General features: G+C 42.8%; 10 protein-coding genes and 1 pseudogene across 11 annotated transcripts; all 11 read right to left on the minus strand.

Annotated features, from left to right (window-relative positions):
* Positions 1 to 32,120: 32,120 nt before the first annotated feature.
* LOC306939335 (apelin receptor B-like) lies at positions 32,121 to 33,516 on the minus strand (the record flags this gene model as incomplete). The annotated part of the gene is made up of 2 exons (XM_079523922.1): positions 32,121 to 32,748; positions 33,089 to 33,516. The coding sequence occupies 2 exons, from the start codon at positions 33,514 to 33,516 to the stop codon at positions 32,121 to 32,123; spliced, it is 1,056 nt and encodes a 351-aa protein (XP_079380048.1).
* A 1,776-nt stretch (positions 33,517 to 35,292) lies between these two features.
* On the minus strand, positions 35,293 to 36,688 carry LOC306939336 (apelin receptor B-like; the record flags this gene model as incomplete). The annotated part of the gene is made up of 2 exons (XM_079523923.1): positions 35,293 to 35,920; positions 36,261 to 36,688. 2 exons carry the CDS (start codon positions 36,686 to 36,688, stop codon positions 35,293 to 35,295), a joined length of 1,056 nt encoding a protein of 351 aa, XP_079380049.1.
* Positions 36,689 to 38,452: 1,764 nt separating this feature from the next.
* Positions 38,453 to 39,659, minus strand: LOC306939545 (apelin receptor B-like; the record flags this gene model as incomplete). The annotated part of the gene is made up of 2 exons (XM_079524136.1): positions 38,453 to 39,080; positions 39,301 to 39,659. 2 exons carry the CDS (start codon positions 39,657 to 39,659, stop codon positions 38,453 to 38,455), a joined length of 987 nt encoding a protein of 328 aa, XP_079380262.1.
* A 1,833-nt stretch (positions 39,660 to 41,492) lies between these two features.
* LOC306939140 (apelin receptor B-like) lies at positions 41,493 to 47,455 on the minus strand (the record flags this gene model as incomplete). The annotated part of the gene is made up of 2 exons (XM_079523653.1): positions 41,493 to 42,120; positions 47,097 to 47,455. The coding sequence occupies 2 exons, from the start codon at positions 47,453 to 47,455 to the stop codon at positions 41,493 to 41,495; spliced, it is 987 nt and encodes a 328-aa protein (XP_079379779.1).
* Positions 47,456 to 49,289: 1,834 nt separating this feature from the next.
* LOC306939638 (apelin receptor B-like) lies at positions 49,290 to 50,496 on the minus strand (the record flags this gene model as incomplete). Its single annotated transcript, XM_079524275.1, has 2 exons — positions 49,290 to 49,917; positions 50,138 to 50,496. 2 exons carry the CDS (start codon positions 50,494 to 50,496, stop codon positions 49,290 to 49,292), a joined length of 987 nt encoding a protein of 328 aa, XP_079380401.1.
* Positions 50,497 to 58,276: 7,780 nt separating this feature from the next.
* LOC306939337 (apelin receptor B-like) lies at positions 58,277 to 59,672 on the minus strand (the record flags this gene model as incomplete). Its single annotated transcript, XM_079523924.1, has 2 exons — positions 58,277 to 58,904; positions 59,245 to 59,672. 2 exons carry the CDS (start codon positions 59,670 to 59,672, stop codon positions 58,277 to 58,279), a joined length of 1,056 nt encoding a protein of 351 aa, XP_079380050.1.
* Positions 59,673 to 61,436: 1,764 nt separating this feature from the next.
* Positions 61,437 to 62,643, minus strand: LOC306940170 (apelin receptor B-like; the record flags this gene model as incomplete). Its single annotated transcript, XM_079525185.1, has 2 exons — positions 61,437 to 62,064; positions 62,285 to 62,643. 2 exons carry the CDS (start codon positions 62,641 to 62,643, stop codon positions 61,437 to 61,439), a joined length of 987 nt encoding a protein of 328 aa, XP_079381311.1.
* Positions 62,644 to 64,476: 1,833 nt separating this feature from the next.
* On the minus strand, positions 64,477 to 65,683 carry LOC306939163 (apelin receptor B-like; the record flags this gene model as incomplete). Its single annotated transcript, XM_079523678.1, has 2 exons — positions 64,477 to 65,104; positions 65,325 to 65,683. The coding sequence occupies 2 exons, from the start codon at positions 65,681 to 65,683 to the stop codon at positions 64,477 to 64,479; spliced, it is 987 nt and encodes a 328-aa protein (XP_079379804.1).
* Positions 65,684 to 67,517: 1,834 nt separating this feature from the next.
* Positions 67,518 to 68,724, minus strand: LOC306939301 (apelin receptor B-like; the record flags this gene model as incomplete). The annotated part of the gene is made up of 2 exons (XM_079523890.1): positions 67,518 to 68,145; positions 68,366 to 68,724. The coding sequence occupies 2 exons, from the start codon at positions 68,722 to 68,724 to the stop codon at positions 67,518 to 67,520; spliced, it is 987 nt and encodes a 328-aa protein (XP_079380016.1).
* A 1,800-nt stretch (positions 68,725 to 70,524) lies between these two features.
* On the minus strand, positions 70,525 to 71,821 carry LOC306939339 (apelin receptor B-like; annotated as a pseudogene). Its single transcript has 2 exons — positions 71,406 to 71,821; positions 70,525 to 71,185 (listed from the first exon to the last, which is right to left on the minus strand). The product of its transcript is annotated as an apelin receptor B-like (transcript).
* A 7,725-nt stretch (positions 71,822 to 79,546) lies between these two features.
* On the minus strand, positions 79,547 to 80,816 carry LOC306939610 (apelin receptor B-like; the record flags this gene model as incomplete). The annotated part of the gene is made up of 2 exons (XM_079524235.1): positions 79,547 to 80,174; positions 80,515 to 80,816. The coding sequence occupies 2 exons, from the start codon at positions 80,814 to 80,816 to the stop codon at positions 79,547 to 79,549; spliced, it is 930 nt and encodes a 309-aa protein (XP_079380361.1).
* Between the last annotated feature and the right edge of the window lie 29,715 nt (positions 80,817 to 110,531).

The following is a 110,531-nucleotide window of genomic DNA, read 5'->3' on the forward strand; positions in this document are numbered from 1 at the left end:
TCTCAAATCCTCATTTACATCATTTTTGACCATGGGATGTAGCCCATCTCAGACGGCATACTATAGCATGCCGTTTTTCATCATTTTTGAGGATTTGAAAAAAAGACGGAAATCACTCGAGACAATGGACTATAGCCCATGGTCTCGGCGTGATTGTTGTCTTTTTCTCAAATCCTCATTTACATCATTTTTGACCATGGGATGTAGCCCATCTCAGACGGCATACTATAGCATGCCGTTTTTCATCATTTTTGAGGATTTAAAAAAAAGACGGAAATCACTCGAGACAATGGACTATAGCCCATGGTCTTGGAGTGATTTTAGTCTTTTTTTCAAATCCTCGTTTTTCATTTTTGACCATGGGATGTAGCCCATCTCAGACGGCATACTATAGCATGCCGTTTTTCATCATTTTTGAGGATTTGAAAAAAAGACGGAAATCACTTGAGACAATGGACTATAGCCCATTGTCTCGGAGTGATTTTCGTCTTTTTCTCAAATCCTCATTTACGTCATTTTTGACCATGGGCTGTAGCCCATCTCAGACGGCATACTATAGCATGCCGTTTTTCATCATTTTTGAGGATTTGAAAAAAAGACGAAAATCACTCGAGACAATGGACTATAGCCCATGGTCTCGGAGTGATTTTCGTCTTTTTCTCAAATCCTTGTTTTTCATAATTTTTGACCATGGGCTGTAGCCCATCTCAGAGGGCATACTATAGCATGCCGTTTTTCATCATTTTTGAGGATTTGAAAAAAAGACGAAAATCACTCGAGACAATGGACTATAGCCCATTGTCTCGGAGTGATTTTCGTCTTTTTCTCAAATCCTCATTTACGTCAAATCTTTTGAGAATCTCAAAATCTTTTGAGAAAAAGACGAAAATCACTCCGATACCAGGGGCTATAGTCCATTGTCTCAAGTGATTTCCGTCTTTTTTTCAAATCCTCAAAAATGATGAAAAACGATTTCTCAAATCCTTGTTTTTCATAATTTTTGACCATGGGCTGTAGCCCATCTCAGACGGCATACTATAGCATGCCGTTTTTCATCATTTTTGAGGATTTGAAAAAAAGACGAAAATCACTCGAGACAATGGACTATAGCCCATTGTCTCGGAGTGATTTTCGTCTTTTTCTCAAATCCTCATTTACGTCAAATCTTTTGAGAATCTCAAAATCTTTTGAGAAAAAGACGAAAATCACTCCGATACCAGGGGCTATAGTCCATTGTCTCAAGTGATTTCCGTCTTTTTTTCAAATCCTCAAAAATGATGAAAAACGATTTCTCAAATCCTTGTTTTTCATAATTTTTGACCATGGGCTGTAGCCCATCTCAGACGGCATACTATAGCATGCCGTTTTTCATCATTTTTGAGGATTTGAAAAAAAGATGAAAATCACTCGAGACAATGGGCTATAGTCCATTGTCTCGAGTGATTTTCATCTTTTTTTCAAATCCTCAAAAATGATGAAAAACGGCATGCTATAGTATGCCGTCTGAGATGGGCTTCAGCCCATGGTCAAAAATGATGTAAATGAGGATTTGAGAAAAAGACGAAAATCACTCCGAGACCATGGGCTATAGTCCATTGTCTCGAGTGATTTTCGTCTTTTTTTCAAATCCTCAAAAATGATGAAAAACGGAATGCTATAGTATGCTGTCTGAGATGGGCTACATCCCATGGTCAAAAATGATGTAAATGAGGATTTGAGAAAAAGACGAAAATCACTCCGAGACCATGGGCTATAGTCCATTGTCTCGAGTGATTTCCGTATTTTTTTCAAATCCTCAAAAATGATGAAAAACGATTTCTCAAATCCTTGTTTTTCATAATTTTTGACCATGGGCTGTAGCCCATCTCAGACGGCATACTATAGCATGCCGTTTTTCATCATTTTTGAGGATTTGAAAAAAAGATGAAAATCACTCGAGACAATGGGCTATAGTCCATTGTCTCGAGTGATTTTCATCTTTTTTTCAAATCCTCAAAAATGATGAAAAACGGCATGCTATAGTATGCCGTCTGAGATGGGCTTCAGCCCATGGTCAAAAATGATGTAAATGAGGATTTGAGAAAAAGACGAAAATCACTCCGAGACCATGGGCTATAGTCCATTGTCTCGAGTGATTTTCGTCTTTTTTTCAAATCCTCAAAAATGATGAAAAACGGAATGCTATAGTATGCTGTCTGAGATGGGCTACATCCCATGGTCAAAAATGATGTAAATGAGGATTTGAGAAAAAGACGAAAATCACTCCGAGACCATGGGCTATAGTCCATTGTCTCGAGTGATTTCCGTATTTTTTTCAAATCCTCAAAAATGATGAAAAACGGCATGCTATAGTATGCCGTCTGAGATGGGCTACAGCCCATGGTCAAAAATGATGAAAAACAAGGATTTGAGAAAAAGACGAAAATCACTCCGATACCAGGGGCTATAGTCCATTGTCTCAAGTGATTTCCGTCTTTTTTTCAAATCCTCAAAAATGATGAAAAACGATTTCTCAAATCCTTGTTTTTCATAATTTTTGACCATGGGCTGTAGCCCATCTCAGACGGCATACTATAGCATGCCGTTTTTCATCATTTTTGAGGATTTGAAAAAAAGACGGAAATCACTCGAGACAATGGACTATAGCCCATGGTCTCGGAGTGATTTTCGTATTTTTCTCAAATCCTCATTTACATCATTTTTGACCATGGGCTGAAGCCCATCTCAGACGGCATACTATAGCATGCCGTTTTTCATCATTTTTGAGGATTTGAAAAAAAGATGAAAATCACTCGAGACAATGGACTATAGCCCATTGTCTCGGAGTGATTTTCGTCTTTTTCTCAAATCCTCATTTACGTCATTTTTGACCATGGGCTGTAGCCCATCTCAGACGGCATACTATAGCATGCCGTTTTTCATCATTTTTGAGGATTTGAAAAAAAGACGAAAATCACTCGAGACAATGGACTATAGCCCATGGTCTCGGAGTGATTTTCGTCTTTTTCTCAAATCCTTGTTTTTCATAATTTTTGACCATGGGCTGTAGCCCATCTCAGACGGCATACTATAGCATGCCGTTTTTCATCATTTTTGAGGATTTGAAAAAAAGACGGAAATCACTCGAGACAATGGACTATAGCCCATGTAGTGCAGGAACAAAAGCCCCAAAAGTTGACTATACCCCTCCCCGAGGTATAACAAAACGGGACATAGTTTTTTCATATCTTTAGGATGTCCCGTTCATGAAATGGATTGTCCCGAGATTTACTTTTACTGCAAAAGTCTTAAAATTGATCCATGAAGTGACTCACCACATAGGCAATAAAAAACGCCTATCTGAAAGAGGGAGTTCCAAGTAAATCCTCTGTAATTTTTTTACCTGCTGTTTGTTTTTACATCATACTTGCACAGGTGGACTACAGGTAGTGTGCCTACATCCCAGAACAATCAGAATGCCAATATCTGGTTCTATTGTGAATCAGCAGCCTTTTATATAAGGCCTTAAATAGGCGGAAATAGCAAAAAGTTTACTTTTCTGACATTCACTTGTAATTTTGGTCCTACTATTTATCAACAAAATGTGACATTGTTTTTTCATATCTTTAAGATGTCCTCTTCATGAAATGGATGGTCAGAAGTTTTACTTTTACTGCAAAAGTCATTAAATCCATCCATGAAGTGATCCCCACTGAAATAAACGCCTACCCCCCACCACACACACACACACACACACACACACACACACACACACACACACACACACACACACACACACACACACACACACACACACACACACACACACACACACACACACACACACACACAAATATTATATATTTTTATGTTTACATGGAAATTCGAATGTATTCTTTTACTGTCCAATGACACAGGCCAAGTTATTGTGGAACATCCTAGTTGGATATTTCTGATATGGACAAAAAGTCCACCCCAAAATGGTGCCCTTTTCTGGGGGTTGGGCACCTTCCCCCTCAGTGCTCTCTGCCCCCAGGATGCCAATATTTGGTTCTATTGTGAATAAGCAACCGTTTATATAAGGCCTTATTGTGACCGCAGGTCGCGTTTACTATGAAATCATACATTTTTGTCCGTCAGTCAGTGTAACACTCTAAATCCCTCATTACATCACGTGGCATCGGAGATCCCTGATGTCATAGTAAATACAACCTGATGTCGCAATTAAGCCCATACAGTATATGGAGATCCCTGATGTATCAATATTGGCCAGCAATTCTACATCTGACCTCAAACCGCGCCCGGCAGTCGGCGAAAACTAGAGTTCTCAACAGGCCTGAAAATTAAGGCCCAGCTCATGGGCCCTCATCAAACCCTTTACACTCAAGACACTGCCCCCGCTGCCACCCGTAGATCTATATGGAGCTGACCTGTTCTGACATTCCATATGTTGATCTGACCTCATCAAACCCTGTACACTCAAGACATGCTCCATATATGGCCAGTACAGAATTCATTCCTTATGTTGATCTTACCACCCATGCCAAAGCGCCAGCGCTCGCCCAGCAGTCACCCAGGTGGATGCGTGCACGTCACCTCGCCCTTTATGACGCGGTCGCTTCTCACCCTCAGGCGTCTTACTGGTTATAAGTGGATCGATCGATCTATCTATCTATCTATCTATCTATCTATCTAACAGTTTTCTTTTCAAGAGTTACTTCTAAATGTTCTAATCCTGATCTAATACTGTAAAATGCCTATACAAACTTAATAACAGGAAATATATTTTGATGCCATGTTTTTAGTTTACTCACATTCATGTGGAATCTAAGGATGTTTCTGTCTTGAGCCTATGCCTCAAAACAGCTGGAATGACAAAATATTGTTATATAAGGCAACATTGTTGTATGCTAGATGTATAGGTGTGAGTGAGGCCTAACGTCTTCTATGGTACTACATATCAATCAGCAGCTTATTCTCAATGTCATCTTGAGCATTGTGGGGGGAACTGACTGACTGGGGCCAAATTGGTTTCCATAAGCTGCTGATTGTTGATTATTCATGAATAATGGCACACACAGGGGCACGGTGGCACAGTTGGTAGTGCTGTCGCCTCACAGCTAGAAGGTCCTGGGTTTGATTCCCGCTCGGGGCACTGTGGGTGCTGGCGGCGTGTTTCCTCCTCCGCGTCATCAGTGCCCATACCCGAGGCGGGGTTGGCGAAAGGGGCTTTCTGTGTGGAGTTTGCATGTTCTCCCCGTGTCCCCTAGGGTAGGTACCCTCACAAAAAACATGCAGTAATCCTGGTGTCTAAACTGCCTCCCCCTGGCCAGCCGGGGTGCCTGATGGAGGGGAAAGGAACTGTTTGGAATAACATGTTCCTTCCACGCGCTACGTCCAACCAGGGAAACTCCCACTGTCAGGTGTAAAGGAGCAACTTGGACACTCGGGCATGAAGGAAGCATGAGTTCAAGTCCGTTGCTCTCCCCATGTCCCCCATATATGGGGACTAGGTTGGCGGAGGGTGTGTAGAGCCCAGGATCACATTAGATAATTGACACAGGGGTGAAAAATGGGTTACAAAATCGTGGGATAAAAATTATTAAAAAACAAAAAGAATGGCACACACAAAGCTGTGAATTCTACAGCATTAAACCATACTGCATTTAGGCTATATGGACCTATAGAATACAACATTAATAATGTGTCATTCTTGATGCTTTCAGGTGTAGAGATATTAGGTCCATCTGAGAATAATAGATTCTATATGAATATGAAGTGGCTGGGTAAAAACATATTGTCTCCACCAGGCCGAAAGGCATGGCATCTCTATGTTTTTCACCCTGTCTGTCCGTCCGCGTGTGTCCGTCATCTGTTCAATAAAGAAACAGTTCTTTCAGATTTTTCATATTCCATCCTGACTGGCTAAGATTGACTTCCAGCCCACAATAACCTGTAATTGGTCTGGCGGAGACCTGTACTCTTGAGTGTAACACCTATGATTCTAACCCAGAGTGCCTATAAAACCCTAGCCTGGCTAATAAGCCAGACTCAAATTGCCAGAGGCAATTGTTTTTGACAATGGCTGATTCGTTGTGGCTTATTAGCCAGGCTAATAAAACCCTGCTCATGTAGGGTAGACACTACTGTCTACAGACACCTGTACACACTGGGGTCACTGTATGCACTTTTTTTGGTGCAAAAAGTTAATTGAAGAATTGCATGACTTTTGCATTCAAAGTAAATAGATTGATGGTTGATACTGCAGTTTCTATGCTTTTGGCTATTTCTGCCTCTAATAAGGCCTTATATTAAAGCCTGCTGATTCACTATAGAACCAAATATTGGCGTTTAGGTTGCTTTAGTCAGGTACATCCTAAAGTTTAGGATGTACCTGACTAGATCAGGTACATCCTAAAGTTTAGGATGTACCTGACTAGACCATCTGTGCAAGCATGACATAAAACCAACCATGCAGCAGGTAGAACATGACTTGGATCTCCCTCTGTCATGATTGAGGCGTTTTTTCATTATGTGGTGAGTCACTTCATGGATTAATTTCATGACTTTTGCAGTAAAAGTAAAACTTGGGACAATCCATTTCATGAAGGGGACATCCTAAAGATATGAAAAAACTATGTCCCATTTAGTTATACCCCTGATAAAGAGTAGGACAAGTGAATGTTGCTCAGAAAAGTTAACTTTTTGCTATTTCCGCCTATTTAATACCTTATATAAAAGGCTGCTGATTCACAATAGAACCAGATATTGGCATTCTGATTGTTCTGGGATGTAGGCACACTACCTGTAGGCCATCTGTGCAAGTATGATGTAAAAACAAACAGCAGGTAAAAAATGACAGAGGATTTACTTGGAACTCCCTCTTTCAGATAGGCGTTTTTTTGCCTATGTGGTGAGTCACTTCATGGATTAATTTCATGACTTTTGCAGTAAAAGTAAATCTCGGGACAATCCATTTCATGAAGGGGACATCCTAAAGATATGAAAAAACGTTGTCCTGTTTTGTTATACCTCGGGGAGGGGTACCTCAAAAACTAAGCCTCTTTTAGAGGGTTTTTTCCTGCACTAATGGTCTCGGAGTGATTTTCGTCTTTTTCTCAAATCCTCATTTACATCATTTTTGACCATGGGATGTAGCCCATCTCAGACGGCATACTATAGCATGCCGTTTTTCATCATTTTTGAGGATTTAAAAAAAAGACGGAAATCACTCGAGACAATGGACTATAGCCCATGGTCTCGGAGTGATTTTCGTCTTTTTCTCAAATCCTCATTTACATCATTTTTGACCATGGGATGTAGCCCATCTCAGACGGCATACTATAGCATGCCGTTTTTCATCATTTTTGAGGATTTGAAAAAAAGATGAAAATCACTCGAGACAATGGACTATAGCCCATGGTCTCGGAGTGATTTTCGTCTTTTTCTCAAATCCTCATTTACATCATTTTTGACCATGGGCTGAAGCCCATCTCAGACGGCATACTATAGCATGCCGTTTTTCATCATTTTTGAGGATTTGAAAAAAAGACGGAAATCACTCGAGACAATGGACTATAGCCCATGGTCTCGGCGTGATTTTTGTCTTTTTCTCAAATCCTCATTTACATCATTTTTGACCATGGGATGTAGCCCATCTCAGACGGCATACTATAGCATGCCGTTTTTCATCATTTTTGAGGATTTGAAAAAAAGACGGAAATCACTCGAGACAATGGACTATAGCCCATGGTCTCGGCGTGATTGTTGTCTTTTTCTCAAATCCTCATTTACATCATTTTTGACCATGGGATGTAGCCCATCTCAGACGGCATACTATAGCATGCCGTTTTTCATCATTTTTGAGGATTTAAAAAAAAGACGGAAATCACTCGAGACAATGGACTATAGCCCATGGTCTTGGAGTGATTTTAGTCTTTTTTTCAAATCCTCGTTTTTCATTTTTGACCATGGGATGTAGCCCATCTCAGACGGCATACTATAGCATGCCGTTTTTCATCATTTTTGAGGATTTGAAAAAAAGACGGAAATCACTTGAGACAATGGACTATAGCCCATTGTCTCGGAGTGATTTTCGTCTTTTTCTCAAATCCTCATTTACGTCATTTTTGACCATGGGCTGTAGCCCATCTCAGACGGCATACTATAGCATGCCGTTTTTCATCATTTTTGAGGATTTGAAAAAAAGACGAAAATCACTCGAGACAATGGACTATAGCCCATGGTCTCGGAGTGATTTTCGTCTTTTTCTCAAATCCTTGTTTTTCATAATTTTTGACCATGGGCTGTAGCCCATCTCAGACGGCATACTATAGCATGCCGTTTTTCATCATTTTTGAGGATTTGAAAAAAAGACGGAAATCACTCGAGACAATGGACTATAGCCCATGGTCTCGGAGTGATTTTCGTCTTTTTCTCAAATCCTCATTTACATCATTTTTGACCATGGGATGTAGCCCATCTCAGACGGCATACTATAGCATGCCGTTTTTCATCATTTTTGAGGATTTAAAAAAAAGACGGAAATCACTCGAGACAATGGACTATAGCCCATGGTCTCGGAGTGATTTTCGTCTTTTTCTCAAATCCTCATTTACATCATTTTTGACCATGGGATGTAGCCCATCTCAGACGGCATACTATAGCATGCCGTTTTTCATCATTTTTGAGGATTTAAAAAAAAGACGGAAATCACTCGAGACAATGGACTATAGCCCATGGTCTCGGAGTGATTTTCGTCTTTTTCTCAAATCCTCATTTACATCATTTTTGACCATGGGATGTAGCCCATCTCAGACGGGATACTATAGCATGCCGTTTTTCATCAGTTTTGAGGATTTGAAAAAAAGATGAAAATCACTCGAGACAATGGACTATAGCCCATGGTCTCGGAGTGATTTTCGTCTTTTTCTCAAATCCTCATTTACATCATTTTTGACCATGGGCTGAAGCCCATCTCAGACGGCATACTATAGCATGCCGTTTTTCATCATTTTTGAGGATTTGAAAAAAAGACGGAAATCACTCGAGACAATGGACTATAGCCCATGGTCTCGGTGTGATTTTTGTCTTTTTCTCAAATCCTCATTTACATCATTTTTGACCATGGGATGTAGCCCATCTCAGACGGCATACTATAGCATGCCGTTTTTCATCATTTTTGAGGATTTGAAAAAAAGACGGAAATCACTCGAGACAATGGACTATAGCCCATGGTCTCGGCGTGATTGTTGTCTTTTTCTCAAATCCTCATTTACATCATTTTTGACCATGGGATGTAGCCCATCTCAGACGGCATACTATAGCATGCCGTTTTTCATCATTTTTGAGGATTTAAAAAAAAGACGGAAATCACTCGAGACAATGGACTATAGCCCATGGTCTTGGAGTGATTTTAGTCTTTTTTTCAAATCCTCGTTTTTCATTTTTGACCATGGGATGTAGCCCATCTCAGACGGCATACTATAGCATGCCGTTTTTCATCATTTTTGAGGATTTGAAAAAAAGACGGAAATCACTTGAGACAATGGACTATAGCCCATTGTCTCGGAGTGATTTTCGTCTTTTTCTCAAATCCTCATTTACGTCATTTTTGACCATGGGCTGTAGCCCATCTCAGACGGCATACTATAGCATGCCGTTTTTCATCATTTTTGAGGATTTGAAAAAAAGACGAAAATCACTCGAGACAATGGACTATAGCCCATGGTCTCGGAGTGATTTTCGTCTTTTTCTCAAATCCTTGTTTTTCATAATTTTTGACCATGGGCTGTAGCCCATCTCAGACGGCATACTATAGCATGCCGTTTTTCATCATTTTTGAGGATTTGAAAAAAAGACGGAAATCACTCGAGACAATGGACTATAGCCCATGGTCTCGGAGTGATTTTCGTCTTTTTCTCAAATCCTCATTTACATCATTTTTGACCATGGGATGTAGCCCATCTCAGACGGCATACTATAGCATGCCGTTTTTCATCATTTTTGAGGATTTAAAAAAAAGACGGAAATCACTCGAGACAATGGACTATAGCCCATGGTCTCGGAGTGATTTTCGTCTTTTTCTCAAATCCTCATTTACATCATTTTTGACCATGGGATGTAGCCCATCTCAGACGGCATACTATAGCATGCCGTTTTTCATCATTTTTGAGGATTTAAAAAAAAGACGGAAATCACTCGAGACAATGGACTATAGCCCATGGTCTCGGAGTGATTTTCGTCTTTTTCTCAAATCCTCATTTACATCATTTTTGACCATGGGATGTAGCCCATCTCAGACGGCATACTATAGCATGCCGTTTTTCATCATTTTTGAGGATTTGAAAAAAAGATGAAAATCACTCGAGACAATGGACTATAGCCCATGGTCTCGGAGTGATTTTCGTCTTTTTCTCAAATCCTCATTTACATCATTTTTGACCATGGGCTGAAGCCCATCTCAGACGGCATACTAGAGCATGCCGTTTTTCATCATTTTTGAGGATTTGAAAAAAAGACGGAAATCACTCGAGACAATGGACTATAGCCCATGGTCTCGGTGTGATTTTTGTCTTTTTCTCAAATCCTCATTTACATCATTTTTGACCATGGGATGTAGCCCATCTCAGACGGCATACTATAGCATGCCGTTTTTCATCATTTTTGAGGATTTGAAAAAAAGACGGAAATCACTCGAGACAATGGACTATAGCCCATGGTCTCGGCGTGATTGTTGTCTTTTTCTCAAATCCTCATTTACATCATTTTTGACCATGGGATGTAGCCCATCTCAGACGGCATACTATAGCATGCCGTTTTTCATCATTTTTGAGGATTTAAAAAAAAGACGGAAATCACTCGAGACAATGGACTATAGCCCATGGTCTTGGAGTGATTTTAGTCTTTTTTTCAAATCCTCGTTTTTCATTTTTGACCATGGGATGTAGCCCATCTCAGACGGCATACTATAGCATGCCGTTTTTCATCATTTTTGAGGATTTGAAAAAAAGACGGAAATCACTTGAGACAATGGACTATAGCCCATTGTCTCGGAGTGATTTTCGTCTTTTTCTCAAATCCTCATTTACGTCATTTTTGACCATGGGCTGTAGCCCATCTCAGACGGCATACTATAGCATGCCGTTTTTCATCATTTTTGAGGATTTGAAAAAAAGACGAAAATCACTCGAGACAATGGACTATAGCCCATGGTCTCGGAGTGATTTTCGTCTTTTTCTCAAATCCTTGTTTTTCATAATTTTTGACCATGGGCTGTAGCCCATCTCAGACGGCATACTATAGCATGCCGTTTTTCATCATTTTTGAGGATTTGAAAAAAAGACGGAAATCACTCGAGACAATGGACTATAGCCCATGGTCTCGGAGTGATTTTCGTCTTTTTCTCAAATCCTCATTTACATCATTTTTGACCATGGGATGTAGCCCATCTCAGACGGCATACTATAGCATGCCGTTTTTCATCATTTTTGAGGATTTAAAAAAAAGACGGAAATCACTCGAGACAATGGACTATAGCCCATGGTCTCGGAGTGATTTTCGTCTTTTTCTCAAATCCTCATTTACATCATTTTTGACCATGGGATGTAGCCCATCTCAGACGGCATACTATAGCATGCCGTTTTTCATCATTTTTGAGGATTTGAAAAAAAGATGAAAATCACTCGAGACAATGGACTATAGCCCATGGTCTCGGAGTGATTTTCGTCTTTTTCTCAAATCCTCATTTACATCATTTTTGACCATGGGCTGAAGCCCATCTCAGACGGCATACTATAGCATGCCGTTTTTCATCATTTTTGAGGATTTGAAAAAAAGACGGAAATCACTCGAGACAATGGACTATAGCCCATGGTCTCGGCGTGATTTTTGTCTTTTTCTCAAATCCTCATTTACATCATTTTTGACCATGGGATGTAGCCCATCTCAGACGGCATACTATAGCATGCCGTTTTTCATCATTTTTGAGGATTTGAAAAAAAGACGGAAATCACTCGAGACAATGGACTATAGCCCATGGTCTCGGCGTGATTGTTGTCTTTTTCTCAAATCCTCATTTACATCATTTTTGACCATGGGATGTAGCCCATCTCAGACGGCATACTATAGCATGCCGTTTTTCATCATTTTTGAGGATTTGAAAAAAAGACGAAAATCACTCGAGACAATGGACTATAGCCCATGGTCTCGGAGTGATTTTCGTCTTTTTCTCAAATCCTTGTTTTTCATAATTTTTGACCATGGGCTGTAGCCCATCTCAGACGGCATACTATAGCATGCCGTTTTTCATCATTTTTGAGGATTTGAAAAAAAGACGGAAATCACTCGAGACAATGGACTATAGCCCATGGTCTCGGAGTGATTTTCGTCTTTTTCTCAAATCCTCATTTACATCATTTTTGACCATGGGATGTAGCCCATCTCAGACGGCATACTATAGCATGCCGTTTTTCATCATTTTTGAGGATTTAAAAAAAGACGGAAATCACTCGAGACAATGGACTATAGCCCATGGTCTCGGAGTGATTTTCGTCTTTTTCTCAAATCCTCATTTACATCATTTTTGACCATGGGATGTAGCCCATCTCAGACGGCATACTATAGCATGCCGTTTTTCATCATTTTTGAGGATTTGAAAAAAAGATGAAAATCACTCGAGACAATGGACTATAGCCCATGGTCTCGGAGTGATTTTCGTCTTTTTCTCAAATCCTCATTTACATCATTTTTGACCATGGGCTGAAGCCCATCTCAGACGGCATACTATAGCATTCCGTTTTTCATCATTTTTGAGGATTTGAAAAAAAGACGGAAATCACTCGAGACAATGGACTATAGCCCATGGTCTCGGCGTGATTTTTGTCTTTTTCTCAAATCCTCATTTACATCATTTTTGACCATGGGATGTAGCCCATCTCAGACGGCATACTATAGCATGCCGTTTTTCATCATTTTTGAGGATTTGAAAAAAAGACGGAAATCACGCGAGACAATGGACTATAGCCCATGGTCTCGGAGTGATTTTCGTCTTTTTCTCAAATCCTCATTTACATCATTTTTGACCATGGGATGTAGCCCATCTCAGACGGCATACTATAGCATGCCGTTTTCTTATCATTTTTGAGGATTTGAAAAAAAGACGAAAATCACTCGAGACAATGGACTATAGCCCATGGTCTCGGCAACTCAATTAAATGTACTTTTCAAAAATGTATTCTGATAATGTTAAGTTTTTGTTGAACTTAAGTACATTTAATTTTAAATATATTTTAAACTATGTAAGTTCTTATACAGTATACTCCTAGGAAAGTATCCTCAATATGCACTTATCTTAAGATATACTATAATATGCATATAAAAAGTATACTTTTCACAAATACAATCAAAATATGTTCAAGTATACATTTTTGTAAGTATGTTAATGCCCAATGTATTGAAGTTTCACTTAATTATACTTCATAAAAGTACATTTTTCATCAGTGCATTTATAGTATAATGCTGACAAAGTATACAGAAAAAGCATTACACTTAAAGTTTACTTTAGTCTACTTTATTTTAAGTATACTATTCATGAATGTTCCTGGATGCTATTAGAAATATATTTCTTACATTATATTTGTAATGTATTGTTATTAAGTAAATTCAAAATATATTGAATATATACATATTAAATGTCAACATAAATTAATTTGTAATTTGTTTAAGTTTACTAAACAAAAATATCAAATGTAATTTTTAAAAGTGTATTCAAATAATGTTTAAGCCTTTACAATATGACAATTTTTGGCATATTCTTTTTTTAAGAATATATGCAAATTTATACTTTTCAGAAGTATATTTAATATACTCATTTCTATATAGTAATAGTAGTATAGTAATTATGCTCAAAATATACTTGGAGTATAATATAAATTAATTTGAAGTATACTTTCAATAGTTTCAAGTGTACTAGCAATGTAATAATAATGTTACAACACAAACATACTTTAATTGTAATAATAGTATATTTTAAATTAATTGTCTGTGTACTTGTAGTGAGTTTAAATGTGTTATTATTACATTACTACTTAAAACTATTAAAAGTATACTTCAAATTAATGTATTACATACTCGTATATTTGTAATACATTGATAGTATACTTGAAACAAATACAAGTATATTTGCAATACATTGATAGTATATTTTAAGCATAATTGCAATATACTCTATATATTTATTTAGTACCTGATATGTATTGTTAATGCACTATAAATGTAATGATAGTATACTTTAATATACTTAATGACACCAGCAAAAGTGTACTGTGCTGTACTTTATTTGTAATTAAATTGTATTTTTTTCGGGGGGGAAAGTACATTAAAATATATTTAAAATATGTTTAAATACATCTTTAGTGCAACTTTAGTGCAACTAAGTACAACTTAATTTTTTTGAAAATAATACATTTATATAATAAATGTACTATACTTTAGTATATTTCTTTTTCACCTGGGATTGTAGTCCACATTTTGGACTACAAGCTGTTGTATGGCTTTCGGCTGTGTTTCGACTGCGCCCCTCCCCCTCATACAACACAAATGTTTCCCATTGGAAATGCATTGGGGCGGCCATGACACTACACAACATTCATCCAACAAGCATACAGCAATGCAGTAAAGGTCTGAGTGAGGCCTTTAAGAATACATTTAAAAAAATACCATGTAGAAACATATTTACTTAAAATATGCTAAAAATGCATTTTTAAAAATACAATCTACAAATATATTTGTAATTATTATAATGAAAGTACATCTTACAATAAATGCATGTTCAGGAGAACTAGCTATGAATATATTGATAAAGTATTTAAAATATAATCATTAAAAATATATTTGAAATTATATGTATTTAAGTTAGACAACTAAAAACATAAAATGAATGCACTTATGAAAAGCATATTTTCATACTATTAGAAATATATTTCTCATTTAGTACACTTATAAAAAATGTGCTAAATTACAAATAAATTTATGTTCACTCATGTTCACTATATTTAGCAAAAATGTAATTACAATGCATTCTCAATGTAATAATTACTATTGTACTAATATGAATTGGGAAAAAAATGTACTATGAATATGCTTCGAGGCAGTGCAAAAAGTGTACTTAAGTATGGAAAAAATATATTTATTTTTCGCCTGGGATGGTAATGTGTGAAATGATTTTTTGACAGCTGTCACAGTTTGGTACAGAGCACCCTGCTACCACCATGTTCAAATGCACATGTGTATGTGGCAAGCTCCGCCCACAGATGTTGTCATATTTTTAAAAAATGATAATGAGGAGGTGCGTCATTGCATGCAATATTTATACGTCACACTATCCGTGTTTATTTCATTGGCCTGTTTGACTGTCAAGGGTTCAGCCTCCAGGAAGAAACCCTAAATACAAAGTTATTACACCATTGCACATACAAATGGTGTCTAATGAAGTACTGTCACCTCATAGACACATGAAAAACTGGAAAAATACAAACATTGTGGCACTCCATCTTTAACAGCTGCTGTTTAATCTGCACACAAACATCACACCAACCGATGTTTCAATCTCTTCCTGATCATATGCTTCTTTGTACATACTAGCCCTTACCCGTTGTGAGATATTGCCCCCCCCCCCCCCCCCCCCCCCCCCATGGTGGCCGCCGGGGGTACTGCACCCTGGGTGCGTTTTTAAAATACCTGGCTCGAGCCACTCCTTGTTTCTGTCCTCTCCTTCCAAGTCGCCATGCTGACAGACAGGGAATGCAGCAATGTCATCATGCACATGTATGTTTTGTACATGATTGACAAGGCTCCTCCACTTTACTTCCATCATGTCTGCATTGCCACTGGGAGTAGAAGCAGCAGTCCAGTCCAGGTGGTTCACCAAGGAAGGCTTCCAAAGCCTCACATCCAACTGCTTATTTAGGGCTGTTGAGACACGCGCACGCACGCGCACGCACGCACGCACGCACGCACGCACGCACGCACGCACGCACGCACACACGCACACACGCACACACACACACACACACAAAAGCCGATCGTAGGGGCATTGACATACTTCCAACATAGCGCAATTGAGCGTCTGGCCTGTAACAGGCAAAGGTCAGTCATTATTTTTTCTTTACTATTTAGTGTACAATTTAATGGATAAATACTGAGTATACATAATTTAGGACAAAGAGGAACTGGACCTGATGTAATCTGAGAGACATATTGGACCACAGACCTCCAGAATGTTTTAATCTCCTCACATTCCCATAAGCAATGGAATATTGTACCTTTATGTTCCCTACATTTATAACATAAATCAGGAATGTTTGGATCGAATTTATTTACTTTCTCCGGGGTTATAAATTCTCATTATCCAATTATACTGAATTAGTCTTAATCTAGTATTGATAGTTTGTGTTTGTGCCTTGGAACATATTAAACCCCAATCAATTTCTGAGATTTCCACTTGAAGGTCCTGTATCCATTTTTGTCTTATTTTATCTGAGTCATCTTTATGAAACCCTTCTAGTATACCATACATTTGTGAGACCAGCCCCTTTCCTAAACAATTCTGTTTGGAAAACCTCTCAAGCACGGTAAAGGAGGTTGTTTTGTATTTCTGACACATGTAATAATACAATTTCTGATTTGCAAGTATTTAAAGAAGTGGTTTTGCGGTACCTCATATCTCCTCATCAGCCCCTCAAAAGACATTAGATTGCCATTCTCGTCTAGATCCACCACTTTCTTTAAGCCTTTATTGAACCATAATTTAAATCCCAGATCCCTTCTAGCTGGAATAAAATGTTAATTTCCCCAAATTGGTGCAATAAAGCAGGACAGCTCAGGGGTGTTTACCATGAATTTATGGATTTCAAACCAAATATTTATAGTATTGATGACAAAAGGGTTAGACACACTTTTCCTTAGGTTTTTAACTGGAGCTGAGTATAGCAAGGAATCCAGAGATAGATCTCTTGAGGATAGGAGTTCAATTTGGACCCAGGACGGCTTAACATTTCCAGTAAACCAAAACATTGAAGCGCGTAGTTGAGCCGCCCAATAGTACCACTGCAAATTTGGGAACTGTAAACCTCCTCTATCATATGGCAAATATAAAAGAGAGTCTAAGCCTGGGCTTCCTATTATTCCAAATCAAATTTGTAAAAAGCTTTTTTATTCTATTGAAAAAATGTAGTGGTGGAGCCAATGGAATTGACTGGAAAAGATATAGGAATTTTGGAAGTACATTCATCTTAATTGTATTTATTCGTCCTATTAGTGAGAGAGGTAAAGTTGACCATCTAGTGATATCTTCCGACACCTTAGTTAGCATAGGCTCATAATTAGTTGAGCGGAGTTGTTTTATCGTTGGCGTAATTTTAACACCAAGATAAACAAAGCCATCCACAGCATTTGCGGATGGGGTACTTTTGGATTTCTTCTCTCCTGTTCATTCAGAAACATAATATATGACTTATTTGTATTCACCTTGAACCCAGAGAAGCCACCGTACAGACCAATCAGTTCTAAGAGAGATGGAATCGATCTAGCACGGTCTGATAAGAATAAAATACAATCATCCGCATATAAAGACAAATGATGCTCTAGGTCTCCAACTTTTATACCACCGATCAAGGGATGTGACCTTATTGCTATAGCAAGTGGTTCCAGAGAAATTACGAATAGCAAAGGTGAAATTTACGAACCCTGACGGACCCCACGAAATAAGTTGAACGGTAAAGAGGTCAAATCATTTGAACAAACTGTCACGGTGTGTCAGGTGAGGACCCAGAAGCAGAACCAGGCCGGCAAACTGATGCAGTCCAATATATTTATTATCATAAAACTCACAGTAGTGTAGCAGGACATACACAGTAACATTGATTTATAATCTGACAAGGGAACACTGAACACAGGGAGGTTTAAATAGACTAGCCACAGGTGCAACAGAACTACAATCAACAGGATTGGCTGGGAGACTAACAGGACACAGGTGGAGAAAACTAGTGATCACAGGGAGGTGAGACAAGACAGGCAAACACCACTAGGCAGAACAGGAAACACAACTACACAATAAGAGTACACAGAATATATATATAGATCATGACAGATTGACAGTACAGTTCGTGACAGTACCTCCCCCCCAAGGGATGGGTTCCAAACATCCCCCCAAAAAAAGTTGTCAGAACACCAAGCAGGGTGGGTGGAGGGGGGTTGGAAAGGAGGGAAACAGGGGCACAAAACTAACAGGACTGACTGGCTGGTGGACAAAAACAGATAAACAGATCTACAAGCTCTAAACAAGTAGTAACAAAACACTGTACTGGCCTAAGGCAGGGCAAAACAAGGAGTCACGCAGAAAGGCAGGTGGGAAGACACACAGACAAGCACACAGACAAACAGACAGACACAAACTGAGACAAACCAAGAGACAGGCAAATAAACTGACAAACGGACAGACAGGCAGACAAACATGCGATCTGACACAACAGGTGGGTAAACAGATTAGGGGGACTAAAACACTGGGGAGCAGACAAACGCAAGATGGCCAAGCGAGTCCAATGAATGGATCCAAAGCGGAAGCTGTCTCAGCGTCGGCTGGCTCAGGGAACACAGGGTCAACAGGGGCAGGTTCTGGACAGACAGGCTGGAGGCCTACAATCCCCAGCCTGATTGTAGGCTGGTGAGCAGGTAGGGAAGCAGGCTGAGGAGCAGGTTGGGAAGCAGGCTGGTGAGCAGGCTGGTGAGCAGGTTGGGATGCAGGGCAAGCTGGAGTGACAGGCTTGTTGGATAGCAAAGATGCCAATAAAGTTCTTATTTGCCTGGCTGTTCCATCCACCAGATGAGCCAATTGTGGATACCTTTTCATAAAGCAAAAGGTCTCTTTCAAGGCCCACCTGAGAGCCATCTCTTGCTGCTGAACACAAGTCGTCTCTTTAACCGCATTGACATAGCTGTCGATAACTTGCAAGTCCTCATCGATCTGCTGGAGTTCTGCTGGGTCCATGTTGGTCAGATTATACTGTCACGGTGTGTCAGGTGAGGACCCAGAAGCAGAACCAGGCCGGCAAACTGATGCAGTCCAATATATTTATTATCATAAAACTCACAGTAGTGTAGCAAGACATGCACAGTAACGTTGATTTATAATCTGACAAGGGAACACTGAACACAGGGAGGTTTAAATAGACTAGACACAGGTGCAACAGAACTACAATCAACACTGGGATTGGCTGGGAGACTAACAGGACACAGGTGGAGAAAACTAGTGATCACAGGGAGGTGAGACAAGACAGGCAAACACCACTAGGCAGAACAGGAAACACAACTACACAATAAGAGTACACAGAATATATATAGATCATGACAGATTGACAGTACAGTTCGTGACACAAACTGAGGCAGAGGAGTCAACAGAAAGGATATCAATCCATCTACAAAAATACTCTCCAATTCCAAAACGCTTAAGCACCTCCAGCAGATAAGGCCACTGGACCTCATCAAAAGCACGCTGGGCATCCAGCGACAATATAGCCTTATCCGGAGACCCTTCATATGTATTGATTATATTGAGCACTCTTCTCACATTGTGGAATCCTTGTCGATTCATCACAAAGCCATTTTGGTCATTTTTAATTATAGATGGTAAAACTTTATCTAATCTCATAGCCAAAGCCTTAGCTATAATTTTGGCATCAGAATTTAAAAGTGAGATTGGTCTGTAAGAGCCACATTCAGTTTGTTCCTTCCCCGGTTTCAGAGTAATCAGGGCAAGATGGAAATATAAAATTTGTATGTGGTGACATAATTAAACTTTATGTTGATACAGCACACTGATTATCAAGAAAATGAAAACATGGCACTTCATGTCAAAAAGGTTGCCGACCCCTGCCATATAGTCTTCTTTTTGATACTGTGTAAGATGATAACAGTTGACACCTGTGTTCAATTACATTTGATTGTAAAATACCACACTTCCTGTTGTCTTGTCACAACGCTGAGGAAGGCCAACCAGGCCGAAATGCGTACGTTGTCCACTCTTGTCAGAGGTAAATAAATTCATGTGAAAAGGACATATAATGAGTGCTGGCATTTTCTTGATTTCATCCTGTATCTTCGAGCCTTGCACCGTGAAGGATTTTGTTCTAACCTGGAGTGCTGCGGGTTGTCTGCTTCGCCAGTACTTTTTTGCTCAGTGTCGTAGAGAATACTAGGAAGAGAGGTATCTATGGATGGCTTGGCAAATTAAATTGATTTGACATAACTTTAAAGGTCCATGGATGCAGTATCATACTGTCTGTTTCTATTTGCCAAATATACATAGACAATACAGGACAATAGATGTTTTCCACTCATGTCAACAATTAATGTTGCTCCACTTTCAGGTATATTTTGTACCAGAATCATTTGGAAAAACCTTTGCAACATTTTTTTCCCATTTGAGACATAGCCATTTTAAGCTCCCCGCAGCCATCTTGGTTTCTGGGAAGTATATTCTGGTAAACATTAGTATGTTATTTAGCATGCCAAATACTACCAGAATCCATTGAAAACCCTTTTGTATCCATTTGGGGGTTAAACCATATAGCCTATTGACTCGCCTATAGTGGCATAATCAATTACATTATCGTTGAAAGGCCAGCGGCGGGAAGGATTATTAGTTAAATCCCATCATGGTGTTCAGGGAGGAAGAGAAGTTCACACAGGAAGATAGGTTGTTGAATATGGGCTGCGTAATAGCATTTACTTCAGGTTGCACTGTGACTGTTTATGTCACATCATCTTGGGTACTGTTTGGTTATTTATGGGTGTGCGAGATTTGTACTCATAATGAGAAATATATTGGGTCAGATTGAGTGATCAATGTGTACCACTCTCCTGTAGCTGTAGGTCCTGGGACCACATTCCAATGCACTCCAGTTGCATTGACAGACCGGTGGTTTCGGGGGTTTTACTGCCTCTTCCTGTTGTAAGGCAGGCCATTATTGACTCCTTCTCACAGGGGAAGTCAACTCAGCTAGAACATACAAATATTGAAGTAACCAATCTTTAATTCCTCTTCAATTGTTTAAATGTGTTCTAATAACCTATTATATATTGGGTTGGTAAAAAGGCTAAATGATAAATACCTGTAATAGTCTAAACAGTTTAATCTAGGCAGAAGTAGTTGGGCATTACAGGGACTGTAATAGGAGCCGGCTGCTGTGGCCAGAGAGAGGCAGGATGGTCAGTGGCATCTGATTGGCCGGAAGTGTTTAGCATGTAGGTGTGATCAGTCAGAAGGCTGCATTGACTATTCTGTATGGCACAAAGTGTAATTAGATTCACCAATACCACCGAACGTGATACATGTAGCAGACAGAGACCAGCGGTATGTATTATATGCGATATATTATGTGCTATATAGATATAATTGTGCGTTATTCATAATTGATGTAATATGATGTTTAGATTGTAACCAAGTGTTATTTGTGTTTCTTTTCTCCATTGATTAGATTTAAAACCACATGATCACACATAGTGTCACTCAGTGACACATCACTGAACTAAGTCTGAGAGTCATCAATGACAAGCTAAGCTTACCATGATCTGGGACAGTCTTAGAGTGTAAAATGATAGTAAACCCTACCGGCAGAGTTAGGATAGAACCAGACCAATAGGACCTGTGATCCAGAGTCCGGGATACTGAGTTCATCTTGTGTTGGGGGGAAGTGTGAACAGAACGTGTGAATGTATGATTGTAAGTGTTTATGATTAACATGAATTAATAAAAACCCTATAAAATGCACGTTTGAGTTCATCAAATATAAGCTATTATTGGAGCATTTAGTTCACCTGTGCGTGTTAGTCACTTTACTCTGCCTACTGCATGGGCTGGTCGGAGCCCCGGCACAACATCGCCAAATAACCGAACAGTTTTAAATCGTTGCTGGGCGGTTTGGAGCGTAATATAGCCTATAATCTAGACATATTACAGTTTTAAATCGTTGCGCTACTACAGCGCACAGTTTTAAATCGGTGTGCTACTAAAGCACACAGTTTTAAATCGTGGCCGGGCGGTTTGACTCGTAATATAGCCTATAATCTAGACATATTACTAGTTTAAATCGCTGCGTGCAGCGACAAGATCTGTACCGTGCGCATCAGCGCACAGTTTTAAATCGTGGTACGTCACTGACGTGACTTGACTTAAAACAAGTTTGTACCGTGCGCATCAGCGCACAGTTTTAAATCGTGGCCGGGCGGTTTGACTCGTAATATAGCCTATAATCTAGACATATTACTAGTTTCAAATCGCTGCGAGCAGCGACTTAAAGTAATTCGCCGCCGTGCGAAAGTTAATTCGCCGCCGCGCGAACTGTTAAAACCATAGAGCCACTAAAGTGCCTAGTTTGAACAGAAAGAAAGTGCCGTACGCTGGGATCAGCGTGCAGCTCAACACGCGCCCAGGCAATTCAAGATATAATATAGTCTGAACCGAAACCGTTTGACATATTACAGTTTAAATTGCTACCGCGTTGTAAAGGGCTTTAAATAGCAGTCACTAAAGGGATCTGCAATTTAAAGTTGTTTTAATTCAGAATATAGTTCAACTGCGACGGTTTGAACTTATTCGGTTGCCGTGCTGTTTAAACTAAACAGCGTAGATCGGTGTATAGTCACTAAAGTGACCACAATTTATAACAAAGATAAATTACCGTGTGTTGGGACCAGCACACAGAGTTGAATCGTGCCACACTAATAACCACAAGATTAAATCAGACAGAATTGTGGCCGAAAGACGGCACCCCGTTTGATTGTGGTTGTCTGGTGTGACTTAGAGGGTGTTTACACTGAGACGATCCGCAGTCAAACCGCATAACTTTTGTATCGTTTTGCCCTTTCATCTACACACTGCCGACCAAAACGGTGAATGAATCCGTTCATTTTTTAAACCGGGTCCCAGAGTGGATAAATATGAAACCGCAACTTTTGCGCCACTGTGTGGACGTCCGAATCCGCATATTTCCTGAACCGATGACGCAAGAGCCCACATGTGTTTTAAGACGCATGCGCCACCCCCGAACAATAATAAACAAAGATGGCAGCACCCAGCGTTGTATACATTGCATTTGTCCTGCAGAAAATAGTTAATAGTTAGGGCTTTTACAGCTAATGTACTGCTCCTACACACCACCACCGTCGGCAACAAGTGGACATGGAGAATAGCATTCTCCTGTCTGTTTTTGTTTACATCGGAGTGTCTGCAGTGTTGCCAGATTGTGTGAGAGAAATAAGCAACCAGGTCTATGAAAACAACCCCAAAAGGACCAGGTTATTTGAGAATAGCAGATCTACAAGTTTGCGTCGTGATGTGACACGTTGTGAGCTTGTAGATCTGATATATAAAAATCATGGAAAACAAAGTGACAAATGTGTAATATTTTTGAAACAGAACAACAAACATTCTGATTGACCAGATGACAATAAATATGTTTTTTCTCTTACTGTAGATTAAGTGTTATATTTTTTAATTAGAATACTTTATTTTATACTTTTTTTTAATATAGTCCAATCATGTATTTAGGAACATCTATACAATCAACCCTAACCTAAATGTTTTATTGTAGTCTATCTTGTAGCCTCTACACGTAGCCCATTGGGCTACTTGCCTCAACCAGGCACTTTCCCTTTTCTGTATTTTTGTATGTTTCATTATTTAGTTTGTATAATGTGCTAAATCAAATACAATAAAATAAAATCATATCATAGGAAACAAGACCAAATAATAAACTATACACTTAACAAGCCAAAAAAGAAGCCCAAAGTCGCTTATAATAAACAGACATGGCAACACTGGCATCATGTCTTCTTCTCTCTTTTTGAGGCTTTGTGCCAGCTAGTGCTACAGCACCACCTACAGACTGGCCATATATACTACAGGTGCATTCAGTTGCCGTTGCCGTTTTGGTTGTTTTAGTGTAGACACAGATTAATTGATTCGATTAAGTGTATACGGTCAACTTTTTGACACCGACTCTGTGATATCTTTTAAAACGTCTCAGTCTAAATGGGGTCTTATTCAACTGAAATTTAAGCCGTGCGTTGATGGCAGCGCATGTGAATGCGATGCCGCAGCGTTAGTATCCACAGGATTAAATCAAACTATAAATGCTGCCGTGACGGCATGCCGTTTGATTTGTGCTACTAATAAATGCGACACCGTTAAACCGTTTTGTGTGGTTATGGGGCCATCTGAAACGGACAGTTAAACCGTGAGCCACAGAAGTGACTGCGGGTTTAACAAAAGTCATTGATCGATAGGGCAGAGTTCTAATCGACGGTCAGTTTAGGAAACTGATTATTAAGACTATTTGTAACCAAACATAAAGTTTAATTGAGACCGGTTGAGACACCGGTCGTTTAAACCAAGAGAGGTGCTTTTTATACTAACCACAATAAAAGTGTTTTCCTGCTGGGTGCTGGGCACCAAGAAGAACAGCAGCTTAGAGCATGTGAGGGGGGGGGGGAGAGTCCTCATCCCACTGTCATGCAAATGTCCCAATGTGTCACTGGAGTGACAGGGGGACTGGTAATTACTGCGGCGGTATAATCTACCAAAGTAGTAATTAATAGCGGTGTAATCCACCGAGCATTCCGTGTGATCCACGATGCTAATGAATGATAAATGTTTTAAACTCAGCGTTAAAGGGGATGTAATTGTAATCCAATTACTCAATAATGTTTAACGCTGAAAGCGTGCTTTGAAGTGCGCATAAAGGAAGGGCGTGTCTATAATAACTGTTGCGAGAACGCATCTAGCAAAACCTGTGATCCAGGTTTACATGAGGCTATAGAGTTTGACCGCCCACGGCCAATATAAATCTATATACTTATATTATATATAATCTATATAATATAAAAAGGTTTATTTGGTGAAGGTATTGACAGGGGGTATGGGCTTCTCTGAGTACTGCATGCTTATTGCTCTGTGACTGAGGTCAAGGGGCAATAAAATACCGCATTGTGAAATCGCGCCCGGTAAAAATAGGCACAGTGACTGTGTCAGAGTCCGCTAATTAAAGCTGGGCAAAAAACTAACCATTTACTTGAGTGAATGAATGATTTGTGAAGTCGACTAAACCACTAACCCGGTCCAATTAGTTCCTGTACTGTTTGTTAAGGGGAGGGACAGAGGGGGTGGAAAATGGCTTCCTTGAAGGAGCTGCAGGATGGCAGCTCTGTAACCAAAGCTATTTTCTATAATCTAGCATTTAGTTTGGAATTGTCAATTAAAGTGGGCGCAGTCTGCGACATACCTGAAGAGCTTATTAAGCTAAAATTTGCTATGAGAGATGTGGTGGACATGTCCACATGTTATAGCAGAGCTTTGGGGAAAATGGGCTGGTTAGTGCTTGCTGACAATGAGAGACATGAGTTAGGAACTTGTGTGGAGAAATACTCCCAGTTTAGTTTCGAAGCAATCATGCAGGCTATCCGTCAAATGAAAGGCAGGGTAGCCAGAGGTGTCATATACACAGCAGGGTGCCACCAGATAGGCCTCTGTGAGTTTCCCGCAGAAAGCAGGAACAAAGGAGCCCCAGAGGAGGGGGGCATACTCCAGCCCCCAGAAGCAGCACCAGGCGTCACGAGGTGTGACATCACAGACCCCTTCGCCAGCGCAGAGACGGGCGGAGCGGACACGGTGCCAGCGGGGACCGCCCCTGGGGGGCGAAGAGACAGGGCTACCAGCCATCCAGACTGGGAGCAGATGGAGCCTGGTGCCTGCAGTATCCATGCAGGGAAGCCAGAGCCCTCTACCGTGGGCAACGAACCCACGACAGGACAAGCCCTCAGTCAGTACCCTAGCAGACCAGTGGCTACGGGCAGAGCTGAGGGAACTAAGGAGGACCACGCGACGTTTCCGCAGCCTTCGACAGAGGAGGAATGGCCGAACATCGAAGTTGGACAAGCAGAACCGACAGCAGCAGCAGAGCTGTCAACAGGAGCAACAGGTGAGCAACCTTCCAGAGGAACTGGAGGCTGCCTACGCCTCACCGTTCATCATCAGAGCCATGCCCGCAAACGTCGTGGGCAAGGCCGACGAGTCATCGATCCTCATCACCACAGAAACGCCGAGCGTGATTGGTGGCATTGCCATCATAAGTCTATGCGTTCAAGAGGCGGTGGGGGAGGAGCATGACACACACACCAAGCACCCTGGGGTGACTTTCGTGAGGGGTCCCGTGAGGGGTCCAGGCGAGCCAGAGACCGGTCCGGTCTTGAAATTTGGGTGTGGTTATGAAACGACACATCTGCCGACGCATCTGTTGGGCAGAAATTGCTTTGATAAGAACAAGGCCACAATAACGCCTTTTTTGATTGATCCTGAAAAAGGAACGAGACCATGGAAGAACGCTTTCATGCCAGCAAGATCAGAACTGGGTCAGAAAGAGTAGCATGTGAAATGCTTCTCTACCCATTTTGTTCCTACAGCAGGGAACATTTGGGGCTTCAGTGACAACAAGATGTCACAAACAGCACACACACACACACACACGCACGCGCACGCACACACACACTCACACACGAGATGTGTGTCTGATCTGTGCATATAAATGTGATGTATGTGGGTTCATTATATCTGTACTATACAACAAATAGCAGGTAAATGGATTTAATCTGTGCCAATTAAGTCCTTATGGACAAAGGTAAAAAAGAATGCTGGTAAAATTATTAAGTTTCCTTCGATTGGGAGGGGGGAACACGGTCTCTCAAAGTGCAAGTGGGTTTTGTGCGTGAGCGCGTATGCGCGCACGCACGCACAAACTAACACACACACACAAGCACAAAGACTGCATGTGTGAAAGACACAGAATGTGGTTAAACATTGCAAGGATTTGCAATTTTCAATTGGGTTGCTTTTGGTAAAGTCAAAGTAAAAAATCCAAAAAGTCAAATGACACCAAGTTGTTGAGATGCAAAATCGATTATTTTGTAAAATCACAATTTGAGGTTCCTAACACGGTGACAAAATACTAAGACAAGTTTGTGATCATGATTGGTTAGGAAACAACCAGGGGTAATAAACTGCATTGTTTAAACTTGTGTTTACCAACTGGGCCCCATTCTGCAACCAAAGAGTCGTTTCAGGTGGGGGAGCACAGGAAGAATGTTTCTTAAGATAAGGAACCAGTCTTGTGTGGAAAATAAACTGTCTTCTTCCTCAAAACAAGGGGGTTGTTTAGATAAGTCTGAAGCTTTGTCCGGGCAAACAGCCATACAATTAAACGGACAGAGGTGACCAAAAGTTCATGTCAGTTAGGTGACCCCTAACTGACATGACAGGAACAGCATCCTACAAAAGTGGAGATGCACTGCATCACATTAATATAAGTATTACATAAGTTTGATTAGCTGTAACTGAATTTAATACTTAAGGGTGCGTTGGGATAATTACAAGAAAATGTCCACGATATCGACGCATGTAAACCTTTTATTATTTTCATGTTTTACTGATTTATGCAGTTAATGTGTTTTATTTGAATGTGTTTTTCAAAGTTGTATAATGTTATAACTTCAGTATGTGGATCCAGTATTATTTAACAGGTTCCGAAATTACTAAAAACTGGCATACGCCCAAATATCAAAAAATAATATTTCCGAAAAAAATATTAATATCAAAAATAATCTTTCAGTTTATGAAAAATTAATATCCATATCAATTTTCATAACTGACGTGAGGAGTGTTTGGTTATTTATGGGTGTGCGAGATTTGTACTCATAATGAGAAATATATTGGGTCAGATTGAGTGATCAATGTGTACCACTCTCCTGTAGCTGTAGGTCCTGGGACCACATTCCAATGCACTCCAGTTGCATTGACAGACCGGTGGTTTCGGGGGTTTTACTGCCTCTTCCTGTTGTAAGGCAGGCCATTATTGACTCCTTCTCACAGGGGAAGTCAACTCAGCTAGAACATACAAATATTGAAGTAACCAATCTTTAATTCCTCTTCAATTGTTTAAATGTGTTCTAATAACCTATTATATATTGGGTTGGTAAAAAGGCTAAATGATAAATACCTGTAATAGTCTAAACAGTTTAATCTAGGCAGAAGTAGTTGGGCATTACAGGGACTGTAATAGGAGCCGGCTGCTGTGGCCAGAGAGAGGCAGGATGGTCAGTGGCATCTGATTGGCCGGAAGTGTTTAGCATGTAGGTGTGATCAGTCAGAAGGCTGCATTGACTATTCTGTATGGCACAAAGTGTAATTAGATTCACCAATACCACCGAACGTGATACATGTAGCAGACAGAGACCAGCGGTATGTATTATATGCGATATATTATGTGCTATATAGATATAATTGTGCGTTATTCATAATTGATGTAATATGATGTTTAGATTGTAACCAAGTGTTATTTGTGTTTCTTTTCTCCATTGATTAGATTTAAAACCACATGATCACACATAGTGTCACTCAGTGACACATCACTGAACTAAGTCTGAGAGTCATCAATGACAAGCTAAGCTTACCATGATCTGGGACAGTCTTAGAGTGTAAAATGATAGTAAACCCTACCGGCAGAGTTAGGATAAAACCAGACCAATAGGACCTGTGATCCAGAGTCCGGGATACTGAGTTCATCTTGTGTTGGGGGGAAGTGTGAACAGAACGTGTGAATGTATGATTGTAAGTGTTTATGATTAACATGAATTAATAAAAACCCTATAAAATGCACGTTTGAGTTCATCAAATATAAGCTATTATTGGAGCATTTAGTTCACCTGTGCGTGTTAGTCACTTTACTCTGCCTACTGCATGGGCTGGTCGGAGCCCCGGCACAACATCGCCAAATAACCGAACAGGTACATCACCATTGCTACTCAATAGGTCAGTGTGAGTGACCACATGATCTTCATATTTGGGCAAATGGTCGACCGAAGATTCCATAAATGGTCATGGTTGACTCCATAAGCTCCATATATGGAGCCAGTTATTTTCCAGTGACCCTTACGTTTGCGGTGTCAAAGAAAGAAAGAGGAGGATAATAGGTAAATAAGCTACGTTGAATTAACACCTGTACAAAGAACATGTCTCTCCTGAGGCTCTGTGCTGCTACAAGCAAACATTGTGTAACCAAGGGATTCGTAGTGGGACCAGCTGCTTTCAGAGGATGCTCACGGTCAGCCTGTGGACCGGTTAAGGACAAGGAACCACTGCAGAAAGAGAAAGCCCCGCAGGGCCGGTTTGACATGCCCGAAGGGAAGGGCAAGAAGGGTGTTCTCGGAATATGTCCTGACGTCAACCCTGACTCCAAGGAGAAGGGGGGCCCCAGATGGCCGGAGCCCACCCGCTATGGGGACTGGGAGAGGAAGGGCCGCTGCATTGACTTTTAGTTTATTTTCTTATTTTTTCACAACCCAGCAGCAGGAGCTGGAAAATGCCCAGGCTGCTGGGAAAATGCTAATTAAATTAAATTACAACAAAGTTGTACCAACATGCTTTACAATAAATAATTAAAAACTACACTTAATTTAGCAACATACAACATACACAGTGTCGATTTCAGCATAAAAAACAACTCATGCTGTGATTGGACATGCCAGAGTATAAAAATTACTCTTGAGGTGTGATGTAAACACCTGAAGGGTGGGTGCTTGTCTTATGTTCAGAGGCAGCTCATTCCAAAGCTTGTAGTTTGTTGTGGTTGAGAGAGAACTCTGGTGACTCTTGAATGTAGAGGGACCTCACCCCGGCCCATTTTGACAGGCTGGAATGGCTTAGGTTTTATGACAGAGTACAGCATCTTGCAATGGGTCTGGTCCACAAGATCCGCTACAACACCACCAAGATACCCATGTACCTGTCTAAATACTTCCTTAATGTCAACAAAGTCCACACCCACAACACCAGAGGGAGTTCAACAAACCATGTGCAACCCAGATTCGGCACAAACAAGGGACTAAATTAATTTCGCTCCTATGCCACCAAAATGTGGAACGCCCTACCAACAGTCATTAAGACATGCAAATCCATTGACTCCTTCAAAACCGCCCTCAAAGGGCACCTACGGATGGCTGCAATTCGAAACTGGCCCCCGTAATTTCTGAAAATCACTGTATATGCTTTTTCCCCCTTTTTACCTCCTCTGATTTCCTGTTTTTGGCTATATAGAAGTTTGTACGTCTCTAAATGTTATGATGAATTGAAAATGGTGGACCCTCTTGTAAACAAGTGCAATACTTGATGGTGTCGTCCACTCACAGTTGACAGTTTTTGTAAAGAGTTGTACTTGAAATGTACTGTAATTCTGCAAACTGTTAATAAATGTTTCAATCAATCAAAAGCATCAAGTTAACCTGGTGAAACGTGAATGTGGAGAGAGCTTAAATTTCATCTGCATGCCATTTTATAAGAGAAAATACTGAAGAGAAACTGATTGATTGTTGTAGTTGAGTTAAGTGTAACAAAGTACGTGGAAAGAGACGTGGATGTCAGTGGAGAAACAGTGAACCAGCCATCAGCTCCAATCCGTGTTGGCTACGTTTAGACTAGCCTTTTGTCTGTAGATGATTTTCCATAGAAGTCTGTGGTACCATTGTTGGCGCACAAGCTTGGAGCTCATATAATTTCACACTTAATCCACAAGATAGTAAATTCAGTTCCTTAGTTTACAGTCTCTGTAGTGTCTGTAAACCTTTACTTGTACACATTGTGGAAAAAGCTAAAACACTGTTTAGTTGTACGTTTTTATAGAGCGTTACAGTCCTGCCCCCTACCAGGGCCCAGGAAATGATTCCCCGTTCATTTTCCTCATAGACATTTCAAAAAATATTTATTTAAAGACCTTTTAAGCGTCGTACAAAGCCAACTCGAGTTGTGAGAAATCATGACAACAAACACAATTTTTCGGGCCGAACAAATAATTAGAAAGAAGAAGAAAACGGCAGGTTACAACACTTTTCTTCTTGTTTTTCTTCTTTGTAATTATTTGTTTGGTCCAAAATATTGTGTTTTCTTGTCATGATTTGTCACGACTCGAGTTGGCTTTATACAACGCTTAAAAGGTCTTTAAATAAATACATTTTGAAATGTCTATGGGAAAAATGCACTGGGAATTATTTCCTGGGCCTGGCGTCGTCATGAAAGGGGGCGGGACTACGACGCTCTATAGCAATAGCTTGTACTATCTAGTACTTTTTTGTGGTAAAATATGTATGACCTCACCCATTCTCAACCTATGTTCATATAATTGTTGAGGACCTACTATTGTCCACATCCACTACTGACCAATGTCAAGAAATTAAAAATATATATAATTCTGATGAGAATAATCCCAGGAAATGTTTAATACTTTGAAATGCGAATCTTATCTGAGTGGTCATGTGAATTTAGAGCTATTAATATAATAGCATCACTTACAGCCTTTAACAAGCAAGCAATTAACAGACGGACGAGATTCATTGTTTGTTAATCCACCTTTTTTATTACAAATCAGAAATTTGAATTCCATAATTTAATTTATATTCACAATGTGTAGCCTATTCACATATTTACAAACCAAGTTCGCTCATTACAACAATGATCAATCTCGGTCACTGCTTTGCTGACTGGCAAAACAATTAACACAAACACCAACAAAATAATTGTCTGGTGTATATACATCCCATAAGATTGGAATTAAAACAATCAAGTGCTTACACATGAAAACAAGTGCCTGCAGCACAAGCATGCCTAATACAGTTCTTCACCAGATCTAGAAAAGACACGAGAGGTCCAAGCTCATCTACACTTTGCATAAACTCTGCAAGAAGCAACAGTCACATTTTGGTCCATTTGACACACATTCCTGCTGTGTCCAAAAATGTCTGCACCAGGCATACTGCAGATTGTTCCCTTTTTTTAAGGAGTTTTAAGAAGTTTGCCTCGAACATGAATTCCTTCCACCGGAAGCCTGTGAGGAGAATGGCTGAACCAATACACCACAATCCTCAATTTACCCCTTTCAGTCACATGCTGTGTGACATGCCACTTTGGATCTGTTTATAGTCCCGATAACTGACCAAAGACATTGCCATCATGCTCAGCTGATACACTTTGTGGTCAGGCACTGAACCTAGATTTTTTGGCAGGCCAGTAAGATTGCAGGGCTGGCATGCAAAGCCTTCTTCAGGTTGAACAGGCCCAGGCACTGGGAGCGAAAGCGTGTATCAAAGAAGGCATACAGGAAGGGGTTGAGGCAGCTGTTGACGTAGGCCAGACAGGTGGCGTAGGGGTGAGCCAGGAGGAGGAAACGTAGGAAGGCACATGAGTCTGGAGCCAGGTTCAGGTAGGAGAGAGCGTCAGCACTCTTCAGCACATGGAAGGGAGTCCAACAGGCAGCAAACACCATCACCAGTGTGGTGATGGTCCTCAACAGTCTCCGCTTGCGCTGCTCTTCCTTGCGCAGGCCGTCGAAATGGCGGGAGACGGTGCATCCGATGAACCAGTAGCACACCATCATGGCCAAGAAAGGTAGAAGAAACCCCAAGACTGAGGAGCAGAGGCTGAGGCTGGCCACCAGCAGGCTCTCTTTGTTCTTATCTGTCACCACCAGGCTGAAGTCCATGACACAGGAAGTCCGGTTGCTTGTCTCCTCATGTTTGGTGGTGCGGAAGATTAGAGTGGGGGCAGCCAGTAGAGCAGACAGGAGCCACATCACTGTCAGGGACGCCCTCATGTGACCCCGGGTACGAAGCTGTGAGCTGGACATAGAGGACACAATGGTTGTTATACTGTAGTTACCTAAAAAAATAGCTAAATGAAAATAACTGAATTTGAACTAATCCACATTTTATAAAACTGAAATAATATTAAAAAGATACCTGAAACTGTATTGTTTGTCTACAAAACTTTCAAAAAAATAACTAATCATAGAGAAAATTTGCTTAGTTTTAATCTTTCTGCTTTATTTAATTCATAAAATAACTAGACAACCCACGGTTAAAACTAATCAAAACTATATTGAAACTAATCAAATCTATATTGAAATTGACAATAAACAGGTCAAAAACAAATCGAAATGATAGTCAAAACTCTAATCACCTTGAGGAGGAGCGTACGATGGCCAGGTAGCGGTCGTAGCTCATACAGGTAAGGCAGTAAACGCTGGCGTACATGTTCAGATGGACCATGTAGCTGCTGATCTTGCACAGGGCCACTCCAAAGGGCCAGTGGTAGCCCATGGCCGTGTACACTGCCCACAGAGGCAGAGTGAGCACAAAGGTCAGATCGGCTACAGCCAGGTTGCCGATGTAGACGTCGGCAGTGCGCCGCTTGCCCTGTGCTCTCCACACGGTGAAGATGACCAGTCCGTTTCCAGACAGGCCCAGGATGAAGATGAGCATGTAGAGCAACGGGATGACAGAGTATGAAGGTCCCCACTCTGAGTAGTCACACAGCATGCTGGACGTCTGGTTGTCCTCGTAGTCATAGTACTCATAAGCACTTTCATTCTGCATCTCCATCTCCATTTTGTTCCTCTCTGATGATCCCGTTCTCGTATTTGAAATGTGTATTTAGTCTGTGCAGGTTCAAATTAACGAAACTTCAAAACAACGTCCACAGTGTGAAGCTACTGTACTTCTGATGGACGTGATCCCAGGACAAGTTGTCAGCACTCTGAAGTGTGTTTCACATCTGAGTGGTCTGACCCTTATATACCCTTGATGAACTGCATCCCCTCCTAGCCCCACCTCCTAGGACATGCCCAAGCAGCCCCCAGCTCCCTCCTAGGACATGCCCTAGTCCCATCCTCGGACATGCCCAAGCCCCCTCCCTCCTAGGACATGCCCTAGTCCCATCCTCGGACATGCCCAATCCCCCTCCCTCCTAGGACCCATTGTTCCTCAATTGGGGGTAACCCCAGGGGTACACGGGGTACTTGAGAATAATAACAATAATGACAAAACATTTTAACAAACGTTTTAACAAACTTGACCAGCACAACTGTTATTGAAAAAAAATGCCTTTATTTATAGATGTACAGTAGGATGACAGGGAACGGGGAGAGAGATGGGGAGAAGACATGCAGCAAATGTCGTCGGGATTACCAGCCTAGCTGCCTGGACTGCTCGGCTTAAAGAATCTTAACCCGCACACTGATCTGCTCCCATAAAGAAAGAAGAAAAAGTATTATTTTTCTGATGTCACTTTCTAACCCAGCACCTTAAAGGACAACTTTTAGAGTAAATAATAAAAAAATAAATCGCTATAAAATGTTGTAAAAAAATGGGAAAAATGCACTGGGAATTATTTCCTGGGCCTGGCGTCGTCATGAAAGGGGGCGGGACTACGACGCTCTATAGCAATAGCTTGTACTATCTAGTACTTTTTTGTGGTAAAATATGTATGACCTCACCCATTCTCAACCTATGTTCATATAATTGTTGAGGACCTACTATTGTCCACATCCACTACTGACCAATGTCAAGAAATTAAAAATATATATAATTCTGATGAGAATAATCCCAGGAAATGTTTAATACTTTGAAATGCGAATCTTATCTGAGTGGTCATGTGAATTTAGAGCTATTAATATAATAGCATCACTTACAGCCTTTAACAAGCAAGCAATTAACAGACGGACGAGATTCATTGTTTGTTAATCCACCTTTTTTATTACAAATCATAAATTTGAATTCCATAATTTAATTTATATTCACAATGTGTAGCCTATTCACATATTTACAAACCAAGTTCGCTCATTACAACAATGATCAATCTCGGTCACTGCTTTGCTGACTGGCAAAACAATTAACACAAACACCAACAAAATAATTGTCTGGTGTATATACATCCCATAAGATTGGAATTAAAACAATCAAGTGCTTACACATGAAAACAAGTGCCTGCAGCACAAGCATGCCTAATACAGTTCTTCACCAGATCTAGAAAAGACACGAGAGGTCCAAGCTCATCTACACTTTGCATAAACTCTGCAAGAAGCAACAGTCACATTTTGGTCCATTTGACACACATTCCTGCTGTGTCCAAAAATGTCTGCACCAGGCATACTGCAGATTGTTCCCTTTTTTTAAGGAGTTTTAAGAAGTTTGCCTCGAACATGAATTCCTTCCACCGGAAGCCTGTGAGGAGAATGGCTGAACCAATACACCACAATCCTCAATTTACCCCTTTCAGTCACATGCTGTGTGACATGCCACTTTGGATCTGTTTATAGTCCCGATAACTGACCAAAGACATTGCCATCATGCTCAGCTGATACACTTTGTGGTCAGGCACTGAACCTAGATTTTTTGGCAGGCCAGTAAGATTGCAGGGCTGGCATGCAAAGCCTTCTTCAGGTTGAACAGGCCCAGGCACTGGGAGCGAAAGCGTGTATCAAAGAAGGCATACAGGAAGGGGTTGAGGCAGCTGTTGACGTAGGCCAGACAGGTGGCGTAGGGGTGAGCCAGGAGGAGGAAACGTAGGAAGGCACATGAGTCTGGAGCCAGGTTCAGGTAGGAGAGAGCGTCAGCACTCTTCAGCACATGGAAGGGAGTCCAACAGGCAGCAAACACCATCACCAGTGTGGTGATGGTCCTCAACAGTCTCCGCTTGCGCTGCTCTTCCTTGCGCAGGCCGTCGAAATGGCGGGAGACGGTGCATCCGATGAACCAGTAGCACACCATCATGGCCAAGAAAGGTAGAAGAAACCCCAAGACTGAGGAGCAGAGGCTGAGGCTGGCCACCAGCAGGCTCTCTTTGTTCTTATCTGTCACCACCAGGCTGAAGTCCATGACACAGGAAGTCCGGTTGCTTGTCTCCTCATGTTTGGTGGTGCGGAAGATTAGAGTGGGGGCAGCCAGTAGAGCAGACAGGAGCCACATCACTGTCAGGGACGCCCTCATGTGACCCCGGGTACGAAGCTGTGAGCTGGACATAGAGGACACAATGGTTGTTATACTGTAGTTACCTAAAAAAATAGCTAAATGAAAATAACTGAATTTGAACTAATCCACATTTTATAAAACTGAAATAATATTAAAAAGATACCTGAAACTGTATTGTTTGTCTACAAAACTTTCAAAAAAATAACTAATCATAGAGAAAATTTGCTTAGTTTTAATCTTTCTGCTTTATTTAATTCATAAAATAACTAGACAACCCACGGTTAAAACTAATCAAAACTATATTGAAACTAATCAAATCTATATTGAAATTGACAATAAACAGGTCAAAAACAAATCGAAATGATAGTCAAAACTCTAATCACCTTGAGGAGGAGCGTACGATGGCCAGGTAGCGGTCGTAGCTCATACAGGTAAGGCAGTAAACGCTGGCGTACATGTTCAGATGGACCATGTAGCTGCTGATCTTGCACAGGGCCACTCCAAAGGGCCAGTGGTAGCCCATGGCCGTGTACACTGCCCACAGAGGCAGAGTGAGCACAAAGGTCAGATCGGCTACAGCCAGGTTGCCGATGTAGACGTCGGCAGTGCGCCGCTTGCCCTGTGCTCTCCACACGGTGAAGATGACCAGTCCGTTTCCAGACAGGCCCAGGATGAAGATGAGCATGTAGAGCAACGGGATGACAGAGTATGAAGGTCCCCACTCTGAGTAGTCACACAGCATGCTGGACGTCTGGTTGTCCTCGTAGTCATAGTACTCATAAGCACTTTCATTCTGCATCTCCATCTCCATTTTGTTCCTCTCTGATGATCCCGTTCTCGTATTTGAAATGTGTATTTAGTCTGTGCAGGTTCAAATTAACGAAACTTCAAAACAACGTCCACAGTGTGAAGCTACTGTACTTCTGATGGACGTGATCCCAGGACAAGTTGTCAGCACTCTGAAGTGTGTTTCACATCTGAGTGGTCTGACCCTTATATACCCTTGATGAACTGCATCCCCTCCTAGCCCCACCTCCTAGGACATGCCCAAGCAGCCCCCAGCTCCCTCCTAGGACATGCCCTAGTCCCATCCTCGGACATGCCCAAGCCCCCTCCCTCCTAGGACATGCCCTAGTCCCATCCTCGGACATGCCCAATCCCCCTCCCTCCTAGGACCCATTGTTCCTCAATTGGGGGTAACCCCAGGGGTACACGGGGTACTTGAGAATAATAACAATAATGACAAAACATTTTAACAAACGTTTTAACAAACTTGACCAGCACAACTGTTATTGAAAAAAAATGCCTTTATTTATAGATGTACAGTAGGATGACAGGGAACGGGGAGAGAGATGGGGAGAAGACATGCAGCAAATGTCGTCGGGATTACCAGCCTAGCTGCCTGGACTGCTCGGCTTAAAGAATCTTAACCCGCACACTGATCTGCTCCCATAAAGAAAGAAGAAAAAGTATTATTTTTCTGTTGTCACTTTCTAACCCAGCACCTTAAAGGACAACTTTTAGAGTAAATAATAAAAAAATAAATCGCTATAAAATGTTGTAAAAAAATGGGAAAAATGCACTGGGAATTATTTCCTGGGCCTGGCGTCGTCATGAAAGGGGGCGGGACTACGACGCTCTATAGCAATAGCTTGTACTATCTAGTACTTTTTTGTGGTAAAATATGTATGACCTCACCCATTCTCAACCTATGTTCATATAATTGTTGAGGACCTATTATTGTCCACATCCACTACTGACCAATGTCAAGAAAGGAAAAATATATATAATTCTGATGAGAATAATCCCAGGAAATGTTTAATACTTTGAAATGCGAATCATGTGAATTTAGAGCTATTAATATAATAGCATCACTTACAGCCTTTAACAAGCAAGCAATTAACAGACGGATGAGATTCATTGTTTGTTAATCCACCTTTTTTATTACAAATCATAAATTTGAATTCCATAATTTAATGTATATTCACAATGTGTAGCCTATTCACATATTTACAAACCAAGTTCGCTCATTACAACAATGATCAATCTCTGTCACTGCTTTGCTGACTGGCAAAACAATTAACACAAACACCAACAAAATAATTGTCTGGTGTATATACATCCCATAAGATTGGAATTAAAACAATCAAGTGCTTACACATGAAAACAAGTGCATGCAGCACAATCATGCCTAATACAGTTCTTCACCAGATCTAGAAAAGACACGAGAGGTCCAAGCTCATCTACACTTTGCATAAACTCTGCAAGAAGCAACAGTAACATTTTGGTCCATTTGACACACATTCCTGCTGTGTCCAAAACTGTCTGCACCATAGGCATACTGCAGATTGTTCCCTTGTTTTAAGGAGTTTTAAGAAGTTTGCCTCGAACATGAATTCCTTCCACCGGAAGCCTGTGAGGAGAATGGCTGAACCAATACACCACAATCCTCAATTTACCCCTTTCAGTCACATGCTGTGTGACATGCCACTTTGGATCCGTTTATAGTCCCGATAACTGACCAAAGACATTGCCATCATGCTCAGCTGATACACTTTGTGGCCAGGCACTGAACCTAGATCTTTTGGCAGGACAGTAAGATTGCAGGGCTGGCATGCAAAGCCTTCTTCAGGTTGAACAGGCCCAGGCACTGGGAGCGAAAGCGTGTATCAAAGAAGGCATACAGGAAGGGGTTGAGGCAGCTGTTGACGTAGGCCAGACAGGTGGCGTAGGGGTGAGCCAGGAGGAGGAAACGTAGGAAGGCACATGAGTCTGTAGCCAGGTTCAGGTAGGAGAGAGCGTCAGCACTCTTCAGCACATGGAAGGGAGTCCAACAGGCAGCAAACACCATCACCAGTGTGGTGATGGTCCTCAACAGTCTCCGCTTGCGCTGCTCTTCCTTGCGCAGGCCGTCAAAGTGGCGGGAGACGGTGCATCCGATGAACCTGTAGCACACCATCATGGCCAAGAAAGGTAGAAGAAACCCCAAGACTGAGGAGCAGAGGCTGAGGCCGGCCACCAGCAGGCTCTCTTTGTTCTTATCTGTCACCACCAGGCTGAAGTCCATGACACAGGAAGTACGATTGCTTGTCTCCTCATGTTTGGTGGTGCGGAAGATTAGAGTGGGGGCAGCCAGTAGAGCAGACAGGAGCCACATCACTGTCAGGGACGCCCTCATGTGACCCCGGGTACGAAGCTGTGAGCTGGACATAGAGGACACAATGGTTGTTATACTGTAGTTACCTAAACAAAATAGCTAAATGAAAATAACTGAAATCTTTCTGCTTTATTTCATTCATAAAATAACTAGAAAACCCACGGTTAAAACTAATCAAAACTATATTGAAACTAATCAAATCTATATTGAAATTGAAAATAAACAGGTCAAAACCAAATGAAAATGATAGTCAAAACTCTAATCACCTTGAGGAGGAGCGTACGATGGCCAGGTAGCGGTCGTAGCTCATACAGGTAAGGCAGTAAACGCTGGCGTACATGTTCAGATGGACCATGTAGCTGCTGATCTTGCACAGGGCCACTCCAAAGGGCCAGTGGTAGCCCATGGCCGTGTACACTGCCCACAGAGGCAGAGTGAGCACAAAGGTCAGGTCGGCTACAGCCAGGTTGCCGATGTAGACGTCGGCAGTGCGCCGCTTGCCCTGTGCTCTCCACACGGTGATGATGACCAGTCCGTTTCCGGACAGGCCCAGGATGAAGATGAGCATGTAGAGCAACGGGATGACAGAGTATGAAGGTCCCCACTCTGAGTAGTCACACAGCATGCTGGACGTCTGGTTGTCCTCGTAGTCATAGTACTCATAAGCACTTTCATTCTGCATCTCCATCTCCATTTTGTTCCTCTCTGATGATCCCGTTCTCGTATTTGAAATGTGTATTTAGTCTGTGCAGGTTCAAATTAACGAAACTTCAAAACAACGTCCACAGTGTGAAGCTACTGTACTTCTGATGGACGTGATCCCAGGACAAGTTGTCAGCACTCTGAAGTGTGTTTCACATCTGAGTGGTCTGACCCTTATATACCCCTGATGAACTGCATCCCCTCCTAGCCCCACCTCCTAGGACATGCCCAAGCAGCCCCCAGCTCCCTCCTAGGACATGCCCTAGTCCCATCCTCGGACATGCCCAAGCCCCCTCCCTCCTAGGACATGCCCTAGTCCCATCCTCGGACATGCCCAATCCCCCTCCCTCCTAGGACCCATTGTTCCTCAATTGGGGGTAACCCCAGGGGTACACGGGGTACTTGAGAATAATAACAATAATGACAAAACATTTTAACAAACGTTTTAACAAACTTGACCAGCACAACTGTTATTGAAAAAAAATGCCTTTATTTATAGATGTACAGTAGGATGACAGGGAACGGGGAGAGAGATGGGGAGAAGACATGCAGCAAATGTCGTCGGGATTACCAGCCTAGCTGCCCGGACTGCTCGGCTTAAAGAATCTTAACCCGCACACTGATCTGCTCCCATAAAGAAAGAAGAAAAAGTATTATTTTTCTGATGTCACTTTCTAACCCAGCACCTTAAAGGACAACTTTTAGAGTAAATAATAAAAAAATAAATCGCTATAAAATGTTGTAAAAAAATGGGAAAAATGCACTGGGAATTATTTCCTGGGCCTGGCGTCGTCATGAAAGGGGGCGGGACTACGACGCTCTATAGCAATAGCTTGTACTATCTAGTACTTTTTTGTGGTAAAATATGTATGACCTCACCCATTCTCAACCTATGTTCATATAATTGTTGAGGACCTACTATTGTCCACATCCACTACTGACCAATGTCAAGAAAGGAAAAATATATATAATTCTGATGAGAATAATCCCAGGAAATGTTTAATACTTTGAAATGCGAATCATGTGAATTTAGAGCTATTAATATAATAGCATCACTTACAGCCTTTAACAAGCAAGCAATTAACAGACGGACGAGATTCATTGTTTGTTAATCCACCTTTTTTATTACAAATCATAAATTTGAATTCCATAATTTAATGTATATTCACAATGTGTAGCCTATTCACATATTTACAAACCAAGTTCGCTCATTACAACAATGATCAATCTCTGTCACTGCTTTGCTGACTGGCAAAACAATTAACACAAACACCAACAAAATAATTGTCTGGTGTATATACATCCCATAAGATTGGAATTAAAACAATCAAGTGCTTACACATGAAAACAAGTGCATGCAGCACAAGCATGCCTAATACAGTTCTTCACCAGATCTAGAAAAGACACGAGAGGTCCAAGCTCATCTACACTTTGCATAAACTCTGCAAGAAGCAACAGTAACATTTTGGTCCATTTGACACACATTCCTGCTGTGTCCAAAACTGTCTGCACCATAGGCATACTGCAGATTGTTCCCTTGTTTTAAGGAGTTTTAAGAAGTTTGCCTCGAACATGAATTCCTTCCACCGGAAGCCTGTGAGGAGAATGGCTGAACCAATACACCACAATCCTCAATTTACCCCTTTCAGTCACATGCTGTGTGACATGCCACTTTGGATCCGTTTATAGTCCCGATAACTGACCAAAGACATTGCCATCATGCTCAGCTGATACACTTTGTGGCCAGGCACTGAACCTAGATCTTTTGGCAGGACAGTAAGATTGCAGGGCTGGCATGCAAAGCGTTCTTCAGGTTGAACAGGCCCAGGCACTGGGAGCGAAAGCGTGTATCAAAGAAGGCATACAGGAAGGGGTTGAGGCAGCTGTTGACGTAGGCCAGACAGGTGGCGTAGGGGTGAGCCAGGAGGAGGAAACGTAGGAAGGCACATGAGTCTGTAGCCAGGTTCAGGTAGGAGAGAGCGTCAGCACTCTTCAGCACATGGAAGGGAGTCCAACAGGCAGCAAACACCATCACCAGTGTGGTGATGGTCCTCAACAGTCTCCGCTTGCGCTGCTCTTCCTTGCGCAGGCCGTCAAAGTGGCGGGAGACGGTGCATCCGATGAACCTGTAGCACACCATCATGGCCAAGAAAGGTAGAAGAAACCCCAAGACTGAGGAGCAGAGGCTGAGGCCGGCCACCAGCAGGCTCTCTTTGTTCTTATCTGTCACCACCAGGCTGAAGTCCATGACACAGGAAGTACGGTTGCTTGTCTCCTCATGTTTGGTGGTGCGGAAGATTAGAGTGGGGGCAGCCAGTAGAGCAGACAGGAGCCACATCACTGTCAGGGACGCCCTCATGTGACGCCGGGTACGAAGCTGTGAGCTGGACATAGAGGACACAATGGTTGTTATACTGTAGTTACCTAAACAAAATAGCTAAATGAAAATAACTGAAATCTTTCTGCTTTATTTCATTCATAAAATAACTAGAAAACCCACGGTTAAAACTGTAACGTTTTGATACGCTTGTAATCTTACTTTAGATTAGAACACAGGACGCTCTGACCAACGCTTGCGGGTTACATAACAACTGACTGTTTTATTGACGTGTGCCAATCAACCACAACTCACACATACCGGCGTGCGCAACACATGCGCACTACAGACTTGGCATAATGGAATGTAGTCCTATTAGCTTGACACATGTAGTTCACTTTACATGACACCTCCCCTCTTAAGTAAAGAAACCCCAAAGTCTTTTACAAAGGCAATATCACCAATCAAAAACCTCAGCTTATCTTTTTCTTTCAATCACAAAACCATATGCATCAAAAGTTAGATTAACGAATCAAACGTAAATGCAAATAACATCAAGCATGCAAATTAGCTGTAAACATTTCAAAGATTAACTGACCTTAAGGGGCGTGGGTGGACTACCACAACCCCGAGAGGAGGCAGGGATTATTCTGCCCTAATGCCATCCATCTCTGCTTACAGTAACAAACAACCTAACTAACATAGCGACTGTTAGGCTTCACCACTCTTCCGCTCCTGGTGACAACAGGACCTCCGAGACCTGCTGCTGGGTGGCTGCTGACAGGTTGTGTAGTGTACAGTACCGGGGGTACTGGATCAGGATACTCTGGTGCATAATGTTCTGGTTCAGGCGGGACCGCTGGTGGCTCCGCTGGTGGCTCCGCTGGTGGTTCCACTGGAGTCTCTCTGTTGACCAGCTGGATGTTCCTCCGGTTCCTCCTGGGTGTGCCACCTCGGCCTGTCTGCAGTGTGAACGACCGTGGTGTAGGCTCCTCACGCTGCACCACCGCTGTTGTCGCCCACGTCTTCTCTCCGTCGACCTTAAGACGTACTCGATCACCACAGGCGAGAGGCGGGAGAGGCCTTGCTGAGTGCCTGCGGTTGTAGAACTTCTCGTAGGACTGCTTAGCTTGCTTGTCATTTTTCCTGACCTTTTCCAAATCAGGCCAAGCAGGTTTCAGATTCTCCATGAGGGTCGGCAGGGTTGTTCGCAGGTTCCGGCCCATCATGAGTTTAGCAGGGCTCTCTCTTGTTGGCTCTGTTGGTGTTGACCGATAGCACAGGAGTGCCAGGTGAGGGTCATCCTGCTTGAGAATGGCTTTGGCTGACTGAACCGCGCGTTCAGCCATGCCGTTTGACTGAGGACAATAGGGACTGGATGTGACATGTTGGAAATCGAACTCTGCAGCAAACTTCTTGAAGGGCTCTGCAGAGAATTGAGGCCCGTTGTCGGTTCGGACCTCCGAAGCGATCCCCCAGCGGCTGAAGGTGCTCTTCATCTTCCCAATGACTGTTTCACAGTTTGTCTTTGGCAGATTGAGGATTTCCAGCCATCTGGAGAAATAGTCAATTATGACAAGGTAGTGTCGGCCTTTGTACTCACAGAGGTCAGCTGCAATCTTCTGCCAAGGCAGCTCTGGCAGTGCTGTAGTGATTAAAGGCTCCTTGCGCTGACTGGGTCGGTTGAGGTTGCAGTGCCGACATGACTGTATGAGTTCTTTCACATCATCCCCAATACCTGGCCACCAGATGGAATCATTGTAGCGCTGTCTACATTTCGTCAGCCCCTGGTGACCCTGGTGGACCTTCCGGACCATGTCATTGCGCATGCTGAATGGGACAACAATCTGGTTGCCATGTCTCAGGACTCCATTCAGCTCACTTAGAGTTCCACGCTCGTGGAAGTACGGCTTCGCCAATATGGCCACACTTTTGATGTGACCTGGCCAGCCTGTCTTTATGTAGCTCAGGACACACTGGAGCTCACTGTCCTTCTCTGTTTGCTCCATGATCTGCTCCAAGACCGGCCTCCTTACTCCTACGCTCTCCTCAATGGCATTAACGTATGCCTGGACCTCCTTTTCCAGGCTGCCCGGATCTGTGCTTCGTAGCGGGCGCCTCGACAGTGCATCAGCAGCGACGAGGTTCTTCCCCGGGACATACACAGCTACAGGATTGAACTTCATCAGTCTGATGAGGAGACGCTGGCAGCGGAGGGGTGTCGTATCCAGATCTTTTGAATTGATCAGTGTGACCAGTGGCTTATGGTCTGTGTGTAGCTCGTATGACTCTAGGCCACACAGATACTGGTAGAAACGTTCTGACGCCCAAACGCCCGCCAGACATTCCTTCTCGATCTGGGCGTATCTTCGTTCAGCATCAGATAGAGTACGGGAACAGAATGCCACGGGCTTCAGTGTCCCATCATGGTCCTGCATCAGTAAGCCTCCCAGGCCATAGCTGCTTGCATCGGCGCTGACGACGGTGGGTCTCCGAGGGTCAAAGTAGACTAAAGCTGGTGCTGAGGAGATCAGTGATTTCACCTCAGTGAATGCTCTTTCTTGTTCCGGACCCCAGACCCATTCTCTGTCAAACTTTAGCAGTTCGTTCAACGGCTGGAGACAGGTGGACAAGTTTGACAGATAGCGACCTATGTAGGTCACCATTCCGAGGAACCGCCTCAGTTCCGGAACGTTCGTTGGGGCGCTCATGTCTGTGATAGCGGCAACTCTCGCTGGGTTTGGCTTAATGCCATCCTTGCTCACCACCTGCCCCAAAAAGTCCAACTTCGTTTGAGACATCTTACACTTTTCTTTGTTGAGCTTGAGGCCAGAGTTTCTGATGGACTCCATAACCTTGCTGAGTCTCATGTCATGTAGCTTTTGGTTTTCTCCGAAAATCAAAATGTCGTCCATGTAGACTATCACGCCTTCATGTCCTTCCAGCAGCTCCGACATTTTCCTCTGAAATATTTCGGGTGCTGACGTGATGCCGAAAGGCAGCCTTTTAAAGCAGTATCTACCCCATGGGGTGATAAACGTAGTCAGCCGGGCACAGTCCTCCTCCAAAAGGATCTGCCAGAATCCGCTGGCCGCGTCCAGGCTTGTGAAGACTGCACTTCCTGCTAGCTTGGGGAGAAGGTCGTCAATAGTAGGCAGTATGAACTTTTCTCGTTCAACACATTCGTTCAGCCTCTTTAAGTCAACACATATTCTGATTTTGTTGTTCTTCTTTATCACTGGGACCATAGGTGCACACCATTGCGTTGGCTGTGTGACTTTCTCTATAATGCCCAGTGACTCCATCCGTTTCAATTCTGCCTCCACCTTGGGCAACAGTGGAATAGGGACTCGTCGTGGTGTGGCTACACTGTAGGGCTTGGCCCCCTCTTTAAGCACAATCCTCACAGGATCTCCCTTTAATGTGCCCAACTCACCGAACACACTCACTTCATTCAGCCGTTTGATCAGGCCTAACTTGGTGGCCACTGCTCGACCAAGCAGGTTTTCTCCACATGACTTGACTACAACCACTCTGAAGTGACAGTCACGCAGCTTGTCTTGCAGCTGAGCCTTGATCTTGGCTAAAAACTGCCCTCTAGTGGTCACTGTGCCGCCTGGGCTTCCAAGTGGTGTTTTGACAGGTTTAAGCTGGGGCCTTTTGGCTAGGCCATTGTATGTAGCTTCTGTTATCACTGACGTGTCAGCCCCTGAGTCAATCTTAAATATCACAGGAGTATTAGCAATGTTCAGTGTAGTGTGCCACGGTGGCTCATCTTCAGTAATGACCTCGTTCACATTTGTGTTCATTTCAGTTAGTGACCCTAGGAAAACAGACTCCTCTTCATCCCTGTCACTTTGCCGGTCATTTACTGTCACCTCCCGCACACTCTTAGTGTAACATGCTACTGCAAAGTGTCCCATTTTCTTACAGTTGTTGCACCTTTTTCCTTTGGCTGGACACTGATCTGGATCACTGTGTTCTCTGTGACATTTTCCACAGTTTCCTCTGCCCCTTTCGTTTTTCTGTCTGTGTGGAGTGTGTGCATTAGCTCCACTTGCTTTATAGTCTCTCCTTCCCTTCTGTCTGAAGGTTTTGACTTCATCCACATTGTCTGATGAGCCTTGGTTCTGTCCTTTAATTAGCTCGCTATGCCTCGCCATGTCAATTGCACTACGCAGCGTCAGATCATCCTTCATTTGTAGCTTTTGAGACAGTCCTTTATCACGGATTCCCAGGACTAACCTGTCCCTCAAATTGTCATCTTTCTGGGCTCCAAACTCGCAGTTTTCTGCTAACTCATAGAGCTGCCGTACAAACGCTTCCACATTTTCGCCAGCATGCTGCGCTCTTGAGTGAAACCTAGCCCTCTCAAATATGACGTTACGTTTGGGGACAAAATGTGCGTCAAATTTTGCAAGCACTGGGTCATATTTGTCTCTATCTAGTGCATCCGTGAATGTGAACGATTTAAATATGTGCTCAGCCTCTGCTCCCATGGAGTATATTAAGGCGCTGACCTGTATTACATCAGCCTCCGCCGTCAGTTTTGTTGCAATCCTGTACCGGGAAAATCTTTCCTTCCAATCTGGCCAGGTTGCCGGCTTCGTGAAATCCAACTGATCCGGGGAGGGAAACTTCGCCATAGCGATGCACACACACGTTCAAAAGTCTCAAAGTTACTCTTCTTTTCCTTCTTCAACTGTTAAGTTAACTTCTGACACCATGTAACGTTTTGATACGCTTGTAATCTTACTTTAGATTAGAACACAGGACGCTCTGACCAACGCTTGCGGGTTACATAACAACTGACTGTTTTATTGACGTGTGCCAATCAACCACAACTCACACATACCGGCGTGCGCAACACATGCGCACTACAGACTTGGCATAATGGAATGTAGTCCTATTAGCTTGACACATGTAGTTCACTTTACATGACAAAAACTAATCAAAACTATATTGAAACTAATCAAATCTATATTGAAATTGAAAATAAACAGGTCAAAACCAAATCAAAATGATAGTCAAAACTCTAATCACCTTGAGGAGGAGCGTACGATGGCCAGGTAGCGGTCGTAGCTCATACAGGTAAGGCAGTAAACGCTGGCGTACATGTTCAGATGGACCATGTAGCTGCTGATCTTGCACAGGGCCACTCCAAAGGGCCAGTGGTAGCCCATGGCCGTGTACACTGCCCACAGAGGCAGAGTGAGCACAAAGGTCAGGTCGGCTACAGCCAGGTTGCCGATGTAGACGTCGGCAGTGCGCCGCTTGCCCTGTGCTCTCCACACGGTGAAGATGACCAGTCCGTTTCCAGACAGGCCCAGGATGAAGATGAGCATGTAGAGCAACGGGATGACAGAGTATGAAGGTCCCCACTCTGAGTAGTCACACAGCATGCTGGACGTCTGGTTGTCCTCGTAGTCATAGTACTCATAAGCACTTTCATTCTGCATCTCCATCTCCATTTTGTTCCTCTCTGATGATCCCGTTCTCGTATTTGAAATGTGTATTTAGTCTGTGCAGGTTCAAATTAACGAAACTTCAAAACAACGTCCACAGTGTGAAGCTACTGTACTTCTGATGGACGTGATCCCAGGACAAGTTGTCAGCACTCTGAAGTGTGTTTCACATCTGAGTGGTCTGACCCTTATATACCCTTGATGAACTGCATCCCCTCCTAGCCCCACCTCCTAGGACATGCCCAAGCAGCCCCCAGCTCCCTCCTAGGACATGCCCTAGTCCCATCCTCGGACATGCCCAAGCCCCCTCCCTCCTAGGACATGCCCTAGTCCCATCCTCGGACATGCCCAATCCCCCTCCCTCCTAGGACCCATTGTTCCTCAATTGGGGGTAACCCCAGGGGTACACGGGGTACTTGAGAATAATAACAATAATGACAAAACATTTTAACAAACGTTTTAACAAACTTGACCAGCACAACTGTTATTGAAAAAAAATGCCTTTATTTATAGATGTACAGTAGGATGACAGGGAACGGGGAGAGAGATGGGGAGAAGACATGCAGCAAATGTCGTCGGGATTACCAGCCTAGCTGCCCGGACTGCTCGGCTTAAAGAATCTTAACCCGCACACTGATCTGCTCCCATAAAGAAAGAAGAAAAAGTATTATTTTTCTGATGTCACTTTCTAACCCAGCACCTTAAAGGACAACTTTTAGAGTAAATAATAAAAAAAAAAAATCGCTATAAAATGTTGTAAAAAAATGGGAAAAATGCACTGGGAATTATTTCCTGGGCCTGGCGTCGTCATGAAAGGGGGCGGGACTACGACGCTCTATAGCAATAGCTTGTACTATCTAGTACTTTTTTGTGGTAAAATATGTATGACCTCACCCATTCTCAACCTATGTTCATATAATTGTTGAGGACCTACTATTGTCCACATCCACTACTGATCAATGTCAAGAAAGGAAAAATATATATAATTCTGATGAGAATAATCCCAGGAAATGTTTAATACTTTGAAATGCGAATCATGTGAATTTAGAGCTATTAATATAATAGCATCACTTACAGCCTTTAACAAGCAAGCAATTAACAGACGGACGAGATTCATTGTTTGTTAATCCACCTTTTTTATTACAAATCATAAATTTGAATTCCATAATTTAATGTATATTCACAATGTGTAGCCTATTCACATATTTACAAACCAAGTTCGCTCATTACAACAATGATCAATCTCTGTCACTGCTTTGCTGACTGGCAAAACAATTAACACAAACACCAACAAAATAATTGTCTGGTGTATATACATCCCATAAGATTGGAATTAAAACAATCAAGTGCTTACACATGAAAACAAGTGCATGCAGCACAAGCATGCCTAATACAGTTCTTCACCAGATCTAGAAAAGACACGAGAGGTCCAAGCTCATCTACACTTTGCATAAACTCTGCAAGAAGCAACAGTAACATTTTGGTCCATTTGACACACATTCCTGCTGTGTCCAAAACTGTCTGCACCATAGGCATACTGCAGATTGTTCCCTTGTTTTAAGGAGTTTTAAGAAGTTTGCCTCGAACATGAATTCCTTCCACCGGAAGCCTGTGAGGAGAATGGCTGAACCAATACACCACAATCCTCAATTTACCCCTTTCAGTCACATGCTGTGTGACATGCCACTTTGGATCCGTTTATAGTCCCGATAACTGACCAAAGACATTGCCATCATGCTCAGCTGATACACTTTGTGGCCAGGCACTGAACCTAGATCTTTTGGCAGGACAGTAAGATTGCAGGGCTGGCATGCAAAGCCTTCTTCAGGTTGAACAGGCCCAGGCACTGGGAGCGAAAGCGTGTATCAAAGAAGGCATACAGGAAGGGGTTGAGGCAGCTGTTGACGTAGGCCAGACAGGTGGCGTAGGGGTGAGCCAGGAGGAGGAAACGTAGGAAGGCACATGAGTCTGTAGCCAGGTTCAGGTAGGAGAGAGCGTCAGCACTCTTCAGCACATGGAAGGGAGTCCAACAGGCAGCAAACACCATCACCAGTGTGGTGATGGTCCTCAACAGTCTCCGCTTGCGCTGCTCTTCCTTGCGCAGGCCGTCAAAGTGGCGGGAGACGGTGCATCCGATGAACCTGTAGCACACCATCATGGCCAAGAAAGGTAGAAGAAACCCCAAGACTGAGGAGCAGAGGCTGAGGCCGGCCACCAGCAGGCTCTCTTTGTTCTTATCTGTCACCACCAGGCTGAAGTCCATGACACAGGAAGTACGGTTGCTTGTCTCCTCATGTTTGGTGGTGCGGAAGATTAGAGTGGGGGCAGCCAGTAGAGCAGACAGGAGCCACATCACTGTCAGGGACGCCCTCATGTGACGCCGGGTACGAAGCTGTGAGCTGGACATAGAGGACACAATGGTTGTTATACTGTAGTTACCTAAACAAAATAGCTAAATGAAAATAACTGAAATCTTTCTGCTTTATTTCATTCATAAAATAACTAGAAAACCCACGGTTAAAACTAATCAAAACTATATTGAAACTAATCAAATCTATATTGAAATTGAAAATAAACAGGTCAAAACCAAATCAAAATGATAGTCAAAACTCTAATCACCTTGAGGAGGAGCGTACGATGGCCAGGTAGCGGTCGTAGCTCATACAGGTAAGGCAGTAAACGCTGGCGTACATGTTCAGATGGACCATGTAGCTGCTGATCTTGCACAGGGCCACTCCAAAGGGCCAGTGGTAGCCCATGGCCGTGTACACTGCCCACAGAGGCAGAGTGAGCAGAAAGGTCAGGTCGGCTACAGCCAGGTTGCCGATGTAGACGTCGGCAGTGCGCCGCTTGCCCTGTGCTCTCCACACGGTGAAGATGACCAGTCCGTTTCCAGACAGGCCCAGGATGAAGATGAGCATGTAGAGCAACGGGATGACAGAGTATGAAGGTCCCCACTCTGAGTAGTCACACAGCATGCTGGACGTCTGGTTGTCCTCGTAGTCATAGTACTCATAAGCACTTTCATTCTGCATCTACATCTCCATTTTGTTCCTCTCTGATGATCCCGTTCTCGTATTTGAAATGTGTATTTAGTCTGTGCAGGTTCAAATTAACGAAACTTCAAAACAACGTCCACAGTGTGAAGCTACTGTACTTCTGATGGACGTGATCCCAGGACAAGTTGTCAGCACTCTGAAGTGTGTTTCACATCTGAGTGGTCTGACCCTTATATACCCTTGATGAACTGCATCCCCTCCTAGCCCCACCTCCTAGGACATGCCCAAGCAGCCCCCAGCTCCCTCCTAGGACATGCCCTAGTCCCATCCTCGGACATGCCCAAGCCCCCTCCCTCCTAGGACATGCCCTAGTCCCATCCTCGGACATGCCCAATCCCCCTCCCTCCTAGGACCCATTGTTCCTCAATTGGGGGTAACCCCAGGGGTACACGGGGTACTTGAGAATAATAACAATAATGACAAAACATTTTAACAAACGTTTTAACAAACTTGACCAGCACAACTGTTATTGAAAAAAAAAATGCCTTTATTTATAGATGTACAGTAGGATGACAGGGAACGGGGAGAGAGATGGGGAGAAGACATGCAGCAAATGTCGTCGGGATTACCAGCCTAGCTGCCCGGACTGCTCGGCTTAAAGAATCTTAACCCGCACACTGATCTGCTCCCATAAAGAAAGAAGAAAAAGTATTATTTTTCTGATGTCACTTTCTAACCCAGCACCTTAAAGGACAACTTTTAGAGTAAATAATAAAAAAATAAATCGCTATAAAATGTTGTAAAAAAATACATATTTAGCCCCATGCTCGAATGCCCCCGCCCCCCTGTCAAAAACCGCTAAAATCCCTAAAACGAAAGAAAGCAGCAAATGAAGAATAATTAACACTCATCTTTTACTTTCTCTAATAACAACTTAAAACATGAACCTTGGTTGAAAAAAACTAAAGTTGTCCTTTAATTTTAGTTTAACTCTTCAACCCATTTAGACCTGAGGACGATTCAAAAAAAAAAGTGTTAACAGTTCTAACAGTCCTAACAGTTTTCTGAAACTTGTTTTGTTCTATGTCAGCAGTGCTCAACCTTTTTCATGTCAAGGACCCCCAGAATTATCTGTATTTGGCTGTGGACCCCCATCTGAAAATGTGTTGTTCCAGGGACCCCCCCAGAAGCAAAGATTTGAGTTAAAAACCTTCTGAAACCGCTCTGAATGAATATATATTCAACGATTCGCGCCACACTTTCACAATTTTTCAAAAATAGCAGATCTACAAGCTTGTAGGACCTCTGGGTTAGGGGTAGGGGAGCCTGTTGACCTCCACTACCGCCTGTCAATGTCATAAGCATATGTCAGCCTGCTGGGGTCATCGTGGGTATAGTGGGCCGGGTGCATGGCCACTTGTAAAATTAGACTAGACTCAGATAGATATCAATCAAGATGTAACAAAAAAATACTAATCATCAGATTAAATGGAGTTTCCATGGTAAAATGATCATTGCACATTTAAACAACATATGGAGCATGTTGTGTGGACATGTAAGAATGTAAAATGATCATTAATAATTAACAGCATATGGAGCATGTGTGGACATGTTGTTGGTTGTTCTACCCATGAGCTGTTTAACAATGAAGTGTTCTGTCCATAATGGCTCCTTCTCACACCTCATTGAATGGACTGCGACATTTACATTTCAATAGTTGTTGTTTCATGGCTGCCACTGTACTGTACATGCTAAACATGCAGGCTGCAGACAACTAAATGCAATGGCTTGAGCCATGGTGAACTTCTCAGCAGATATAGCAGGTTGACAATTTGAACTCAATCGCATATTACGCAGCTATGCACATAAAGACCGCACGTGTGCGTGCGAGAGTGTGCACGCGAGGATTTCGGACGGTTTTAGGTAGATTACATTGACCGTTAGCCAAACTAGCCAAAAGTTGCTACATTTCGCTACATTAAGCCCCCGAGTGAGAAGCGCGAGGACGTGCTTCAAAGACTGGGGAGGGGTGATTGTAGCTCCCAGCCCGCAACAGCCCTGCCGTTTGGGCTCAGCCCTATTGGCAATTTGGCACGGTAGGTAGCATATTGATCTGGCGAGTGGGAGCCCCGGGTTCAATCCCCGCTTCCACGTAATGCTACACATACATTTAACTTGACTATAGATCATACACAGATTTGTATTTAAAGTTTTAGCTTAACAATCGGAATGTTCAGCCTCACTATATGTCTTACAAACATGTAAACAGTAGCCTACAGTAGTTTCTGGAAAGGGTTCAAATTAATTTTAGCTGCCCCACCCGGGGCTGGCTCAGGGAACACAGGGTCAACAGGGGCAGGTTCTGGACAGACAGGCTGGAGGCCTACAATCCCCAGCCTGATTGCAGGCTGGTGAGCAGGTAGGGAAGCAGGCTGAGGAGCAGGTTGGGAAGCAGGCTGGTGAGCAGGCTGGTGAGCAGGTTGGGATGCAGGGCAAGCTGGAGTGACAGGCTTGTTGGATAGCAAAGATGCCAATAAAGTTCTTATTTGCCTGGCTGTTCCATCCACCAGATAAGCCAATTGTGGATACCTTTTCATAAAGCAAAAGGTCTCTTTCAAGGCCCACCTGAGAGCCATCTCTTGCTGCTGAACACAAGTCGTCTCTTTAACCGCATTGACATAGCTGTCGATAACTTGCAAGTCCTCATCGATCTGCTGGAGTTCTGCTGGGTCCATGTTGGTCAGATTATACTGTCACGGTGTGTCAGGTGAGGACCCAGAAGCAGAACCAGGCCGGCAAACTGATGCAGTCCAATATATTTATTATCATAAAACTCACAGTAGTGTAGCAGGACATACACAGTAACATTGATTTATAATCTGACATGGGAACACCGAACACAGGGAGGTTTAAATAGACTAGACACAGGTGCAACAGAACTACAATCAACACTGGGATTGGCTGGGAGACTAACAGGACACAGGTGGAGAAAACTAGTGATCACAGGGAGGTGAGACAAGACAGGCAAACACCACTAGGCAGAACAGGAAACACAACTACACAATAAGAGTACACAGAATATATATAGATCATGACAGATTGACAGTACAGTTCGTGACACAAACTGAGGCAGAGGAGTCAACAGAAAGGATATCAATCCATCTACAAAAATACTCTCCAATTCCAAAACCCTTAAGCACCTCCAGCAGATAAGGCCACTGGACCTCATCAAAAGCACGCTGGGCATCCAGTGACAATATAGCCTTATCCGGAGACCCTTCATATGTATTGATTATATTGAGCACTCTTCTCACATTGTGAAATCCTTGTCGATTCATCACAAAGCCATTTTGGTCATTTTTAATTATAGATGGTACAACTTTATCTAATCTCATAGCCAAAGCCTTAGCTATAATTTTGGCATCAGAATTTAAAAGTGAGATTGGTCTGTAAGAGCCACATTCAGTTTGTTCCTTCCCCGGTTTCAGAGTAATCAGGGCAAGATGGAAATATAAAATTTGTATGTGGTGACATAATTAAACTTTATGTTGATACAGCACACTGATTATCAAGAAAATGAAAAACTTCATGTCAAAAAGGTTGCCGACCCCTGCCATATAGTCTTCTTTTTGATACTGTGTAAGATGATAACAGTTGACACCTGTGTTCAATTACATTTGATTGTAAAATACCACACTTCCTGTTGTCTTGTCACAACGTTGAGGAAGGCCAACCAGGCCGAAATGCGTACGTTGTCCACTCTTGTCAGAGGTAAATAAATTCATGTGAAAAGGACATATAATGAGTGCTGGCATTTTCTTGATTTCATCCTGTATCTTCGAGCCTTGCACCGTGAAGGATTTTGTTCTAACCTGGAGTGCTGCGGGTTGTCTGCTTCGCCAGTACTTTTTTGCTCAGTGTCGTAGAGAATACTAGGAAGAGAGGTATCTATGGATGGCTTGGCAAATTAAATTGATTTGACATAACTTTAAGGTCCATGGATGCAGTATCATACTGTCTGTTTCTATTTGCCAAATATACATAGACAATACAGGACAATAGATGTTTTCCACTCATGTCAACAATTAATGTTGCTCCACTTTCAGGTATATTTTGTACCAGAATCATTTGGAAAATCCTTTGCAACATTTTTTTCCCATTTGAGACATAGCCATTTTAAGCTCCCCGCAGCCATCTTGGTTTCTGGGAAGTATATTCTGGTAAACATTAGTATGTTATTTAGCATGCCAAATACTACCAGAATCCATTGAAAACCCTTTTGTATCCATTTGGGGGTTAAACCATATAGCCTATTGACTCGCCTATAGTGGCATAATCAATTACATTATCGTTGAAAGGCCAGCGGCGGGAAGGATTATTAGTTAAATCCCATCATGGTGTTCAGGGAGGAAGAGAAGTTCACACAGGAAGATAGGTTGTTGAATATGGGCTGCGTAATAGCATTTACTTCAGGTTGCACTGTGACTGTTTATGTCACATCAACTTGGGTACATCACCATTGCTACTCAATAGGTCAGTGTGAGTGACCACATGATCTTCATATTTGGGCAAATGGTCGACCCAAGATTCCATAAATGGTCATGGTTGACTCCATAAGCTCCATATATGGAGCCAGTTATTTTCCAGTGACCCTTACGTTTGCGGCGTCAAAGAAAGAAAGAGGAGGATAATAGGTAAATAAGCTACGTTGAATTAACACCTGTACAAAGAACATGTCTCTCCTGAGGCTCTGTGCTGCTACAAGCAAACATTGTGTAACCAAGGGATTCGTAGTGGGACCAGCTGCTTTCAGAGGATGCTCACGGTCAGCCTGTGGACCGGTTAAGGACAAGTTACCACTGCAGAAAGAGAAAGCCCCGCAGGGCCGGTTTGACATGCCCGAAGGGAAGGGCAAGAAGGGTGTTCTCGGAATATGTCCTGACGTCAACCCTGACTCCAAGGAGAAGGGGGGCCCCAGATGGCCGGAGCCCACCCGCTATGGGGACTGGGAGAGGAAGGGCCGCTGCATTGACTTTTAGTTTATTTTCTTATTTTTTCACAACCCAGCAGCAGGAGCTGGAAAATGCCCAGGCTGCTGGGAAAATGCTAATTAAATTAAATTACAACAAAGTTGTACCAACATGCTTTACAATAAATAATTAAAAACTACACTTAATTTAGCAACATACAACATACACAGTGTCGATTTCAGCATAAAAAACAACTCATGCTGTGATTGGACATGCCAGAGTATAAAAATTACTCTTGAGGTGTGATTTAAACACCTGAAGGGTGGGTGCTTGTCTTATGTTCAGAGGCAGCTCATTCCAAAGCTTGTAGTTTGTTGTGGTTGAGAGAGAACTCTGGTGACTCTTGAATGTAGAGGGACCTCACCCCGGCCCATTTTGACAGGCTGGAATGGCTTAGGTTTTATGACAGAGTACAGCATCTTGCAATGGGTCTGGTCCACAAGATCCGCTACAACACCACCAAGATACCCATGTACCTGTCTAAATACTTCCTTAATGTCAACAAAGTCCACACCCACAACACCAGAGGGAGTTCAACAAACCATGTGCAACCCAGATTCGGCACAAACAAGGGACTAAATTAATTTCGCTCCTATGCCACCAAAATGTGGAACGCCCTACCAACAGTCATTAAGACATGCAAATCCATTGACTCCTTCAAAACCGCCCTCAAAGGGCACCTACGGATGGCTGCAATTCGAAACTGGCCCCCGTAATTTCTGAAAATCACTGTATATGCTTTTTCCCCCTTTTTACCTCCTCTGATTTCCTGTTTTTGGCTATATAGAAGTTTGTACGTCTCTAAATGTTATGATGAATTGAAAATGGTGGACCCTCTTGTAAACAAGTGCAATACTTGATGGTGTCGTCCACTCACAGTTGACAGTTTTTGTAAAGAGTTGTACTTGAAATGTACTGTAATTCTGCAAACTGTTAATAAATGTTTCAATCAATCAAAAGCATCAAGTTAACCTGGTGAAACGTGAATGTGGAGAGAGCTTAAATTTCATCTGCATGCCATTTTATAAGAGAAAATACTGAAGAGAAACTGATTGATTGTTGTAGTTGAGTTAAGTGTAACAAAGTACGTGGAAAGAGACGTGGATGTCAGTGGAGAAACAGTGAACCAGCCATCAGCTCCAATCCGTGTTGGCTACGTTTAGACTAGCCTTTTGTCTGTAGATGATTTTCCATAGAAGTCTGTGGTACCATTGTTGGCGCACAAGCTTGGAGCTCATATAATTTCACACTTAATCCACAAGATAGTAAATTCAGTTCCTTAGTTTACAGTCTCTGTAGTGTCTGTAAACCTTTACTTGTACACATTGTGGAAAAAGCTAAAACACTGTTTAGTTGTACGTTTTTATAGAGCGTTACAGTCCTGCCCCCTACCAGGGCCCAGGAAATGATTCCCCGTTCATTTTCCTCATAGACATTTCAAAAAATATTTATTTAAAGACCTTTTAAGCGTCGTACAAAGCCAACTCGAGTTGTGAGAAATCATGACAACAAACACAATTTTTCGGGCCGAACAAATAATTAGAAAGAAGAAGAAAACGGCAGGTTACAACACTTTTCTTCTTGTTTTTCTTCTTTGTAATTATTTGTTTGGTCCAAAATATTGTGTTTTCTTGTCATGATTTGTCACGACTCGAGTTGGCTTTATACAACGCTTAAAAGGTCTTTAAATAAATACATTTTGAAATGTCTATGGGAAAAATGCACTGGGAATTATTTCCTGGGCCTGGCGTCGTCATGAAAGGGGGCGGGACTACGACGCTCTATAGCAATAGCTTGTACTATCTAGTACTTTTTTGTGGTAAAATATGTATGACCTCACCCATTCTCAACCTATGTTCATATAATTGTTGAGGACCTACTATTGTCCACATCCACTACTGACCAATGTCAAGAAATTAAAAATATATATAATTCTGATGAGAATAATCCCAGGAAATGTTTAATACTTTGAAATGCGAATCTTATCTGAGTGGTCATGTGAATTTAGAGCTATTAATATAATAGCATCACTTACAGCCTTTAACAAGCAAGCAATTAACAGACGGACGAGATTCATTGTTTGTTAATCCACCTTTTTTATTACAAATCATAAATTTGAATTCCATAATTTAATTTATATTCACAATGTGTAGCCTATTCACATATTTACAAACCAAGTTCGCTCATTACAACAATGATCAATCTCGGTCACTGCTTTGCTGACTGGCAAAACAATTAACACAAACACCAACAAAATAATTGTCTGGTGTATATACATCCCATAAGATTGGAATTAAAACAATCAAGTGCTTACACATGAAAACAAGTGCCTGCAGCACAAGCATGCCTAATACAGTTCTTCACCAGATCTAGAAAAGACACGAGAGGTCCAAGCTCATCTACACTTTGCATAAACTCTGCAAGAAGCAACAGTCACATTTTGGTCCATTTGACACACATTCCTGCTGTGTCCAAAAATGTCTGCACCAGGCATACTGCAGATTGTTCCCTTTTTTTAAGGAGTTTTAAGAAGTTTGCCTCGAACATGAATTCCTTCCACCGGAAGCCTGTGAGGAGAATGGCTGAACCAATACACCACAATCCTCAATTTACCCCTTTCAGTCACATGCTGTGTGACATGCCACTTTGGATCTGTTTATAGTCCCGATAACTGACCAAAGACATTGCCATCATGCTCAGCTGATACACTTTGTGGTCAGGCACTGAACCTAGATTTTTTGGCAGGCCAGTAAGATTGCAGGGCTGGCATGCAAAGCCTTCTTCAGGTTGAACAGGCCCAGGCACTGGGAGCGAAAGCGTGTATCAAAGAAGGCATACAGGAAGGGGTTGAGGCAGCTGTTGACGTAGGCCAGACAGGTGGCGTAGGGGTGAGCCAGGAGGAGGAAACGTAGGAAGGCACATGAGTCTGGAGCCAGGTTCAGGTAGGAGAGAGCGTCAGCACTCTTCAGCACATGGAAGGGAGTCCAACAGGCAGCAAACACCATCACCAGTGTGGTGATGGTCCTCAACAGTCTCCGCTTGCGCTGCTCTTCCTTGCGCAGGCCGTCGAAATGGCGGGAGACGGTGCATCCGATGAACCAGTAGCACACCATCATGGCCAAGAAAGGTAGAAGAAACCCCAAGACTGAGGAGCAGAGGCTGAGGCTGGCCACCAGCAGGCTCTCTTTGTTCTTATCTGTCACCACCAGGCTGAAGTCCATGACACAGGAAGTCCGGTTGCTTGTCTCCTCATGTTTGGTGGTGCGGAAGATTAGAGTGGGGGCAGCCAGTAGAGCAGACAGGAGCCACATCACTGTCAGGGACGCCCTCATGTGACCCCGGGTACGAAGCTGTGAGCTGGACATAGAGGACACAATGGTTGTTATACTGTAGTTACCTAAAAAAATAGCTAAATGAAAATAACTGAATTTGAACTAATCCACATTTTATAAAACTGAAATAATATTAAAAAGATACCTGAAACTGTATTGTTTGTCTACAAAACTTTCAAAAAAATAACTAATCATAGAGAAAATTTGCTTAGTTTTAATCTTTCTGCTTTATTTAATTCATAAAATAACTAGACAACCCACGGTTAAAACTAATCAAAACTATATTGAAACTAATCAAATCTATATTGAAATTGACAATAAACAGGTCAAAAACAAATCGAAATGATAGTCAAAACTCTAATCACCTTGAGGAGGAGCGTACGATGGCCAGGTAGCGGTCGTAGCTCATACAGGTAAGGCAGTAAACGCTGGCGTACATGTTCAGATGGACCATGTAGCTGCTGATCTTGCACAGGGCCACTCCAAAGGGCCAGTGGTAGCCCATGGCCGTGTACACTGCCCACAGAGGCAGAGTGAGCACAAAGGTCAGATCGGCTACAGCCAGGTTGCCGATGTAGACGTCGGCAGTGCGCCGCTTGCCCTGTGCTCTCCACACGGTGAAGATGACCAGTCCGTTTCCAGACAGGCCCAGGATGAAGATGAGCATGTAGAGCAACGGGATGACAGAGTATGAAGGTCCCCACTCTGAGTAGTCACACAGCATGCTGGACGTCTGGTTGTCCTCGTAGTCATAGTACTCATAAGCACTTTCATTCTGCATCTCCATCTCCATTTTGTTCCTCTCTGATGATCCCGTTCTCGTATTTGAAATGTGTATTTAGTCTGTGCAGGTTCAAATTAACGAAACTTCAAAACAACGTCCACAGTGTGAAGCTACTGTACTTCTGATGGACGTGATCCCAGGACAAGTTGTCAGCACTCTGAAGTGTGTTTCACATCTGAGTGGTCTGACCCTTATATACCCTTGATGAACTGCATCCCCTCCTAGCCCCACCTCCTAGGACATGCCCAAGCAGCCCCCAGCTCCCTCCTAGGACATGCCCTAGTCCCATCCTCGGACATGCCCAAGCCCCCTCCCTCCTAGGACATGCCCTAGTCCCATCCTCGGACATGCCCAATCCCCCTCCCTCCTAGGACCCATTGTTCCTCAATTGGGGGTAACCCCAGGGGTACACGGGGTACTTGAGAATAATAACAATAATGACAAAACATTTTAACAAACGTTTTAACAAACTTGACCAGCACAACTGTTATTGAAAAAAAATGCCTTTATTTATAGATGTACAGTAGGATGACAGGGAACGGGGAGAGAGATGGGGAGAAGACATGCAGCAAATGTCGTCGGGATTACCAGCCTAGCTGCCTGGACTGCTCGGCTTAAAGAATCTTAACCCGCACACTGATCTGCTCCCATAAAGAAAGAAGAAAAAGTATTATTTTTCTGATGTCACTTTCTAACCCAGCACCTTAAAGGACAACTTTTAGAGTAAATAATAAAAAAATAAATCGCTATAAAATGTTGTAAAAAAATGGGAAAAATGCACTGGGAATTATTTCCTGGGCCTGGCGTCGTCATGAAAGGGGGCGGGACTACGACGCTCTATAGCAATAGCTTGTACTATCTAGTACTTTTTTGTGGTAAAATATGTATGACCTCACCCATTCTCAACCTATGTTCATATAATTGTTGAGGACCTATTATTGTCCACATCCACTACTGACCAATGTCAAGAAAGGAAAAATATATATAATTCTGATGAGAATAATCCCAGGAAATGTTTAATACTTTGAAATGCGAATCATGTGAATTTAGAGCTATTAATATAATAGCATCACTTACAGCCTTTAACAAGCAAGCAATTAACAGACGGATGAGATTCATTGTTTGTTAATCCACCTTTTTTATTACAAATCATAAATTTGAATTCCATAATTTAATGTATATTCACAATGTGTAGCCTATTCACATATTTACAAACCAAGTTCGCTCATTACAACAATGATCAATCTCTGTCACTGCTTTGCTGACTGGCAAAACAATTAACACAAACACCAACAAAATAATTGTCTGGTGTATATACATCCCATAAGATTGGAATTAAAACAATCAAGTGCTTACACATGAAAACAAGTGCATGCAGCACAATCATGCCTAATACAGTTCTTCACCAGATCTAGAAAAGACACGAGAGGTCCAAGCTCATCTACACTTTGCATAAACTCTGCAAGAAGCAACAGTAAAATTTTGGTCCATTTGACACACATTCCTGCTGTGTCCAAAACTGTCTGCACCATAGGCATACTGCAGATTGTTCCCTTGTTTTAAGGAGTTTTAAGAAGTTTGCCTCGAACATGAATTCCTTCCACCGGAAGCCTGTGAGGAGAATGGCTGAACCAATACACCACAATCCTCAATTTACCCCTTTCAGTCACATGCTGTGTGACATGCCACTTTGGATCCGTTTATAGTCCCGATAACTGACCAAAGACATTGCCATCATGCTCAGCTGATACACTTTGTGGCCAGGCACTGAACCTAGATCTTTTGGCAGGACAGTAAGATTGCAGGGCTGGCATGCAAAGCCTTCTTCAGGTTGAACAGGCCCAGGCACTGGGAGCGAAAGCGTGTATCAAAGAAGGCATACAGGAAGGGGTTGAGGCAGCTGTTGACGTAGGCCAGACAGGTGGCGTAGGGGTGAGCCAGGAGGAGGAAACGTAGGAAGGCACATGAGTCTGTAGCCAGGTTCAGGTAGGAGAGAGCGTCAGCACTCTTCAGCACATGGAAGGGAGTCCAACAGGCAGCAAACACCATCACCAGTGTGGTGATGGTCCTCAACAGTCTCCGCTTGCGCTGCTCTTCCTTGCGCAGGCCGTCAAAGTGGCGGGAGACGGTGCATCCGATGAACCTGTAGCACACCATCATGGCCAAGAAAGGTAGAAGAAACCCCAAGACTGAGGAGCAGAGGCTGAGGCCGGCCACCAGCAGGCTCTCTTTGTTCTTATCTGTCACCACCAGGCTGAAGTCCATGACACAGGAAGTACGATTGCTTGTCTCCTCATGTTTGGTGGTGCGGAAGATTAGAGTGGGGGCAGCCAGTAGAGCAGACAGGAGCCACATCACTGTCAGGGACGCCCTCATGTGACCCCGGGTACGAAGCTGTGAGCTGGACATAGAGGACACAATGGTTGTTATACTGTAGTTACCTAAACAAAATAGCTAAATGAAAATAACTGAAATCTTTCTGCTTTATTTCATTCATAAAATAACTAGAAAACCCACGGTTAAAACTAATCAAAACTATATTGAAACTAATCAAATCTATATTGAAATTGAAAATAAACAGGTCAAAACCAAATCAAAATGATAGTCAAAACTCTAATCACCTTGAGGAGGAGCGTACGATGGCCAGGTAGCGGTCGTAGCTCATACAGGTAAGGCAGTAAACGCTGGCGTACATGTTCAGATGGACCATGTAGCTGCTGATCTTGCACAGGGCCACTCCAAAGGGCCAGTGGTAGCCCATGGCCGTGTACACTGCCCACAGAGGCAGAGTGAGCACAAAGGTCAGGTCGGCTACAGCCAGGTTGCCGATGTAGACGTCGGCAGTGCGCCGCTTGCCCTGTGCTCTCCACACGGTGATGATGACCAGTCCGTTTCCGGACAGGCCCAGGATGAAGATGAGCATGTAGAGCAACGGGATGACAGAGTATGAAGGTCCCCACTCTGAGTAGTCACACAGCATGCTGGACGTCTGGTTGTCCTCGTAGTCATAGTACTCATAAGCACTTTCATTCTGCATCTCCATCTCCATTTTGTTCCTCTCTGATGATCCCGTTCTCGTATTTGAAATGTGTATTTAGTCTGTGCAGGTTCAAATTAACGAAACTTCAAAACAACGTCCACAGTGTGAAGCTACTGTACTTCTGATGGACGTGATCCCAGGACAAGTTGTCAGCACTCTGAAGTGTGTTTCACATCTGAGTGGTCTGACCCTTATATACCCCTGATGAACTGCATCCCCTCCTAGCCCCACCTCCTAGGACATGCCCAAGCAGCCCCCAGCTCCCTCCTAGGACATGCCCTAGTCCCATCCTCGGACATGCCCAAGCCCCCTCCCTCCTAGGACATGCCCTAGTCCCATCCTCGGACATGCCCAATCCCCCTCCCTCCTAGGACCCATTGTTCCTCAATTGGGGGTAACCCCAGGGGTACACGGGGTACTTGAGAATAATAACAATAATGACAAAACATTTTAACAAACGTTTTAACAAACTTGACCAGCACAACTGTTATTGAAAAAAAATGCCTTTATTTATAGATGTACAGTAGGATGACAGGGAACGGGGAGAGAGATGGGGAGAAGACATGCAGCAAATGTCGTCGGGATTACCAGCCTAGCTGCCCGGACTGCTCGGCTTAAAGAATCTTAACCCGCACACTGATCTGCTCCCATAAAGAAAGAAGAAAAAGTATTATTTTTCTGATGTCACTTTCTAACCCAGCACCTTAAAGGACAACTTTTAGAGTAAATAATAAAAAAATAAATCGCTATAAAATGTTGTAAAAAAATGGGAAAAATGCACTGGGAATTATTTCCTGGGCCTGGCGTCGTCATGAAAGGGGGCGGGACTACGACGCTCTATAGCAATAGCTTGTACTATCTAGTACTTTTTTGTGGTAAAATATGTATGACCTCACCCATTCTCAACCTATGTTCATATAATTGTTGAGGACCTACTATTGTCCACATCCACTACTGACCAATGTCAAGAAAGGAAAAATATATATAATTCTGATGAGAATAATCCCAGGAAATGTTTAATACTTTGAAATGCGAATCATGTGAATTTAGAGCTATTAATATAATAGCATCACTTACAGCCTTTAACAAGCAAGCAATTAACAGACGGACGAGATTCATTGTTTGTTAATCCACCTTTTTTATTACAAATCATAAATTTGAATTCCATAATTTAATGTATATTCACAATGTGTAGCCTATTCACATATTTACAAACCAAGTTCGCTCATTACAACAATGATCAATCTCTGTCACTGCTTTGCTGACTGGCAAAACAATTAACACAAACACCAACAAAATAATTGTCTGGTGTATATACATCCCATAAGATTGGAATTAAAACAATCAAGTGCTTACACATGAAAACAAGTGCATGCAGCACAAGCATGCCTAATACAGTTCTTCACCAGATCTAGAAAAGACACGAGAGGTCCAAGCTCATCTACACTTTGCATAAACTCTGCAAGAAGCAACAGTAACATTTTGGTCCATTTGACACACATTCCTGCTGTGTCCAAAACTGTCTGCACCATAGGCATACTGCAGATTGTTCCCTTGTTTTAAGGAGTTTTAAGAAGTTTGCCTCGAACATGAATTCCTTCCACCGGAAGCCTGTGAGGAGAATGGCTGAACCAATACACCACACTCCTCAATTTACCCCTTTCAGTCACATGCTGTGTGACATGCCACTTTGGATCCGTTTATAGTCCCGATAACTGACCAAAGACATTGCCATCATGCTCAGCTGATACACTTTGTGGCCAGGCACTGAACCTAGATCTTTTGGCAGGACAGTAAGATTGCAGGGCTGGCATGCAAAGCCTTCTTCAGGTTGAACAGGCCCAGGCACTGGGAGCGAAAGCGTGTATCAAAGAAGGCATACAGGAAGGGGTTGAGGCAGCTGTTGACGTAGGCCAGACAGGTGGCGTAGGGGTGAGCCAGGAGGAGGAAACGTAGGAAGGCACATGAGTCTGTAGCCAGGTTCAGGTAGGAGAGAGCGTCAGCACTCTTCAGCACATGGAAGGGAGTCCAACAGGCAGCAAACACCATCACCAGTGTGGTGATGGTCCTCAACAGTCTCCGCTTGCGCTGCTCTTCCTTGCGCAGGCCGTCAAAGTGGCGGGAGACGGTGCATCCGATGAACCTGTAGCACACCATCATGGCCAAGAAAGGTAGAAGAAACCCCAAGACTGAGGAGCAGAGGCTGAGGCCGGCCACCAGCAGGCTCTCTTTGTTCTTATCTGTCACCACCAGGCTGAAGTCCATGACACAGGAAGTACGGTTGCTTGTCTCCTCATGTTTGGTGGTGCGGAAGATTAGAGTGGGGGCAGCCAGTAGAGCAGACAGGAGCCACATCACTGTCAGGGACGCCCTCATGTGACGCCGGGTACGAAGCTGTGAGCTGGACATAGAGGACACAATGGTTGTTATACTGTAGTTACCTAAACAAAATAGCTAAATGAAAATAACTGAAATCTTTCTGCTTTATTTCATTCATAAAATAACTAGAAAACCCACGGTTAAAACTAATCAAAACTATATTGAAACTAATCAAATCTATATTGAAATTGAAAATAAACAGGTCAAAACCAAATCAAAATGATAGTCAAAACTCTAATCACCTTGAGGAGGAGCGTACGATGGCCAGGTAGCGGTCGTAGCTCATACAGGTAAGGCAGTAAACGCTGGCGTACATGTTCAGATGGACCATGTAGCTGCTGATCTTGCACAGGGCCACTCCAAAGGGCCAGTGGTAGCCCATGGCCGTGTACACTGCCCACAGAGGCAGAGTGAGCACAAAGGTCAGGTCGGCTACAGCCAGGTTGCCGATGTAGACGTCGGCAGTGCGCCGCTTGCCCTGTGCTCTCCACACGGTGAAGATGACCAGTCCGTTTCCAGACAGGCCCAGGATGAAGATGAGCATGTAGAGCAACGGGATGACAGAGTATGAAGGTCCCCACTCTGAGTAGTCACACAGCATGCTGGACGTCTGGTTGTCCTCGTAGTCATAGTACTCATAAGCACTTTCATTCTGCATCTCCATCTCCATTTTGTTCCTCTCTGATGATCCCGTTCTCGTATTTGAAATGTGTATTTAGTCTGTGCAGGTTCAAATTAACGAAACTTCAAAACAACGTCCACAGTGTGAAGCTACTGTACTTCTGATGGACGTGATCCCAGGACAAGTTGTCAGCACTCTGAAGTGTGTTTCACATCTGAGTGGTCTGACCCTTATATACCCTTGATGAACTGCATCCCCTCCTAGCCCCACCTCCTAGGACATGCCCAAGCAGCCCCCAGCTCCCTCCTAGGACATGCCCTAGTCCCATCCTCGGACATGCCCAAGCCCCCTCCCTCCTAGGACATGCCCTAGTCCCATCCTCGGACATGCCCAATCCCCCTCCCTCCTAGGACCCATTGTTCCTCAATTGGGGGTAACCCCAGGGGTACACGGGGTACTTGAGAATAATAACAATAATGACAAAACATTTTAACAAACGTTTTAACAAACTTGACCAGCACAACTGTTATTGAAAAAAAATGCCTTTATTTATAGATGTACAGTAGGATGACAGGGAACGGGGAGAGAGATGGGGAGAAGACATGCAGCAAATGTCGTCGGGATTACCAGCCTAGCTGCCCGGACTGCTCGGCTTAAAGAATCTTAACCCGCACACTGATCTGCTCCCATAAAGAAAGAAGAAAAAGTATTATTTTTCTGATGTCACTTTCTAACCCAGCACCTTAAAGGACAACTTTTAGAGTAAATAATAAAAAAAAAAAATCGCTATAAAATGTTGTAAAAAAATGGGAAAAATGCACTGGGAATTATTTCCTGGGCCTGGCGTCGTCATGAAAGGGGGCGGGACTACGACGCTCTATAGCAATAGCTTGTACTATCTAGTACTTTTTTGTGGTAAAATATGTATGACCTCACCCATTCTCAACCTATGTTCATATAATTGTTGAGGACCTACTATTGTCCACATCCACTACTGATCAATGTCAAGAAAGGAAAAAAATATATAATTCTGATGAGAATAATCCCAGGAAATGTTTAATACTTTGAAATGAGAATCATGTGAATTTAGAGCTATTAATATAATAGCATCACTTACAGCCTTTAACAAGCAAGCAATTAACAGACGGACGAGATTCATTGTTTGTTAATCCACCTTTTTTATTACAAATCATAAATTTGAATTCCATAATTTAATGTATATTCACAATGTGTAGCCTATTCACATATTTACAAACCAAGTTCGCTCATTACAACAATGATCAATCTCTGTCACTGCTTTGCTGACTGGCAAAACAATTAACACAAACACCAACAAAATAATTGTCTGGTGTATATACATCCCATAAGATTGGAATTAAAACAATCAAGTGCTTACACATGAAAACAAGTGCATGCAGCACAAGCATGCCTAATACAGTTCTTCACCAGATCTAGAAAAGACACGAGAGGTCCAAGCTCATCTACACTTTGCATAAACTCTGCAAGAAGCAACAGTAACATTTTGGTCCATTTGACACACATTCCTGCTGTGTCCAAAACTGTCTGCACCATAGGCATACTGCAGATTGTTCCCTTGTTTTAAGGAGTTTTAAGAAGTTTGCCTCGAACATGAATTCCTTCCACCGGAAGCCTGTGAGGAGAATGGCTGAACCAATACACCACAATCCTCAATTTACCCCTTTCAGTCACATGCTGTGTGACATGCCACTTTGGATCCGTTTATAGTCCCGATAACTGACCAAAGACATTGCCATCATGCTCAGCTGATACACTTTGTGGCCAGGCACTGAACCTAGATCTTTTGGCAGGACAGTAAGATTGCAGGGCTGGCATGCAAAGCCTTCTTCAGGTTGAACAGGCCCAGGCACTGGGAGCGAAAGCGTGTATCAAAGAAGGCATACAGGAAGGGGTTGAGGCAGCTGTTGACGTAGGCCAGACAGGTGGCGTAGGGGTGAGCCAGGAGGAGGAAACGTAGGAAGGCACATGAGTCTGTAGCCAGGTTCAGGTAGGAGAGAGCGTCAGCACTCTTCAGCACATGGAAGGGTGTCCAACAGGCAGCAAACACCATCACCAGTGTGGTGATGGTCCTCAACAGTCTCCGCTTGCGCTGCTCTTCCTTGCGCAGGCCGTCAAAGTGGCGGGAGACGGTGCATCCGATGAACCTGTAGCACACCATCATGGCCAAGAAAGGTAGAAGAAACCCCAAGACTGAGGAGCAGAGGCTGAGGCCGGCCACCAGCAGGCTCTCTTTGTTCTTATCTGTCACCACCAGGCTGAAGTCCATGACACAGGAAGTACGGTTGCTTGTCTCCTCATGTTTGGTGGTGCGGAAGATTAGAGTGGGGGCAGCCAGTAGAGCAGACAGGAGCCACATCACTGTCAGGGACGCCCTCATGTGACCCCGGGTACGAAGCTGTGAGCTGGACATAGAGGACACAATGGTTGTTATACTGTAGTTACCTAAACAAAATAGCTAAATGAAAATAACTGAAATCTTTCTGCTTTATTTCATTCATAAAATAACTAGAAAACCCACAGTTAAAACTAATCAAAACTATATTGAAACTAATCAAATCTATATTGAAATTGAAAATAAACAGGTCAAAACCAAATCAAAATGATAGTCAAAACTCTAATCACCTTGAGGAGGAGCGTACGATGGCCAGGTAGCGGTCGTAGCTCATACAGGTAAGGCAGTAAACGCTGGCGTACATGTTCAGATGGACCATGTAGCTGCTGATCTTGCACAGGGCCACTCCAAAGGGCCAGTGGTAGCCCATGGCCGTGTACACTGCCCACAGAGGCAGAGTGAGCACAAAGGTCAGGTCGGCTACAGCCAGGTTGCCGATGTAGACGTCGGCAGTGCGCCGCTTGCCCTGTGCTCTCCACACGGTGAAGATGACCAGTCCGTTTCCAGACAGGCCCAGGATGAAGATGAGCATGTAGAGCAACGGGATGACAGAGTATGAAGGTCCCCACTCTGAGTAGTCACACAGCATGCTGGACGTCTGGTTGTCCTCGTAGTCATAGTACTCATAAGCACTTTCATTCTGCATCTCCATCTCCATTTTGTTCCTCTCTGATGATCCCGTTCTCGTATTTGAAATGTGTATTTAGTCTGTGCAGGTTCAAATTAACGAAACTTCAAAACAACGTCCACAGTGTGAAGCTACTGTACTTCTGATGGACGTGATCCCAGGACAAGTTGTCAGCACTCTGAAGTGTGTTTCACATCTGAGTGGTCTGACCCTTATATACCCTTGATGAACTGCATCCCCTCCTAGCCCCACCTCCTAGGACATGCCCAAGCAGCCCCCAGCTCCCTCCTAGGACATGCCCTAGTCCCATCCTCGGACATGCCCAAGCCCCCTCCCTCCTAGGACATGCCCTAGTCCCATCCTCGGACATGCCCAATCCCCCTCCCTCCTAGGACCCATTGTTCCTCAATTGGGGGTAACCCCAGGGGTACACGGGGTACTTGAGAATAATAACAATAATGACAAAACATTTTAACAAACGTTTTAACAAACTTGACCAGCACAACTGTTATTGAAAAAAAATGCCTTTATTTATAGATGTACAGTAGGATGACAGGGAACGGGGAGAGAGATGGGGAGAAGACATGCAGCAAATGTCGTCGGGATTACCAGCCTAGCTGCCCGGACTGCTCGGCTTAAAGAATCTTAACCCGCACACTGATCTGCTCCCATAAAGAAAGAAGAAAAAGTATTATTTTTCTGATGTCACTTTCTAACCCAGCACCTTAAAGGACAACTTTTAGAGTAAATAATAAAAAAATAAATCGCTATAAAATGTTGTAAAAAAATGGGAAAAATGCACTGGGAATTATTTCCTGGGCCTGGCGTCGTCATGAAAGGGGGCGGGACTACGACGCTCTATAGCAATAGCTTGTACTATCTAGTACTTTTTTGTGGTATAATATGTATGACCTCACCCATTCTCAACCTATGTTCATATAATTGTTGAGGACCTACTATTGTCCACATCCACTACTGACCAATGTCAAGAAAGGAAAAATATATATAATTCTGATGAGAATAATCCCAGGAAATGTTTAATACTTTGAAATGCGAATCATGTGAATTTAGAGCTATTAATATAATAGCATCACTTACAGCCTTTAACAAGCAAGCAATTAACAGACGGACGAGATTCATTGTTTGTTAATCCACCTTTTTTATTACAAATCATAAATTTGAATTCCATAATTTAATGTATATTCACAATGTGTAGCCTATTCACATATTTACAAACCAAGTTCGCTCATTACAACAATGATCAATCTCTGTCACTGCTTTGCTGACTGGCAAAACAATTAACACAAACACCAACAAAATAATTGTCTGGTGTATATACATCCCATAAGATTGGAATTAAAACAATCAAGTGCTTACACATGAAAACAAGTGCATGCAGCACAAGCATGCCTAATACAGTTCTTCACCAGATCTAGAAAAGACACGAGAGGTCCAAGCTCATCTACACTTTGCATAAACTCTGCAAGAAGCAACAGTAACATTTTGGTCCATTTGACACACATTCCTGCTGTGTCCAAAACTGTCTGCACCATAGGCATACTGCAGATTGTTCCCTTGTTTTAAGGAGTTTTAAGAAGTTTGCCTCGAACATGAATTCCTTCCACCGGAAGCCTGTGAGGAGAATGGCTGAACCAATACACCACAATCCTCAATTTACCCCTTTCAGTCACATGCTGTGTGACATGCCACTTTGGATCCGTTTATAGTCCCGATAACTGACCAAAGACATTGCCATCATGCTCAGCTGATACACTTTGTGGCCAGGCACTGAACCTAGATCTTTTGGCAGGACAGTAAGATTGCAGGGCTGGCATGCAAAGCCTTCTTCAGGTTGAACAGGCCCAGGCACTGGGAGCGAAAGCGTGTATCAAAGAAGGCATACAGGAAGGGGTTGAGGCAGCTGTTGACGTAGGCCAGACAGGTGGCGTAGGGGTGAGCCAGGAGGAGGAAACGTAGGAAGGCACATGAGTCTGTAGCCAGGTTCAGGTAGGAGAGAGCGTCAGCACTCTTCAGCACATGGAAGGGAGTCCAACAGGCAGCAAACACCATCACCAGTGTGGTGATGGTCCTCAACAGTCTCCGCTTGCGCTGCTCTTCCTTGCGCAGGCCGTCAAAGTGGCGGGAGACGGTGCATCCGATGAACCTGTAGCACACCATCATGGCCAAGAAAGGTAGAAGAAACCCCAAGACTGAGGAGCAGAGGCTGAGGCCGGCCACCAGCAGGCTCTCTTTGTTCTTATCTGTCACCACCAGGCTGAAGTCCATGACACAGGAAGTACGGTTGCTTGTCTCCTCATGTTTGGTGGTGCGGAAGATTAGAGTGGGGGCAGCCAGTAGAGCAGACAGGAGCCACATCACTGTCAGGGACGCCCTCATGTGACGCCGGGTACGAAGCTGTGAGCTGGACATAGAGGACACAATGGTTGTTATACTGTAGTTACCTAAACAAAATAGCTAAATGAAAATAACTGAAATCTTTCTGCTTTATTTCATTCATAAAATAACTAGAAAACCCACGGTTAAAACTAATCAAAACTATATTGAAACTAATCAAATCTATATTGAAATTGAAAATAAACAGGTCAAAACCAAATCAAAATGATAGTCAAAACTCTAATCACCTTGAGGAGGAGCGTACGATGGCCAGGTAGCGGTCGTAGCTCATACAGGTAAGTTAGTAAACGCTGGCGTACATGTTCAGATGGACCATGTAGCTGCTGATCTTGCACAGGGCCACTCCAAAGGGCCAGTGGTAGCCCATGGCCGTGTACACTGCCCACAGAGGCAGAGTGAGCAGAAAGGTCAGGTCGGCTACAGCCAGGTTGCCGATGTAGACGTCGGCAGTGCGCCGCTTGCCCTGTGCTCTCCACACGGTGAAGATGACCAGTCCGTTTCCAGACAGGCCCAGGATGAAGATGAGCATGTAGAGCAACGGGATGACAGAGTATGAAGGTCCCCACTCTGAGTAGTCACACAGCATGCTGGACGTCTGGTTGTCCTCGTAGTCATAGTACTCATAAGCACTTTCATTCTGCATCTACATCTCCATTTTGTTCCTCTCTGATGATCCCGTTCTCGTATTTGAAATGTGTATTTAGTCTGTGCAGGTTCAAATTAACGAAACTTCAAAACAACGTCCACAGTGTGAAGCTACTGTACTTCTGATGGACGTGATCCCAGGACAAGTTGTCAGCACTCTGAAGTGTGTTTCACATCTGAGTGGTCTGACCCTTATATACCCTTGATGAACTGCATCCCCTCCTAGCCCCACCTCCTAGGACATGCCCAAGCAGCCCCCAGCTCCCTCCTAGGACATGCCCTAGTCCCATCCTCGGACATGCCCAAGCCCCCTCCCTCCTAGGACATGCCCTAGTCCCATCCTCGGACATGCACAATCCCCCTCCCTCCTAGGACCCATTGTTCCTCAATTGGGGGTAACCCCAGGGGTACACGGGGTACTTGAGAATAATAACAATAATGACAAAACATTTTAACAAACGTTTTAACAAACTTGACCAGCACAACTGTTATTGAAAAAAAAAATGCCTTTATTTATAGATGTACAGTAGGATGACAGGGAACGGGGAGAGAGATGGGGAGAAGACATGCAGCAAATGTCGTCGGGATTACCAGCCTAGCTGCCCGGACTGCTCGGCTTAAAGAATCTTAACCCGCACACTGATCTGCTCCCATAAAGAAAGAAGAAAAAGTATTATTTTTCTGATGTCACTTTCTAACCCAGCACCTTAAAGGACAACTTTTAGAGTAAATAATAAAAAAATAAATCGCTATAAAATGTTGTAAAAAAATACATATTTAGCCCCATGCTCGAATGCCCCCGCCCCCCTGTCAAAAACCGCTAAAATCCCTAAAACGAAAGAAAGCAGCAAATGAAGAATAATTAACACTCATCTTTTACTTTCTCTAATAACAACTTAAAACATGAACCTTGGTTGAAAAAAACTAAAGTTGTCCTTTAATTTTAGTTTAACTCTTCAACCCATTTAGACCTGAGGACGATTCAAAAAAAAAAGTGTTAACAGTTCTAACAGTCCTAACAGTTTTCTGAAACTTGTTTTGTTCTATGTCAGCAGTGCTCAACCTTTTTCATGTCAAGGACCCCCAGAATTATCTGTATTTGGCTGTGGACCCCCATCTGAAAATGTGTTGTTCCAGGGACCCCCCCAGAAGCAAAGATTTGAGTTAAAAACCTTCTGAAACCGCTCTGAATGAATATATATTCAACGATTCGCGCCACACTTTCACAATTTTTCAAAAATAGCAGATCTACAAGCTTGTAGGACCTCTGGGTTAGGGGTAGGGGAGCCTGTTGACCTCCACTACCGCCTGTCAATGTCATAAGCATATGTCAGCCTGCTGGGGTCATCGTGGGTATAGTGGGCCGGGTGCATGGCCACTTGTAAAATTAGACTAGACTCAGATAGATATCAATCAAGATGTAACAAAAAAATACTAATCATCAGATTAAATGGAGTTTCCATGGTAAAATGATCATTGCACATTTAAACAACATATGGAGCATGTTGTGTGGACATGTAAGAATGTAAAATGATCATTAATAATTAACAGCATATGGAGCATGTGTGGACATGTTGTTGGTTGTTCTACCCATGAGCTGTTTAACAATGAAGTGTTCTGTCCATAATGGCTCCTTCTCACACCTCATTGAATGGACTGCGACATTTACATTTCAATAGTTGTTGTTTCATGGCTGCCACTGTACTGTACATGCAGGCTGCAGACAACTAAATGCAATGGCTTGAGCCATGGTGAACTTCTCAGCAGATATAGCAGGTTGACAATTTGAACTCAATCGCATATTACGCAGCTATGCACATAAAGACCGCACGTGTGCGTGCGAGAGTGTGCACGCGAGGATTTCGGACGGTTTTAGGTAGATTACATTGACCGTTAGCCAAACTAGCCAAAAGTTGCTACATTTCGCTACATTAAGCCCCCGAGTGAGAAGCGCGAGGACGTGCTTCAAAGACTGGGGAGGGGTGATTGTAGCTCCCAGCCCGCAACAGCCCTGCCGTTTGGGCTCAGCCCTATTGGCAATTTGGCACGGTAGGTAGCATATTGATCTGGCGAGTGGGAGCCCCGGGTTCAATCCCCGCTTCCACGTAATGCTACACATACATTTAACTTGACTATAGATCATACACAGATTTGTATTTAAAGTTTTAGCTTAACAATCGGAATGTTCAGCCTCACTATATGTCTTACAAACATGTAAACAGTAGCCTACAGTAGTTTCTGGAAAGGGTTCAAATTAATTTTAGCTGCCCCACCCGGGGCTGGCTCAGGGAACACAGGGTCAACAGGGGCAGGTTCTGGACAGACAGGCTGGAGGCCTACAATCCCCAGCCTGATTGCAGGCTGGTGAGCAGGTAGGGAAGCAGGCTGAGGAGCAGGTTGGGAAGCAGGCTGGTGAGCAGGCTGGTGAGCAGGTTGGGATGCAGGGCAAGCTGGAGTGACAGGCTTGTTGGATAGCAAAGATGCCAATAAAGTTCTTATTTGCCTGGCTGTTCCATCCACCAGATAAGCCAATTGTGGATACCTTTTCATAAAGCAAAAGGTCTCTTTCAAGGCCCACCTGAGAGCCATCTCTTGCTGCTGAACACAAGTCGTCTCTTTAACCGCATTGACATAGCTGTCGATAACTTGCAAGTCCTCATCGATCTGCTGGAGTTCTGCTGGGTCCATGTTGGTCAGATTATACTGTCACGGTGTGTCAGGTGAGGACCCAGAAGCAGAACCAGGCCGGCAAACTGATGCAGTCCAATATATTTATTATCATAAAACTCACAGTAGTGTAGCAGGACATACACAGTAACATTGATTTATAATCTGACATGGGAACACCGAACACAGGGAGGTTTAAATAGACTAGACACAGGTGCAACAGAACTACAATCAACACTGGGATTGGCTGGGAGACTAACAGGACACAGGTGGAGAAAACTAGTGATCACAGGGAGGTGAGACAAGACAGGCAAACACCACTAGGCAGAACAGGAAACACAACTACACAATAAGAGTACACAGAATATATATAGATCATGACAGATTGACAGTACAGTTCGTGACACAAACTGAGGCAGAGGAGTCAACAGAAAGGATATCAATCCATCTACAAAAATACTCTCCAATTCCAAAACCCTTAAGCACCTCCAGCAGATAAGGCCACTGGACCTCATCAAAAGCACGCTGGGCATCCAGCGACAATATAGCCTTATCCGGAGACCCTTCATATGTATTGATTATATTGAGCACTCTTCTCACATTGTGAAATCCTTGTCGATTCATCACAAAGCCATTTTGGTCATTTTTAATTATAGATGGTACAACTTTATCTAATCTCATAGCCAAAGCCTTAGCTATAATTTTGGCATCAGAATTTAAAAGTGAGATTGGTCTGTAAGAGCCACATTCAGTTTGTTCCTTCCCCGGTTTCAGAGTAATCAGGGCAAGATGGAAATATAAAATTTGTATGTGGTGACATAATTAAACTTTATGTTGATACAGCACACTGATTATCAAGAAAATGAAAAACTTCATGTCAAAAAGGTTGCCGACCCCTGCCATATAGTCTTCTTTTTGATACTGTGTAAGATGATAACAGTTGACACCTGTGTTCAATTACATTTGATTGTAAAATACCACACTTCCTGTTGTCTTGTCACAACGCTGAGGAAGGCCAACCAGGCCGAAATGCGTACGTTGTCCACTCTTGTCAGAGGTAAATAAATTCATGTGAAAAGGACATATAATGAGTGCTGGCATTTTCTTGATTTCATCCTGTATCTTCGAGCCTTGCACCGTGAAGGATTTTGTTCTAACCTGGAGTGCTGCGGGTTGTCTGCTTCGCCAGTACTTTTTTGCTCAGTGTCGTAGAGAATACTAGGAAGAGAGGTATCTATGGATGGCTTGGCAAATTAAATTGATTTGACATAACTTTAAGGTCCATGGATGCAGTATCATACTGTCTGTTTCTATTTGCCAAATATACATAGACAATACAGGACAATAGATGTTTTCCACTCATGTCAACAATTAATGTTGCTCCACTTTCAGGTATATTTTGTACCAGAATCATTTGGAAAATCCTTTGCAACATTTTTTTCCCATTTGAGACATAGCCATTTTAAGCTCCCCGCAGCCATCTTGGTTTCTGGGAAGTATATTCTGGTAAACATTAGTATGTTATTTAGCATGCCAAATACTACCAGAATCCATTGAAAACCCTTTTGTATCCATTTGGGGGTTAAACCATATAGCCTATTGACTCGCCTATAGTGGCATAATCAATTACATTATCGTTGAAAGGCCAGCGGCGGGAAGGATTATTAGTTAAATCCCATCATGGTGTTCAGGGAGGAAGAGAAGTTCACACAGGAAGATAGGTTGTTGAATATGGGCTGCGTAATAGCATTTACTTCAGGTTGCACTGTGACTGTTTATGTCACATCATCTTGGGTACATCACCATTGCTACTCAATAGGTCAGTGTGAGTGACCACATGATCTTCATATTTGGGCAAATGGTCGACCCAAGATTCCATAAATGGTCATGGTTGACTCCATAAGCTCCATATATGGAGCCAGTTATTTTCCAGTGACCCTTACGTTTGCGGCGTCAAAGAAAGAAAGAGGAGGATAATAGGTAAATAAGCTACGTTGAATTAACACCTGTACAAAGAACTTGTCTCTCCTGAGGCTCTGTGCTGCTACAAGCAAACATTGTGTAACCAAGGGATTCGTAGTGGGACCAGCTGCTTTCAGAGGATGCTCACGGTCAGCCTGTGGACCGGTTAAGGACAAGGAACCACTGCAGAAAGAGAAAGCCCCGCAGGGCCGGTTTGACATGCCCGAAGGGAAGGGCAAGAAGGGTGTTCTCGGAATATGTCCTGACGTCAACCCTGACTCCAAGGAGAAGGGGGGCCCCAGATGGCCGGAGCCCACCCGCTATGGGGACTGGGAGAGGAAGGGCCGCTGCATTGACTTTTAGTTTATTTTCTTATTTTTTCACAACCCAGCAGCAGGAGCTGGAAAATGCCCAGGCTGCTGGGAAAATGCTAATTAAATTAAATTACAACAAAGTTGTACCAACATGCTTTACAATAAATAATTAAAAACTACACTTAATTTAGCAACATACAACATACACAGTGTCGATTTCAGCATAAAAAACAACTCATGCTGTGATTGGACATGCCAGAGTATAAAAATTACTCTTGAGGTGTGATTTAAACACCTGAAGGGTGGGTGCTTGTCTTATGTTCAGAGGCAGCTCATTCCAAAGCTTGTAGTTTGTTGTGGTTGAGAGAGAACTCTGGTGACTCTTGAATGTAGAGGGACCTCACCCCGGCCCATTTTGACAGGCTGGAATGGCTTAGGTTTTATGACAGAGTACAGCATCTTGCAATGGGTCTGGTCCACAAGATCCGCTACAACACCACCAAGATACCCATGTACCTGTCTAAATACTTCCTTAATGTCAACAAAGTCCACACCCACAACACCAGAGGGAGTTCAACAAACCATGTGCAACCCAGATTCGGCACAAACAAGGGACTAAATTAATTTCGCTCCTATGCCACCAAAATGTGGAACGCCCTACCAACAGTCATTAAGACATGCAAATCCATTGACTCCTTCAAACCGCCCTCAAAGGGCACCTACGGATGGCTGCAATTCGAAACTGGCCCCCGTAATTTCTGAAAATCACTGTATATGCTTTTTCCCCCTTTTTACTTCCTCTGATTTCCTGTTTTTGGCTATATAGAAGTTTGTACGTCTCTAAATGTTATGATGAATTGAAAATGGTGGACCCTCTTGTAAACAAGTGCAATACTTTATGGTGTCGTCCACTCACAGTTGACAGTTTTTGTCAACTGTGAGTTGTACTTGAAATGTACTGTAATTCTGCAAACTGTTAATAAATGTTTCAATCAATCAAAAGCGTCAAGTTAACCTGGTGAAACGTGAATGTGGAGAGAGCTTAAATTTCATCTGCATGCCATTTTATAAGAGAAAATACCGAAGAGAAACTGATTGATTGTTGTAGTTGAGTTAAGTGTAACAAAGTACGTGGAAAGAGACGTGGATGTCAGTGGAGAAACAGTGAACCAGCCACCAGCTCCAATCCGTGTTGGCTACGTTTAGACTAGCCTTTTGTCTGTAGATGACTTTCCATAGAAGTCTGTGGTACCATTGTTGGCGCACAAGCTTGGAGCTCATATAATTTCACACTTAATCCACAAGATAGTAAGTTCAGTTCCTTAGTTTACAGTCTCTGTAGTGTCTGTAAACCTTTACTTGTACACATTGTGGAAAAAGCTAAAACACTGTTTAGTTGTACGTTTTTATAGAGCGTTACAGTCCTGCCCCCTACCAGGGCCCAGGAAATGATTCCCCGTTCATTTTCCTCATAGACATTTCAAAAAATATTTATTTAAAGACCTTTTAAGCGTCGTACAAAGCCAACTCGAGTTGTGAGAAATCATGACAACAAACACAATTTTTCGGGCCGAACAAATAATTAGAAAGAAGAAGAAAACGGCAGGTTACAACACTTTTCTTCTTGTTTTTCTTCTTTGTAATTATTTGTTTGGTCCAAAATATTGTGTTTTCTTGTCATGATTTGTCACGACTCGAGTTGGCTTTATACAACGCTTAAAAGATCTTTAAATAAATACATTTTGAAATGTCTATGGGAAAAATGCATTGGGAATTATTTCCTGGGCCTGGCGTCGTCATGAAAGGGGCGGGACTACAACGCTCTATATAATAGCAATAGCTTGTACTATCTAGTACTTTTTTGTGGTAAAATATGTATGACCTCACCCATTCTCAACCTATGTTCATATAATTGTTGAGGACCTACTATTGTCCACACCCACTACTGACCAATGTCAAGAAAGGAAAAATATATATAATTCTGATGAGAATAATCCCAGGAAATGTTGTCAATACTTTGAAATGCGAATCTTATCTGAGTGGTCATGTGAATTTAGAGCTATTAATATAATAGCATCACTTACAGCCTTTAACAAGCAAGCAATTAACAGACGGACGAGATTCATTGTTTGTTAATCCACCTTTTTTATTACAAATCATAAATTTGAATTCCATAATTTAATTTATATTCACAATGTGTAGCCTATTCACATATTTACAAACCAAGTTCGCTCATTACAACAATGATCAATCTCGGTCACTGCTTTGCTGACTGGCAAAACAATTAACACAAACACCAACAAAATAATTGTCTGGTGTATATACATCCCATAAGATTGGAATTAAAACAATCAAGTGCTTACACATGAAAACAAGTGCCTGCAGCACAAGCATGCCTAATACAGTTCTTCACCAGATCTAGAAAAGACACGAGAGGTCCAAGCTCATCTACACTTTGCATAAACTCTGCAAGAAGCAACAGTCACATTTTGGTCCATTTGACACACATTCCTGCTGTGTCCAAAAATGTCTGCACCATAGGCATACTGCAGATTGTTCCCTTTTTTTAAGGAGTTTTAAGAAGTTTGCCTCGAACATGAATTCCTTCCACCGGAAGCCTGTGAGGAGAATGGCTGAACCAATACACCACAATCCTCAATTTACCCCTTTCAGTCACATGCTGTGTGACATGCCACTTTGGATCCGTTTATAGTCCCGATAACTGGCCAAAGACATTGCCATCATGCTCAGCTGATACACTTTGTGGCCAGGCACTGAACCTAGATTTTTTGGCAGGCCAGTAAGATTGCAGGGCTGGCATGCAAAGCCTTCTTCAGGTTGAACAGGCCCAGGCACTGGGAGCGAAAGCGTGTATCAAAGAAGGCATACAGGAAGGGGTTGAGGCAGCTGTTGACGTAGGCCAGACAGGTGGCGTAGGGGTGAGCCAGGAGGAGGAAACGTAGGAAGGCACATGAGTCTGGAGCCAGGTTCAGGTAGGAGAGAGCGTCAGCACTCTTCAGCACATGGAAGGGAGTCCAACAGGCAGCAAACACCATCACCAGTGTGGTGATGGTCCTCAACAGTCTCCGCTTGCGCTGCTCTTCCTTGCGCAGGCCGTCAAAGTGGCGGGAGACGGTGCATCCGATGAACCAGTAGCACACCATCATCGCCAAGAAAGGTAGAAGAAACCCCAAGACTGAGGAGCAGAGGCTGAGGCCGGCCACCAGCAGGCTCTCTTTGTTCTTATCTGTCACCACCAGGCTGAAGTCCATGACACAGGAAGTACGGTTGCTTGTCTCCTCATGTTTGATGGTGCGGAAGATTAGAGTGGGGGCAGCCAGTAGAGCAGACAGGAGCCACATCACTGTCAGGGACGCCCTCATGTGACCCCGGGTACGAAGCTGTGAGCTGGACATAGAGGACACAATGGTTGTTATACTGTAGTTACCTAAAAAAATAGCTAAATGAAAATAACTGAATTTGAACTAATCCACATTTTATAAAACTGAAATAATATTAAAAAGATACCTGAAACTGTATTGTTTGTCTACAAAACTTTCAAAAAAATAACTAATCATAGAGAAAATGTGCTTAGTTTTAATCTTTCTGCTTTATTTCATTCATAAAATAACTAGAAAACCCACGGTTAAAACTAATCAAAACTATATTGAAACTAATCAAATCTTTATTGAAATTGAAAATAAACAGGTCAAAACCAAATCAAAATGATAGTCAAAACTCTAATGACCTTGAGGAGGAGCGTACGATGGCCAGGTAGCGGTCGTAGCTCATACAGGTAAGGCAGTAAACGCTGGCGTACATGTTCAGATGGACCATGTAGCTGCTGATCTTGCACAGGGCCACTCCAAAGGGCCAGTGGTAGCCCATGGCCGTGTACACTGCCCACAGAGGCAGAGTGAGCACAAAGGTCAGGTCGGCTACAGCCAGGTTGCCGATGTAGACGTCGGCAGTGCGCCGCTTGCCCTGTGCTCTCCACACGGTGAAGATGACCAGTCCGTTTCCAGACAGGCCCAGGATGAAGATGAGCATGTAGAGCAACGGGATGACAGAGTATGAAGGTCCCCACTCTGAGTAGTCACACAGCATGCTGGACGTCTGGTTCTCATCGTAGTCATAGTACTCATAAGCACTTTCATTCTGCATCTCCATTTTGTTCCTCTCTGATGATCCCGTTCTCGTATTTGAAATGTGTATTTAGTCTGTGCAGGTTCAAATTAACGAAACTTCAAAACAACGTCCACAGTGTGAAGCTACTGTACTTCTGATGGACGTGATCCCAGGACAAGTTGTCAGCACTCTGAAGTGTGTTTCACATCTGAGTGGTCTGACCCTTATATACCCTTGATGAACTGCATCCCCTCCTAGCCCCACCTCCTAGGACATGCCCAAGCAGCCCCCAGCTCCCTCCTAGGACATGCCCTAGTCCCATCCTCGGACATGCCCAAGCCCCCTCCCTCCTAGGACATGCCCTAGTCCCATCCTCGGACATGCCCAAGCCCCCTCCCTCCTAGGACCCATTGTTCCTCAATTGGGGGTAACCCCAGGGGTACACGGGGTACTTGAGAATAATAACAATAATGACAAAACATTTTAACAAACGTTTTAACAAACTTGACCAGCACAACTGTTATTGAAAAAAAATGCCTTTATTTATAGATGTACAGTAGGATGACAGGGAACGGGGAGAGAGATGGGGAGAAGACATGCAGCAAATGTCTGGATTACCAGCCTAGCTGCCCGGACTGCTCGGCCAGCCTGGGCCCTTAACCCGCACACTGATCTGCTCCCATAAAGAAAGAAGAAAAAGTATTATTTTTCTGATGTCACTTTCTAACCCAGCACCTTAAAGGACAACTTTTAGAGTAAATAATAAAAAAATAAATCGCTATAAAATTTTAGTTTAACTCTTCAACCCATTTAGACCTGAGGACGATTCTAAAAAAAAGAGTCTTCTAAATCCTAACAGTTTTCTGAAACTTTTTTTGTTCTATGTCAGCAGTGCTCAACCTTTTTCATGTCAAGGACCCCCAGAATTATCTGTATTTGGCTGTGGACCCCCATCTGAAAATGTGTTGTTCCAGGGACCCCCCCAGAAGCAAAGATTTGAGTTAAAAACCTTCTGAAACCGCTCTGAATGAATATATATTCAACGATTCACGCCACACTTTCACAATTTTTCAAAAATAGCAGATCTACAAGCTTGTAGGACCTCTGGGTTAGGGGTAGGGGAGCCTGTTGACCTCCACTACCGCCTGTCAATGTCATAAGCATATGTCAGCCTGCTGGGGTCATCGTCGGTATAGTGGGCCGGGTGCATGGCCACTTGTAAAATTAGACTAGACTCAGATAGATATCAATCAAGATGTAACAAAAAAATACTAATCATCAGATTTCCATGGTAAAATGATCATTGCACATTTAAACAACATATGGAGCATGTTGTGTGGACATGTAAGAATGTAAAATGATCATTAATAATTAACAGCATATGGAGCATGTGTGGACATGTTGTTGGTTGTTCTACCCATGAGCTGTTTAACAATGAAGTGTTCTGTCCATAATGGCTCCTTCTCACACCTCATTGAATGGACTGCGACATTTACATTTCAATAGTTGTTGTTTCATGGCTGCCACTGTACTGTACATGCTAAACATGCAGGCTGCAGACAACTAAATGCAATGGCTTGAGCCATGGTGAACTTCTCAGCAGATATAGCAGGTTGACAATTTGAACTTAATCGCATATTACGCAGCTATGCACATAAAGACCGCACGTGTGCGTGCGAGAGCGTGCACGCAAGGATTTCAGACGGTTTTAGGTAGATTACATCGACCGTTAGCCAAACTAGCCAAAAGTTGCTACATTTCGCTACATTAAGCCCCCGAGTGAGAAGCGCGAGGACGTGCTTCAAAGACTGGGGAGGGGTGATTGTAGCTCCCAGCCCGCAACAGCCCTGCCGTTTGGGCTCAGCCCTATTGGCAATTTGGCACGGTAGGTAGCATATTGATCTGGCGAGTGGGAGCCCCGGGTTCAATCCCCGCTTCCACGTAATGCTACACATACATTTAACTTGACTATAGATCATACACAGATTTGTATTTAAAGTTTTAGCTTAACAATCGGAATGTTCAGCCTCACTATATGTCTTACAAACATGTAAACAGTAGCCTACAGTAGTTTCTGGAAAGGGTTCAAATTAATTTTAGCTGCCCACCCCCTTCCTATACAAACCCATTGTTAACTTCAAACACAATTAATTGTATACTTTATTCCTACATTGTACTTTATTGTACATGGTTTATACCTTCAGACAATGCATCAACATAGGTAATACATGGCTCAAAATGTGTCCTGCAGTGGAAAACCACTGTCAGGTGGAAACCTTGTATGTCCAAAACTGTATGTTTTCAGGAAGAAAATAAAAAAATAACCGTTGTTCCAAAGCAGTTATATATGTATTTAGTCACAAGCGCTTGTTTACCATTGTTTCAATATTTATAAAACTCACACACATATAACCACTTCCAATTTCCAAATCCTGAAGAAAAATCAGACCAGTCTGAAGCAAGTGGTGCAACAGCACCCCCTATTGGTACTCTAAACATCGAGACATAGGGACATAGTCACATAGGTTGGGACATAGGGACAAAGTTCCGTGGAGTGGTTGCACCACTCAAAAAAAAAAAAAAAATGTACAAGCTCACATCTGCTTATGTGCAGCAGAATGGGTTAATATAGCATCACAACCAGTTTAACCACATTAGATCAATTACTCAAAAATAGCCAATTCATCTACAAGTTTACAATGTGTCCACGACCAAATACAGACAATTTTGGGTGTCCTTGGCACGAAAACGTTGAGAACTTGTAGAATCTGCCTCGGGTCTTAATGGGTGAACAGTGAAGAAACACATACTGAGTTGCTCATCCCACAAATGCATGTGGGTACAAATTTTAAAGGGAAATAAACAGGCTGTCGAAACATATAAAGGTTAATGTCTGAAACAGTGTTACAATAGAGAAATAATTTACCAAAGACAAATGTCCAAACTTTTTGTGTCATGTTTATATAGGTTTCACATACAACAGATCATCAAGATCAAGAAACTAAATTGTGTCAATCAGTCATGTTGATATTGCCGGGTTATGTGATTCCACTGTGTTAGTATCTATCACTTGTCATTAAGTCATCTTGGATAAGAATGAATGATCATTCAATTGTCTGTGTGATATATCACGTGTCAACTCAAATGGATTCATGGGGAAAATGTGCATTTATTACTAACAACTAACCACTTCTTCCCATTCTCTTCAGATGTGCATTTTGACCCAAGCATTTGCCCCTAACTGCAACTAAAGTGTTTATGAGTCTATATACCAATTATTTGTTTACAAACATTGGGACTGGGCGCACGGGTGACTGTTTCATGTAATCAATTCCCAACAGATCTCAAAACCTGTTGTTTTGGGGAGCGCTGGTTTCAGTCCATTCAACCTCCTTGTGTGTTGGCTAGTGATGTGCACCCTAGGAGACATTTATACTTCAAAGCGCAACAGTGTTGTGCACAGAGAACAGCTGATATACAAGACTGTTGTGAGCGCAGAGGTCTGTGTGCGCGACACCATCGCGGGACGAAGCATAAATTATACTTGATGGGCTGCAGGTGCTCGTGCAGCCGTGCACAAACAGGCTCTGCTGCCGTGATCATGAGCGCACCTCCCGTTCTTATGACAGTGCCTGGAGGTGTGGTTTTGAGGACAACTGATTTGAATTGCTATTATTGTTCAAACACAACAGAAACCAAGGACTATATATTTCAAGGGCAAGAGATCACAATACAAATCCTAATCATTCTTCCTCCACACTGGGAGAAAAACAGCATCTGAAAGTTTGATGGGGAATTTTTTACACGTGAGTGCAGTTAGAACTTTTCCATTGCATCTTATGAGAGGAAGGGTTCTTGTGCTGCCGCTATGCGTGCGCATCCTGTTTCTTATCAGTGTGACATTGTCTCTTAACACTAGCGCGTCGGAGCGGTCTGGCTGACCGATTTTGACATTTTGAAGTGGATTTTCTTTGCCCATGAAGTCCTGAGAAAGTTCCCCTTGCATGACTTTTTCTAAATGTTAGATTCAAACCATCTCTGTTTTTTTTTCCATCTGAAACGTTTTGGAAATATGATTTTAGACATAATTCTACTAAAATGTCTGCTCTTTTTCGGTCCGTGGGACCGCTCTATAGACTCCTCACCCTTTCTCCCCCGCAAGCAGTGCTGTTCACACCTCCCTCCCGGCTGGAGACGGGCATTGTTCAAGCTAATGTGTCATTTGCATTCCAACTACTTCCACATGTAGGTTGTAAGTTTGTTGTTTTAGATGTTATATTTGTTATATGCGGTTTGCAGAAATAACGATGTCCGACTTTATTTCTCGAAACGGAAAAAAAAAATATGGTGAAATATGGTGTGTTGACTGACTGGCGTATTGTTTCAACCAAACGCATAGCTCAATAGATATAAATACATGTTGACTATACACGCCATCTTTATAGCATAATTATGTAAGGTGGCGATGATAAAAATGAATCAATTATCCTGGAATAATAAAGTTTATAGCATGGTCTGTTTGACCCGACCGACATTTCCTTTCATTGGAGCGAGAATGCTCGCCGATGCGCGAATCAGCGCGATGCCAAATAAAAATGACAGTGTTTGAAATCAGTCCAACCCGATAGACGTCCCGAACTTCTAAATGTTTTGTAAGTCAGAAGAACAGTTCTGTCCGTCCTTCTTTGTCTGTAAACTTTTCTGCACGCGACCAGTGGAACTGATTTCCACGCATCACGGCTCTCTTTTTTTCTCTCTCCCTCTCTCTCTCTCCCTCTCTCGTGGAGAGGGAGAAAATATCCAAGTAACTGACAGTGAGGTATGCGGAAGTGCATTTTAGATAACGCTGTAGCACTATTTGTGGCGGTGATGCGTCACATGACTTGATCTATCCTATGGTGTATATATAAACCGTGCTGCTGCTACGGTCCTCTCTGCTGGCACAATAAAACAAATATATATAAATGACATCGATCATAGGCAGCGGGTATGTAAGGCTAGGCCAGGCTTAGCCTTCCCAAAAATTATGCTGGGTATTTTTAAAATATATATAGGCTAATATGTGCGCAGCATTATATAGAAGGCTAGCCGCTCCCAAACTCCCAACTCCTTTGTCTGTAAACTTTTCTGATTTGCACGCACGCACGCACAGCTCTTTCCTTTTTTTTGGCACAATCAATCAAATATATATTAATTACATCGATGTTTCCCCCTCTATATAAAAATGACAATATATAACTAATGTCGTATTTCGTCTGACTCTGAGCAATGTGCCTGGCTCTGGCTGTTATAGAATAACGTGTGGTAGCCTATTGTATTGGCTCAATACAAAGTCGGACAGTGTTTGCTGCGCAAGGCTATTCAATATAGCGCTCACACCGTCACTATAATTATAGTTTGGTAAACTGAAATAAAACGTAAAAAATAACTTGAGTTGTCCTGTCGAGTTGAAACTGCTGCCTTGAATTATAGTTGGAATGTAACATTTAGAAGACAATGGCAAGCCGTCAACGGGTGCAGAGAGAGGTGTGAAGATCATTAGGAGTGGGGGAGAGAATGGCCAATCAAATAGCACGAAAAACACGGTCATCCTGACCGTTAGCCGTCATAGTAGTAGTAATTGTTTTTCAGACATCCTAGTGTTAAGGCGTCTATTTAGATGACCACTCCTAGCAAAGCCTTTACCACACATGTTACAAGTAAAGGGCTTTTCCCCTGTATGAGTCCTCATGCGTCTATACCTTAGTCCGGCAGCCGACCGGCTTCTTTTGTTTAAAGTGGGAAATTTGGTATATAGTCTTTTTCATTGGCCTAAAATATTGTCTAAATACATACATTCATGAATCCACTTGCTGACCGGCTGTAAGTATTGGGCTTGTTCTTCTTCTCATTAACGTCCTATGGCAGACCTTATGCTTTAAGTAGCATGTGAGATGTCAAACAAAAAAAACACTCAAATTTCCCACCCGTCCACCTCGACTGCCGGACTACCTGGGTTTTTCCCCTGTATGAGTTCTCATGTGTGTTTTTAGATTACAACTCGCAGCAAAGCCTTTACCACACACATTACAAGTAAAGGGCTTTTCCCCTGTATGAGTCCTCATGTGTTTTTTTATATCACTACTTTGACTAAAGCCTTTACCACAAACCTTGCAAGTAAAGGGCTTTTCCCCTGTATGAGTCCTCATGTGTTTTTTTATATCACTACTTTGACTAAAGCCTTTACCACAAACCTTGCAAGTAAAGGGCTTTTCCCCTGTATGAGTCCTCATGTGTTTTTTTAGATTACCCATTTCACTAAAGCGTTTACCACAAACTTTGCAAGTAAAGGGCTTTTCCCCTGTATGAACCCTTGTGTGCATCGTCAGATGTTCCTTCCTATTAAAACATTTGCCACACTCCGTACAACTAAAGCTTTTCTTCCCTGTGTGACTCTTCATGGAGTGAGTTTGTTTTGAGGATTTCAGGTCCTTGGACAGCATGTTGCTCAAAGACAATCTTTGTCCTTCCACATGTTGTGTCTTGTGTGATTTCAGTGAGTTTAAAGTTGACGGACCTTCAGTGGTACCCCAATCATCACTGTCTTCAGTGTCAGATTCAGAATAGTGTGAAGAGAGGAGCTGGTTGTCACAAGCTGATGTAGAGGACTGTAGAACATCACAACCAACTAGTGTTTTCATGTGCTGAGTTGAGGTGCTCGCTACAGGCTCTGTCTCTCTGTTTTTATCATCATGATCATCTTCACTTTTCACTGCTAGTAATGTCAACGTTGACTCATCAGCCTCCTCTGGTCTTTGAAGTAGCTCCTCATGTTCCTCTTTAATCTGTGGAGGTTGTGGTTCCTCCTGGACCAGACAGGATCTCCTCTCCTCAGATTCAGATGAAACCTCTTCACACAGACAAAAGGAGGAGAGAGGAGGTAGCATCAGCAGAACAACTCAAAGTGCTTTTGTCATTAGATGACATTTATTCTCCTATTTGTCACTGGAGCGATTAGCCTTACACTCCTTGTTCAAGCTCCCAGTAGGAAAATGAAGTAAAACCCCAAACACCCTTCACATTGTGAATATCTATATCTATACATCTATATTTAATTATTTATACACTCCTCACCACCCTACACTTCACGCACACACAGTGTTTAGGGCTCAATACTAAATTGTTGTTACCTCGCGTTTTCAATATGAATGCTTCTGTTTAGCAGATTAGCTATAGCCCCCTGGGAAGTGAAACTGAAGGGTTTTCAAAGTAGCAGTGGGAGACAGCACTGGACGATTTTGGTGGCAGTCAAAGAGTTTTAACACAATCTATAATCAAAACGAGATAATTACTGCTACTGTACCCTACTGTGCCAATCACGAGATTACAAGATTTAATTAAAAAAAACGTGCTGTGATGTGCACATGGATTTTCTCTGGCACCTGCAAAACACGTTTTGTCCTCCAGGTGGCACTCAATGTTTTTGTAATTCCATTCAGCTGAAGTTATTTTGACCATTTCCTTTTGACAGGCAAAGAACGCCCTCGCCTACGCTGTGCAGTCAGCTTGCCACGACTGTGATTCCATTGTGGTCCTCTTGGGGAAAGGGGATGGGGAGCAACAATACAAAACAGACAAAAACAAAATACCTTTGTATTTTGCCCTGCTCCCTTCCTTTTGGAAAAGGGGGGCAGGAGACAAGACAAATATAAAACAAAAACACAAAACAAAACAATTTAATAAAAACTGACCAATAAAAACTAGATTGTTTGTTTGATCTTGTTTTTAATCTATTCTACACTAAAAAGTCAGTATACATGAATTAAAAAATTAGGCCAACCATCTTTTTAATGTGAATTTAAGGTTTTCAAAAGAACTGAACAAGTCATTCCACTGAACTGCTGCCGAGTATAGTAATGATGTTTTTCCCATATTGCTCTGAAAAAGGCAGGGTTTAACAAATGTACTGCTTCTGACAGAAGGTTCCGCCAGTAGGAATCCAACCGGCAACTGCTTCTGGCGTAACGTTTCGTCTGATAAGCTTTATTATTGATATCAAACCGGATCGCTGATTTCTCTTTCTTTTTTTTTGGCTTGGCCTTTCCTTCTTTAGCGATCCTATTGGCTTTGATCAGAAGTCTTGCAACTGGTTTAAAAGCTATCTTTCTGAAAGATCACAAGCAGTTATAGCATTTGGTTTTCTCTAGAAAACCAAATGCCACTCAATCAAACCTTAACATAACAACTAGTGAAGGAACTCCTATTGAAAAAGTCTTAATCTATAAATATCTGGGCATCTGGTTAGACGACAAACTATCATTTAAAACCCACATTTCACAACTCATCACTAAACTGAAACCTAGCATTCCTCTATCGAAACAAAGCTTGCTTCAATTCAAAAAATAGGAAGCAGCTGATTCAAAGCACAATTTTATCAGTTATCGACTATGGTGATATTATTTATATGCATGCAGCTCTGTCATCACTAACACCACTAGACACAATCTACCACTCTGCCCTCCGGTTTATAACTGGAGATGGGTTCCTCACCCATCACTGTAGGTTGTATGAAAAGGTTGGTTGGCCTTCATTAGCTAAGAGACGAGAACAGCACTGCACTGTTTTTATCTACAAAGCCTTAATTTAAAAAATGCCTACATATCTTAGCAGCCTACTACATCCCAAAACTGGCCAACATCACACCCGCTCCCAAAACTACCTTATGTTAGAAATCCCCTTTGTGAATTCTGAATTGGGTAAAACAGCCTTTCACTACTATGCACCTCACATGTGGAACTGTCTACAATCAATCTTAAAACTGAAAACTTTGATTTCACTTGAACGTTTTAAAAGACTTGTAAGGATCCATTTGAGATCCAGCTGTACTTGCTCACTCTAAACTGTTTCTTATCCTGTAATGTATTTATTATTTATATTGTATGGTATGTGTACTGTAATCAGGGCGTTATTGAAAAAGAGAGCTTGCTCTCAACTGACTTCCCTGAATAAATAAAGGTAATTATTATTATATTATCCTAGACCAGATTGCGCAACCGGCCAACCGCGCTGCCGTTCACCTCCCTTTATACAGGCTGACTAAAAAGCTGAATAACTCTCCATGGTTTGGATAAAACACGCGATGTTCGGAGGTCTTTGCTGATTATCCTTTGCTGATTATCCGGTGGTCTAGATGGGAACATTGGCGCTTTCTAGAGCAAGGATTGCTTCATTTTAGCTTGCTAGCATTGACGCTATTTATTTAGCATCTCAGGATGGCCGCCCAGACAGGATGTGAGTCCAGTGTGTGTTACACTAGAAACGGCTCGGCAGCCTGCGGTTGCTCTGCGTCCAGCAGGAGGCAGCAGATAAAATCAGTAAGGCCCGGCTACCTCTGGTGTAGTGCCTATGGGTATCACTAACCTTTGAAAAATAGTCACAGAAATATTTGGATGCTACATATTTCTAATCTTGTAAACTAGACACAGTTAAGATTGGGATACTCTCTCCTCTACTTTATGCCACCCCATACTGGTGCAGGGAGAATATTTATAGGATGCAACTTAAAGGACAACTTTATTTTTTTTCAACCAAGGTTCATGTTTTGGGTTGTTATTAGAGAAAGTAAAAGATGAGTGTTCTTTTTTTTCATTTGCTGCTTTCTTTCGTTTTAGCGATTTTAGCTATTTTTTACGGGGGGCGGGGCATTCAAACATGGGGCTAAATATGTATTTTGTTTACAACATTTTAAAGCGATTTATTTTTTAAATATTTACTATAGTCCTACTAGACCCCAGGAAATTATATTTGGCCACAAAAGAGCACAGGATGTACTGAATGTGAAGGGGGGTACTATAGGGGGATGCTATAGGCTCAACATGTCAGTTTGTCACCCCCCTCTCACGTAACTGAACTTCTCGTATGACCCTATCGCTAAGGGAGATGCCAGCCACCCGTCAGAGAAAACTAATTTTGGCCGCTTGTATCCGCCTTCGGTCATGACCCACACTTCATGGCCATAGGTGAGAGCAGGAATGCAGATAGCTCAGTAGACAGAGAGCTTTGCCTTCAGGCTCAACTCTCTTTTCGTCAACAGTGCAGTACAGCGACTGGAATACCGCCACTGCCGCTCTGATTCTCCGACTGATCTCCTCTTGGGATTTTGTTCACGAGCGAGAGGAGGACGGAGGTTACAGAGTCTACTTATAAATTATTCCCTCTGCTCACTAGAACTAATCATGAGGACTTCTGTCTTATCCTCATTTAGCTTGAGAAGGTTCTCATCCAGATATATGGCTATTCCTCTCTTTAAGGCACTACAATAACAATAACTTTATTGTTCACTTTGTCTTTGTTATAGTTGTGGTGTGGGCTCTGACATCCACTTGAGTTAACTTTTTAGTAAACTATATAGTTATGACTGTGCTTGAATGGCCATTTAGTCTCGTTATATTACTAATAATAAATACAAATTTATTTTACTTGATAGAGTATTGCACCACATCTTCCTACGTAGTAATGTCGAAGTTGACTCACCAGCTTCTCATCACCAGAAAAACGCAGTGCTTTTCTCATTAAATGGCATTCATTCTCCTATTTGTTTTGCCAGGATCACTATTGTTTAAAAAGTAATTCTCTCTTTTACAACAAGGCTCCTAAAATGGGTGAGCCGTCTACTATAAGAGGATCTGTCTGTGTAAGTAAATACATTTTATTTATAGAGCACATTTCACCGACATAGTCGGTAGTTATTGTTTCACAACAATAAAAGCAAAACATGTCAATAGTAACAATATTAATAATAAGGATACAAATAAGAAATATAGCTGCAAGCAGCGATAAGGCGGGACCAAGCAGGAAGGCAATACAATAAGAACAATTTGCACAATAAGCCATAGAAACATGGAAGACTGGACTTGAGAAAAAGAAGACCATGTAAGTGACAGCATCGGTTTTGATTGTGGGGGAGCAGGGTTCTTGAAGACTCATACGCTGACTTGGCGGTGCCCGGATTTGAACCCATGACCTTGTGTTCCAAAGGCGAGAGCTCTACCTACTGAGCTATGCAGACACAATCACTTGTTTCGTTGTAAACAGCAAAATCATTCAGTGTTTTTGATGAAAATTGATGTGGTCATTTTTAAAATTCATGTTTTCATGTACACACTGTTCAAGTGGGATTTCAGATAATGGTCAATAGATTGTGTGTAGAACTTTTCACACAAATTGCTCAAAGATCCAGGCAGAAAATCAGTTATAAGCATTTTTCAAACTGCTCAAAATGGCGGAATATCTGAGGGCAGAGCTTACTGGTCAATGTGACAGATGTGTTCCCCATGAGTCAAGGAACATGTGTAAACAAGTGCCATGACTTTTGGCCAAACAAGGCATGAGTTATGCCTGTTCAAAGGTTTCATTTTCAAAAAATTGCTATAGCGCCCACCTTTCGCAAATTGGAGTAAGACTGGTTTCAGTGCTACTTGGCATGACCCTCTACCATACTTTAAAGTTTCATACGCATATGATGCTGCATGTATGTATTAGGGGCAGAAGAATAATTTTCACAAAACAGCCATTTTCATTGGCTCATAAAAACGTCATATTAGATTTTTTGTCCGTATGGGTCCAACGTTTACGTGTAAAAAGATTCTGGGAGGAGAAATATTTTAACTGTTTTTCATATAATTCTAAATGACGGGTGATGTAAGGGTCTAAGGGTCAGCGGTCAAAAATAAGAACACAATACTTGTTCGGCATGACACATATGTGAATCAAAGTTGTATTGCCGACGGTCAAACGGTTCATGAGCTATGCATGGTCAAAGTTTGCATTTACAATTGAGTGCTATAGCGCCACCCAATGGTCGTGGGCATCATCACCATTTGGCATGGCCCTCTCCCAAGTTTCGCGAAAACCGACTGCACGGTTCAGGCAGAAGTGCTATTTTGGCAGAAGGAGAAGAAGAAAAAAACAGACAAAAACAATAAGTGACCAAATCCCTTCGGGACTGCTTGGTCCCTTAATAAAGCAAAGAAAAAGCAGACAGAGCAAACGGCACTGGTAAAAATCAAGAAATCAATACAGCACTATGTTGCAAAGGCCTGTCTAAAAAGGTGTGTCTTTAAATGTTTTTTAAAAAGGTCCACAGACACAACAGATTTCAGGTGGTCCGGCAGGTCGGTCCGGGCTTCATCTCAAAAGTCACTGGAGCGATTAGCCTCACACTTGACTCCTTATTCACACTCCCAGTAGGACAAGGAAGTAAAACACCAAACATCTTTCACATTGTTGAATTATATCTATATTTCTACACTCCTCACCACCCAGTCCAGGACCTCCACCTCCTCCCTCCCCCACACAAACCAGACCCAGTGTTGCCAACTCTCTTGACCATCCATCCATCCATCTTCAACCGCTTATCCGTAGTCGGATACGCGGGCAACAGCTCCACCAGAGAGCTCCAGACATCCATTTCCAGAGCAACATTAGTAACTTCCTCCTGGGGGATCCCGAGGCGTTCCAAGGCCATTGAGTCAATGTGATCCTTCCACCTGCGCATTTGTCTGCCCTAGAGACTCTTCCCAGTGGGATGTGCCTTGAGGACCTAGGGAGATGCCTGAGAGGCATCCTAACCAGATGCCAGAACCACCTAAACTGGCTCCTTTCCAGGCAAAGAAGCAGCGAGTCTCTCTCGCGTGACTGAACTTGTCACCCTATCTCTAAGGGAGATGCCAGCCACCCGTCGAAGAAAACTCATTTCGGCCACTTGTATTCGCGACCGTATCCTTTCGGTCATTACCCACACTTCATGACCATAGGTGAGAGTAGGAACGAAGATTGCTCGGTAGACAGAGAGCTTTGCCTCCTGGCTCAGCTCTCTTTTCATCACAACAGTGCGGTACAGCGACTGCAATACCACCCCTGTAAAAGATGGACGGAGTCCTCTTTAAGCAATATGAACGTGTGTTTATTAACAAGAAAGGTTGGTGATACAAAAGGTGGTTACGTCTCTGTCTGTCTGTCTCTGTAAGTATATGCATGAACGGACATCCTGTCTGTCTGCTTCGTGCCTGTCCTATACCGTAGTACCAGCTCTACTGCGCAGTGCTGCGCAGGTACAATTGTGCAGTCACAATGTTACCGTATATGACAACCCCTGGCACTCTCTTGTCCGGCTGATCTTCTGATCTTAAGTATCTAAGCAAACCCACCTCCAAAAACAAGCCAAATCTTGCAAGATAAATTAGCAAAGTCTCACATTGAAAAACAAGCCAAAACAAGCCCAATAATATGGCCATATATTCCTAATAAAAATATTATAACCAGATATCATTATACTATGTAGGTCTATAATAATTTATGAATTGGTAATTTGTTATAACATTACAAACATACTTTAGCCAGAGCTTAATAAGAAACTCCAAACCCATTCTGTCACTCAATGAGATTCACACTCCTCCCCATTGAGGAATTATACATCAAAGAAATGTTGGCTTGTTAAATTTGCCAAAGTAGCCACAAAAGTTTCAAAACAAGCCCCAAAAACGCAACTGATCTTTTTTTCCTGTAACTCAAAACAAGACTAAAGTTGCTGTAAATGGGGCCTGTTTCACAAAACCCATGATCAGAGATGAATCGGTTTCACGAGAGTTATCTCGCCAGATTAATTTCGGCAGTTAATCTGGATATGTTTAGGCTTGACTCGGTTTCATGAAAGCAATGACACATTAGTTACCATGGACATTTTGCTGTGAAGTTAGCCTGTTCCGGACCAGGCTAACAGTCAAGCTTTATTAATGACTTGTTGTTCCAAGTTTTGTGGAACAGCTGTTAATTCAACACTTATGTTTTCATTTTAATTACCCTGCATTCAAATCAAACGGGTGCATACGTTAGACATACCAACAGTCCTACAGTCATGAGTCCGACACCCTAACCCAAACCCTAACCGCACGCGGACGCCATGGGTGATTTGTAACTGGCCACAGGTGATTTGTAACCACCTGCGCATGTCAGTGTTGTCGGACTCATCACTGTAGGACTGTTGGTATATGACGAACAAACGTATGCACCCATACAATCTAAACAAATAAAACCAGTAAGACGCCCTGAGGGCGAGGTTGTGTGCACGCATCCGCCTGGGTGACGGCGAGCGCTGGCGCTTTGGCATGGGGGTCGGATGAACATATGGAATTTAATTTTGTACTCATATATGGAGCATGTCTTGAGTGTACAGGGTTTGATGAGGTCAGGTCAACATATGGAATGTTAGAACAGGAATGACGGGTGGGGACGGATCAACATATGAAATGTCAGAACTCAGAACAAGTCAGCTCCATATATGGAGATCTAAGGGTTTGAGGTCAGATGTAGAGTTTCTGGCCGGAGATCTAAGGGAGATCTAAGGGTCTCCATGATGTCACGAGATTTCATGTGGCATGACCATATATGGAGGCGTGATGTCACGACTCGCGAGGCGTGACCATATATGCTTATATGACGGGATATGCTTTCATAGTAAATGCGACCTATGGTCGCAATTATGCATGCACAAATAAAGGGGATAAAAACATACCCAAACGCCGCAAAAAGCGCTCATTGTTCCCCGCTTACAATAATAACTAACCCTAAGGTAAGTGGGGCCGATAAAAACAATGCAAACAGAACTGTGTTACATCTAAACGTCTATCGTTTTTCTGCTCACACACACACACACACACACACACACACACACACACACACACACACACACACACACACACACACACACACACACACACACACACACACACACACACGCTGATGTTGCAACCTACGACAAACAAGTTTTGCTCTGATGTACCTGAACACAAGGCTTAACAATAAAGAACTACTGGGAAATGTAGTTCAATTCAGCTAGCTTAAAGGACAACTTTAGTTTTTTCCAACCAAGGTTCAAGTTTCAAGTTGTTATTAGAGAAAGTAAAAGATGAGCGTTCTTTTGAAAAAAACAAACGCTATAAGATTTTGCAAAAAAATACATATTTAGCCCCATGTTCGAATGCCCCCGCCCCCCTGTCAAAAACAGCTAAAATCCCTAAAACGAAAGAAAGCAGCAAATGAAAAATAATTAACACTCATCTTTTACTTTCTCTAATAACATCCTAAAACATGAACCTTGGTTGAAAAAAACTAAAGTTGTCCTTTAATGCTACCTGTAGCTAAGCTGGTGTTGTTCAGAGTTAGCCTAAGATTTAGACTCTCGTAGACGTATTTATCGAATTAAAACATGAACCAATGCACCTGATAAAACCATTCATCATAATCAGTTAAAAGTCAACAACACCATACTACATAATCCCCCTTTAGTAGCTCAAGCTTTCAACCAACATTTCTCCTCAGTCTGTACTCCTACATCTGATCTCTATGTTCTTACCAATACACTACCTTGCCACAGCACATTCTCTTTCAGGAGAATTACACCTGTTGAAGTCCTCAATGCAATTAATGACCTCAAAGTCTGCAGCAGTCCTGGCTTAGATGGCGTAAGCCAAATATCTCAAACTTGCTCAACACATTCTCATGTACCCTCTCTGCAACCTTTTTAATTTATCTCTTTCAACCCATGACAACATATAGTGGAGCAGATAAGTGCACGTTATAGCAAGAATCGTTCAAATGGTGATACAAGCATGACATTTGGTACATATACTCTTCAAATCCCACTCTTTTCAAAAATACCGCTGGCCACGCAAAATTCCAAGATGGCGGCCCCAAAAATCCAAGAGGTCCGTCCAGAAAGGAGGTTTTTCCTTTATAACTTGAAATGCATTGATTTTAAGCCACATAAACGTATTGAAGGTGAATATAAAGTTAGGCATTGCGGATATTTTGGTGCCAAGTACATGTCTGCATCTATTACGGGTCTTGAGATACAGCATATAGGTACTTTTACAGACTCGGGAAAGCTAGACATTTGTAACATTGATTGTTGTTGTGTGAAATGAAGTGAATATGGTAATACAAATGTTATTTTCATAACCCCATATTTTCAGTAAGGTTATAACATAACATTCCAAATGCAAGATGGCGTCCAAGATGGCTGCCATTAACTTGACGTAATCATATTTTAGCAACTATGACACATTACTTTTTGGCGTGCACCTGTTTTTGGTCTATGAATCGAATTATAGGTACTTTTACAGAATTGGGAGAGCAAACATATGAGTTTGAGACCCACACAAGTGTAGTGTTACACCTCACAGAGCTGTACACACAAGACCCAGTTTATAGCACTTGCACCTGCCACGACAGCCAGATTTACTGCCACATTTGGTGAGCTGTTCGCAAGATTTGGCTATTGGAGAGTTGGCTGTCCAAGACCTGCCATTCCTCACCAACCTTCTGCCATTCCAAGTCTGCAGGGTCCTCTGCTTCTGGCTGACACTGGGTTGCCTGGGCCCACACACAACCAGCCTGGTAGGCAGCACGCCCATGGTGTGTTGGAGCAGAGCTGCTCTGGTTGGTGGGATTGACTCATAAGGCCTCTGCTTTCTGGTGAACATGTCAAGCCTGGCCTCATCCACAGTAACAGCTGTGCTGGATCTGTCATACATAGTATGACAAACTTCTCCAGAATCTCTAGGTCACTATACTCTACTGTGGGAGGGTAAATACCCAGTTTGGAGAATACAGGCGAGGCCTCTGGACATATGTCCCATGTCTGCCAAGCAGCCCCATATCCATTAGCTAGTAAACCATAGTTGTTAGTTAGTGATATAGTTAGATAGCCCACCTGAATTGACAGGGTGTGCCAGCGCGGGAGAGCCGAGCCAAGGGTAACGGGCCTTCAGTTACCCGGATGGTGTACAGATCACACGGGACTTAAATGGCACTGGATGAATAATCGGGCTAGGTGTAGGTTAAACAATAACTGAACCTAGTTGTATCCCATACAGGAATGTGTGTTATTTGATTGAACCCAAAATGGCAGATTCAAAAAGACAGCACAGACACAGACCTAGAATTAATTTGTCTTTCATACTTATATCTGGATTTCATAAACATACCGATGTTTCATAAAATCCAGCAAATGCCATTGATCCTGGATCCAGCAAGGCTGGATGAAGGTCCTTCCCTGTTGCATTGAGCAAGGGTGGAAGATTGTACTCTTGCCAGAAGTCAGCTGACCTCTATCCGTGAGACGTATGTCCCACCAGTTGACAAAGAACCTGAGGCAGACATTCTCATTGTAGATGGGTCAACTTTGGTCCATGCCCTGCCACCAAAAAGATCCAAGACATTTGAGGACTATGCAGCTCTCGACTTCCTACCAGTGATACACATGTACACCAGCAAGTATCTGGTCTTTGATGTGTACAGCCCATCAAGTCTTAAAGCTGAAACCAGGTCCAAACGTGGCCAGGGAGGAAGACGCAAGGTGACAAATAAGAACACCATGCCATCTATGCATAACTTCCTGAGGCACAATGACAACAAGACAGAGTTGTACCACTTTCTTGGCGACAAGATTGCACAAATGTTTGCTCCAAATATTATGATTGTCACAAAGGGACCTGTCCTCAGCACTCATTAAACTAGTCTTGATGGACTGGATAAATGCTCTCACGAGGAAGCTGACAGCCAAACATGCTGCAGAACATGGTAGCCAATCCATAATAATCAAGGCAAATGACAGATGTTCTGGTCTTAGCACTGAGTGTCATTGCTGCTCTTCAAGAGGCTGGACTACAAAAGATGTGGGTTGCATTTGGGCAAGGTCAGACCCTGATCAATGTGCATGACCTATTTCACTATGTTGGCCAGGAGAAGGTCAAAGGCATGCTATTCTTTCTCGCGTTTACAGGATGTGTCACCGTGTCAGCCTTCCGTAACAAAGGCAAGAAAACTGCTTGGCAGACATGGGACATATGTCCAGAGGCCTTTATTCTCCAAACTGGGTATTTACCCTCCCACAGTGGAGTATAGTGACCGAGAGATTCTGGAGAAGTTTGTCATACTAATGTATGACAGATCCAGCACAGCTGTTACTGTGGATGAGGCCAGGCTTGACATGTTCACCAGAAAGCAGAGGCCTTATGAGTCAATCCCACCAACCAGAGCAGCTCTGCTCCAACACACCAGGCATGCTGCCTACCAGGCTGGTTGTGTGTGGGCCCAGGCAACCCAGTGTCAGCCAGAAGCAGATGACCCTGCAGACGGGGTATGGCAGAAGGTTGGTGAGGAATGGCAGGTCTTCTGGACAGCCAACTCTCCAATAGCCAGATCTTGCGAACAGCTCACCAAATGTGGCAGTAAAGCTGGCTGTCGTGGCAGGTGCACTACACTTGTGTGTGTCTCAAACTCATATTTTTGCTCTCCCAATTCTGTAAAAGTACCTATAATTCGATTCATAGACGAAAAACAAGTGCACGCCAAAAAGTAATGTGTCATAGTTGCTAAAATATGATTACTTCAAGTTAATGGCAGCCATCTTGGATGCCATCTTGCATTTAGAATGTTATGTTATAACCTTACTGAAAATATGGGGTTATGAAAATAACATTTGTATTACCATATTCACTTCATTTCACACAACAACAATCAATGTTACAAATTTCTAGCTCTCCCGAGTCTGTAAAAGTACTTGTATGCTGTATCTCAAGAACCGTAATAGATACAGACATGTACTTGGCACCAGAATATCTGCAATGCCCAACTTTATATTCGCCTTAAAATCAATGCATTTCAAGTTATAAAGGAAAAAACCCATTTCTGGACGGACATCTTGGATTTTTGGGGCCGACATCTTTGAATTTTGCATGGCCAGCGGTATTTTTGAAAAGAGTGGGATTTGAAGAGTATATGTACCAAATTTCATGCTTTTATCACCATTTGAACGATCCTTACACTTATCTGCTCCACTAATAATTAATTTCAAAAAGTTAATATACAACTAACTGTCCAATTATCTTTCCAAATACAATATTCACTCACCTGTTCAATCTGGTTTTCGTCCAAATCACTCTACAACTATTGCTCTACTGAAACTCACCAACGACATACACTCCGCATCTGCTAATCGCAAACTTACCGGTGCAATCTTTATTGATTTAACCAAGGCATTTGATCTCGTTGACCACTACCTCCTACTAGACAAACTTTAGTCTATTGGTATGTCACGTAATGCCTTATTTTGGTTCAACTTCTATTTGCACAATAGAAAACACTGTTGTAATGTTTCTGTATCTCAATGAAGAAACTTGGTTCTTGATATATAGCTTTATTTTAACTGATAGGGTTTGGTAGCATACAGGTCAGGTCAGGTCATACATCACATTCTAAGATCTAGAAATGTTTGTAGGTGTGGTCTTGATATAGGTGTGTCATCATCATTGCCATCTAGTGGCTGTTATAAATCATATCACATATCACAACAACTGTGTTGTCATTCAGGGCAGCAAATCCGACCTAGCAGTACCTAGTCAACCCTAGGCCCACTTATGTTCTCCATTTTTATTAATGATCTTCCTTCAATTTTCTCTGGTTGTAACGTTCACCTCTATGCTGATGACACTGTCATATACACTTCACAAGCTAACCTATTACAAACTCAGTCGACATTGCAATTACATTGTAATTATCTAGAATCATGGCTTATAGCTAATACATTACTTATCAACAAAACCAAAACAAACACGATGCTCTTCGGGACTAATCATAATATTAAAGCACAAACTAACAATCAATCATTCAATATCTCCTGTCTCGATGGTACACAACTGCATAGAGTTGAACAATTCAAATATCTTGGTCTCTGGCTTGACTCAAATCTATCATTTAAATGTCATATAGATAACATAGTCCGGAAAATCAACTTCAGTACTGGTGTTCTATACCGTAACAGAAACTGTTTTACTTTTACAGTTTAACTCATACTACCAATTCTTGATTATGCAGATGTAGTTTATCAGACTGCCCCTAAAACAAACCTTCTTCCCTTGAACTCTGTATATAACCGCTTATGCAGATTTGTCCTTGAGATTTGTCCTGACCCACCACTGTACCTTGTATTCCACCTCAAGAAGACAGCAGCACTTGCTGCAGTTCATCTTTAAATGCATTCACTTCAATTATCCACAGTATTTGAAACAGCTTCTGATACCATACACTTCTTCACATCAATTTAGACATTGCTCACAGGTTTACTTTAATATACCTACATCAGTGACAGTTGGCAAAAAATAATTTATGCTTAAAGCTCCTTGTGACTGGAACAATCTACCTGTCCATATTCGTTCAATAACATCTTTTCAATTTTAATCCACTCCATCTCGGAATCTGGCATCCAGCTTGGATTTCCCTTGTAAATGCGCAACAGAACCCTGACCGCTAGCGGCGCTGTTGCACATTTTGGAGGGAAATCCAAGATGGATGTCAGATTCCGAGATTAAAATACTTGTTTTTATTGAAAACTACGGGGGTACGGGTTGTAATTGCTTAGCGTACCCTAATCGGACAAGTGGGGCAGCAGGGAAAGCACCTTAGATTTTGCATTTGTACACGTTAAGAGTTATTCTGAGACAAAGCTTTTCAGACAGCAACCCATGGGGAATCAATACATATGTCTACTAGAGTCTAAATCTTAGGCTAGTTCAGAGTTTACTAACCTGCAGCATGTAGATCGATCTCCATATCAAAATCAATGTCCAGCAGTTTGTTTTGTTTCTCCAGCAGAGTTTCTAGTGTCTCCATCTCTCTCTGGAAAAGGGTGTACATGACCTGAGCGGCCGCACTGAGGCGCTCCAACACAAACATTCTGACATTAAGCTTCACACTACAAACATCAGCACCACCACTCTGCTGCTGTTTGTCCAAAACACACAATATGTCCTCTCCCACCGACGTCATCTGTTCATTTATCTTCAGCCATAAGGAGTCAATGTGACGCTTTTGACCTCCTTCATCAGACATTTCACCAAGCTTTCTGTTCCTACCGCCGTAATATAGAATACTGTAATATAGAATGTGTAAAGGCACAAATATGAACAATTCCCGAGAGGCACGACAAGCTGTTTGTATAACAACAACAACACCGTGGAAAAGGCGTAGCCACGTCATCCAAGACAAGTATTGTTACAAAGTCCAAGAGACATGACAGGCACGCTCCCAAAGCGCGTGCATGAGCGCTCCCCGCAGGCAGGTAGCGGGAGCGCGCCCAACTTTCTATTAGTAGTCTAACAAAGTGACGCCAAGAGACTGTGTTTTCTCCCGTCGGAGTTTTTCTGCTCACAAACTCACCACGGACATTACTGTTCATAGCCTACTCCTTTATTTCCTTTACCTCTGTGCGTCTTTGAACAGTGGTGAGTTGTGTTTATGTTTCTGTGATGTTTGACTTTATTCCTGAGTGTTACTTTCTTTCTGTCATTTATTATATGACCCGGTCAGTGTGATCATGTGCTGATCTGCAATATGGACATGACGCTATTTAGGCTGTCTTCTGTTATTTTCTGACATTGTAGCATCCCAGCCAGCACGCCAACGTGGGTCCCATGTGGTTTAGAGGTGGGCTACCTATGTGGGAGCCAGGTGGGATAACCATATGGGACCCATATAGAAATGTCAGCGGGTTCTCACCTGGGTTGCCCATGTGGGTTTTAAGTGGGTGCTACCTGGGCCCTAGGTGGGCCCCAACTAGACAATTTTATGTGGGGCCGACGTGGGTCCCATGGTTTGAAGGTGGGCTGAACTATATGGGCCTCAAGTGGGCTTGTCAGCGGGCACCAGATGGTTCCCACTTGGGCTAGCCTGTGTGGGCTTTAAGTGGGTTCTAGCTGGGCCTCATGTAGGCCCCAACTAGGCAATTTTACGTGGGACCCAAGTGGGTCCTAACTGGGATGCTCACGTGGGCTTTAAGTGGTTCTACCTGGGCCTCAGGTGGGCCCCTACTAGGCAATTCTATATGGGACCCAAGTGGGTCCTAACTGGGACGCCCACGTGGGCTTTAAGTGGGTTCTAGCTGGGCCTCATGTAGGCCCCAACTAGGCAATTTTACGTGGGACCCAAGTGGGTCCTAACTGGGATGCCCATGTGGGCTTTAAGTGGGTTCTACCTGGGCCTCAGGTGGGCCCCTACTAGGCAATGCTATATGGGACCCAAGTGGGTCCTAACTGGGACGCCCACGTGGGCTTTAAGTGGGTTCTACCTGGGCCTTAAACACACAGCAAATACAATTTGGGAACATTTAACATGGCTTTTTAGCAGGATGAAAATAGACAATATATTTGTTGACAAAGTTTATTGTAATAAAACATTACAATAAGTTACTAAAAATACAATTCCCTAAAATGTAAAATCATGCAGAATCATGCACAATAATCAAAGCAACACACATGCAAGTGTACAGTACAACTCACTTAAACAATCAAAACTAATTAATGCTCCACAGAACGTAAGTAAAAGGGTAAGGATAAAAATGGATTTTTTTTTTACAAATAGTAATAAAAGTAATTTGTCCTCACTGAATTAAAAATGGAAATGCTCAATAGACAGTCACAGGGCAGGGAGTGGTGTATCATCCACTGGAAGTGCTCTGAGCTCTTTTCCCACCCCTATCACGAGCTCCAGTGAACCACTTTCGGAGTGCCATTTCTGCCTCTTTGTGGTTTGTGCCTTGTGTGAGGGCATTTTTCTTTAGTCCTCCTAAATTATATGACAATAAACAAACTGTTAGAAATTATAGCATTACAAAACCTCCTTGAGTGACATCAGTTTAAATGTTTTAAAGATTTGTTGTGCCCCGTCTCCATTTCATTAAAATGTGTACACAGAGCAATCAACACTCAAGTTAGCCCACATGTAGCCCATGTTGGACCTACATGGGCTTGCCCACTTCCAGCCCATGCAAGTTAGCCCACATGTAGCCCATGTTGGACCTACATGGGCTTGCCCACTTCCAGCCCATGCAAGTTAGCCCACATGTAGACCATGTTGGAACTACATGGGCTTACCCACTTTCAACCCATGCAAGTTAGCCCACATGTAGACCATATGGGACCTACATGGGCTTGCCCACTTCCAGCCCATGCCAGTTAGCCCACATGTAGTCCATGTTGGACCTACATGGGCTTGCCCACTTCCAGCCCATGCAAGTTAGCCCACATGCAGACCATGTTGGAACTACATGGGCTTACCCACTTCCAACCCATGCAAGTCATACCTGAGGGGGCGGTTAGGGACATATCTAGGTAGGCAGTCACGGAGGTACGAAGGTGCAAGACCATTTAGGGATTTATAAACGAGTAAAATAATTTTAAAATCTATTCTAAAAACCACTGGGAGCCAATGCAGTGATGTTAGAACTAATAGGTAAAAGCAGAAAAAAAAAGAACATTACATGATTAAAAGCAGGAAACAAAAAAACAACAGTTAATGAACACGAGGTCAGAGAATAAAATCAGTGGGTTTGGGGGAAGGCCTTATTAAAAAGGTAGGTCTTTAGTCCTCTCTTGAAGCAGTCGATTGACTGTGGCACTCTCAAGTGTGGGGGGAGAGCATTCCACAGTTCAGGGGCAGCTGTGCAGAAGGCCCTGTCACCCATGGTGCGCAGGTTGGCCGTGACGGGGTTGAGGCAGTATGTATTTGATGAGCGGAGGGTGCGGGTCGAGGGTTTCAGGGAGACTAATTCTTTGAGGTAGAGGGGGGCGTTTCCGTGGACGCATTGGTGGGTGAGCAGGGATATTTGTATTGTGTTCGGAACGCGACGGGGAGCCAGTGAAGTGAGCGGAGGATGGGTGTGATGTGTTCTCGTTTGCGCACTCTCATCAGGATCCTAGCAGCGCTGTTTTGAATGTATTGGAGCCTTTGAAGGCTCTTGCTAGGGATCCTGATGAGAAGTGCATTACAGTAGTCCAGCCTGGAGGAGACGAACGCGTGGACGAGTCTCTCTGAGTCAGCTAGCGTGAGTGTTGGTCGGAGTTTTGAGATGTTTCTGAGGTGGAAAAAAGATGTTTTGCAGATATGTCTGATGTGGGGCTCGAAGTTGAGGTGAGGGTCCATTTTTACTCCCAGGTTGGTGACAACCGGTGAGAGGGGAGGTCCTGTCCAGAGAAGGTGATGGTGGTTATGGGGGAGTTTTGGATCTGGTGTGGTGTGCCTATTTGGATGACTTCAGTTTTGGAGCTGTTTAACTGCAGAAAGTTGCGACTCATCCACGCCTTGATCTCCTCCAGGCAGGTGGTGAGGGTGGATAGGGGTGGTGGTGGTGATGGTGAGGATTGTGATGGGGCGGTGGTGTTGGTTTTGAGATATAGTTGTGTGTCATCAGCATAACAGTGGAATGATATTCCATGTCTGCTGATGATATGGCCGAGGGGTAGTAGGTAGAGTGTGAAAAGGGTGGGGCCGAGGACAGAACCCTGGGGGACACCGCAAGTGACGGGCTGGGTGTGGGATTTGGAGCCTCCCAGGGAGACATATTCAGTTCGGTCGGAAAGGTAGGATATGAACCAGTTTAGTGCTGTGTTATTGAGGCCGATGGTGGAGTGGAGGCGATTGATTAAAATGTTGTGGTCGACGGTGTCAAATGCAGCCGTGAGGTCCAGAAGGATGAGTAGGGAGGGGGAGCCAGCGTCAGCCGCCATCAGGAGGTCGTTTGTGACCCTAACCAGGGCGGTTTCCGTGCTGTGGGCGGAACGGAAGCCAGATTGAAATTTTTCGCTGAGGTGGTTGAGATTGAGATGGTGTTGGAGATGTGCGGCTACTACTTTCTCCAATATTTTGGACAGGAAAGGGAGGTTGGAGATGGGTCTGTAGTTTGAAAGTATGTCTGGGTCCAGGTCTGGGTAATGTGTTCTCTCATTTTAGTTCTAGCAGCCGCATTTTGAACAAGTTGGAGTCTATCCGTCGATTTCTTTGGCAGGCCTGAGAGGAAATACAAAAGCATGGACCAATGTTTTAGCATCATCTAAAGATAGATATGCTCTAATACGTGCGATGTTTCGAAGATGAAAGAAAGCTGTCTTGGTAGCTTGATTAATGTGCGCATTAAAATTCAGATCTGAATCGATAATAACCCCTAGGTTCTTTACTGTCGACTTACTTCCTACATTTAGGTTACTGAGTTTATTTTTTATCAATTATTTTTGCTCATTAGAGCCAATTATAAGAACTTCTGTCTTATCCTCGTTCAGTTGGAGAAAGTTCTCACTCATCCAGCATTTAATGTTGGACAGACAGGATAGCAGTGGGTCAAGGGCAGAGGGGTCATCAGGGGCTACGGAAAGATACAGCTGCGTATCGTCCGCATAGAAGTGGTAATTCACTCCGAGGGCGCTAATGAGTTCTCCCAGCGGCAATATATAGAGGGAGACCAAGGATTGAGCCCTGTGGAATACCGGAATCAATATTGTGCGTGTCCGATACAAAGTCGGCTAGGGTGACAAAATAGCTTCTTCCTGATAAGTATGAGGAGAACCAGGATAAGGCCGTGCCTGAGAGGCCTATCAAGTGCTCGAGACGTTGTATTAAAATTGAGTGATCAATTGTATCGAAAGCAGCCGTTAAGTCCAGGAGTAGTAGAACGGACACATGTTTCTTGTCTGCGTTTACCCTGAGATCATTGATTACTTTTACAAGTGCCGTTTCAGTGCTGTGCCCTTTTCTGAAACCGGATTGAAATGTATTATGTATATTATTGTTCTGCAGAAAAATGTCTAGTTGGAGAAAGATGATTTTTTCTATTACTTTGCCCAGAAAGGGGAGATTGGAAATTGGTCTGTAATTTCCCAACACAGAGGGATCAAGGTTATTTTTTAAGTAGTGGCTTAACTACAGCCGTCTTCAGTGAGTCAGGAAAGATGCCTGATTGTAAGGAGCTGTTTACAATTTGCAGGATTTCTCCAAGTACACACTCTAGCACCTCTTTGAGGAAGGGGGTGGGAATACCGTCCAGTGAACATGTGGATGAGGACATCTGCATTATGGTCTTGCAGAGTTCCTCTTCCTCGATTGTATGGAAAGACGCCAGGCTTCCCCTAGGGCGAACAAGCGAGGCACCATTTGCTGTGTTTGCAGCAGCTACATTTATGATGCCAGCTCGAATGTTAATGATTTTGGCATCAAAAAAGGATGCAAACTCGTTGCACTTAGCAGTAGAGGCGGGAAATTATTGCTTGTAAGACTGGGGAGGGTTAAGTACACGTTCAATAGTGGAAAATAGTACTTTTGCATTTTTCTTGTTCTTAACAATGATGGCCGAGAAATATGCCTGCCTAGCCAAGCGCAAAGCTCTGTTGTAGGTAGCTGTTGAGATCTTAAGAGTCTCTAGATTGATCGTGTTTTTATTTTTTCTCCAGACACGCTCTGTTCTGCGACAGTGTGTCTTAAGTGAGCGTGTATGCTCATTTATCCAAGGTGTTATTCTGGAGTTGCATTTCTTTTTGGTTTTTAACGGAGCCACTATATTAAGGGCAGATTCTACTTTGAAATTAAATTTAGACCATGTTGAACCTACATGGGCTTGCCCACTTCCAGTTCACCTGCCTGGATTGTTCCATAGTATTACCTGGGTTGTGTATTGTTTACAGTTTACAGTTTGGAATGTATGTTTACTGTATATATATTCCCCTCTTTACATTTGCGGGTGCTCTGCATCCGCGAGATAATCATTGCCAATAATTGGCCAACAGCTGCTACAGTGGCCGCCTCGCGGTCGCTTTAGTTTAGTAACCTAAACGTAACCAAGGTTAATTTAATATTGTCAGTGGCTTGGAAATGTAACCCCTGTGTATTGAACATTATTAATAACTGCTGTATATGTTTAGTATGTTATGAAGGTAACCACTATGCTGAATAGGCTATGTATATTTTGGTTGATTGTGTTTTACCTGATGTTCACCTGATTATTTCTGTGTTGAATGCTTACTATTATCTTTGGTACAGTATACAGAGCTGACATGTATTTTTCTGGGTTTATTCACAGAAACCACACATACACACACATACCCACTCACGCAATACCTGTGCATCTGTATGCTGTCCATGCTACCACCTTAACCCCCAGTAAAACGGTTGGACTCTATAGCTTGCCTCATCATTCAGTGTTCTGACCGACTGTTTTTCCAGCACCTATCCTTTCCCCTATACCTTTATTTCAAGTATACTTCCGGGTCAAAGTATTTCACACATGCGCAATAAAGGATCCAAAAAAACACTTGTTTCTCTGCAATAAGTCACTTTTATTTGACTAATAACAAATGAGAATGAGAATAGCATCAACAATATAAACGTTGGGTTTTATGTCCTCACATCATTTTGAGATGTTTCTTTAAGATGATGAGATAGATGACATTATTGTTAAGCTCTACTCTAAGTAACTAAATAAATAAAAAGTAAATAGGGCTGGGACTCGATTAAAAATGTTAATCTAATTAGAGGCCTTATAATTAATTAATCTCAATCACATTTTAATTGCATATCAATATTCAATATAACAGTGAGAAACATTTTTTTCAAAGGTATGCCAGTGAATCAATGAATTCACTGACTACAAAAGATTAAGCAATAAAACATTGTTTTTGAGGGGCGGCTGGGCGCTAGCCACTAGCTTTTGTTTTTGCCTCTAGTTGTATTTGAGGGGCGCTAGCTTAACTCCTATACTAGCCAAGAAAAACAAAAAGGTGTTGTAACCTGCCGTTTCTTTCTTCTTTCTAATTATTTGTTCCGCCCAAACATTTGTGTTTGTTGTCATGATTTGTCACGACAAGAGTTGGCTTTGTCCGCGGCATAAACGTCTTTAAATAAATACTTTTAGAAATGTCTATGAGGAAAATGAACGGAGATCATTTCCTGGGCCCTGGTAGGGGGCGGGACTGCGACGCTCTATAGATACATAGGAATTTAGCAACTGCCAGCAAATCCCACTATTGAGTTTCTACACACAGGCCGGTTGGGCCCTAGGTGGCGCTGCAGGCGAGATCCGTAGTGCGCGCCTACTCACGCTCGCGCGTGTGAAATTTTTCGTTACCTGCTTCCTGTTACCCGTTTCTGGTCATGTGACCGAAGCAACCAATACATGACAGTTATTACAGGCTTAACACATAATTTGCTAACCACGTATCCGTACGTTATTAATTAATCAAACGTCCGGTGCGAATCACGTATCCATACGTTTTAATCACTTTTTTATAGAATACTTTCATTCATCTTTTTACCCACCCGGACAATGAAGAACCATCCCCCTGTCATTGCTGCTTAGTCCCGCTCACGTGATCAGAAAAAAAGAAAAAAGAAAAAAGCCCCCTCCCCTCCTGAAAACAGGAGGGCGGGCCGCTTTACGTGTAGAAGCCAGGGTAAAATGGACGCGCCCATAATCTAGTCGGTGTGTGAATAGAAGAATCAAATTTCACCTAACCTCGCCTCACCAGGCTTTCCTCCACCTCGGACATTTCACCCAACACTATAATACTCGATTCCCCCCTCCCCTCCTGTTTCTCCTGAGGAGGAGGATCTTGCGAGGTGGGGGCTCTGTCTCTCGGAAAAAAAACATGATGAACGGAACGCTGCCTAAACACATATGCACCGGATCGGCATTGCATAACGTCTGCAACACACATGGACAGATGCATGTTTCCTTCTTCATACTGTAGTGACCAAACGATCCCCGAGCCTACAATACTACGAACTAACAAACGAACCACAGTATCGAGGGGCCGCCATGACAACAGACAGTCTTCCGTTGGGCGATCACGTATCGCCATGCAGAGCCGTCATAATCGGAGATCGCTCGGACGTGTGATTGTAACGCTTTTTTATTCATTATAATTGTAGTGATAAGACCGCAATGAACGCGTCGGGGATGTAATTGTGGAAATATCCATGATATTGGTCAATAATGAAGGTACTATCCCAGAGTTGACTCAAGTTAACAGGAAGGTGTGAAATGTGACACCTCCGCCTCCCAAGGGAAGAGAGAGGAAGTCAGTGCCAAAACCACTAGTAAGTTCCACCAGCAAACTGCTTCTAAACAGCCAGACCTCATGGCTACAGTAAACCTCACAGCAGGGTGCTCCGGCCATGTGCTAGCACATGGCAGGTAATACTTCCTGGTTTTAAACCAATAGTAAGGTTGGCTATAAACCAACCACAGGAAGGAGCACCAGCAGCCAATTGAATGTTAGCTGATGTGAACCTGCCCACAGGGCAGGTCTAAGGGGGTTTAAATGGCCTTGCGCCAGTTTCAATAAGTCAGATTCAAACCAACTACGAAGAATCCAACCTCATGTAACCACATGGACATGAAGAACAACAACTCACATTAGACCAATGGTAATTATTGATACATAATGCAAACTATTAATAATCAATGAATAATGTGTTATCCATGTGTTGTAACCTGCCTGTAATTGACAAATGCTATGTGTATCTCTGTCTTATCTGTATGCAGGTTTTTTACCTAAACCTAACTAAACGAAACTAACCAACTAGTTAAAACTAACTAAACGTCTAACCTAAACTGGGTTAAAACTAACCCTTAAACCAACCCTAGATAAATAGTTCATGTGTTTAAATGTATGTTTGTTAAACGACAATAAAAGTATAAAAGACACCTGAGTTATATTATTTAGACAGTTTGAGTAAAGACATACTCTATGTGCAGTTGTGGCCTTTCAGTAGGCGTAG

This window comes from Electrona antarctica (genome assembly GCF_951216825.1).
Source record: "Electrona antarctica genome assembly, chromosome: 16".
Classification (NCBI taxonomy): domain Eukaryota; kingdom Metazoa; phylum Chordata; class Actinopteri; order Myctophiformes; family Myctophidae; genus Electrona; species Electrona antarctica.